Below are 134,022 nucleotides of genomic sequence, written 5' to 3'. Positions count from 1 at the left end.
CTAGTGAGGTGGAGGTGCGGGGAGTAGGGGCACACCTGCCCAGCTCACCGGAGGTCGGTGCCTGAACACCGTCACAGCTGGGGCAGGGGCTCCTGCACGCTGAGAAGGGCTCATGCCTAGGGACAGCCTGGCCCATGGATGGGTTCAGGCCTCAGGGAGGAAGGCTTACCCCTTTCAGCCTGGGGGACAAAGAAGCTCCAGGCTGACACCAGCCTGACGGCCACACTCCAGGAGAGCTACCCGAGGTGGTGACAGACCTTGTCTTTTGCAGAGTTATTCCCAAAACCTGTGTCTTCTGGCTAAGTGTTTCCTCGATCACAAGACGTTGTACTATGACACAGACCCTTTCCTCTTCTACGTCATGACAGAGTACGACTGCAAGGGCTTCCATATAGTGGGCTACTTCTCCAAGGTGAGCGCTCCTGCAGGCGGTCCCTCAGTCCCGCCCTGAGCTGGGTCCCTCCCCTCACGCTCACTCCGGCCTGGCTTTTCCAGGAAAAGGAGTCCACGGAAGACTACAACGTGGCCTGCATCCTGACCCTGCCCCCCTACCAGCGCCGGGGCTATGGCAAGCTGCTGATCGAGTTCAGTGAGTACTCACGCTGCTGGCCCGGGGTCGGGGCGGGAGCAGGCAGGCCCAGGCCCCGGGGCTGCACATACGGACACACGGGGCTGCCATGTTCCCAGCTCTGGCCTTTGCAGTCCAGTCACCGGGGAAACTGGCCAGAAATAAAGGTGGGCCCCTCCCAAGGTTCTCTCCGTTCTGGGGTGACTCCCCTGCTCGTCTGCACTAGGCTCTCAGTCCCTCATAGTTCCTTGGCCATGGTGCTGAGCACCACTCAGCCTGACTCATCAGCCCCTGCCCAGGGCCATGGGCAGAAGCTGAGTGAGCCACTCTTGCTCAGCTGTCTGGTCCTGTGCCGTTGTACACGTTGCTAGGCAAGGACCTGTGGCTCATTTCCCCACTTGTCACCTGAGCCTTGCGGACAGTGGATGTCACATCAACATGATTCACAGGGGATCTGGCCTCTGCCCCTTGTCACATGTGAACTCCACACTGGCCCCCAAGGTCCCCTTCACTGCCCAGCCTCCTCCCCTCATTCTGTTCACCTCACCGTTCACTGCACCCTTGGGATAACCAAGCTCTGACCTGGGAGATGAGGAGGGAGCCTTGGCTCCCTGATGAAGGCGTGGAGGCCTGACTTGATCACGGGTCACCTTGAGAAATTTTATTGGTAGAAAGATGCCAAGATTGCGTCATGTCTTCAGGAAGCCCTCTGCCTGGCAGGGCAGGAGGATGCTTAGGAAACTCAGCTTAAGCCTTGGAGCTCAGACCCAGTGGAGACGGGATGTGTGTGGGGCCACCAAGGAGACGTGCTCGTTGTGCCTGGCAGGAGCAGACAGGATACCAGAAGCACCAGTCCAGGCAGCTTCTGAGGGCGGGGGTGTTCACTGGGAGGGGCCAGGAGTCCCTGTCGCTAAGGAGGCAAGCATGGCCTCCAGCTGATCGGTCAGGACTCTGCACGCCGGCCCAGCAAAGCTCAGTGAGAACTCCAGTGTGCCCCTTCTCTCTTCCCTGCTTCCTGCCTCCAAAGCAGAGGCCTCTCTGTCCTCCCCACCAGGCTGTTAGGTGGAAGTCACAGGAGGCTGGGCAAGAGGGTCAGACTGGCTAATAAAGACGTATCAAGGGGAAAGCAGAAAGGCTACGCTCCAACACAAGGCTTGTGATGAGTGAGGGTGAAGGGCTTCTAGAAATAGTGGAGACATCTCAGGGCCCTGATGGGAAAAATGAAGACTCTGTCCAACAGATGTGAAACCACTCAGGGTTTTGCAGGGCCTGAGGGTCTCACCAGGAACTGCCTGCCAGTGCCCAGTGGTGACCCAGGTAGAGAAGGGCAGAGCAGTAGAATTGGGAGGGTGAGAGCCCTGGCAAAGGCAGTTACAGCTGAGGAATGGCCTCCTCTGACTGGGAAGTGCTTTGGCATCGCTCTGCTTACTTCCTCCCAGCCACCCAGCCTGGTCTTAGAGCCGCTGATTCTTCTCTGCTCACAGCTGGGGGACTGTTGTGACTGAGAATCTGAGCATCCTCAGGCCTGGACTAGAGGTGGGGCCTGGCCCACTCTTCTCCTCATATACCCAGACAGAGTCTGGTAGGACCGAGGAAAACTGGAGGCACTTTCATTCCATAAGCCATTCTCTGCACTTCCCTGTCCCACCTGTAAGCCCTTGCTGGCTCCTGGTGACTGTAGCTTCAGCGCACAGCTGAAGAGTAGGCGTGCTAGTCCTTTACGATGAAACTAAGGCACCGAACAGACAAGCTACATACCCCGACCACAGAACCACCACGTGGCAGGCCCGAGACAGGACCATGCAGTCTGCCCGGTAGCCTGCGTTCTTAAGACACTAGTGACATAATACTGTGATCGTTTATCCACTTCCTCCTGCTCCACTGCTTTAGGCTATGAACTCTCCAAAGTGGAAGGGAAAACGGGGACCCCTGAGAAGCCCCTCTCAGACCTTGGCCTCCTGTCCTACCGAAGCTACTGGTCCCAGACCATCCTGGAGATCTTGATGGGGCTGAAGTCAGAGAGCGGGGAGAGGCCACAGATCACCATCAAGTGAGCCTGGCCCTGCCTACCCGGGGGTGCATGGCATGACCTTCTGTTCTCGGGCTTTCTCACTCCTTGGGGCCTGGGGAAGAGATGGAGGCCCCTGGGGGATCTGATCTTTGCCCTCCCACAGTGAGATCAGTGAAATTACCAGCATCAAGAAGGAGGATGTCATATCCACTCTGCAATACCTCAACCTCATCAACTACTACAAGGTAGGGAGGCAGGCAGGGGGAGACAGGTGTGTGCAGGGATGCCGAGTGCAGGCCTGCGTGGGCTGACCTGCCTGGCCCCATCTCCTGTCCAGGGCCAGTATATCCTCACCCTGTCGGAAGACATCGTGGATGGGCACGAACGGGCTATGCTCAAACGGCTTCTTCGGATCGACTCCAAGTGTCTGCACTTCACTCCCAAGGACTGGAGCAAGAGGGGAAAGTGGTGACCGGACACTGCCCTGGGAATGCCGGCAAAGGCAGCAGAACTGAAGCTGGCAGCCATCCCGCCCCCAGCGGGGTCTCCAAGAGGCACACCAAGGGAGACAGGGCTGAGGACCACTCCAGAAGGAGAGGACGGGCCTGGTCAAGGCCGGCTGGTGCCCAGCACCAAGGCGAGCTCAGGGCTCACGGCAGCTCCACGGTCAAATGGCTGCAGGCCCAGGCCTGCTGTGAACCAGGGACCAGAGGGAGCCAGGCAGCTGTGTACAGTGAGATGGGGGTGGGGGTACCTTGCACAGAGGACTGGCGGCTGTACAAATTTCTTTTGTAAAGTAGGAGCTGAGGTGTGGTGGGAACTGGCTGCAAAATTCTGGCCTCTTCTGCCCCATTGCCCCCTGGCAATAAATTGTTTCTAGAGGTCAGAGCTACGGAAGGTTCTTGTGGGAGAAGGGGCAGTGTTGGCAGACTCACAGGTTCTGTGAAAAGCTCCTTTATTGGGTGAAGGACTCTGGCTTCACACTGAAGAGGTTTCCTGGGGTTTGGGGTTCGGTGGCTTTCAATGTCAAGCTCTGGTTCTCAGTCTTCGGGTACCTGTGCGTGAATCTGCAACAGGAATCACCTCTATTATTGGATTTCTGCAGTATAGTGACTTGGTGGCCCAGATATTCAGAATCATAGCCCTTCTAGAAGGCCAGAGAAGTGTGCTGAGGAAGCCATGCTGTCCCTACCCAGTCTAATCCTCCAGTCAGACTGGGTCTCCATCTGCCCCAAGGTTCGCCCCAGCCCCAAATTAACTCCGGCGGGGCGGGGCGGGGGCGGTGTTAGATAAAGCCTGGGAAGAAAGCCCATCCATCTACTCACCGCTGCAGCGAGGCTGGGCCAGCTTAGGGCCCCACGCAGTTTGGCATCCGGACCAGGGATAGATTCCAGGCCCCACACGGTGAAGCTGCTGAAACTGGCTGTGGCTCCCATAAAGCGGTCCTGGGGACGGGAAGGGGCCCCGGCTCAGCATCCGGGCTGCGGTTCCCACCCGCGCTCCCTTCCAACCCTATCCCCTAGTGCTCACGCAGTCCCGCTCCAGCGCCTCTGGAGGTTCCAGCAGTTCCTGCTCCTGTCGCTCGTGGTCATCCTGCTTCCCCATCAACACCTCTGCCTTCTCTTCTGTCACCACATATCCCACGAAGCCGGGCGGCACCACCACCTCCTCGCCACGTAGACTACGGCCCCGAAACGACGCTTCTAGTCCTGGAGGAGGCAGGCGCAGGGAGGGCCTTAGTGAGGGTCTGATCCAGGCCTAAGGGAGCAAGCCCGGCAGCGGGCCTCCCGCCGCCTCCGGTGGACCACGATCCCCAGGAGGCCTGGCGCCGTTCCTGGCGGAGGAGAGCGCGATGCCGGCGCGGGGGCTGCTGGGAGCCGTAGTCCGGCCGCGAGCGCTCACCGTCACGACCCATACGGATGGCTGGGGTGAAGAAGCGCCCCACCGGCGTGGGCCGGTTAACCGGGACCTCGCAGGGAAGAAGGTGCAGCGAGGCGGGGGCGGGATCGCGCAGCGTATCAGGGCGCAGGTGGACGCGGCGTTTGTCGATGGTTTCCTCGTAGCTATTCTCCATAGTCCGTCACGACTCTGCAGCTCGCAGGCTGAGGCCAAAGCTGGCGCGTAAAGCGCGCGGAGCCTGTCGGGGGCAGTCAGCGCAGAGCCTCGTGGGAAGCGTAGTTCTTCTCTGAGGCGTCTCTGTAATCCTGCCTCCCGGCGTTCCAGTCCCAGGGTTTTTTTTCCCTTGAATTCCCCGCCCCCGCCCCCGCCCGAAATACATTCTTACTGTTAAAAAACGATCTCTAAGAGTACACTTTTTACATTGATTAGTACAAAGTGTTGTGCTTTGTTTGTGGTGTGTGCAAAGAAGGGATATCAACCATTCTTCACCTGTGAAGATATTTTATCCGAGTTTGTCTTCCAAACCTGTATATTGGTCATTTTTATTACAGAGAAGAGTTTTATTTATTTATTTTTTAGTCACATATTCAATGTATCTGCCTTTTCTTTTCAGGCCTAGTTTTCACAGTACTCTTTCCTTGTTCATTTCTTAAAGTTAGTCGCACAGTCGTGTCCGACTCTTTGCGATACCAAGGACTGTGGCCCGCCAGGCTCCTCTGTCCATGAAATTCTCCAGGCAAGAGTACTGGAGTGGGTTGCCATTTCCTTCTCCAGGGGATCTTCCCACCCCAGGGATCTAACCCGGGTCTCCTGCATTGCAGGCAGATTCTTTACCAACTGAGCTACTAACTCTTCTCTAATGTTAATATGTCTGGATACCCAACTTAGATAGATTTTGACAAGTACTCTCATAAAACGAACTCATACAAAACTGGTAATTAAGATTGAAATTGCATTTAATTTATAGATTTGAGAAAGAGAAAAACATCCTTAGACTTCCAAGATCTGGCTTTGGTGGTCTGTTGAACAGGAACAATTTCATAGAATATCTGACGAGGTCACTCTGATGTGAGTGACGAAAACAAAAGCAAGATCATTCCGTACTCACCTGAACACTGACAAAAACACAAATATTGTCCAAAACACAAGTAATGAAAATTCTTCTATCTTGGATAATATAGTGACTGTTGCTACTTTACCAATTACAGAGTTAGCCTCCGTATAGATGTTTGTTAACATATCCCATTGTAGAAATACTCCCACTCTCTGAAGGCATCCAATCCAGAGAAAAGTCCCACTTCCTTAAACGCTCCCTCAAATTCCCTAAAACACAAGTCCAAATCCTAGAAATCCTTCCTGTTGTTTTTCAGTTGCTAAGTCGTGTCCCACTCTTTGCAACTGCATGGACTGCAGCATACCAGGCTTCCCTGTTCTTCAGTATCTCCTGGAGTTTGCTCAAACTCATGTCCCTTGAGTTGGTGATGCCATCCAACCATCTCATCCTCTGTCGCCCACTTCTCCTCCTGCCCTCAGTCTTTCCCAGCATCAGGGTCTTTTTCAATGAGTCAGCTCTTCGCATCAGGTGGCTAAAGTATTGGATCTCCATAGTGGCTATACTAGTTTGCATGCCCACCAACAGTGTAAGAGGGCTCCCTTTTCTCTGCACCCTCTCCAGCATTTATTGTTTGTAGATTTTTTGATAGCAGCCATTCTGACCGGAATGAGATGTTACCTCATTGTGGTTTTGATTTGCATTTCTCTGATTCTTACACATTAATTTTTTAAACATATATCTAGAATTTTAAAATTTTTCCTAATAGTTTTCTTTTCTTTCCTGGGTCTCCCAGAATCAATCATCTCACTTTCAAATAATGATCATGATCATTTTACTCCCTCATTACATCACATGTTTTCTTTTCTAGCACATCAACAGATATCTTTTCCTTTTTCCTGACATTTTCATGGGAATTTCACCAATACTCATGAAGTTGCTTTTCAACTTGTTTATATATATCTTGTTAAAGCTGTACTACTAAAGGTTTTTTTATCAATTTTTTTTTTATTGCAGTAGACTGGCTTTACAATGTTGAATTAGCTTTTGTTGTTGTTTCCATCACTAAGTCGTGTTTGACTCTTTTGTGACCCCATGGACTGTAGCCCGCCAGGCTCCTCTGTCCATGGAATTTCCCAGGCAAGAATACTGGGTTGCCATTTCCTTCTCCGTAAGGGTTTTTTTAATTTGGAAGTAGATGTTTGATTTATCTTTACATTTTTGGTTCTGTTAAGTTTCCCATAGTCTGGATTTTAGTGGTTGCTTTCTCATGTTATGTTTATCTGCCCTTATTTCCTATAAATTAGTAATTAGATCTAGAAGCTTCATCAGATTGGGGGGGCGGTGCTGAGGAAGACTGCTTCAAGGAAGGCAGTGTGCTTTTCCATCTGGAGGGACCTAATACCTCATGTTTCCCTTTTTCTGTGAAGTTAACAGCCCTGGACGATCATTGCCCAGCTGTTTCAATTCACTACGGTTGCAAAACTGGTATTCTAAGTTCACATCTCTTCTTCATTTACTTTATTTTGTTGTTCAGTGGCTAAGTTGTGTCCAACTCTTTGAGATTGCATGGACTGCAGCACACCAGGTTTCCCTCTCCTTAACGAACTCCCGGAGTTTGCCCAAACTCATCATCTCCATTGAGTCGGTGCTGCTGCCCAACCATCTCATCCTCCATCGCCCTCTTCTTCTTCTGCCCTCAATCTTTCTCAGCATCAGGGTCTTTTCCAGTGAGTCAGCTCTTCACATCAGGTGGCCAAAGAATTGGAGCTTCAGCATCAGTCCTTCCAATGAATATTCAGGGTTAATTTCCTTTAGGGTTGACTGGTTTGATCTCCTTGCTGTCCAAGGAATTCGCAAGAGTCTTCTCCAGCACCACAGTTTGAAAGCATCAATTCTTCGGCACTCAGCCTTCATTATGGTCCAACTATCACATCCATACATGACTACTGGAAAAACTATAGCTTTGACTATACAGACTTTTGTCAGCAAAGTGATGTCTCTGCTTTTTAATATGCTCTCTAGGTTGGTCATAGCTTTTCTTCCAAGGAACAAGTGTCATGGCTGCAGTCACTGTCTGCAGTGATTTTGGAGCCCAAGAAAATAAAATCTGTCACTGTTTTCACTTTTTCCCCATCTGTTTGCCATGAAGTGATGGGACGAGATGACATTTACTTCTGAAAGGAAAACTTCCCCATATCAACTATTTGGTTCCCCCTTGGTACAGTGAGTATAAGCAAGGCACAAGTATTGCTCGATACTTTCCTTCCATTTCTCAGTTTTTGAAATGACTTGTTTCCCTGGCATGCTTCCATGGTGACTTTTTTGTGTGTGAGTGAGTATTATTATTAAATAATGTATTTTTAGCATTTTGAATGCTTCAGTTACTTGTGTTTGTTATTCTCACTGATTCTGAAACTGTCCCACCTTTTTCTAGTGGGAACCACTTCAAGTGAGCTTCTGAGTCTTTTGATGTGACCCTAGTATTCTTGCCTGGAAAATTCCAGGCAAGACAAAGGAGTCTGGCAGGCTACAGTCCATTGGGTCGCAAAGAGTCAGACACTACTTAGCAACTAAGCAACAACACAAAGTAGGCTTTTATAGGTTTCCTTGTTTCACAGAACCACAAGATATTCTTGGGTTGTCTTGAAAATAGTTCCTGCTCCAGACTTGGACTCATCCAAGGATCCTTGGTTCCTTTTACTAAGAAGTGATATTTACTAATTCGGTTTGACACTAGATGTGCTCATGACTGCTGGATGTTTTCAGTGGACATTTCTAAATGTTTTCTGTGAAAATATGTATTTGTCTTTTTCAAAAAGAAAATACATCATGAGTTTATGCTATTATATCTAGGATTACAGGGTTTTGGGGGCTTCCCTGGTACCTCAGTGGTAAAGAATTTACCCGATAACGCAGGAGACACAGGTTTGATCTCTGATCTGGGAAGATCCCCTAGAGAAGAAAATGGCAACCCACTCCAGTATTCCTGCCTGGAAATCCCCATGGACAGAGGAGCCTGGTGGGCTGGAGTCTATGGGGTCACAAAGAATTGAACGCAACTTAGCGACTGAACAATAACAGAGGGTTTTTACTAACCTCATTGCTCTTACCTTGGTATCTTTTTCTCCCACATGAAACATCCCAGTTCTCTGCAGCCTTGTTCCACATTACATACACAATAGTCTCAATAAAATAGCAACACTACAACTAACAATGTGATTACCAGTTAAAAAATTCTTTTTGTAGTTCTTTTTGTCCTTAAGATATATTCCACTAGGATGTACAATCAGTTTACTGGTTTTAAGTTCTATGATTATGCTACCAGTTGGATAAAAAGTTAGGCTCATTTGTTTCATGACTTTTGACTTTTAGAGATAGATTTTAAAAGATTTAGTTTTACTTTGTTGATTATTTTCATTTCCAAAGTCAAACTACAAAGATATATTTAGAGAAACCTAGTGTCTATCCCTGGAGAAGGCAATGGCACCCCACTCCATTGTTCTTGCCTGGAGAATCCCGTGGACGGAGGAGCCTGGTGGGCTGCAGTCCATGGGGTCGCTAGGAGTCGGACACGACTGAGCGACTTCCCTTTCACTTTTCACTTTCATGCACTGGAGAAGGAAATGGCAACCCACTCCAGTGTTCTTGCCTGGAGAATCCCAGGGACAGGGGAGCCGGGTGGGCTGCCGTCTATGGGGTCGCACAGAGTCGGACACGACTGAAGCGACTTAGCAGCAGCAGCAGCAGTGTCTACCCCGTCCTCTCTAACCTGTTCTCTCCTGCCCTACGTAACTTTTTAAATATTTTACTTTACTTTTCTGTTGTTTACTCTTCTAAAGTATTAGCGTACACGTAAGTATACTGAATTCAATTTCCTAATACTTTGCGGAGGATTTTTGTACCTATGCCCGAGTGATATTGTTCTGTAATTTTCCTTTCTTGTGATGTCTTTATCCGGTTTTGGTATTAGGATAATGCTGGTCTCAGAGAATGAGTTAGGAAGTGTTGTTCCCTCTGCTTCTATTAATATTTTCTGAAAGAGATTGTAAAGAATTGCTATTGTTCTTTCTCAATTTTTTTTTCACAAGTAAAATTCACCAGGGAACTATCTCATCTGTTGCTTTCTTTTTTAGGAGGTTTTCACTATTTTTTGTTGTCTTTCAAGAGATTTTTTTCCCAACTTTACTGAGATATAATTGACATATAAAATTAGAAAATATTTGAAGTGTACATCATGATGAATTGATATATATGTACATTGTGAAAGGATTCCTCCCATCTAGTTTAACCCATCTCACATATTATAGTTTAATTATATATTAAGAACATAATATTAACTATTGTCATTATTAATTCACTTTCTCTAGAGATAGCTCTATGCAAATCTTTTATTTTCCCATGTGTAAGGGTTATTTTTTTTCCTTTGTGTAAATTTTGTTACTTTGTGTCACTTGAGGAATCAGTCTATTTCATGTAAGTTATCAGACTGTGAGCATACAATTGTTCATAATATTTATTATCCTTTTACTGTCCATGGGCTCAATAGTGGTGACCCCTCTTTTATTTCTGATATTAGTAATTTGTGTCTTCTCTCTTTTTTTCTTAGTTAGCCTGGCTAGAGGCTTATCAATTTTACTGATCTTTTCATAGAACCAGCTTTTGGTTTCATTGTTTTTCTCTGTTGAAATTCCATTGTGATTCAAGAGCAAATGTGTATTTTTTTAAATCTGTTAAGGTCTGTTTTATGGCCCAAATGTGGCCTGTCACAGTGGATGTTCCATGTGCCTTGATAACATGTATTCTGCCCTTGTTGGATACAATATTCTGTAATCTATAAGTGTTCTATCATCTATAGAAGCATTCTATAACTCAATCCAGTTGATTGATGGTGCTGCTCAGTTCAACTACATCCTTACTGATTTTCTGCCTGCTTGATCTGTCAAGTTACTGATTAAAGGATGTTAAAGTCTTCCTCAAACAGGGCATTTGTTTATTTCTCTTCACAGTTTAAAAATACTGTTGCATTGTTGTGCTGCTTTCCACATCAGTTTTTTTTTTTTATTCAATTTTAATTTAAAAAAAATTATACATGTGTTCCCCATCCTGAACCCTCCTCCCTCCTCCCTCCCCATACCATCCCTCTGGGTCGTCCCAGTGCACCAGCCCCAAGCATCCAGCATCGTGCATTGAACCTGGACTGGCATCTCGTTTCATACATGACATTTCACATGTTTCAATGCCATTCTCCCAAATCTTCCCACCCTCTCCCTCTCCCACAGAGTCCATAAGCCTGTTCTATGCATCAGTGTCTCTTTTGCTGTCTCTCCACATCAGTTTTTAAAAGTCTCAGTTCAGTTCAGTCGCTCAGTCGTGTCCGACTCTTTGCGACCCCATGAATTACAGCACACCAGGCCTCCCTGTCCGAAGTCTAATGCCCTTCTAATTCTTTTGCCTTTGTAAGTTATTCATTCTTTCTGCCTAGAGATCTTGGAAACTTAAAAAAAAAAAACTCTGAAATCTGTTTTGTGAGGATATATCTCAAAATTGATAGTTCAGTCAGTTCATTTCAGTCGCTCAGTCGTGTCTGACTCTTTGCGACCCCATGAATCGCAGCACGCCAGGCCTCCCTGTCCATCAACAACTCCTGGAGTTCACTCAGACTCACGTCCATCGAGTCAGTGATGCCATCCAGCCATCTCATCCTCTGTCGTCCCCTTCTCCTCCTGCCTCCAATCCCTCCCTGTATCATTAGTTCTTCTTTGCTTTCCTCCACTAGGGTGTTGTCATCTGCATATCTGAGGTTATTGATATTTCTCCCGGCAATCTTGATTCCAGCTTGTGCTTCTTCCAGCCCAGCGTTTCTCATGATGTACTCTGCATAAAAGTTAAATAAGCAGGGTGACAATATACAGCCTTGACGTACTCCTAAAGTTGGTCATTCTGGGTTAATTTCCCAAGGTTCCCAGTGGGCCCTTTGAATGTGCAGATTTTTTTTTTCTTGGAAAGTTTTCTTAGATTATAGTCTTAAATACCAGTTCTGGTTCCCCTGGTGGCTCAGACAGTAAAGAATCCGCCTGCAGTGCAGGAGACCCAGGTTTGATCCCTGAGTTGGGAAGATCCCTTGGAGAAGGGAATGGCAACCTATTCTAGTGCTCTTGCCTGGAGAAACCTAGAGACAGAGGGGCCTGGCAGGCTACAGTCCACAGGGTGGTAAAGAGTCGGACACAACTGAGCGACTACACTTTCTGGTTCATTGTTTAGTTTTTCTCCAGGGACTCCAATAATACAAATGTGTTTCCTTTTTGACTATCTTCTGTTTCCATTACTTCCTTCTGACCCCTTCTATGTATTTATCTCATTTTCATTCTCTTGTTTTTCTTTCTTCAATGCCGCTTATCATATTTTTATTTGAGTCTGTTCTCCAAGCATCTTATAATGTAATCTTTAGTTCTAGTTAATATTGTCTGTTTCTTCCATTTCTTTCCTGAGTTTGATCTCGGGTGGCCTCCACTTGCAGTGGCTTGAAGCAGGGTTTTAGTTCCCGGTCAGAGTTGAGGTCGGGCCATGTCAGCAAAAGCTGAACCCTAGCCACACAAGCAGTGGTCAATGACAAGGCCCTGGCCCTTTAGCTTTGCAGAAATGGATTCCCACAAAAACAGAAAGTAGTGAAACAAGTGAAGTGTTTTTTAGGAGGAAATGAGAGTGGTACGTGTGCATAGACACTCAGGTGGGCTCAGAAAGACAGTAGCACCTGATGGGAGTTTGAATCACTTTTATGGGGCATTTCTTCTGGGTTTCCTTTGATCTATCATTTCGATTTGTGTGGTTCTGAGTCTGTTTGTGGTATATCTCAGGATCCTCTCTTGTGTCCACTCACATCTCAGCCAAAGTGGATTCCAGTGGGTAGCCTGGAAGGTAGCCTTAGCATCACTCCCCTTTGGATCTCCAAGGAGCTTTCTAGTCAGGAAGGTCCTTTTGACTTCAAGAATGAGAAATATGGGATCTCTTTTCTATTTTATCTGGGCAGGGCCCATCCAGCCTCCTCTCTCAACTGTCCTATTGATCTTTTGGAGTTTCTGCCCACACGGAATGAACTCCACCTGCTTACCTCCTGCCTCCAGTTCAATCAACTCTCTCTCTTCATTTTGTCTTGGCTTTTTAAATTTCTTAGGTGGCTTTGCATGCCTTCAAATGCTTGTTTTAGTTCTGAGTGTTATATTACAGCTTTCTTTTGCTTCCTGGATATTTTTGTTCAGCAATGTGTGTGAGTTGGGCTTCATAGATATGTCACGAAATTCGTTTTCTCATATTTTGCAATAACTCTGTATGAACCTGTTAATCTTTTTCTTGTTCTGTCCTGTGGGGCTAGGTATTTTTTAAGAGCCCTAGTTTAGTGCGCCCTCTTCTGTCAACACTGAAAAGTCCAGACACTTCGAAGGATTTGTTTGTTTTGAGCAGGGGAGGAGCGTGGGTCCTCTGATCTTGTTCTTTTGTCTTGCGGAACTTGTGAAATTTCTCCATTTGTTTCCCCTTTTATACTCAAATGCCAAAGCATAATCCCTTCCCTTCCACCTCTTTGCTCCCAAGAATTGACGTGTTTCAAAGGTCGTGTTTCAAAAATCCTATAGACAACTTCCAGTCTCTTCCCTAGTCCAAGCTCTAACCTACTCCAGACACTCTTCAACATTGGCAGACTTGGCTTCTGTTTCCTGGAACTGAACACTTACTGGTTTGGCAATGGCTTGCCCAGATCACAAGTCAAGTTACTGCAGCAGCTCCAGCTTGGGACAGACCTCCTCCTGACCAGCTCTGCAACAGCCCCACTTGTCCTGAGCCCTTCTTTCCTTCCCTCACCCACCCCAAACAGGAGGGGAAGATTGGGTGCCCAAGAGGCAGGGGCCAAAGAGCCCCTTTTCCCAGAGCAGTAAGGCCCAAGCCTCTGGCCATTCTCCACCCAGCACTCACGACTGCTGCTCCTGCAGCCTCTGGGGAACATCCAGGGCAGGGAGGGGTGGGGACGCGGCCCTGTGGTAATGGAAACCTGCTCCACGATGACAAAACATGATTACCAACCAGCTGGGTGACTGTAGGAAAATCACTCAACCCCTCTGGCCTACAGATTTCCTCATCTGTGGGGCCCTGCTGAGCTGTTGCAAGGATGAAGTGAGGCAATGTGTGCAGAAAACAGCTTGGTGACTAGTAGCAGAGTTGGCCTCAATACATCTGAACTCTAAGTATCTTGCATGTTTGGAAAGAGGACTAGGGGAACTGTCTCCTTACCTGGCAAGATTCTTAGGTCCACAGAGTGGGCTTATCCCTGGGTCGGGAATTTCCGCTGCAGGAGGGCATGGCAACCCACTCCAGTATTCTTGCCTGGAGAATCCCATGGACTGAGGAGCCTGGAAGGCTGCAGTGAGGCAGTCATCCTAATTTCAGCCCAGATCATGGGAGGTCCGTTCCATCAGCCCCCAAACCTTACTACCAGATCCTTCCGAGTTGGCTCCAATCAACACAGCCTAGGAACCCCTTCCCTAGGGCAGGGAGCACCAGGCTGCTGCAGCTTCCTCTCACTGCTTCTCCCATTGGCCCACCATCCCAGCTAAACTAAGCTCGGGGTGTAGGGATCTTGCAAAGCTCTGGAGTTGAAAAGCACTGGCTCACAGGTCAGGTCCAAGCTCAGCTTCATTTCCATTCCTAAGTTGCTGGGTGGTTGGGGCAAGGATTTTCCCTCTCTGGGAAGCAAAGATGTGGCTTTTTTTTTCTTCCACCTCCTGGGCAGGGATTCTAGACAATGCTAGGCATATCTGGGCAGGAAGGAAGTTTGATGTCCTGCAGTCTGGGGGTTTCATAGCTTGGAAGCTCTCCTAGAGCCTCTGATCCCCATCCCAGATGCCTGCCCCGAGTCAGGTCCCAAAAGGAAACAAACCAGTCAGTGCTGTTAGCAAATGTAATTTTTTGTGTGTTTTAAAGAAAGGAGCCACAGTGCTGTGACTTGGTTCTCAGAAACCCTTCCTGGGCAAGAGCCTGCAAAGGGGGTTCCTGCACCCCCACCCCAGCCTGGCTCCGGGGCTCAGCCAGCCGCTGACAGCCCACGGAGGTAGTCCCCCGCCAGGGGCAGCACGGCCCAGTCGTCAGTCCGCAGGGCCACAGGCACTCCGTCCGCCTGGGCTGCCTCCAGCCGCAGCAGCAACCTCGAGTCCGGGGGCAGACGGATGGCTACAAGGTAGCTGACGGGGGGCTGGGCCACCACCACAAAGGGCTCCAGGTGGCGGGACACCAAGGCCTCCAGCCCCTCTGGCCCGAGAGGGCACCACAAGCGACTCTCGGTGCCCTTCGGTAGGCAGGAGTCCCAGAGCTCCTCAAAGAAGTCCAGCTGGGCCCCCTCGGGGGGCTGGGGGAAAGGCAGGAAGAGGTCAGCGAAGGCCACAAGCAGGGGTGGCAGGTGAGCATGGCAGGTGAGGCCACTGGGTGTGCTATACAGGGCACGCACAGCCAGTCTCGCAGGAGCCGGGCGTCGGGGCTGCAGAGGCAGGAGCAGAGGGCGGGTGGGGCGGCCGGGGCACAGGCAGGGCACGTGGACAGCTCCCAAGGGTGCGTAGAGCTGTCCTTCCACACGGAAGCGCAGCTCCAGAGAATACACTGGCTCCAGCACCTCCACCTGGAGCCGCAGCACCGGGACTGCGCCCTCGGCTCTGCGAGGACCCACACTTAGCCGAATCGGGGCCGGAGCCTCCTGCACCATCAGCGCTGCAGCAAAGCCCTGGTTCTCGGCCACCAGTGAGGAGGCCAGTGCGGGTGCAGCAAGGGAGGGGCCCAGGGCCACCCCCAGCTTGGGCCCTGCCAGGTGGGCCAGGAGGATGTAGTAGAGGCGCGCATGGTCCTGCCCATCAGGGTCTTCCAGTTGCCTGGCCAGCTCCTGCAGCAAATCCGCCAGGCCTCCCCCAACGCCTGCCCGCAGCAGGGCCCGGCAGACCCGCAGCAGGGCCTGCTGGAGGCCCCAGTCTGTGCAGTGGGCGGCTGCAGCCCGCAGAAAGCTGAGGGTGGCACTCTGGTCATCCCCGTCTGCCACGCTGGCCAGCATCTGCAGGTGCCAACGGAGGGCCTCCTCTCTGCCTGGCCTGGACGCCACCTCCTGCCGCAAGGCCACCCTCAAGGGTTCCTGCAGCTCAGGGCCCACGTGATCCAAGAGATCTACGAAATGGGGAGCCAGTGCAGGCCGGGCTCGGTACAACTGGGCCAGTCCCTGGGTCAAAGGTATCAGTACCACAGGTTGCCCAGCCAGGCAGTGAGCAACTAGGTATGAGGCCTGGAAGCAGAGAGTAGCCAAGGCCCGGGGGCCACCGTCCAGGGCCGCCCTCTGCCGCAGGCCAGCCAGGAGCTCCTCCAGATAGTGCCGGGGACTCCGATCCTGGCCCTTTCCCTCCTTTTCCTCGTCTTCCACACAGAGCAGACACAGCAGGTGCAGGCGGGCCAGGAGGGCCATCGGCTCATGCAGGAGGCTGGGCAGGAGGCCACGGCAGAGCTGGGACCCCAACAACAGTGGGGCGGCCTCCTCCCCTGTGGGTCCTAGCGGCCAGTTCTCAGGGAAGTTCAAGAGACAGTGCAGGTAGAAGAGATGGGTGGGCAGCGGCAGGGCCGGGTGCTGAGCAGCCAAGGTGAGCCGGCGAAGCAGCAAGGCCTCGTCCTGGGCTGTGAACAGGGCCTCGCCGAAGGCCGCCTTCAGAGCCAGCATGGCGTGCAGCAGTGTCAGCTGGGCTGTGCCCAGCAGCCGAACCAGCTGTGGCTTGAAGAGCACTGGTGGCTGTCCCCGAAGACCCCGCAGGGCCCAGCCCAGGAGCCACAGAAGCTGGGCCTGGGCCACAGGAGTGAGCAGGTAGGAGGCGTCCAGAAGCTGGGCCACAGTGGCCCGCAGCTCCCGGGCCTCCTCAGGACTGAGCTCCAGCGCCGCAAGGCCACACTCGTCCTCCTCAGCCGCCGGCCAACTGGGTGCCTGGGGCTGAAGGTGGACCTCACCCTCCTCAGCTAGCATCCAGTTCCAGGGGCCACCCTCCATGGAAGACTCCCCAGCCGTGAGTAGGCCCTGCAGGCCAGCCCCGGCCCTGGCTTGTATCACCAAGGCGTTTCGCAGAGCAAGTGCCAGCAGCAGGCTGAGGGGCTGGGCCGGGCCCTCGCGTCCCAGCAGGGCCCGCAGCAGCCCCAGGCAGCCCCCCAGCAGCCCGGGCCGGCAGCTCTCCAGTTCCCGCAGGCACTCCCACGCTGTGGCCTGAAGGGGGCGCTGTTCCGAGGCAGGGCAGAAGCTTCGCCCCAGATCGCGACCCGAGGCCAAGCCCAGTAGCAGGGGCAGGAGCCGACCGGAGGCTCCCGAGGCGGGGTTCAGCGCACCTCCTGCCGCCAAGGCTGTGGTGGCCGCCAGCAGCAGGGGCCGCCGCAGAGCTGAGGGCCGCGGGGGTAGGAGGACCAGAGTGTCCAACAGAGACGTGGCGGCTGCTTCGGCTGCAGGGGCGTCCGGCCACAGCTGGTCTGGGTACTCCAAGCTCAGAGCCAGCAGGGCAACCTGGAGATGGGGGAGGGCGTGGGGTGGGCATCACGAAGTTGAGGGTCAGGACACGGTGGGCTGGGATAAACACCTGGGACCAGGGCTCGGGCAGGGGGGCCTACCTTCATCGGCTCGCTCAGCTTCTCACTCCTCAAGTCGCTCAGCAGGTCACGACCCAGATCCTCACCCTCGGGACCTGCCATGAAGGCGGAAGGGCTAGCCCGGAAGGTGCCCAGGCGCTGGGCCCAGGTTTCCCGGCCGAGGGGCCCCATGGTCGGGCACACAGATCCCTGCAGAGAGAGGCGAGGGAGGAGGGTCAGACGTGCGGCCCAGGGCCGCGCAGGGGCCCCAGGGCCGCTAGAGGGCGCGCGAGCCGCTGCGCGGACCCCGAAGGGGCCGCCCTCAGACACCAGCGGGAACCCTGCACCCGGGTCCCGAGATGAAACCCAGAGGCTTCAGGGGTGACGCTGGGGCGGGCCGCCAGGGTCCCCGCGGGGTAAGAGCGCGGGGAGCAAGGGCGGGGGTGCCGGGCGGGCCGCTGGCGCGGGGTGCGTGCCGAGAGCTCATTAGGCCACCTGCCCGCAACCGGCACCGAAACCACAGCACCGCCCCGGCCCCCGGCGCCCGCGGTAACGGGCCAGCCCTCTCACCCTGCCTGACTCAGCTGACGCTGGCGCTAGGGCCGACCGGCTCCTTCCGGGCTGGCGGCACGGGGCGGGGCGCACGGCGCGTGGGCGGCCGAGACGGGGCGGGCCCCGCGCGGGGGCGGGGCCGTAACGGGGCCACCACCTCCCCCGCCCTCCCGGCCGGCAGGTGCCGACTCGCCGGTTTCGCTGGGGCTGAGTAACTGTCCCGCTCTGCGCAGGCCCCCCTTCCCCGAAACCGCCGCAGGCCCAGGCAGAGGCGGTGGAGTTGGGTGGGCCCGGGCTCCCGGTGCCCGGGTCCCCGTGGGCGCGCCGACTGCAGTCTCGGGGAGCTCAGGTGGCCAGCGGCCGGGGGCCCGCGCGCCTGCCGGGATGCCGAGAATGGCAACCCGCGCGCCCCGCGCCGGCGCCTGGGTGCAGCGCACCCTAGTCCAGCGCCCGCAGGCTCAGGGGGTGATGTGGATCATGAGTACTTGGGGCTCTCGGTGTGGCCGCTGGGGGGTGTGCGAGGTGCAGTCCCGGGCGGCCGCGGGCCTGGCGGAACCGGTCGGGCAGGCGCCGCAGGACTTGGCTTCGCTTCCCCGACGCCAGCCCCGGGCCCCCCACCCGCTCGGCTTGGGGGCGCGGAGCCGGCGCCGGAACGAGGCAGGCGGAAGCTGTTGACCTTTGCCGGAGGCCGTGCCGACGGTCGGCTAGGGTAAAGCTGGCGGGGCCAAGTCACCAGCTGCAATGAAGCAGGAAGACAACGGGATGCAGACGTGCGGACTGGCAAGGCCCGGCGGATCACGGGGCTCCTAGGACGCTTAGCACGGACCGGGAAACTGAGGCCTTACGCCGCAGATCTGGGGTCAAGCAGTGCCCGAGCCCAGTACCTTGACTTCCAGAGGGCTGGACCAGGGCTCTTTGGGGGCACTCAGGAGGCTGAGCCGGGGGCTCACCTAGCAGCCTCTCCTGGGTCCGGGGTCCAGGCTGCAGAGGCCCCACTGACCGCCGGTTTCCAGGGCACAGAACCGCAGGTGTCCAGACCCCACACCCACAGCCCACCGGTCTGAGAAACGCCCCAGGCTCTAATTAGCCTGCTTTGAAGATGAAACAGGCCTGAGCCCCCATTCTAGCTGCCCCCAACTGGTTTCTCTCCTTGCCCCAGGCTTGGCAGGCCCCTCCCTATTCCCATCCCGCTGCCCTCCAGAGGAGAGGTGGTAGGGAGTGGTGGGGTAGAGAGCTGGAGAAGAGGCTTTCTGGGTGCCCAGGGTGCCAGGCGGATCCACCCCAAAGGACAAGTTCAGCTGGAAAACCTAGTCCCAGCTCCTCTAGGCCCCGGCTCCACAGTTGACTCATAGGCGGCAGCCCCACACTACTTCCCTCTAGGTGCCTCAGTTTCCCCACCTATAAAATGGGAGTGATGACTCCTGCCTGGGAGGCTGCAGGGTGGGGCTGTCGGCTAATTAAGTCTAAGATGAAAGAGGCCGGGATGACAGCAGCCCTGGGAGGGAAGGCAGCTTGGGGGTAACAAGGAGCCAGTCTGGTTTCCCTGTCTGAGGCCCAGAGGGTGCTGATAACTGCACATGCCCAGCCCTCACCACTTACAGGGAGGGAAGAATGATTATTAAGCCCCTTTTTACAGTGGAGGAGCCAGGCTTCAAAGGGTCAGGAAATAGGATGCTGGCTCTGGCCCCCGCTCTGCCTGACAGCCACCAGTCTTTCAAAGCCTTGGCTCCTTGGGGCCCAGGGTCTGGAGGGAGGGAGCTCCTGGCGCTGTGCTTCTGGGTACTATGGTGGGAGCACCTGCATGGATTCACGGAGGTGGGGACCTGAGGATGGGGTCCATTCACAGAGAAGGAAAGGGAGGCCCAGCCGGGTGTAGTCACTTGCTCAAAGTCACAGAGCTCCTAAAAGGTGGCGTCCAGCCTTCAGGCAACAGCCCTGTGCTACCCCTGACTTGGCCTGCCACTCAGGGCGGCTACTCTCCGCCTTCACCTGCCTGCCCAGGTGTCTGCTCCCGTGGGAGGGGGCTGCTGGTACTGCCCCTGGCACAGGCCAGGCATTACACTGAGCTCAGTCCACCAGCACTGAATCTGCAGTCAGCAAGCCCACCCCTAAGAGTGACCTCCCAGCCCAGAGGCCCCGGGTGTGGGCTGCAGCAGGGAACTCCCCACTCCATCCCCCCACTCATTTCTTCTCTTTCTACTGTTTCCATCCTCCTCAGGGCAGCCCAGTTCTGGGGAGACATGAGACAGAAGGCTTAAAATAGGGAAAGTCCGTTTCCAGAGGGGTCCTGAGTCATGGTTTTCTCCTCTGTGAAATGGGAGATAACCCATCCTCACAGCCCTAGGACTAGCGATACCGAAGTGCTTTAAAAAGAGCACATCGGGGAGCTTCAAAAGGGAGGGGATATGTGTATACCTATGGCTGATTCAGGAGAGGGCAATGGCACCCCACTCCAGTACTCTTGCCTGGAGAATCTCATGGACGGAGGAGCTTGGTAGGCTGCAGTCCATGGGGTCGCTAAGAGTCGGACATGACTGAGCGACTTCACTTTCACTTTCATGCATTGGAGAAAGAAATGGCAACCTACTCCAGTGTTCTTGCCTGGAGAATCCCAGGGATGGGGAAGCCTGGTGGGCTGACGTCTATGGGGTCGCACAGAGTCGGACACGACTGAAGCGACTTAGCAGCAGCAGCATGGCTGATTCATGCTGAGGTTTGACAGAAAACAACAAAATTCTGTAAAGCAATTATCCTTCAGTTAAAAAATAAATAAAAACTTAAAAAACTATTTATGTAAAAAAAGAGCACATCAATTTGCAAATCCATAGAGAGCAGAGCCATGGGTACCAGGGGCTGGGGTGTGCAAGGAACGGACAGTGGCTGCTACCAGGTAGGGGGTTTCTTTAGGGGGTGATGAAAGTGTTTCTGAAGACAGTGGTGACGACTGCCCAGCTCTGTGCAGATACTAAAACCCACTGAACTGGGAATTCCCTGCTGGTCCAGTGGTAGGTCTCTGTGCTCTCACTGCTGAAGGTGCAGGTTTAATCCCTGCTGGGGGAACTAAGGTCCTACAAGCATGGCCAAAAACAAAACAAAACCCCACTCACTGACTTGTACACTTTGAAAGGGTGAATTTTATGGGTATGTGAACTATATCTAAATAAAGCTACTAAAAATGATGTTAAAAGAGGTCCCTCATGTACAGAACTTACACTGGGGGAGAATGGAACAGACAAGACAAATCAAAATTTCATGGAAAGAGATGCTACAAAAAAGAATAATAAAATAAGGTAATGGGACAGAAGTGACTGGTGGGACAAGGATTTAGCTGGGGCGCTCAGAGAGGCTTCTTAGAAGAGGGCATGTCTGGCTGAAACCTGAGTGAGCAGAGAGAGCCAGTCATCAAGTGGGGAAATGCCTTGGGGCAGAAGGAACAGCGGAGGAGAGGCCTGAGCTGGGAACCAGCTTTGGCCAGTTCAGTGGCCAGAGAGCCAACAGCGTGGCGGGCACACAAGAGGCCAGCGGGGCCAGAGCACGCTGGGCCCCAAGGACTCCATTCAGTTCCCAAGGATCGGAGTGGGAAACACGGAGAGTGAGGTGTGGGCAGATTCCACGTGCCCTGGAAACTGACAGGACAAAACTCAGCAAGCGATGGCAGCGTCGGTGCTGTACTTCATAGCTTGCCAGGGGCTTTGCAGCGTCCTCGGGGCTCCTGTCAAACAGGGCTGGAAAGGCCGCTATTTGAGCCAGGCAGAGGCCTCAGCGGCCTGAGCACCAGCAGTCTGCTTTAAGGCTGAGTCCATTCTCAAGAGCTGCTAGTCCCCCCGGCCAAAGCGAATCAGAAGCATCTCTTGACAGCAGGGTTGGAACTTGGAGCCCTCCATACAGATGTGGCTTAGCCCAAGTCCCTGGCTGGGGCAGCCCGACTCTAGGACCAGTGTTCTGCCTGTTTTCTCAGCACAGCTTCTGGAAGCTCTTCCATCTCCAGCCACCATGCCTCTAAGCCTAAACCCCACCCTCACCCCCTCCCAGTTCCTCCCAGAAGCCTTCTCTGAGAACAGGAAGGGGTTAAAACTTCTCCATCCGACTCCTGCCCTGGCTCTCCCCAGAGCTGCTCAGGATGGGAACCAAGCACTGAAGATGGGTGCCAGCCACCAGTCTTTGGGGAGCATGGTCCTTACTTGCCTGTTGGGGTTCTGTCTCCTCACACCCCTGTCCACTGTACCAAAGAGACAGGTCTGCTGAGGACACTTGGAATCAGCACTCGTGGCTCGTTTTGCAGCCAGCCCAGGCCACCATCCCCTCCTGCTTGGACCATGACAGTGGCTTCCTCGCTGATCTCCCCACTGCCACCCTCAGCTCCCCTCCCCTGTCGATGCACTCCCTTCTCCCCATCACAGACCCCAAGGCTGCCCATCGCCCTGAGCCTCACATGACATGGCAGACCTGCCTCTCCAAGCTCAGACCTTACACCCTCCCATCCTCTCACGATCCAGCCACCCTTCAGTTCATCACACACAGACACCTCCTGTTCTGGGGCCATTGAGCCATCTGATCCATCTACACTTCATGCTCTTCCCTGCTCTGCACAGCTGGCTCCTACCTCGCATTCAGATCTCAGTGCCCCTTGCCTGTCACCTGAAATCAGTCCTGAATATTCACTGGAAGGACTGATGCTGAAGCTGAAGCTCCAATACTTTGGCCATCTGATTCGAAGGACTGGAAAAGACCCTGATGCCAGGCAAGACTGAAGGCAGGAGAAGGGGTGACAGAGGATGAGATGGTTGGATGGCATCACCAACTCGATGGACATGAGTTTGAGCAAGCTCTGGGAATTGGTGATGGACAGGGAAGCCTAGTGTGTTGCAGTCCGTGGGGTTGCAAAGAGTCAGACACAACTGAGTGACTGAACTGAACTGCCTGTCACCATCCACCACTAACGGAATGTCCTGCACCACACTAATCGTTTCCATCTTTGTTTGCCTTGCATCACAGGATACCCAGTGCTAGCATATAGTAGGTGTTCAATGAACATTTGTTGACTGAATTAAGGAAGGAGAGAGTGATATTGAACCGGTGCTGTATGAACAGAGCAGAAGGCACTTGCCCTTACGGAGCTCACAGTTCGGTGTTTACCCAAGTTCACATATACTGCCTAGTTCTAGATGAACTAGAACCAGAGCCCATGAACCAGAAGCCACACACGGACAGCCCATAGGTCAAATCCGCCCCACAAATGTATTTTATTTGACTCATTTCTTTTTCTTTTTTTAAGCTGAAGTCAATGTTTAAAAACTGGTAGGTTTCAAGGAATTCTCTGGCGGTTCAGTGGTTGGGACTCCAAGCTTTTGGTGTTGAGGGCCTGGGTTCGATCCCTGATTGGGGAACCAAGATCCGCAAGCCACACAGTGAAGCCATAAGTAAATGATAAAAACTGGTAGATTTCACACACAAATTTCGATTTCCAGTTCCCAAATGGACGGAAGTGGCACCACTGGGTCTCTGTGCTTGAACAACATGCTTGCCACTGGCACTGTAGACAGTCACATTCTCCATGGCGCCCTCAGTTTCAGAGAGCTGCCTTTTGTCACTGAACTGACATTATAGTTTTCCTTATGATAATAATAATAATAAAAAAAGTCAGCTCTGCATTTATGCCTCTAGCAAAAGTTGGAACAGGAAAGGCTGTGTCACACGAGTCAAGAAACATAGGCTAGGGGCTTCCCTGGTGGTTCAGTGGTGAAGAATCTGCCTGCCAGTGGAACACTGATCCACGATCCAGGAAGATCCCATATGCCACGGAGCAACTAAGCCCGTGGGCCGCAACTATTGAGCCTGTGCTCTAGAGCCTGGGACCCGCAGCTACTAAGCCCACGTGCAGCAACTACTGAAGCCCGAGCACCTAGAGCCCGTGCTCCACAACAAGAAAAGCCACAACGAAAAGCCCGAGCAGCAACAAAGACCCAGCACTGCCAATAAATAAAGCATTTTTTTTTTAAAAAACAAACATACGCTATTCATCCATTCAATAAACATTCATTGACACCCACTATGTGCCAGGCACTGTTACAGATGCTGTAGATACAGCGTGGACAACACAGACAAATCTCTCTCCTTCGCGGGGCCTCATTCTATACACTGGGTACACTGGAGAACTTTCTTTCCACAAGTGAAGACATCTGAGTTCTTCCCCCATAAAAAGGACTGCCCGTGTCCAGCATTATCCATGAAGACTTCATCAGAGTTTCCACAAAGTCCCTACTGTGTCCCAGCTCCTGTCAAGGTCTGGTACAACCAGGGTGCTCAATAAACATTTATCGGATGTCTGAGAGTTCAGGGTAAGAGTTGACAAGGTAAGTGTGGGCTGTGGGAGGCAGAGTCTTGGGAAAGGAAGGGGAAGGGGGCGACCATTAATGCCCCTGCCAGATCTCACACCATCCTCAACACGGCCCCAGGACTTAGACAAGGGATTCTCAGGTCACAGACAATACAGGCTGGAAAGGAAAGCTCCTCCGCAGGCCAGATTCCCGGGTTCCAGGAAGATGTAGAGGAGGAGGCCCATCTGGCCCCTAAGTCCACCCTTTCCCCACCCACCCAGGGTGTGCGCCACAGAAGTTCTGTGGGGGGATGTTAAGGGCCTCTGGAACCTCCCTCTTAAAAAACTACCTTCTTTCACTACATGCCTGAAAGTCCACCATAGGCAGGCTGCTCCTTTTCTGACTCCTGACTTTTGAACTGTGTGAATTCATTTATCAGATTCATTTCCTCCTAATCTGTTTCAGCAAACATTTAATATGTGAGAAAGGTGTGTATTGTGTGGCCGGGACTCTGAAACATTATTTTACATGGCGGAAGCGAGGGGAGCTAAAAGAGGAAGGGGTCCCATCCCCTGCCCTTACTGGTCAGCTGGTAAGAGAAGCCCAGTGGCGCAAGCGTCACAGTTACTGTGCCTCACGGAGGCCACCAGGTGCTTCTGAGGAGGGCGGGGGGCTCCCTCCAGGAGGCTGGGCCTGGGGCCTGGGCAGGGCATGGTGAATGGTTGGAGTGAGGGTCCCAAGCTGAACCTGAGCCCTGGGTAGGACACAAGCTCTTTGCCTGCCGTGGCTGCAGCCAGGCGAAGGAAGCTGGTCCTCCACCATCCGCTCCCCTCCAGTCTTGCTGCACCCGAAATCGGGCCATCTGGGACACAGACGAGGGCTTTGGGGGTGGGGCGCGGGGTAAGCCCCAGTGGCTAAGGCGCTGGGGTCTTTCGGGAAGGCGGCGGACTCAGAGCGCTTTAAACGACCCTTCCTCCACGAAGCCTTCCACGCCTGCCCGGCGGAAAGGCGGGCTCTCGGCGGCCCCGGGCCCGGCGGATTCTCTCCGCTTTGTATTGCGGCCGGCGCGGCCTGGCCTGCGGGTCCACCCGCCTGCGCGTTCCTGCGGCCCCGCGTGCCATTCCGCACGGAGCCGGCGACCAGCCAACACCTCTGGGCTGAGCCACGAATTGCTCAGCCAGGCCTTTGAGACCCGGGGCCGCCTGGGCCCAGGCCCGGTTCAACAAGTGTGGGCCGGGCCGCCCAGTCTCGCCCGACGGCTTCGCGCCTCCCCAGGCGCCCGGGGCGCGCCGGGCCTCGTCTGGCGAGTTTCACTTCATCACCCGCGGAGCGTGCGAGCGCCGGATAACGTTGCCCCTTCCCCTTCCTCCCCTGCTCGTCGGCTCTCTCTCCGAAACTCCGGTTGGCGAACGCTAGCCCTCCCGCTGGGCGGCAACCGGGCCGGCCCGGCAGCCGGGTGCCCTGCTCCCGCCCCCGCCCGGCCACCCCGCCCAGGCCGCGAGGCCACCTCACCGGCAGCGGAATGGAAACCGGTTCGACAGGTAACAAATAGGTGGGTTGTCACCGTTATTTCCCAACGCATGCGCCGTCGCTCCCCGGGCCACTCCAAGCTAATTAGCTCCGATCACCCCCTCCCCGCCCCAGCCACCAACACACACCGCCGCGAGCCAATAAAGCGTGAACCCGTCCGGCCGGCTAGCACTTTAAGACTCCGCGAGCGGCCGCGAGGGACGCCAGTCGCGCCGGGAGACGCTTCCCCGCCGGCCGCTGCACCTGGCTGCAGGGGACCTCATTGGGACCGGAGGACGCAACAGCTCCGCCGAGCAGAAACGGGCGCGCGCCGTCCCGGGCACGGCCTCCTGGCGGAACGCGAGGCGCTTTGGTTACTTCTTCTCCGACCTACTCGCCTCCCCACCCCGGCCACCCCCCGCCCGCCTCCAGCCCGGCCTGGGAAAGGTGGGACGACTCCGGCTCTAGTTGCGGAAGCGGCCCGTGCCGCGCGAGGAGGGTTCGAAGATGCCCCGCGCGTTTCTGGTGAAGAAGCCGTGCGTCTCCACGTGCAAGAGGAACTGGAGCGAGCTCCCCGACGAGGAGCGCGGCGAAATCTACGTGCCAGGTGAGGCGCTCGGCCAGCGCGCCCCGAGTCCCGCGCCGCTGAGAGGACGCCGGGCCCCGTCGAGCGGGCGGCGTGCGGGGCGCCGTGGCGCAGAGCCCGGCGGCCGGCGCAGCAGCGGCGCCCGATTTAATGTTTAAGCGGCCGCGGCCCCGTTAGCCCGCGCGGGCGCGGCCGACCCCGGGCGCAGGGGGGAGGGGAGGGTAGGGCGGGCGGAAGGAGCGGCCATGTAGGGGCGGGGGTGGGCGCGGGGGGACAGCGGTTCCCAGGCTCCGGCGGGGGCGCACGGGCCCGCGTGGGGCCGCCCTCCCCTCCACCGGCCCGAGCCGCGGCGCAGGGGAGGCAACGGGGTGTGTCACCGCCCCGGCGACCCTCCACTCTCGCGTCGTAAATCCAGAAAGCCGGGGCTTTTATGAGGCGGGCGGAGGGCACTGGAGCGGTGTCACTTTGGGGGAGCCGGGAGCGAGCTGGAGTTTGGGCTGAGGTTTGTGCAAAATGGAAGAGAAGACCCAGAGCGTTAGGCCACCTTCATTGCTCTCTCCGTTTCCCCCACAACGCGGGTGGCCAGAAGGTCCCCGTGGGGGTCGGGCAGGCAGGGAGCCCCCAGCCGTGGGGAACGCCAGACGCGACCAGCCCTTAAGACAAAGGTGGGATCGTCTCTCACCTCGGTTAGAAACGCGCCTCCTTCAGGCTCGAAGAGGAGGACACCAGTGAGCTGAAGGGGGGTTTAAAGAACCCATCCCACAGCCAGGGACCAGCCTGGGGGAAGCTGGGGCAGCCAGTTTATTTTCGGAAGACGCCTTGACAGCGTCGGAGTCAACTTGGAATGAGTAACCCCAGTTGTTTCTTGCCCCGGCGGCATCTTCCTTGTTAGCCTTCTGTCCGCCCCACCCCCAACAGAATCTTTGGTCGGGAGCGAGCCGGTTTCCTTCGGAACTCCCCCTCCCCAGGCCTGGGGGGTGGGGCGAGGGATGCGCTGAACACTCTGCCCAGCGCCTCCAAGGGGGGAGAGGTTGTAATTAACCAACCGACTTTGACCCTTGATCTGCAGGCTCCCCGGCACCGCCCCAGGCCTTGTAGGCAAGTGGCGGAATGAGGGCGGTGAGGGGCCCTGTGAGGGCTCTTGCCTCAGTTTCTCTCCTGCATGCACTGTTGCACTCACTGTTGGAGACAGTGAGTGGAGCGGTGGCCTGACCGATATCAGGATCCTATGGCCTAGGGTGCTGGCAGGGTGTTTCACAGCTGAGCCTTGTCTCAAGCTCCTTGGCCCCTGTCTACAGCCTCCTTAAGACGAGGGAATGTTCCAAGCCCTGATGATCCCAGTGGGGAAACTGAGACATCAAGGGAAGTGAGCAGGCCCAGGATTCTCTGTGCGGTTTCTTGCTTCTCCAAGTTCCCCAGGGAGTTGATGCTGTTTCAGGTCCGGAAGGGGTGAGGGTGAGGGCCACGGGCCCCCTTCCTTGCTCCTGCTCCTCCCTCACCTGTGTTTGACTTGCTGCTTAGCTGCTCCTTGGGATCTGATAAACCGAACTTGGACTGTGTTAAAGGTGAGCGGAGCCTTGCTGGAGACTCAGTGTGCTGTTATTTTTAGTTTTATTTCACATCCCAATCAGTAACAGGTCATGTGTTGACTTTTACAAAGGACAAAGAAATTCCGCTTGTTCAAATCATTGGCCGCCTTGTGTCCTAGTGGTTTTCCCCACCGCAGTTCTGGCGGCTGTGGTGGGAGTGGCGGGGGGTGGGGGGGTACCTACACCCAGGGGCAGGCCCAGCAGGTGCGGAGGAGGGCATCTGGATGTGTGCCACCTGCTGCTGCTGTCCAGGTGAGGGGAGCTGCTCAGCCTGCAGGACCACCCTGGACGTAGGGTGGGGTCTGACCTGTAGATGCAGGTGAGAATTTGCCAGGCACAGTCCTGTGGGGTCAAGCAAAGAGCAGAAGTCAAAGAACTGACTTTTGTCCCTCAAAGCCATGTGGCCCACTAGCAAGTTTTCCCACAGTTTTTGGAAATGAGAAAGCGAATGTTCTCGGGCTACGCTCGGGCGCCTCAGATGGCTGGAGAGTGGGGAGTGTGTTTTGTGGTGGCCTGTCCCCTGACTGGGCCATTCCATCACCAGCGGACCGTGACCCCAGGAGCCGGCTGGGCACGTTTCCTTCACCCCACCCCACAGACTCAGCACGTTGTGACCAGCTAAGCATTGACCCCGTCCGGTCCCCCGGGAGAGGCACTGGGAGGGCAGGGGAATGAAGCGTTTGAGGTCTGACCTTCCCACCCCAGACCTCTGAGACCCTCAGAGCAGCAAAGAATGCCTGGAAAGAAGGGCTTTACTGACTGAAGGGTCTGGCCCCTGGCCTGGCAGGTCTGACTCCAGGGCCCCAGCCTCTTCTCTAAGGCACAGTTCTAGAGGTTTCCCACCCTCAGTCCCCTGGCGTCAATCTCCCCCGAAAGCTGAGGGAAAGGCCCACAGGTGGGCACAGGGGCTGGAAGGCTGTGGGGTGGGAGATGGTGCCACTCCTGCTGGGAGCATTGAAAGGGCTCATGGTTAAGAAGCCCCCTCTTTGGGCTCCCCTGGCCCCCATCTCCCTGGCATTTCTCCTGTTGTGTCAGTACTGACTGTGAGAGGGCTGCTGGTTTCTTGAGGATGAACTCAGGCACCTGTACCCAGGAGCTAAATTCCATCTCCTGGACCAAAGAGGAAGCTCCAGGAACAGACAGGAACGCGGATGAAGCGGGGGTCCTCCTGGCCCCTGCTGAGAGAAATAGGCAAAGGCTGGGAAGGTCCTGGAGGGGCAGACCGAGTCTGGAAGCTGAAGCACACGCGCCAGCCATGAGCGTCCCGGGGCCTCTCCCCTCTCCCTAGCTTGGGACACAGCGTCTGTGGGCCCTTCTGCCAGTTCCCCAGCACGTGCCCTCCCCAGGGAGGCAGCCAGGCTGAGGTGGGGGGGCCTGGAGGCCGTGCGGGTTGCTGGGCAGCTCTCTTTCCGGGCCAGCGGAGATAGGAAGGCTGAGAAAGTCAGCTTGGGGCCCCAGCGTACCCATGTGGGGGTGGGACGGAGTGGAGCTGGGGTGCGATTATGCCTCTGCTGGTAATTATTCTAATTCCTGGGAAGGGTTGGCAGTGAGGTCTCCGTGCAGCAAGGCTGGGAAGGTAGGCAGCCAGCCCACGGGTGGGAAGGGTGGGCTCGGTGGGCTTCCTGGCTGTCCCATGGGGTGCCGTCACCCAAGCTGCCCTTGCTCTTTGTCCCTCGCTTGGGTGACCTGAGGCAGAATCCTGCCAGACTGTTTGTCCCAGAAAGAGAGCAGGTGAGGACGAGTCCTCTGGGCACAGGGAGGACAGGAGCAGAGTGTGGCCATTGTTGACGTCAGGCTTCCTCTTTAACTCTGTTCACTCTCAGCCGGGGTTGCGTGGCCTCCCACAGGGGGCTCCCCGTGCTGCCCCGGGAGGGAAGGTGGGCAGCACGCAAATGCTGCCCAGTCCCGCGGTGTCTGCCCGGGAGTGAGGGCTGGGGTGCGCCGGGTGACCTGCACTGTGGACTCCGTATGAAAAACGGTTGGCGGAGGGGGAAGGTCCCGCCTGAGGGGAACACTTGGCGTTCACAGGATGGGAACCACGGGCTGAGAGACGGGCCCGTTGTGTTTGCAGGGCTGCCCACTTCGGGCACTTGGTTTCACTGGCTTCCTTTGAGGCCCTGCTAGCTGACCTGGGGGCGGGAGGAGATGGGTGCGGGAACCCTGCCCTTCCTGATGAGGGTGCAAGGCCGCCTGACAGCCAGGGCTGTGCTGACGCTTGGGGCTCGCTCTGCCCCGATTCAGGGCTGAGCTGAGCCCCGACCCGCTCCCAGGTCGGCGCAGCCCCAGCCTCTGGGAGGCGGAGGCTGGGTGTCCTCACACCTCCTTCAGCTGCTCTGCCCAGAGAGCCTGGCCCTGGCCTGAGGCCTTGGATGGGGAGGACCCAGCACCCTGTCTGGTATTTGGGCCAGGAGCTTGAGGGACTTGCTGAAGGCCGAGGAGCAGGGAGAAGGCCTTTTGGGGGGGTAGAGGGAGCTGCTCTGAACCCCTCATCCAGGTGGAGGCAAGCTGGGCAGACAGAAGGAAAGCCCTCAAACCCCTGAGGCTGCGGGGAGAGGGCCCAGCTGGCGCGGCCTGGCCACGCTCCTCAGCCGTGGGCGGGCGAAGAGTAGCCACAGCGGCCGCCACCTTGCCGGAAATGTCTAATTAGGGGACAGAGAGCAGCACCGGCAGGACCCAACCAGTTCTGCTTCCTGCGACTCGGTGACACCCAGCCAGAGGAGCGGCACGCGGGCGAGCACTCCCTGTGCGTGCGGCGGTGGCGGGGACACGCTCCTGGAGGTGGCAGGAAGACAGGTTTGGCGGGGCGGGTGGGAGGAGGTGAGCACCCCACCCTGATGGCCTCACCTGCCCCTGGCGCGGGGTAGAAGCAGCGTGGAAGCAGGCCAGGTGTCCCTGGCTCCCCAGCACTGTCATTTCGGGGGTTTCTGTGGAATGAGAGAGGCAGGCACTGGTCCCTCCCCAAACAGGCTGAGATCTCAGAACCCTGGCCTCGGACACCACCCCCCAACCCTGGTGGAGCAAGGGAGCCAAGAGTGACGACTCACTGGGGTGCAAGCCGGTTAAGCCTTGCCTGCTGTCACGCCTCCGTCTACTGCTCCGTGTGCAGGCGGTGTGGCCCAGCTCCAGTGCTGGGGAGCCTCGCTCATGCTACCCGATACTGAAAGATAGAGAGTAGAGGTTCCCATTTATCCCTACCTGGATTGAGAAATGGAAATTGTCATCCAGCTTTGAATTCCCAGGCAGGATCTCCAACAGCCGTGTAAGCTGGCATCAGCTGAAGCTGCCAGCTCTCAGACACGCCCGCCCTCAGCAGCCCCCGTCCCTGTGGGAAAACTGGAGGGACCCCCGAGAGCTCCGGCCTGACGTCCAGCCGCCCAGGGCTTGGAGAGAGGCCAGGCCAGGGCCAGGCGCTGGTGAATCAACTCCCAGAATGAGGTGGCTCATTAGAATCCCCGAACGGACAGACAGACGGCGCCAGTGCCAGCCGAACGGGTTTGGGTGTCGGGCAAGCACATTCTTCCCCCGTCAGACCTTTGTTGTGCTTTGAGGGGGCGAGAGCCGGGGCCTCTCCCGAAACTGGGGTGCCTCCACAGCTGCCTCTCTTCCATCAGTGTGTCCTCCGCCCCCTCGGGTCCCGGCCCTCCGCCTCCAGCCTCACCCGCTGCGTCCTGTCTTACCGGCCAGGGGGCAGCGGCGCAGGGGTCTGTTCATGGTTCTGAAACCCTAAGTCCACTTCCCGAGTCCCCTCCCGGAAGCCCACTCATCCTTTCCTCCCTGTGCCCCTCTTGAGTTTTCCTTCTGAGGCTTGGAGAATGTTCCTGGCTTAGCCTCTCTGGGGGAAAAACACTAAGTTGAAACATTAGATTGTTTGCCTTGGCTCTGGGGGGTGTGAGACTCGTCTCTTCTTTGTCACTCGGGAGACCTCCCCGCCTCTCTAGTTGGGACGGGGTCCAAGCCCCCGTGTGTGAGGTGTCTGCTCGCTGTCGCTGGTGTCACTACCCGGGGGGAGCCCAAGCCCTCTAGGCGCCACCGTGAACTGAGCTTGGAGCGGTGAGGAGCGGTCCCTGCTGCGGGGGAGGCTTGCGTCACAGGCAGGCAGGCTGCCCAGGAGACTGTTAGGCCACATCCACCTGTTGCTCCCTGACCTCCTCCCTGCTCTGCCCCACCCACCTGTCTGCCTGCCAGGCTCGGCCCACAGGAGTGGGGAGCCTGGAGCCCCAAACAGCCGCAGTGTCCGGGACAGACCGGCCTGAAGGAGGGAGGGGTTAGGACCACCCCGTTCCCCACAACCAGCGGCTGAATCTGCCTGGAGGAGAGTCCCTGAGTGGCCCTGACCACCAGGACCCTTCTGGGGCTGCGATGAGTCCCGGGACCCCGGGCTTCCCATGGTGCCCTTTGTCCCTGTGGGAGCGTGGATGAGGCCTGGAATCCAGGGGGACTGGCCCAGGTGGAGCCAGCAGACAACTCAGGAGGAATAATTGGTAGCGCAGGTTCGGTCCTCCCAGTTCCGCTAAGACACAAATTACTCAGCGGGCAGGCCTGTGGGCCGTGGCGCTTGGCTGGCGTCACCTGTAATTACCTTAATGGGGTGGGAGGGAGGTGCGGCGGGCAGTGGGCTGGGGGCAGCCCTGCTCTGCCACATGCCTGCGAGGGGCGGGACAGTGGCTCGCGGTTCCAGCCAGCTCACTGCCAGGGAGCCCTCCTGAAACCCCACAGAGTCCCCTTTTCTCTTCCAAGCCCTTCACCTGGCTGCTCTTCTTTTCACAGTCAGCCTGGGCTTCTGTCCGCCACAGCCCTACCAGGAACCAGAGCCATCGGTGGCCGAACCCCCTTCTTGCCCCCTGGCTTTGGACATGAGCCTTCGGAACTCCAGCTATAGCGTGACCCCCGGGCCCTGCGTGGTGGCCCAGCTGCCCTCCGAAGACATGAGCCGTCTGGCAGGCCCGCAGAGCAGAGACCACGGCTTTCTGCGCACCAAGATGAAGGTACTGACCCTCACAGTGTCCCTGAGGCCCAGCGCACGTGGGTCCACATGGGTCCCACCCACGAGATGTGGCCCAAATGAGATTAGGCAGACTGGCTTTGGATCTGGGTCCATATTTCTACAGATGTGAACCTCCCTGGGGCATAGACAGGGTGGGAAAGAAAAGTGAGTCTGAAGTGAGAATGCCATGCATTGGGGAGAAGCAGTAGGGTTCAAGAGATGTCCAGCCCTTTGGAGTCCTTTGTGGGGGTTGTTTAGTTTTGTTTCTGGCCTTGAGGGGAGGCCACCCTTACACAGAAGTCCTTGGAAGAGCGGGGAGGCGTGAGCCTGGCTCTGTGCTTTGGCCTGGCCTGCGTCTCCGCTGCCTCAAGAGTGAGGTCTAGGGTCTGCCCAGTGGTCAGCTGTCCCCCGAGGCGTGTGCCCAGCAGTCTCTGCCTCGCCCAAGTGTATGCTTCCGACCCAGGGCCTTGCATCTGGGGCGGGGCCTGGTGAGCCCCAGTTCAGCAGCCGAGGCAGGAAGAAGCACAGGGTGGCGGAAACGGCCCTGCTTTCCAGGAGCACGAGGCCTGCATTCCTGAAAGTGCTGGAACCTGGAAGCAGCTGCCAGTGGTGATCTAGTGGAAGGGCTCTCACGGAGCTTCCTGTGAGCCAAGAGACTGGAGAAAACTGGCAGGGAAAGGCTGCTCCTCCTCTCTCACCCGTGGAGGCCAGGTGTTGTAACCTGCCGGGCATCACCAGGAAATGCGCTGGGCGGCTGACAGGGGAGCTGACACGGCGCCCCGATCCCCAAGGGCCTCTCCTCCCAGCCCTTGAGCCCCAGCAGCTAGGGAGCACGTGGAGGGAAAGCAGAGGGCACGGGACCGTAGACGAGCCAGAGAAGTGAGTCCTGACCCCAAACAGCTTGCTCAGTGAGCAACACAGCCTTTACCCAGTGCCAAGAGCAGCGCAGGGCCAGGCGGTATGGGTGATGGGGGGGCCCCTCGGGCCCGGGGAGCTCAGGCGGCGTCGCCAGCGACGAGGCCACCACGAAGCACAAGCAGCCTCTGAGCGTTCAGAGCTAGGGCCTGGAGCCCACGTCTCCATTCCTGAACAGACCTGAGGTGTTGCACGGTTACCCTGAATATGAAAAACCTTTATAAAGAGAATCATCAGGGTGGCAAAGGGACTCAGACTAGACCATGTCAGGCTCAAGAAAGGCCGGGGCTGGGCTGGCCTGTGAGGCGAGGCAGCTCCGGGCCCCCAGTGGTGGCCTCAGCCTCGGAGGGCGGCGCGGAGACCACGACCGCGTGTGGAGCCTTCCCCGTCCTGAGGCGCAGACTGAGAACTGAGCAGCAGCTAGAGGACGCCCAGGCTCAGCGAAGCGGGGCTTTCTGCCAGGGAGAGTTGCCCTCTTTCTGTCGGGAGCTGGCCGGCTGTCTTTAGTGACGGCAAAGAAGGGCCTCGCAGAGGGACTCAGGAGCCCAACAGGAGGCTGACCGAGGACCCAAGGAGGCTTCCGGCCCCACCACCCCATCTCCGGGAGCCAGCGGCCCAGAGGTGTGGCCCCTGGGTGGGCAGCGCCCCTCCTCGGGGCTGGGGGCTGGCACAGTGCATCTTCCCCATCTGCCACCTGCAGCCCCAGCTCCTGGGTGTCTATCACACACACCGCCCTCGCCCACAGGTGACGCTGGGGGATGGTCCCAGTGGAGACCTCTTCACCTGCCACATCTGCCAGAAGGCCTTCACCTACCAGCGCATGCTGAACCGCCACATGAAGTGCCACAATGACGTCAAGAGGCACCTCTGCACCTACTGCGGGAAGGGCTTCAACGACACCTTCGACCTCAAGAGGCATGTGCGCACCCACACAGGTGAGAGGGCCCGCCCAGCGCGAGGCCCAGCAGCTGCGCGGCCATGGCGGGGGGCCGGGGCGTTCGGGGCGGACTTCCTCGTCCCCTCTGTCAGGCCGCTGGGACTCCTGTGCCCCAGAGCTGGGTCCCTGACGCCCGCGCTACCCTCCCCGCAGGCGTGCGGCCCTACAAGTGCAGCCTGTGTGACAAGGCCTTCACGCAGCGCTGCTCTCTGGAGTCCCACCTCAAGAAGATCCACGGTGTGCAGCAGAAGTACGCGTACAAGGAGCGGCGGGCCAAGCTGTACGTGTGCGAGGAGTGCGGCTGCACGTCCGAGAGCCAGGAGGGCCATGTCCTCCACCTCAAGGAGCACCATCCCGACAGCCCACTGCTGCGCAAGACCTCCAAGAAGGTAGCCGTGGCCCTGCAGAACACCGTCACCTCCCTGCTGCAGGGCGCCCACCACGTCTGAGCAGTGATGCCCCGAGAGGGTGGGGGCCGCCTCCTCGCTGCCCCGCCAGCCCGCCCTCTGCGGCTTCCTGCCGGAGCACCCGAGGACAGGCCTGGAGCTGGCCACGCGTGCTTGCTCAGGCTAGCGCTACTGACCTCTGTTTGTATTTGCACTGGTGTCTTTGAGCAGAGGCCACTCTGAGCCTGGGCAGATGTGTGGGGCAGGGCGAGGACAGGACTGCCTTCCCTGTGGAGCAGCTGAGTCCAGAGATAGGACTTCCTTCCCAGATGAGGTATGGGAAGGTGATTCTCTCATCCCTCGCCTCTGCAGCCCCGGGGCAGGGGCAGCTGGTTCCCCGTGGATGGCAGTCGGGTGCCCTGACAAAGGACACCCCGGTAAACGCCAGTGGTGGAGGAGCTGGCTTTGGCCCACTCGGCTGTGTTCCTCTTGCTCAGGGCTGCAGGGCTCTGCTCGTTGACAGGGAGATGCACGCGCGTGTGCACAGCCGTGGACGTGCGTACACAGGAGGCCTTGCCACGTATCACCTCATTTTTAAGAAATCAACTACTGGTGCCAAGGAGGTTTTATTTCTTTTTTAAAAAGATGACAAGTGTACAGATATTAATATATTTTTGGTGCCGATGGCGACTGCTTTTGAGAGAGGATGGAGCTGAATTTCTCCTCCCCGCGCGGTTGTGTTTATCCTGGACATTTCACACCTCCCCTGTGCCTCGGCTGTGGGGTGGCTGCCCTCCCCCACCCTCGTCTTTCCCCAGATATTTAATCGAAGACTTCCCTCCAGCCCTGGGGGAGGGTGCACTGCGCCCCGTTCTCTCCTCCTGAAGGGACAACCCATCACAGCTTCTGCTCTTCCCTCCTTATAATTCGGCCTTCCTACATCCTTTCAAGGCCAGCCTCCGGGTGACCGAGAGCCCTCTGGCCTCCTGGTGACAGACCATGGGTGGAACAACTCACCATTCCAGAGGCCGAGGGTTTGTCTGGCTGGGGTCGTGGGGCTAAGGCCAGTGGTGGGGTTGTGAGTCTGTGATGCGCCCAGGGGCCCACCGCTGGCAGTAACAGGAAGAGTGCAGGGCCAGGCTGCGAGGCCTGCCTTTTCCTGGCTGAGTCAAAACCCTAGGACAGGAGCAAAAAAATGGGACAGAGTAATAACCAAACACATCAGAAGCTTCTGGAGGGAGGACAGTATGAGATGGTTAACTGGTTATCTTTGTAGCCTTTTTGCTGTTTTTCTAACGGCAGGGTTGGCCCTTGAGCCCCTGAGGAGGGAGCCACCCCTGCATTAGAAGGACTCCATTAGAAGGACTCGGCCAGGCTCCCCTGGCTTTAGCCGGGTTTCCTACTAAGAACAGGAAAGGGCTGTGGGTCAAAAGGCAGAGACAGGCAGGGGCTGGAGCTAGTCTGCCAAAGAGTGAGAAGGCAAACTCGAAAGAGAACACAGAGCAGGTGGAGTCACCCTGCAAAGCCAAAGCCCAGGTGGCCCCAGTCTTGGCCTCTCCTGCAGCATCCACCCAGCCTGGGATGCGGGAGGGGGCCTTCTCTGACACAGCTCAGAATGTGTGTGGATGGTTTTGGAAGAGTCTTGCTTCGTTTTACTCTAGAGCCTGCAAGAGCTGCTGTATTCTGGAAGTTGTAATGTATAAAATAACTTTCTCTGGAAGTTCTGTCTTGTTTACATGTCTGGATCCCTGTGTTTGTTGCCTGGTCATTGTTCATCTCTGTGTTCCTTGCCTCTCCAAGGAAGTTGCAAAGCTCTGTGTTGTCTGTTTTATTTTATAACTTTCCCCTCAGCTAGCAAAATAAAAGAACTGTCATTTTCTGTGTTTCAGTGTTTTTGTTTTATAGGCCTTTTTTTTCCCCACCTACAGGGAAATTAATCAAAACAGTGGATACATTCTATTCAAAGTCTTAGCCTTTTACAGGTAGCAGTGGCCCTCAAGTCAAGACAAGAACCTGCTCAATTAAGTGGTCTGCCCATGGTCTAAGCAGTCAGTGCCTGCTGACCCGAGGGCCCCGTTCTGTTCTCTGTGGTGGCCACAGGGTCCAGTCTCTTCCCCATACCCTGCCAGGACCATAGGAGGAAGAACCGCATTCCCTAAATAGTAGGGCATGAAGTTCTTGTCAGTTCTGGGTCAGACACGTAGCTGTGGGGACGGTCACACCCACATAGCCTTTGTTCCAGGCCAGGCACATTGTGTATTAGCACCCTTGACCTCCCAGCCACACTCTGGGATGGGTGCACACTGCTGATGGGGAGGTTGGCAGATGGCATGGCAACTCAAAAGTAGAGGGAAACTTAAGAGATCACCCGGCCATGCCCATCACCTACCTAGGATCACTGCAGAGACCTGATCGCTCGGGGAACCCGGGTGCCTGAGTGCCTGTTCAGTGTTCTTCCATCACAGCCTCGCCAGGGATGGAGGAAGCGGCTGCCAGGCCTGGGCCCTTGGCGTACGTTCTGGGAGAAGGGTTGGTAGCCCTGGTGCAGTGAGGAAAAAGGAAACCATTGATCTGACCTCCACGGCTCTTCTGTGTGAAGGCAGAGGGTGGAAGGGCCCCTGGCCCTCCCTGTGTCTCTTTAAATAGCCAAGCACAGAGGATTTCTTTTTATCTCTGGGAGCCTCCCAATGTGAAAAGCAAACCAAATCCCATTTTTCTGTGTCCCAGGATGAGCAGAGCCCATTGTCGAAGCCCAGATGATTAACTGCTATGTAAACTTTAGCAGGAGCAAGGTTTCCTGGAAGCCAGGGATGGGGTGGGGGGAGGGCTCCCTCTGCGGCTCTGCTGTCTCCCCCTCCTCAGCAGGGCTCAGGGGTGGGACACCACCCAACAAGGTCAGGCCAGGCGGTCACATTTTGAGGGCCGGTAATGATCTCTGGCTTCTGCAGGATGGCTGCCGGATGTGAGCCTCCGTGGATGGGGAAAGAGGCCGCAGCCAGGCAGAGGGGAGAGATTAACGCAAGTCAATGTATAACGACGGCCAGACGACCAATGACCAATACTGCGGGACCCAAAAAGGAGGCTTTTGCGTTTGAAAGAGTAAAGATTTCTTGGAAGAGGTGGGGTTCAGCTGGGCCGGGAAAAATGGGAGGGTCTGAAGAGAACAAAAGAGGAGGGAAGGCGTTTCTGGGCAGGCGTGGGTAGGATCAGACCCAGAAGAGAGGAGGTGTGCGCCCTGCGCTGGGCGGAGGTCCTCACCGGTCCCATTGCCAGTCCCGACGCTGTCACTCATTCAGTCACACCATGGGTATTTTTTGAGCCCTGCCCAGGTGCCAATAAGAACTGGTAACAAAACAGGAGAGACAGAAGAGCTGGCTGGGACCTAGCAAGACGTCTGGTCTAAAGGAGGATGGAGGGAGAGTCCGATTTTTACAGCTAAAAGCAAAGCGACCAAGTGCAGGGCAGAGGGGACTTCACAACACCAGGAAGTGTGGCAAAGGTTTAGTCTGTATATTTGTATGCATTTTCTAATGTTTTTACAATGAACATGTATTATCTTTTATAATCAGGAAAAAATTAAGTTATAAAACAATTCGGGGCTTTTAGTCAACTTGAAGTTCAACACGTCACTGGGGATGGAGCTGCCCAAAGGAGTGCCAGTGTGACCCTGGAGTCAGTGGGGGCGGGGAAAGAGCAGAGAGAGGGCTTCCCTGGTGGCTCAGGTGGTAAAGGATCCGCCTGCAATGGGGGAAAACTGGGTTCAATCCCTGGGTTGGGAAGATCCCCTGGAGGAGGGCATGGCAACCCACTCCAGTATTCTTGCCTGGAGAACCCCCATGGACAGAGAAGCCTAGCGGGCTGCAGTCCATGGGGTCCTGGAGAGTCTGACACGATTGAGCGACTAAGCACATGGGACTTGAGGCCCAGCCCTGTCTCTGACTGCCTGTGGGGCCTTGGGCAAGTGACTGAACCCCTCAGTTTTTCATCTATAAAATGAGGCGGCTCCCCAAGTTGAAAGGTCCGTTCTGTCCTAACGACTTCATGTCTCGAGGCCCCCATCTCAATAAAACCCTTGAAGAAACTCACTGACAAACTGCGGTGGAGGAGGTGCAGAAGGCCGAGAAGGTTGTCCTGCAAGTGGGGGAGATCTACCACTCGGCTGCCGACTTGAAGCAGGGGGAAAGGCTCATTCCGGTGGATCCAACGGGCAGAACCTGGGCAGAGAGGTGAGCATCAGAGGGGCGCGGGCCCCCACTGCGAGGAGCCCTGGGGCAGCAGCTCAGGAGGGAGGCAACCCCAGAGAGGGTGCCTGGGATCTGCTGGCTGTGCCTGGGAAGCCATTTGTCAGGAATTTCTGCAGGGACTCAAGTTGGGGGGCTGAAGGCTAGACAGAATAATCTTCAAGACTTCCACCCATGGAATTCTAAGAGGTTGAGCAGTGGTCAGGACTTCCCCGGTGGCTCAGATGGTAAAGCGTCTGTCTATAATGCAGGAGACCTGGGTTTGATCCCTGGGTCGGGAAGATTCCCTGGAGAAGGAAATGGCAACCCACTCCAGTACTCTTGCCTAGAAAATCCCATGGACGGAGGAGCCAGGTGCAGGCTACTGCCCATGAGGTCGCAAAGAGTCGGACACGACTGAGCGACTTCACTTTCACTTTCATGACTTCCAAGCCCCAAAAATGCGAGTGAAGAGAATGGAATAGAAAAGGAAACCCTGGATGGGGAAGACCAGCTGGGAGCCTGGGCTTGGGTGGTTTTGCCAAGAGAAGGGCTCCCCTGGCTGGTTCTTGGGGCCACCCAGGAGGAGCCCACTCCCTCAGGCGGGGGCAGTCACCTGACCTAGGATGTCCCACCTTCTTCATGTCCGAGACCAGCCTGCCCTCTGTACTCCTCATCCCAGCCCGCTTCCCCAGTTCCTAGAGTCTGCTTTGAATTTTTTCTTTTTGACCGTGTTGCATGGCATGCAGGATCTTAGTTCCCTGACCCCCTGCACTGGGAGCATGGAGTGTTAACCACTGGACCGCCAGGGAAGTCCGCTGGAGTCTGTCTGATACTCCATCCGTCAACCCACCAGTCATCTCCCTCAGGGACGGCCCTCCTTGTCTGGCAGCCCCCTGCCCCCAGGCGGCTGGCTCGCTGACACGTTGGGGCTCAGGTCCCACGCCGGCACTGGAGGGGACGTGAGTCAGGTGTGAAGATTTTGGCCCTGGCCCAAGTGGGACATGGACAATGACGTCTTCCAGTTTCTATTTCCTGAAAACGTAAGAGCTGGGTATCAAGCGATCCGTGTCCTCTCTTCCCCACGTGTTCTCTGCACAGAAAATGAGGGAGACGACTTCTACCCCGTCAAGCTTTCATGGCAGGACACACATCAGGCATCTAGAAACACGCTCAGAGATGTGAAAGGCGGGGAGCCGGCTGCATGGTGCAACCTGCCGAACCCTCAAGCGGGAGCATGCAACTGTCCACAGAATTCTCTGGTGACTTAACCTTTGAGGGCGGATCGCCTGCACGCCCCCCCCGACTCCCACCTCCACACAGAGGAAGCCAGGGCAGGGCGGCCCAGGGCAGAGAACAAGTGAGTGAGCTCTGTGTCCAAGCTGCGGGTCTACGCTGCCCGTTGGTGGACAGACGGACCATGGCATTCAAGGTGGGAGACCAAACCGGGAGAGGCTCTGGGTGCTGAGAGATGCCGGTGTTGCTCACTGCTGAGCCTGGCACTCCTGGGGCCACGTCACCGGCCCTTTAATAGCAGCTAATCACCACTGGCGTTTATTGAGCTCCTACTACACACCGCGCTGCGCTTCCCCTCTGACATCATTGCTAACCACAACAACAACTCTGGGAGGTGGCTATTATTGTTCCTATTTTTAGACAAAGAAATGGAAGCTTGGGGAGATGAAATGCCTTGCTCAGGGTCACATGGGCTCCAGTCTGAGGCCTGACTCTCAGGCTGGGACTCCTGTCTCTCCAGCCCTTCACGATCAGGCGGTGGGAGAACCTTTCCTCTCCATGAGCACCTACTCTGTGCCGAGCCCTGTGCTGAGGCCCTGGGGGTGCAGGGGGATGCGGTCCCTGCACCCCGGGGTTCACCTTGCCCTGGGGGAGCCGCACTAGAGCATAAGAGCCAGGGAGCAGGAAGGGGTGACCCCATGTCAGCAGAGCTGGGGAAAGAGAAAGGTGGGAGAAACCCTGACACGAATGAGCCCCCACGACTGCCTGTCTGGTGATTTGTGCCCTAGCCCCAAGGTCTGGACTCTCCAGATGAGAAACAGCACCTTCGTGCTCAGTCACGTCTGACTCTCTGCAACCCCATGGACTGTAGCCTGCCAGGCTCTTCTGTCCATGGGGTTTTTTGGGCAAGAATACTGGAGCGGGTTGCCATTGGGAAAGTGATGCCTAGAAGCACTAACAGGAGGCCAAGTTCACAGTGGCTACCCTGCAGAGCCACCACTGTGCAGGCACCTGGCTGGAGCCTCCCAGACTCTCACTGATGGGTGTCACACTGTATTCCTATGCGTGAAATGCATGAAAATATAAGAAAAGAGGGTCCCAGAAACTCCTAAGCCCAAAGGTCCTCGGTGACAGAAAGGGGCCAAGGGTGTCGGGGTCTAGCTCCAGCCACAGCCATCTTCAGATATTCCAAACCCAGAGGAAGGACAGGCAGGGAGATGCTTGGGAACCAGGATGTTCCAAACCGGCAGGAACTCTGAAGGGAGCTCCAGCACCTGCCCCCACGCCTGCCCTGACCTTCTCCCTGCAGACCCAGATTACCAGGTAGTGATCTTGGCCTGTAAGAAACTCATCCTTTCCTCACCCCCTTGGCCTGTCCAGTCCAGCCCGCTCCTCCAGGCCTCCCCCAGGACTCCAGGCAACAGGCCCGGGCACCTCCCCCTCCCCACGCGCAGGTGAGTTGGTGAAGCTGGCCAGGAGAACTGGCAGGACTCCCGTCCCTTCTGCCAGAGGCAGAACCTGCAGCAGTAATCACAGGGCAAAGGAGCGGGCCAGCCAGAGACTCAGGAAGAGGAGGGCAGGCTGGCGGCCCCAGGCTGGCTCAGAAGCAAGAGGGGCCCTCGGAGAGTCAGGCTCTCTGTTCCTGCCCCGACAGACCCAATCAGTACAGCCTGCCCTGCCGGACCCTGATGCTAATACCCCGACATAGTCTTCTTCTCCACCATCCTCCAGGCTTCTGAGAAGTTCACGGCCGGGTTTTCTGATGGAACCTCTGAGGGGCCCACCATCACCCACAGGAAGCAGCCTGTGAAAGAGGAGGAGGTGGTGATGTCCTGGAAGTTGGGGGTGGAGGGACGGGGGCTTGGTGCCCAGGCAAAGAGGAATGGCCTTCCCTAAGGAGGCCAGGGTGCTTCTGGGGGTGGGCACTGGAGGTGGAGTCCTCTACAAAGTTTGGTCTGTTGCTGGGGAATTTGTTAAAGAGACAGCAGAGGAGAAAGAGCATCTATGGCCTGGTTGGGAGATGTGGGGGAAATCCATACATTCCCACACTCAAAATGGTGCATGAAGATGTGGTGTCGAGAGGATTTCCCTGGTGGTCCGATGGTTAAGACTCTGCCCTTCCACTGCAGGGGGTGCAGGTTCAAACCCCTGGTCAGGGAACTAAGATCCTGCAGGCACAGTGTGGCAAAAAAAAAAAAAAAAGAGAAAGGGGTTTCCCTGCTGCTACAGTGTATAAGAATCCACTTGCCAATGCCAATGCAGGGGACAGGTTCCCTCCCTGGCCCAGGAAGATTCCACAAACCACAAAGTAACTAGGCCCGTGCACCATAACTACGGAGCCCTCGTGCTACAAGTACTGAAGCCTGTGTGCTTAGAGCCTGTGCTCGGAAACAAGAGAAGCCACTGCAATGAGAAGCAACGCAGAGTAGCCCCTGCTGCTGCTGCTAAGTTGCTTCAGTCGTGTCCGACTCTGTGAGACCCCATCGACGGCAGCCCACCAGGCTCTCCTGTCCCTGGGATTCTCCAGGCAAGAACACCAGAGTGGGCTGCCATTTCCTTCTCCAATACATGAAATTGAAAAGTGAAAGTGAAGTTGCTCAGTCGTGTCTGACTCTTCGCGACCCCATGGACTGCAGCCCACCAGGCTCCTCCGTCCCTACTCACGGCAATTAGAGAGAGCCTGAGCAAAGCAACGAAGACCCAGCGCAGCCAAAGATAAATACATAATTTAAAAAAAAATAAAGAAGAAAAGAAAAAAGATGTGGTGTCAAAATGAGTTTCACAGATAAAATTTTAGCCCTAAAATAAAGAATCCATGCATATCAACAAGAAAAAGAAAATACAGACTACTGAAAACTGGGAAATAATACGCAGGAGCTGTTTATGAAAGAGCTTCAAGTGATAAAAATCATGTAAAAAATAAACTTCATTCATAATCAAGTAAAGAAAAATTAAAATTAAAATCAGATATAGAAGTCTATCATAAAACTGATTATTTCAATGAAAAAGCAGGAAAAATCCAAATGTTTACCCCTAGGTTACCATCAAAAATTATAACGAAATGTTGTGTATCCATTAAATACGATGTTATGAAAGAATTTACTAAAGGGAAAATGTTTACAATATATAAAGTTTAAAAATCAGTGTTACGGGTAGGTGCACCTTCCATTTTTGTAAACACAGATAGGCTGACGTACACATCAGCAAAGCTATGGAAGACCAGACACCGTGACCTTCACGACACTAAGTTATTCCTCAGGGGTGGGACTAGGATTTTTGTTTTCTTCCGATTGTCTGTCTATACTTGGTACTTTTCTACAATGATCCCATATCGCTTTTGTAATGAAAAGAAACCTTCTTGGTGACTCTGAAAGGGTCCTTGGCAGAGGAGATGTAAGAATTGTTGCTTTCTGTATACACTCATCCCCAAGAAGTGGACAGCTTCTCCCGCTTGGTCATCACAGAGCTGGGGTAGGGTGGGAATAGGGGGAGGAAGGCTGAGGCCCAAGGTCAGCTGGGGGTCAGGAAAGGGGTCCAGGAATCCCAACTCTGAAGCTGCTCTGAAGCCCCCAGGGGCCCACGACCTTGGATGGAAGGTACAGAGGATTTGGAGGTAAAGAACGTGAGTGGATCCCAGGTCCACCATTTGACACAAAGGAAGCCACTTTATCTTTCTGAAAATCAATGTCTAGAAAGTGCAAGTAACAGTAATGTAGGATATTGTTAAAGACCAAATAAGATGATTATTTTCTTTTCAAGGTACAAAGCCCCACTGGACTTCCTGGTGGTCCAGTGGTTAAGACTCTCCACTGTAGAGAGCGTGGATTGGATCCCTGGTTGGGGAACTAAGAACCCAACTGCCTTGCAATGAGCACCCCACCCCAACAAAAGCCCTAAACAAATGTTAGCTGTTGTAGTTATAACGTTCACCTCCGGTTGAGCCAGAGCAAGAAAGCTGGCCAGCTGCTGCCGTCAGGGCTGCGCTGGACATGCGGGAACTGAGGGGCAAGTGTCCCTATGTGGCTCAGGAGAACTCTTGGATTTCCCGGTCCGGTCATAGCACGTAAAAATAAAAATAAAATGAGCCTGAAGGAAAGTGTGCAGGCATTCACTGGCTACTCTTTGAGGAAAGAATTTGTAATAAGTGATAAGAACTCCCTGGTAGTCTGGTGCTGGTGGTGGAAAGGAGGAGATGGATGAAAATGCAAAAGATCTTTGGTCCCCTTCACCTAGAGTTGTTTACTGATGTTCGGGCAAAATGCTTGGGGGCTGAGGCGGGTGGACCAAGGATGCCACACTCGTCATCTAAGGAGACTGGGAGAGGCTGGGTGGCGGCTCCAGTTAGATGGGTCCCCACCCTGCATGAGATGGGGGAAGCCATGGCTTGTGGGTGGAGATGGCGGGCACGCCCGTGAATCACAAGCCCCTCTTGTTCAGAACCAGGGAGCTGGCTCCTACAACGCCTCACAGCTTTCATGCAGGGTGGCCTCAAACATCCCCAAAGAGCACCACTTTCTTCATCCCACCAGAAGAAGGGGATTTACTGCTGACAAGCTTTCTAATACTGACCATGTTTGGAGACTTAGTCTTGTTTTCAGTATTCATTTTTATTTATTTGGCTGTGGCGAGTCTTAGCTGCAGCGTGTGGAATCATAGTTCCCCGACCAGGGATCGAACCCAGGCCTCCTGCCTTGGGAGCGCAGAGTCTTAGCCATGGGACCACCAGGGAGGTCCCTGGAGACTCCTTCTTGACTGTGCCTCCCCAAGTCCTCCAAATGAGGTGCTTCATCTTCACGCTTCTTTCCTTGTTTTTCAGCTCCTATTAGGATGCCTTTCTTTCTGTTCACGCCCTTTTCTTCTTTGGGGCCATTTTGGTTGCTGCTCCTCTCCTCGATGCTCAGTACCCCCCCTTCTCCCCTTGTCCACCTCTCCTCGATGCTCAGTACCCCTCCTTCTCCCCTTGTCCACCTCTCCTCGATGCTCAGTACCCCCCCTTCTCCCCTTGTCCTCCTCTCCTCGATGCTCAGTACCCCTCCTTCTCCCCTTGTCCTCCTCTCCTCGATGCTCAGTACCCCCCCCCTCCCCTTGTCCACCTCTCCTCGATGCTCAGTACTCCCCCTTCTCCCCTTGTCCACCTCTCCTCGATGCTCAGTACCCCTCCTTCTCCCCTTGTCCACCTCTCCTCGATGCTCAGTACCCCCCTTCTCCCCTTGTCCACCTCTCCTCGATGCTCAGTACCCCCCTTCTCCCCTTGTCCACCTCTCCTCGATGCTCAGTACCCCCCCTTCTCCCCTTGTCCACCTCTCCTCGATGTTCAGTACCCCCCTTCTCCCCTTGTCCACCTCTCCTCGATGCTCAGTACCCCCCCTTCTCCCCTTGTCCACCTCTCCTCGATGCTCAGTACCCCCCCTTCTCCCCTTGTCCACCTCTCCTCGATGCTCAGTACCCCCCTTCTCCCCTTGTCCACCTCTCCTCGATGCTCAGTACCCCCCTTCTCCCCTTGTCCACCTCTCCTCGATGCTCAGTACCCCCCTTCTCCCCTTGTCCACCTCTCCTCGATGCTCAGTACCCCCTTCTCCCCTTGTCCACCTCTCTCTGGTTCTGGGTTCAGCCAGCACCTTCACCTGTGCTCTTCAGGTCACAGATCCTCGGAGTCACCCAATGCCTGAGCCACAGCACAGAGGACAACTGTGTGCTGAGGCTGTGCAGGCAGCCACTGGTCAGTGGGGGGTGGGTGCCCCTTCCCCGGGTCCACCAAGCCTGAGGGTTCATGCGCATTTCTCCTCGCCCCCTCACTAGTCCCTTCCTCAATTATCCAACAAGTCATTTCAAATCCTTCTCTGACTTTTTCTCATGATACTCTTGCCAGCCCTACTTCCTGGCCCCCAGGCCCCTCCCCGATCTGATCTGCGGGAGCCTTGATGTATCCAGGCTTTGCTGGTGCCGACATGCCTAGACTGAAAGCTCCGCTCGGCTGTGCGGTTTCGCCTGGTGAACAGTCACAGCCTCTTGCCTCCGAGGCGGAAGCAGCGGGGAGAGACCGGCGAGGACCGTCCTGCACTCCTGCTCAGCTCGGCGGCCTCCCTCCTGTTCTAGGCTCTTCTAGGCCTTTTGTTTGTCCCCGCTATCCAGCCAAGTGCCAGGACGGAGTTTCTCCTGGTCTCCTTCATTCCTGAGAACCTCACCCCACTGTGTTTTTTTCTAATCTGAATCTCATTTCGAAATCTCCTGCCCAAGGGGTTTCCCGACACCTCCCAGTTTTGAATCAACCCGCTGTTTAGCGCACACCCAGATCGAAAATAGAGATGTCAGGGGGGCCTGGATCTGACACTACACCCTGAAGACACTCCTGTGCCCATGACAGCTGTTGGACAGGTTGCACCTGGACAAACAAATCTATTCTCGCCTTATCTCCCATGAAAGAGGGAACCAAGTTGGCTCCAAGCTGCGAACAAGGCATGGCTAGAAGGCTGATGCCAACTCGGCCATATCCCTTCCCCAGGGGACACAGACGGGTGCTGTAACCAAGGGTCTGGCCTGCGTCTGGGCCATTCTCTCCAAGCAGCCCACGGAGCACTCTGCTCCGAAGTGTCCAGTCCCTCCCAGCTTAGCTCCCCTTCCCTGAGAGAAGGGGTGGATTTCTGGCCACAGAGATCCCGAGACAGGAGCAGCCGCAAGAACAAACACAGAGAAGTGGGTCAGTGTTTTGCACAAGTGAAAACGGGTTGTTCTCTGCATACAAAGGTGACCCACCAGCTGCCTGGTAACCTGAGCCCTGAGCACTCCCTGCCACCAGCAAAGTGGCTCAGCCTGTGGTCCCAGCCGTGGGCTGTGCTTATTCTCTAGAGGAAGGAGTTTGAGGTTAAAACGGCAACCTGGGTTTCCGTATCGTGTCCTCGCCAATTTTATCTTTAATAGTCAAAGCCCCAGTTGTGCTTCTAATTCCCAGAGAGCCAGTCCCTTTGTCCAAGTGAGCAGAGTGACATGCAGACATCCAGCCAGCCTCTGAGGCTCTCGTCACCCTCTGACTGAGGCTGATGGTGCCAACCGGAACTAAGCCTTTCTCTCTGCTCCTGTAACTCGAGGCAAGCAAGCGCTCTTGGCGCATGGTGTCAACCCTATGTCATCTTGGTTCAGTGCAAAGCCTTCAAGGACTGGTGGCAACGACCCTACAGAGGAGAGGACTCTCCTGCGCCTCCCCCTGCCTCATGCGCCAGGGTCGGAGCCCAGCTCTCCTGGAGGGAGGGTCCTGACAGAAGGATGTGCTCCAAGGCGAGGGGCTGGGAGCAAGGGCCCCATCTCCCTGAGCATGGCCTGGGTGGAACCTCGGCGATGGGAACTGTGGGTTGCGGACTTCACCAACATTTTCTTAAAACTCAGAACTGCTCAGCAGACAACCACACACATGCACACAAAAACACTTAAGTATTACTTGACATCAAAATGGCACATTTTGTTGGCAGAAACACAGGAGACATCCACTCATGACCGGCTCCCAGACTAGGGATTGAACCCTGGCTCAGGAGTGAAGGGCTTCCCTTGTGTGGCTCACCTGATAAAGAATCTGCCTGCAATGTGGGAGACCAGGGTTCAGTTCCTGGGTTGGGAAGATCCCCTGGAGAAGGGAAAGGCTACCCACTCCAGTATTCTGGCCTAGAGAATTCCATGGACCGTATAGGCCATGGGGTTGCAGAGAGTCCGACATGACTGAGCGACTTTCACTTCACTTCAGCAGTGAGAGCACTTATTTCTAACCACTTGGTGGGGATTCTTTGTCTGCCTCCTTTCTAAGGCATTGGCCCATCACAACTTTCTCAATCCCCAGGGCAGAAGTTAGCCATTTTTTTCTGCTAAGAACTCCTTTTGGCCACCCAGTGAATGTTCTAGTCCTTTCTAGTGAGTCTAATTAACTAACATAACGAAACCTCTCCTTCTGTGGCCCTCCAGCTCCACCATCTGCTCTGTCTCCCTTTCTTCAAACAACTGCCAGGTTCCTCTCAACAGGGTTTAATGAGCTCCCACTGGACTCTGGGCTCACTTCTACAAACCCCCCGACCCCCACTGTCGCCAGAAGATTCCTGTGTCCTTGGGGCTCTCCTGAGGCTCCCGAGGACAGCTCCTGAGGCTGTCCTGGGCTCAGTGGTTCCTCCTCTGGGGATGCGGATTGAATCCTCATAAGAAACCCAGCTCCTTAAATGACCCAATCAAAAAATGGGCCAAAGAACTAAACAGACATTTCTCCAAAGAAGACATAGAGATGGCTAACAAACACAAGAAAAGATGTTCAACATCACTCATTATCAGAGAAATGCAAATCAAAACCACAATGAGGTACCATCTCGTGCTGGTCAGAATGGCTGCTATCATAAAAGTCTACAAACAATAAATGCTGGAGAGGGTATGGAGATTAGGGAACCCTCTTACACTGTTGGTGGGAAGGCAAATTAGTACATCCACTGTGGAGAACAGTGTGGAGATTCCTTAAAAAACAGGAAATATAACTGCCATACGACACAGCAATCCCACTGCTGGGCATACACACCGAGGAAACCAGAATTGAAAGAGACACGTGTACCCCAATGTTCATCGAAGCGCTGTTTATAATAGCCAGGACATGGAAGCAACCTAGATGTCTATCAGCAGAAGAATGGATAAGAAAGCTGTGGTACATATACACAATGGAGTATTACTCAGCTATTAAAAAAGAACACATTTGAATCAGTTCTAATGAGGCGGATGAAACTGGAGCCTATTATACAGAGTGAAGTAAGCCAGAAAGAAAAAGACCAATACAGTATATTAACATATATATATAGAATTTAGGAAGATGGTAACAATGACCCTATATGTGAGACAGCAAAAGAGACATAGATATGAAGAACAGACTTTTGGACTCTGTGGGAGAAGGCGAGTATGGAATGATTTGAGAGGATAGCTTGAAACATGTATATTACCATATGTGAAACAGATAACCAGTCCAAGTTCGATGTATGAGACAGGGCCCTCAAAGCTGGTGCACTGGGACAACCCCCAGAAGGATGGGATGGGGGGGGAGGTGGGAGAGGGGTTCGGGACCAGGGCATGTACACCCGTGGCTGATTCATGTACACATGTACACCCGTGGCTGATTCATGTAAATGTATGGCAAAAAACCACCACAATATTGTAAAGTAATTAGCCTACAATCAAAATAAATAAATTAATTAAAAAAAAAAAAAGAAACCCAGCTCCTCATGACCCATGAGGGAAGGTAGTCTGGGAGAGGCCTGACAGTCACAGACTACAGATTTAGTGAAGACACGACCCAGGGGGAGCTGGCGTGGGGAGGGCTGCCTGCCCAGCACAGGTGCCCTGCAGTCGCCCTCCCGCCGTAGCAGGCCACACTGTCACCAGCCCGGGAGGGACAACAGCATCTTGCTTATGAGGCCTGCAGTTTACCTCAATGGTCCCTGGTCCCCGGCCCCTGGCTGCCTAACTGGCTGTGCTGAGCGAGAGCCCCCAGGAAGGAGGGGTGTCCCTGTGCCCTCCCGCCAGAACTCTGGCCTCTACACACAAGGGAGTGGGGCTCACTGGTTCCCGGCTGCCTCATCCTTAAAAACACCTTGTCAACCTGCATCGGAGGAAACAATCTTCTCATTCTGCCTCCGTTTCTGGAACACTGGTGGGAACTGTGCGGCCTGGCAAGTCACGCAGGGGTGGCAGAGGGCTCACCTGACGAGGAGTCAAATCACCACTTATCCCACTTCTGGGGCTGAATGTCAAGGCCAAGGTCAGGAAGGCGCAATGCTGACCCACCCCACAGTACCACCCGGGGCCGTGTCCAGAGCATCTGCTCCTTGCTCTCCCGGCCTAGCCTCGAGGCCACAGAAGGAAGCCTGGACTGTGGAGATTCGTGAACTGACCCAAGTGCAACAGCGAGTCAGGCTGTGCTTTTCCTGAAATACTTCTAACTAACTACTTTACGACAAGTGTCTCATCGATCTGGCCAACAACCAAGGAAAGAAAGAAAAAAAGGAAAGGGAAGAAGAAGCCTTCTCATTTTATTGAAACAAAAGTGAATGGGGGGACATCCCTGGTGATCCAGTAGCTAAGACTCCGTGCTTCCAAGGCAGGGGGCCCAGGTTCGATCCCTGGTCAGGGAACTAGATCCCAGTGCAGCCAAATAAATTTAAAAAAAATTTAAGTGAATGGGGAGGGGGAGCTTTGGGGTGAACCAGGAAGCCAACGAAAATGTGTAAACAAATTCAAAAATCCTGACCCTGGCCCCAGGGCCACAGCAAATCAGATAGTTGAGGGTGTGCATGTGTGTGTATGTGTCTGAGAGAGAGAGAGAGAAAGAGAAATGGAGAGAGGGAGGCACGGGTCCTCTACTCTGGTCTCTGACAGTTCAGACTGACCCCAAAAGATGGGCTGAATTTGACCCCTCTACGCTCCCACCCCCGCCTTCCCCAAACTTTGTAAATAATAGAGACGCTCACTAGAGTAATTAGAAGTAAAAAACTGTCAGCCAAGTGGTTTAAGAAGGTGTGGCTGGAAGCGTTCTGTGTGTTTTCTCTAAAGGAGGACTGTGTAGACAGTCAAACGTGCGAGTTTAATAAGCTTATAAACTTGGAGTGACTCCACATCTTACAGTGAGGTCTGGGGTTCAACTACGTCACCTGTGAAGTCAGAGGCGGCTGTGGGCTTCTCCTCCCTGAACGTGGCCTCCAAAGTCTGCGCCCAGGGATTCTGCCTCAGTCTATCTTTTTACCTGTGTAACTGACCCAAACAATTCAGCCCCTGGTGTTTTTGCAGAGGGAGGTAACAACTCCTGGTATTCAGAGATGTTTTTCTGATGTCCTATCTCTTTCCTCCCCTCCTTAGTCTGCCCTGAGCTACCTGAAATAGCTCAATCAGCGCTGATCTCCTTCAGGAACTTACATGCTTCCTAGGAGAGACGGGGACTTGTCCTGGATAACTCCGACAAATCCGCAAGGTGCTCAAGTTCCAGGCACTCTAATCTCAGTAATCACTGTTTACTATAGTGCTTTTCTGGCCTCTTCTACCTACGGTATTTCTAAACATTAATTTAATTGAACTTAAAAGATACTGTGCATAATGGGCCATAATTGGGTAAGCAGATCCTGTCAACGGTATCCTGCTGACGGGCACGTGTAGAGCAGGAAACCACACTGTCAGCAGGACTGTCCCACGCGTGACTCTGAGCCCCAAACAGCCACAGCCTTGGGGCTCCCCCTGAGGGAGGCACACTCGGGTAACGTCACTCATCTGGGGCCTCGCTGCCCCGCTGGATCTAAAGGTGCTCTCCCTTTCCAGGCAGTTTGTTCTGCGGAACTCACACTTGGGCTGCCCCTTCAATATTTCACTCTTTCTGGCACATGCCAGCCTGGACAAGAAGACAGAGCAAGTCTGTAGCTGAATACCTTGTCAGCTCTTTTTACAGAGCACTGCTAATATTCAGGGCGTACTGTCCCCATCATGGAACTATCTGTTAACAGATGGACAGACAGACTCCTAACCAGGGCCGCCACATATACTCTGACTTACGCCCTTGGTTCCACTCCTTTTGAAGATTATTTGGGTGGGGGCTTCCCTGGTGGCTCAGTGGTAAAGAATCCGCCTGCCAGTGCAGAGCAACTAAGCCCAGGCTCCCCAACTACTGAGCCGGTGTCTAGAGCCTGGGAGCCGCAACGACGGAGCCCACTGCAATGAGAAGCCCACGCACCCAAACAAAGAGTAGTCACTGCAACCAGAGAAAGCACATGCAGCAACAAAGACCCAGCACAGCCATGAATAAGTAAATGACAGGAGGAAATGATGTTTATTTTAAAAGATTATTTAGAGGGAATGCTTCACTGGCCGATAATGCAGATTTGTTCTCCTTATGCCCCCAAGCTGGACGCTGGGATGTGACCCAACAGCCTGAGCCTCCTCTTTGCATCGGTGTTTTTCAGATTCTGTCATTCTCGTGAGTTTTCCTTTGAGAATATAACTAAGACTGCACTTGCTTGGCAGTCCAGGGGTTAAGACTCTGCCTTCCAGTGCAGAGGGTGGGGTTTCAATCACTTGCCCAGAAACTAAGATCCCACATGCCGCAGGGTACAACCAGAAATTGTAAACAAACAAGTAAATAAAACTCGTTTTTAAAAAACGTAATTTGTAAAAAGAAGACGCATATAACGAAGACAAAAGAGGTGCCCCAATCCTGTGGATGCTGCATGAGTGAGTAAAAACTTTAAGATGAGGGAATTGAGGAGAAACCTCATAACATCCTAAGGACTCTTGGTGCAAAAGTTACCAAAGCCACTCTCTCACTCCCACAGCAGCTGGAGACACAGACCTGCCCTTCCCCAGGCCGACTGAGCTGGACTAGATAGGCATCAAAGAGCTGTGCTGCCTCCCTCCCAACTGAATCAGTGTCCAAGCCACTGCCTCCCTGGACTCTTCTGAAATATCACCAAGCAGAAGTCCTTTTGAGGGGTGATCACAACCTTCGGGAAGCCTGGCACCACCCAAGAGTGCTGCCCCAATCTCTCTGTCTTTGGCAGATTCACAGGAGGACTCAGGAAAGGGGGGTGTCCTGGAAGGTAGCAGCCCAGGTGCGAGTGAGGAACTGTGCCCGGGGGGCAAGGAGACGGGCTGAGAAAGAAGGCGCTTCCAGAGACGCTGCTGCACACACAGGTCTGAGCTGGAAGGCAGAACTAGAAACTGAATGATGAAATAGAAACACATTCTTAGTGGTGATCAAACTCCCAGATTAAACCCGCTTTATTTCTTTTTAAAAAAATACATCTCTGTAGCATCTGTTTGCCTCTGGGCATGTGAAACTTTTGCCTTCTCTCTTCCTGTTCAGTCCTCTTCCAGAGGCAAGAGGGGTGAGAAGCGTCACATTCTGATTTGGCACCAGATGGGGTCAGGAGCGGATGGATCGTTCTCCTTATAAATGCATCAAATCTGACCAATCAACACGTGGGTCTGACAATCACTAAGTGTTTTAAACAAGAACCCACAGCAGTGAGGAGCTCTAAAAGGCCACAGCCTCTGCTTTGAGGTGCTTCTGTGGGACTGATCATGCCAGCCTGGCTACACCTGGCTTTATGCACCTGCCCTGACTTCTGCACAGGTCAGGGTTTTCTAAATGGAGATCTCAGCCCTTCCTGACTCACTGGTAATCAGACCCTTTGTTTTCATTTAAGACGTCCTCCACTGGTAACAGCTTTGGATAGTTATCCTCTGGTTTTTCTATCCTCCCACCTACTTACATCCTCCAGAAGAGTCTCATATTTAAATAAGTCCAAGCATGAATCTCTGGTAAAGAGAAGACTATTCCTGTAAAAAAGGGTACGTCTTCCCGGGTTTGCGTGCCTCAGCTGGGACTGCTGACACAAATAATTCTTTTTTTCTAGAACTGATCTCCATTGTATCTTCCATTTTCTTTTCATCTTTGATTTTTTTTTAATCACCAAAGAAGAGGTTTGTTGCCTAAACTGAAAAAAAAAAACAGGTTGATAACCAATTTGTGTCTTGTTGAATCAAAAATTCTTTAAGGTCCTACAAATGCAGGTGATTATTACCAAAAGACTTGCATTACAAGGGAAGTGGAGGAATTCTGCAGGGAGCTTACGGCCTGGGTAAGGTCATTCCTGAGCAGGTAACAACTGTTTCACAGTGCTGCTCACAGGCCTCGCTGATGGCCACATTTTCAGAACTGAGAATTGGTGGCAGTCTGATGTGCCCAGCAAAAGGCCAGGGTCTTCTGCCTCAGAAACTGAGATTGTCCCAAAAGCTGATGCCATATGGCTTCCCCCAGCACAGCTCAAAGAAGCCTTTCTCTGCTGCACTCAGTAGGTGAACGCAGGGATCTCGCAGTCGTTTCACCCCTCAATTTCCTCCCACTGCCCGCTCTTTTTGGTAAACCAGAGTTTATCACGTTGAAGAAAGCAAAGGTTCAAACAATCCTCCAAACTGACCTATCCACAATTTTCATTTTTTCCCCCACCAAATCAGCCCCTTCCCCTTTAAAAAGAGAGAGGTCAGCAGAACATGAGCATAGCTCCGCCTACTGATGATTCCTGGCAGGACCTGTTACTGCTCTGTATAAGGCTGGCACTTTCCAGATTAAAAAGCAATTCTTCCAAAACCGCAGTCCAAAAGCTATTAGGACCCGGACTTTGGACAAATGCCATAGGTGACAGTCCCGGGCATCTTCCAGAGACAGGAGGAAAAAGACCCACTAGAAGAAATCTTCAATGATCGCATAGAAAAGCGAAGTAAAATGTTGGAACCTGTTCAGCCACCCTACTTCAGTTAGAAGGTAGTTTTTAAAAACATTAGGAAAGCGAAACTAGCTGTGGGTGGGGTAGAAATGTTGCCAGGTCATCCCGCCTAAAAAAAAAACCCCACGATTGTGCCTACATGACAGACGTGCAGCGGTGGCACCATGGTGGCACCGCTGTACCACGTGGCCACGGGGACCACGCTAGCATTTTCTGTGGCTCCTGCCCAGGGGGCTATTCCCCATGTTTTGGTGACCACTAGCTCATCACTTGAGGTGACTGGGTTACTGATTTGTTATTCCACAGCGTGATTAGGAAACAATCATCTAGGAAAACACAGATGCACACATCAGTGTGTAAGAGAAGGCCCGAGGGTGCGAGGGCTTGCTGGGTCAGGCGTCTTGGTGCGAGGGTGGGCGGGGAGGGAGCAGGAGGGCAGGACCCCAGGGAGGTACGGCCAGGAGACTCCGAGGCAAGCCCAGCAGCGCCTTCTCCTGGAAGTCTGGGAGCACGCCATCTGGGCCGGGTGGATACGGACCAACCCGGCGAGAGCGCGCAGGCCTTCTTCCAACCAGATGCACGACTGCCCTCTACTGGACACAATGCTTTTCAGCTTTGCCGGACAGCCGGCTAAAGGGAAACATTGGCTATACGGCCCGCCAGGTGGCTTTAGGCAGGACCTTTTAAGTTTCAGTTTCCACATCTATAAAATGGGAGTGGTCGGTAACAATATCTGGCCTTGCAAAGGGCTGTTATCAGGAGGAAATGAAGTACCACTGTGTTCTACCCCTGCCTGCCGTTCTGCTCTCTGCCCTGACAAGATCCAGGTCACTTTCCTGAGGTGATCTTTCTCTCCAGTGTCTTTGAACCAAGGGCACAATCATAAAAACCACTTAGTCATAGTATTCTAAGCTCTAGTAGCTAGTGGCACCTCACTTCTGGTAGCTTTAATAACTTCACAAATGCTTTAAGTGTAATTCTGGAAGCACTTTAAAAAAAAAGCATTTATCATGATTTAAATCAATTTTCTGATACTTTATGCTGCTCCTGCTGCTGCTAAGTCGCTTCAGTCGTGTCCGACTCTGTGCGACCCCATAGACGGCAGCCCACCAGGCTCCCCCATCCCTGGGATTCTCTTTATGGTTAGTGTCTAAATCCTCCACTGGATTATGAGTCCCCTAACTTCGGGGACCTGTGTGCCTTCCGTATCACCCGTACCTACCAGCACAACACATGTGTGATAAATATCTATTGAATAAACACATAGATGACTCATAAGAATTGGGGAAGGCCAGCCAGAAAGGGCACAGTCAGATATGGCGGAGCGGGGGTGGGGGGGGGGGCGGGAATCCTTTTTCAAGAGTGCTAACAGGGACTCCCCTGGTAGTTCAGTGGCTAAGACTTCATGCTCCCAACGCAGGGGACCTAGGCTTGAACCCTGGCTGGGGAACAATATCTCACATAGGACAGCTAAAGATCCTGCATGACACAGCTGAAAAAGAAAAGAAAAGGAAAAAAAAGATCCCACATGCAGCAACAAAAATTCAGGATCTCCCATGCCACAGCTAAGATCCAGCACAGTCAAATAAATTAATTACAAATTTAAAAAAAGAGAGGTGACAACCTAATATTAAAAATGAGAGACTTCCCAGCTGGTCCAGTGGCTAAAACTCTGCTCGCCCAACACAGCAGCCCCCGGTTCAATCCCTGGTCAGGGAACTAGATCCCACATGCTGCAACTGAAGATCCTGCATGCTGCAACGAAGACTCCTGTGCAGCCAAATAAATAATTTTTTTTTTTTTTAACAAATGAAAGGGCAGGGTGATGAAAAAATTTCAGAACTAAATAGAGGTAATGGTTGCACAATCACGTGAAGACACTAAATTTCACTGGATCATACATTTTAAAATGGTTAATTATACGTTATGTGGATTTCACCTCAATAATAAAAAAAAGAAAGGGCAGAATCGTAAATAATTATGATCCATGATGATTTAGACATTCTACAAATATTTGATGAAGTCAATATAAAGAGAATAACTTTGATACAGGGCTTGATGGTTTACATAAATGTCTCCGCGTAAATGATTCATCAGTGCCTCTCAACTGGCCCATGGACTTGCCCAGGAGGAAACCAAGGAGCCCGGATGTTCCCACAGTGACTTCCTATTCCTCAGACGAGCTAGGAGCGCTCACCACTGGGGGGCGCTGTCCCCTCGGCCTCCTACCTGAAAAGGACTTCCTCCAATCAGTCGCTTCTCTCTCACCCCTTTCTGGGCCTGACTTGGAGAGTCAACTCATCAGAAAGGCCTTCCCTAACGACTTTCTCTGAAAAACACAGTCCAGCCACTCCCCTCTGTCATTCTCTCTCTGCTACCCTTCTTGGTTTTTCTTCGAAATTCTTAGCTCATATTACATATGGACACAGGTTTTCTGTCTCCTTCCACAACAAGATAAGCAACAGAACAGGAATATTTGTCAGTTTTGTTTTCAGTTACAATCCTGACTTCTGGAATAGTGCCTGATAGGTGCTGAAGAAATACTTGTCAAAGAATGAAGAAGTAGTAGAATTTTACCAAGAACCTGTCTGGACCCTTGGGGGAGTTTAGGCTTCATAGGTGATACTACTGAAATGAAATTACAATGTGTGTGTGCTCAGTCGTGTCGGACTCTCTATGACCCCATGGACTGTAGCGTTCCAGGCTCCTCTGTGGGAATCTCCAGGCAAGAAAACTGGAGTGGGTTTCCATTTCCTTCTCCAGGGGATCTTCCTGACCCAGGAATTGAACCTGGGTCTCTTTCGTCTTCTGTGTTGACAGGTGGATTCTTTACCACTGAGCCAATTATAATGTGACTGAGATAAAGTGCCAGTTGTTTCAGCACTGTGATGAAATGCCCGTTGTTTGTGAATGAGTCGCTGTGTATTCCTCTTGTCCCCAAGGGCGCGGCACCTGTCTGTTGTGTCCCTGGCTCAGCATGGTGCCAACCACCTAATACGGGCATTTGTCTATACGATATCAACAAAACATGGTGGATTCCAGGTGATACTGCCAAGAATGGAAGAACTGACCACAACACACATCCAGGTCCCACCCTGGGCGTGCACACCGGGGTACCAGGGGTGGAGAATTTCTGAGGAAGAGAGGAAGGAGAATGTGCTGGGCAGGGGTCAGAGTCCAAGGAGCACCAGAGGGTGACCTTGAAAGCCTTAATTACTCAGCATAGAAATAGCTCCTGAGACCAAATTGATCTTCAGTGCAAACCTTGTAAGATTAATTTGGGCCCACTAGGGGGAAGATCCCAGGGCAGACCTCTTAAGAGTTGGGTCAGGGTGGTCTGACAACACGATAACCCTTGCAAGATGGACAATGAACCTCTGAGACCCAGTGGCCATCCCAGAGGAGTGCCCAGTGGCCTCTGAGAAATCCGTGTCCAGGAGCAGCAGCCGCCACCTTCCTCCAGTCCCTGAGTCAGGCAGGCAAGCGCGGGGGAAAACCCTCTGGGGTAGCATTCAGCACACAGATCAGGAGCCCAACTCCTAAAGCTCTGCTGTCTTCTCTCTTCCTTGCACCTGTTTGAACCTGTGTCTCAAGTGCAGTTTACAAACTGCAGACAATCTCACACAAACATAAAATCTATCATTTGTCCAGACTGGCGGCTGCCGTGGCCCTTGTTACATCTTAGATGGAACAAAATAGTTAACGTGGACAGATACCTGTTTGTCATCCTGTGCCTCACATTCTAACTAAATGGAACAGAAACATGTTTCAACCTTTAGTAAATTGCAAAAACCTTTAAAAAATGTTCTGAACTTGAATTTCTACAGAGAATTCCAAGCTATGTAAGCTATGACACACACACATGTATTTTCTCCAAAAACGTCCTTATAATATGTTCAAAGTTCACAGCTTAAAATTCCAGCAGGGACTTCCCTGGTGGTCCAGTGGTTAAGACTTAAGCAGTGGGTAATGGGTTCGATCCCTGATCGGGGAGCTGAGATCCCACATGCCTCACAGCCAAAAAACCAAAACATTAAATAGAAGCAATATTGTAACAAATTCAATAAAAACTTTGAAAATGGTCCACAGCAAAAAAAAAAAAAAAAAAAAACTTAAAAAAATTCAAGTAAATTAATCAATTACAAAACAAACACACAAAAAAATCACAACATGATTTGTATAATTCCCATTACTTTGGCCATTTTCCAAGGGGTGACTGACACTTCATTTTAGTGGGTGTTGCTTCGAGGAACTGGGACCATTGACCTTTGGCCTGTACGTAAACCTCCTCCTTGTGGGCGCTCAAGCATGGGTGGGTATTTAGTTTTTCTCAATTCCCACAGCACGAAAGAAAAAACAAACAAAGCAAAACACATTACTGTTTTTATCTTATATTCCCTAACATTCGAAAGAGTATTTGGCCATCAGTTGGAGGCCTGGGCTTGACATGAGATCAAATGAACAGGCACAGCCTGGTGTCAAACTGAACCAGCAAACTTGAGCATCTGCAAAGGGGGGCAGGGACCCAGGCAGGCTGGAGGGCTCTGGTCAGCAGCAGAGCGCCGGCCACAGCCAAAGGGAAGGCAGACAGGCAGCAAGAGTTGCTCTATGGGCCCGGGCGGCCAGAGCTTCTTACTTTTCAGGAAAAACCAGAAACCCAGGTTTTAATAGGAATTCTATTTTTAAACATTAGCAATTAGTTCTAAAAACTGCTTTCAGAATATTCTATGGGCCAAGCGACTGTCCTTGCAGTCCTGTGGTTAAGATCTTGCCTGTCAATGCAGGGGATGTGGGTTCGATCCCTGGTTAGGGAGCTCAGATCCCACATGTCACAAGGCCCCTCCCCCAAAAATCAAAACATAAAACTGAACCAGTATTGCCACAAATTCAACAGACTTTAAAACTAGTCACATAAAAAAAAACTTTTGAAAAGTTGTTTGGAAAAAAAATATTCTATGGGCCAAGCAGTACACATCTGTGGCCTAATATGGCCCTCGGGCAGCCTGGCTGTGAATCTGGGGAGCCTGAATCTGCCACTCATTAACCATGCCTGGTGGTTGCTTTCCTCCCTTCCCTTGGGTTCACATCCTTGGATTCAAAGTGATATACCTGCCTAGTCACTTTGACCACTCCAGGGCCCAACTTCCTCATCTATAAAACGCAGATAATAACATAACTCCTCTCATATGGCGATTATGGGAGAAAAGGAGATACTGCAGGCAAAGAATCTACCTGCAAAGTAGGCATTTGGTGAAAGACATCAGCGATGATTAGTTGTAAGCCTGGTGTCTCCCTCATCACCATCATTCATAATTAATCAGCAAATTCTGTCAAATAGGACCTATCCTTCTTGTTTTCATCCCCACTTTCTGTGCCTTAGTTTACATCTCGTCCTCTCACTCCTGAACTGTTCATTCCAGTGATCCAGTGAACGGACCTCCTGCACTACTGAGCAGGGGACTCTGTGCCAGGGACCCACGCAGTGTCCCGCTGTGACCCACTCCCATGCTGCTCCCAGCGGACTCAATCTCTCTGCTCAGCAAATGATGAAAAGCAAAGACATGCTGGAGTCTTTTTCCCTGTCACCTACAGAACAAAGGCCAGTTTCCTTATTCTTGCACGCAAGGCTCCCCCCAGCCCCAGCTCGCCTCCTCCCAGTCTCTGTAACCCTCTCTCTGTTCCAGCTACACCAAACTACTTTTTTCACCTTTTCCCAAGTGAGTCACGTGGTCTCTGGTCATCACACACTGGCAACACTATTCTTCCTGCTTAGAGTGTTTGTTCTCCTCTTCTCACCCAATGTCAACCCCTTCTCACCCCGCTAAGTACAGCCCCAAGTGGTCATCACCTTGAAGCCTTCTGGGATCACCTCTCTAACCAGCCAGCCTGCCTCCTCTGCATTCCCCACCAGACAGAGTACATAGGTCCCTTCAAGTCCTCTCTCAGTGTGTGGCAACTGGTTTACTGCGGCATCTCTCTCAGCATGAGATGGACAGGAAGCTGAGGGCAAGACCTGGTCCCTTATATTTCTTGCATTTCCAACTAGCACGTTGGTGAGTGTTCAGTGTTGGCCGAATGAACTAATGGGACCAAGAGGGCATTGAACAAAAGCCATACAATAATGCCACTTTTATACAACTTGTTAGAAACAGGGATCTTGGACTTCCCTGGTAGTCTGGTGGTTAAGACTCCAAGCTGCCACTACAGGGGGCGTGGGTTCAAACCCCTGTCAGGGAAGTTCCGACTGTTGCAATTTGTGGCCAAAAAGGAAAAGAAAAAAGACAGACAGAAACAGGGATCTTTGGGAAAATGCAAAGAAAGAATAATAAAAACATATAAAATCACCCAAGAGCCCACAATTCCCTGTAATGTGCACATTTTGGTTAAGTTTAGTAAAAAATATATATATTATATACAGTTCTAGCTACTCAGATGATTGAAAATATCTGCACTTACACAAGGTGATGTCACGGTGTCTTGATCTTCACTTTTTCTTTCTGTGGTCTCAGTGGAATGCATCTCATATTCCAGGAGAAAATGTAATTCAGCCAAAGAACAAGTTTGATGATTTAGTTCACAATTTGTATACTGCGAAGCGCAGTCTGAGAGGTTCACATAACAGTAGACTGTCCGTCTTGACCGGGTGCCGGTGCAGGCCTCTTAGGAGAGGGGCAACAGCTTCTCTACACTCAGGTATCACCAGAGGAGGCCCAGAGTGCTTGATCTTGGGGAGGCAGAGGTCTGAGAAAGAAAATAAACATCATTGTCTTTTGGCATTTATGTTCTTAAAAACTTGCCTCTGGGGGGGAAAAAAAAAACTTGCCTCTGAAGTGCTCATTCAACAAGCATTCACTGGGACTTCCCTGGTGGTCCAGTGGTTAAGATTCCATTCTTCCACTGCAGGGGGCACAGGTTCGATCCCTGGTCCAGGAACTAAGATCCCACATGCCACATGGCATGGCCAAAAAATAATAATAATTTTTTAAAAACAAGCATTCATTGAATGAATGGACAGGTGGCTCCACAACCTTGCTCCCTGACTCCCAGCCAAAATGGCAGACCATGCTGTGAAAGGCTAGGAGAACAGGTTGTCGGGCTCAGCTAGCAAGAGCAGAAGCAATTCAGCACAACAGTTTCCCACGAAGGTCTGGGTTCAGGCTGCCTTGACTCTGGGCCTGGCACAGGCAGTTTCTAGCTAAGTAGAGCTGAGAGATTGACAGTTCTTATCTCAAAGGGTTGTTGGAAAGATTAGATGACAGAGAATATGTTAAGTGCTCAGTACAGTACCTACGAGATTATTTTGATTATTATAAGAATTCAGGCAATGTTAGCTATCCTCATTTGCTAAGAAGATCCTACTAATAGGTTTGAGCCTTCTGTAGTATATCTCTACAGCTCTGTCCACACCCAATATCTCTATTTTATTGCCTTAACTATGAGATCAGAGTTCCTAGAGAATGCAAGAAACAGCAAGCTATAAACTTCCAACCAGGGACTTTCCGGGTGGTCCAGTGATTAAGACTCTGTGCTTCCACTGCAGGGGGCGAGGGCTTGATCCCTAAGCTAAGGGATCAGGGAACTAAGATCTCACATTTTGTGTGGTGTGGCCAAAAAAATAAACTTCTGACTGATAAATAAGCAGAAATAATGGATCCAAGGAGAAGAAAACAGGCCACATATACCACACACCTGGTTGGGTACAGCGACTCAAGCATAAAATAGATCTGGACCCTTGGTGGCCAGGGACGTATGAATAACAAAGAGGCATGCCTTCACATTACTAGGGGAAATTCCACACCTCTGCGAGCCTAGACAAGTGTGGAATGACATTTTCAGGAATTCAAGGCTTCAAAAAATCTGAGATATTCTAAGGAACAGCGTAAATTATTCCAGCAATTTCTCAATAGGTGTTAAATAGTATTGAGACAAGTCAAGTCAGTGAATGTGAAGGACTGATTCACACAGCACCTACATGCTGAGTACCTGTGATGCGCTGGTTAGAGAGTGGACTGGAACAGGTACCCAACAGACACACGTTGATACCCTCTGGAGCTTACATTCTAGTGGAGAGAGACAGTAAACAACCACAGAGGGGAAACTGATTCAGATGAATGCTCCAGAGAAAGATGGAGAAGGATATGGCAACCCACTCCAGTGTTCTCCAGTATGTCTGGAGAATTCCATGGATGGAGAGGCCTGGTGGGCTACAGTCCATGGGGGTTGCAAAGAGTCGGACACAACTGAGCGACTATCACTCATTCCAGAGAAAGAAATCAGGGCCGAAAGCCTCAGTTTGGAGCATACAAGAACTGTAGCTGATAGAGGATCCGGGTAAGTGACGCAATCAGATAAATCCAGAATGTTGGCCAACTATAAGAATATGGGCCAGAGACTTCCCTTGTGGTCCAGTGGCTAAGGGTCTGCACTCCCAGTGCAGGGGGCCTGGGTTCGACCCCTGGTGGGGGAACTAGATCACACATGCCACAATTCAAACCCGGCACAGCCAAATAAATGATCTGAAAAAAAAAAGTTAAAAAAAAGAATAGCCTTGCAATGCAAGGCATGCGGGTTCCATCCCTGGTCAGGGAACTAAGATCCCACACGCTGCAGAGCGACTAAGCCCAGCGCACTGAACCTGCGGAGCCTGTGCGTGCTGGAGCTCAGGCACCACAACTGGAGAGTCAGTGTGTCACGAGGAGGGATCCTGCACGACCCAACAAAGACCCGACGCAGCCAAACAAATAAATACATGTTAAAGAAAAAAAAGAATATAGGCCAAATTAGTTAAAAAGTTATCAGAGTTGTTAAAAAACAAAAGAAGTGGGAGATTAATGTAAATTTAAAAGAGTTAACAATCACATTCAACATATAAACCTTGCTTGGATCCTAGGCCAAGGGAAAAAAATTATAAAGTATATTTTGGGAACAAGGAAGGACTTTGGAATACAGGCTGAATGTTAGATGATATTAGGGAATTATTCTTAATTTTTAATTTATTAAATTAAAAAATTTTAATTTACTTAGGTATTATGAATATGTAGGATAATGTTTCTATTCTTAGTAGATACATACTGAAATACATAGTGTGCTGTGTGCGCGCAGTCGCTCAGTCATGTTCAACTCTGTGACCTCATGGACTGTAGCCTGCCAGGCCCCCTGTCCATGGAATTCTCCAGTCAAGAATCCCGGAGTAGGTTGCTATTTCCTATTCCAGGGGATCTTCCTGAACCACGCATCGATCCTTGCATCTCCTTCACTGGTAGGTGAATTCTTTACCACTGCACCATCTGGGAAGCCCCAAAATATATATAGAAAAGGCAAATAGGGCAACCAGTACCTTCTGAATCTAGAAATGTTCTATTGCCTATTGCTCTAATCATTAACTTTTCTGTATATATTAAAATGTCCAATATAGAAAAACTGGATAAAAAGGAATGGAGAAGGACTCAGTCATGTCTGACTCTTTGTGACCCCGTGGACCATACAGTCCATGGAATTCTCCAGGTCAGAATACTGGAGTGGGTAAACTTATCCCTTCTCCCGGGGATCTTCCCAACCCAGGGATCAAACCCAGGTCTCCAGCAATGCAGGATTCTTTACCAGCTGAGCCACAAGGGAAGCCTGAGAACACTGGAGAGGACAGACTATCTTTTCTCCAGGAGATCTTCCTGACCCAGGAATTGAACTGGGGTCTCCTGCATTGCAGGCGGATTCTTTACCAACCGAGCTATCAGGGAAGCCCAATCATTAACTTTTCTGTATATATTAAAATGTTCAGTGTAGACAAACATGATAAAAAGAAGTGGAGAAGGACTTCCCTGGTAGTCCAGTGGTGAAGAATCCACTTGCCAGTGCAGGGGATTTGGGTTAAATCCCTGTTTCGGGATGATTCCATGGGCTGAGGGGCAACTAAGCCTGTGTACCACAACTACTGAGCCTGTACACCTGGAGCCTGTGCTCTGCAACAAGGGAAGTCGCTGCAACGAGAAGCCTGTGCACCACAGCTAGAGTGGCCCATGCTTGGCGCAACTAGAGAAAGACTGCGTGCAGCAGCGAAGACTCAGCACACGCACACAAAACAAAACAAAACAAAAACTAAAAAAAAAAAAAAAAATATATATATATATATAAGGAATGGAGGAGAAGTAACATAGATAACTTTTTGGAGGAGTTTAGCTGTGAAGGGAGTGTATTAGTTTTCTAGAGCTTGCTGTAAGAGATTACGATAAACTGAGTGGCTTAAAAGGACAGAAACATACTCTCTCACAGTTCTAGGGGCCAGAAGTCCAAAATTAAGGAATTGGCAGAGGCCACCTCCCTGCAGAGGTTGTAGCAAAGAACCCGGGCTGTGCCCCCCACCTCTGGGGCTTAGCCCCGCCTCACTCCAGCCTCTGCCTCTGGAGTCACATTGCCTCCTCCACTTCTGCCTGTGTTTGATCTCTTTATGTCTCTCTCTTATAAGGACACTTGTGCTGGCCTATCAGGCTCACCCAGATTATCCAGAATAAGTTCCCCCTCTCAAGATCTTTAACTTAATCACATCTTTCACCATATAAAGTAACGTACGTTCTTCTGCCACATGGGCGATAATCACAGGTTCCTGGGATTAGGAAAGGAATGTATCTTTGGAGGGCCACTTTTGTGCCTAGCATAGGAAGAAAGAAAATGCAACAGTATCTAGAGAGGAATGTGGGGCCATGAAAGGTTTTGTTTTTAAGATGAGAGAAAAGATCGCACGTTTACAATAACTGGTTTGAGACATTTTGCTGTACGCGGCAGTAACACTACAACAGTTCAGTTGATTTGTTCATTGTGTTAGTCACTCACACACAGGAGAATTCATAGAGAAAACAGCAAGGCCATCATCTAAAAGTCTACAAATAATAAATGCTCGAGAGGGAACTCCCCTATGGTGCTGGTGGGAGTATAAATTGGTACAGCCACTATAGAGGTTGCTCAGAAAACTAAAAATAGAGTTACCATAGGATTCTGTAATTCCATTCCTGGGCATCTATCTGGAGAAAACTATAATTCAAAAAGATACCTACAGAAGGTCACTACATAATGGTCAAAGGATCAATCCAAGAAGAAGATATAACAATTATAAATATATATGCACCCAACACGGGAGCACCACAGTACGTAAGACAAATGCTAACAAGTATGAAAGGAGAAATTAACAATAACACAATAATAGTGGGAGACTTTAATACCCCACTCACACCTATGGATAGATCAACTAAACAGAAAATTAACAAGGAAACACAAACTTTAAACGATACAATAGACCAGTTAGACCTAATTGATATCTATAGGTCATTTCATCCCAAAACAATGAATTTCACCTTTTTCTCAAGCGCACATGGAACCTTCTCCAGGATAGATCACATCCTGGGCCATAAAGCTAGCCTTGGTAAATTCAAAAAACTAGAAATCATTCCAAGCATTTTTTCTGACCACAATGCAGTAAGATTAGATCTCAATTACAGGAGAAAAACTATTAAAAATTCCAACATATGGAGGCTGAACAACACGCTGCTGAATAACCAACAAATCACAGAAGAAATCAAAAAAGAAATCAAAATTTGCATAGAAACAAATGAAAATGAAAACACAACAACCCAAAACCTGTGGGACACTTTAAAAGCAGTCCTAAGGGGAAAGTTCATAGCAATACAGGCACACCTCAAGAAACAAGAAAAAAGTCAAATAAATAACCTAACTCTACACCTAAAGCAACTAGAAAAGGAAGAAATGAAGAACCCCAGGGTTAGTAGAAGGAAAGAAATCTTAAAAATTAGAGCAGAAATAAATGCAAAAGAAACAAAAGAGACCATAGCAAAAATCAACAAAACCAAAAGCTGGTTCTTTGAAAGGATAAATAAAATTGACAAACCATTAGCCAGACTCATCAAGAAACAAAGGGAGAAAAATCAAATCAACAAAATTAGAAACGAAAATGGAGAGATCACAACAGACAACACAGAAATACAAAGGATCATAAGAGACTACTATCAACAATTATATGCCAATAAAATGGACAACGTGGAAGAAATGGACAAATTCTTAGAAAAGTACAACTTTCCAAAACTGGACCAGGAAGAAATAGAAAATCTTAACAGACCCATCACAAGCATGGAAATTGAAACTGTAATCAAAAATCTTCCAGCAAACAAAAGCCCCGGTCCAGACGGCTTCACAGCTGAATTCTACCAAAAATTTAGAGAAGAGCTAACACCTATCCTGCTCAAACTCTTCCAGAAAATTGCAGAGGAAGGTAAACTTCCAAACTCATTCTATGAGGCCACCATCACCCTAATACCAAAACCTGACGAAGATCCCACAAAAAAAGAAAACTACAGGCCAATATCACTGATGAACTTAGATGCAAAAATCCTTAACAAAATTCTAGCCATCAGAATCCAACAACACATTAAAAAGATCATACACCATGATCAAGTGGGCTTTATCCCAGGGATGCAAGGATTCTTCAATATCCGAAAATCAATGTAATACACCACATTAACAAATTGAAAAATAAAAACCATATGATTATCTCAATAGATGCAGAGAAAGCCTTTGACAAAATTCAACATCCATTTATGATAAAAACTCTCCAGAAAGCAGGAATAGAAGGAACATACCTCAACATAATAAAAGCTATATATGACAAACCCACAGCAAACATTATCCTCAATGGTGAAAAATTGAAAGCATTTCCTCTAAAGTCAGGAACAAGACAAGGGTGCCCACTTTCACCTTTACTATTCAACATAGTTTTGGAAGTTTTGGCCACAGCAATCAGAGCAGAAAAAGAAATAAAAGGAATCCAAATTGGAAAAGAAGAAGTAAAACTCTCACTATTTGCAGATGACATGATCCTCTACATAGAAAACCCTAAAGAGTCCACCAGAAAATTACTAGAAATAATCAATGACTACAGTAAAGTTGCAGGATATAAAATCAACACACAGAAATCCCTTGCATTCCTATACACTAATAATGAGAAAACAGAAAGAGAAATTAAGGAAACAATTCCATTCACCATTGCAATGGAAAGAATAAAATACTTAGGAATATATCTACCTAAAGAAACTAAAGACCTATATATAGAAAACTATAAAACACTGGTGAAAGAAATCAAAGAGGACACTAATAGATGGAGAAATATACCATGTTCATGGATTGGAAGAATCAATATAGTGAAAATGAGTATACTACCCAAAGCAATTTATAGATTCAACACAATCCCTATCAAGCTACCAACAGTATTCTTCACAGAGCTAGAACAAATAATTTCACAATTTGTATGGAAATACAAAAAACCTCGAATAGCCAAAGCGATCATGAGAAAGAAGAATGGAACTGGAGGAATCAACCTACCTGACTTCAGGCTCTACTACAAAGCCACAGTTATCAAGACAGTATGGTACTGGCACAAAGACAGAAATATTGATCAATGGAATAAAATAGAAAGCCCAGAGATAAATCCACGTACATATGGACACCTTATCTTCGACAAAGGAGGCAAGAATATACAATGGATTAAAGACAATCTCTTTAACAAGTGGTGCTGGGAAATCTGGTCAACCACTTGTAAAAGAATGAAACTGGACCACTTTCTAACACCATACACAAAAATAAACTCAAAATGGATTAAAGATCTAAACGTAAGACCAGAAACTATAAAACTCCTAGAGGAGAACATAGGCAAAACACTCTCCGACATACATCACAGCAGGATCCTCTATGACCCACCTCCCAGAATATTGGAAATAAAAACAAAAATAAACAAATGGGACCTAATTAACCTTAAAAGCTTCTGCACATCAAAGGAAACTATTAGCAAGGTGAAAAGACAGCCTTCAGAATGGGAGAAAATAATAGCAAATGAAGCAACCGACAAACAACTAATCTCAAAAATATACAAGCAACTCCTACAGCTCAACTCCAGAAAAATAAACGACCCAATCAAAAAATGGGCCAAAGAACTAAATAGACATTTCTCCAAAAAAGACATACAGATGGCTAACAAACACATGAAAAGATGCTCAACATCACTCATTATCAGAGAAATGCAAATCAAAACCACTATGAGGTACCATTTCACACCAGTCAGAATGGCTGCGATCCAAAAGTCTACAAATAATAAATGCTGGAGAGGGTGTGGAGAAAAGGGAACCCTCTTACACTGTTGGTGGGAATGCAAACTAGTACAGCCGCTATGGAGAACAGTGTGGAGATTCCTTAAAAAACTGGAAATAGAACTGCCTTATGATCCAGCAACCCCACTGCTGGGCATACACACTGAGGAAACCAGAAGGGAAAGAGACACGTGTACCCCAATGTTCATCGCAGCACTGTTTATAATAGCCAAGACATGGAAGCAACCTAGATGTCCATCAGCAGATGAATGGATAAGAAAGCTGTGGTACATATACACAATGGAGTATTACTCAGCCATTAAAGAGAATACATTTGAATCAGTTCTAATGAGGTGGATGAAACTGGAGCCTATTATACAGAGTGAAGTAAGCCAGAAAGAAAAACATAAATACAGTATACTAACGCATATATATGGAATTTAGAAAGATGGTAACAATAACCTGGTGTACGAGACAGCAAAAGAGACACTGATGTATAGAACAGTCTTATGGACTCTGTGGGAGAGGGAGAGGGTGGGAAGATTTGGGAGAATGGCAATGAAACATGTAAAATATCATGTAGGGAATGAGTTGCCAGTCCAGGTTCGATGCATGATGCTGGATGCTTGGGGCTGGTGCACTGGGACGGCCCAGAGGGATGGTATGGGGAGGGAGGAGGGAGGAGGGTTCGGGATGGGGAACACATGTATACCTGTGGCGGATTCATTTTGATATTTGGCAAAACTAATACAATTATGTAAAGTTTAAAAATAAAATTAGAGGAAAAAAAAAAAAGATACCTACAGGACTTCTCTGGTGGTCCACTGACTAAGACTCCATGGTCCCAATGCAGGGGGCCAGGGTTTGATCCCTGGCCAGGGAACTAGATCTGGCATGCTGTAATAAAGATGGAAGATCCCACATGACTCAGTTAAGACCTGGTGCAGCCAAGTAAATAAATAAATAATTTTAAAAATGTGGCATAGAGTTTACAGACCTTTTGGAGACTGGGGAAAATTATAAAGGGATGTGTATAAAACTTTTTTTTTAAGGTTTACCAACATGTTTCGTATATAATTTTATTTATTTATTTATGGCGGTGCTGGGTCTTCGTTGCTGCATGGGCTTTTCTCTAATTGTGGTGTGCAGGCTTCTCATTGTGATGGCTTCTCTTGTTGCAGAACACAGGCTCTAGGGCGTGCAGGCTTTAGTAGATGGGGCGTGTGGGCTCAGTAATTGAGGTTCCCGAGCTCCAGAGCTCAGGCTCAACAGTCGTAACACATGGGCTTAGTTGCTCAGAGGCATATGGGATCTTCCCAGACCAGGAACTGAACCCATGTCTCCTGAATTGGCAGGTGAATTTTTAACCAGTGAGCCATCAGGGAAGCCCAGAAAACTTAACAGTTAAAAAAAAATAGGACTATTATTAATATAAACTTGTTATGAGACTTACTTATGATATGATGAAGTTTCTACCCCTTAGAAATTGTATGGATTTTTAAAAGTATGTAGAGGAGAAAGGGTGAAGTGTTCCTTTCATGCTAACTATCCATGACTGCTTTTCACCCCCTCTTAGGTCCCTACTGGAGACACCAAGTCTTGATACTGAGGCTTTGACACTAGGTACTTAGGGAGTCTCCTCTCTTCCCCGGGGTGACGGTGGATGCTGGATGACAAGTGGAAGACACAGAAGAAAGCCCCAAAGGAGACAGGCACAGGGGGAAACTCCATCTGATTAGATGAATAATTAAAAGTCAAAACGGAAACAATACAAAATAATTGAGGCAATTTCAAATCAAGTATGAGCAATTCAAATTTGATGCGGAGGTAAGGGGAACTTGTGGAAATAGTGATCACAGTGAAGTGATTAAAATGGTGGAATCCACTGTATCATGATTGGTCAACAGGAAAATAATAGAATTCTATATCACCAAAACTACCATTTAATAGAAAAACCTGTAATCACTTTTTAAAATCCAGATGCATATCAGAATTATATTGGAATTTTTTGAAAAATACAAATGCTACTTTTTTTTTCTTTGCTACAACTCCAGATATGTTTCTAATGAGCAGCCATGTTTACAAAGAACTGGTCTATATGAGGATCTTTTATCTAGCTTGTTTCACTTCTACTTCATACTCACTGCTCCCATTTCATTTAGTTTATGCTTTCCAATTTCTCCATCTCTTTTTTTTTGGATGAACTTTCTCAAGCCTTTATCAAGCATAGTAGAAAAGCTCTTGTATACATATATATAAATAATGTGTACAATATATATATTAGAAAACTTATGAATTTTTGCCTAAAAAATTTATGACACTTTGATTCCACTTGTTTGACTTAGCATAAATAGAAAGCTAGATTTCTAATTTAAAGAAATACATATGTAAGAAAGCAACAAAGGTTTGCTGTATAGCACAGGGAACTATAGTCAATATCTTGTCATAACCTATAATGGAAAATAATTTCAAAAATAATATATGCGTATGTATATAACAAATCACAAAAATAATTCTATATTTTGAAATTTAGTAATGTTTATCTTTTTGCCAGTTTTTCGAAAAGTTCTATGGACATCTAATAACATAGAAGATACAAAATTTTAAATTTATTTGTATAGGATATAAGATTAATATGAATAGAAATCTATTATATTAAAATTATTAACGACATTATTCAAGATGCTCCTTATTTTTTCTGAACTTCATATTGTCAGAGAAATGTTAATATATCTTACTATGATTATATTTTTTTTCTTTTCCCTTATATTTCTTCTGATTTTTGCTTTATGTATCTTTGTTTGTTGTTAGTGGCTAATGGTTTATGATGTCTATCTTCTCTGTGAATTGTACCTTTTATGATTAAAAATATTTTGTTTCATTTAAAAATAAGTAACTAAATTTAAAATAGGGGAACCCATGGGACTTCCCTGGTGGCCCAGTAGTTAAGAATCTGCCTTCCAGTGCAGGGGTCGGGTGTTAAGTCCATGGTCAGGGAACTAAGATCCCACATGCAGGGGGCAACTAAGCCCAGTGCACCACAACGAAGGGCCCATGTGTTGCAATAAAGACCCAGCACAGCCAAGAAATAAAATAAAACAGGGTAACCCAGAAGTTATTCTGGATACAATTTGCAGGCTAGAGGGAAGATCAGGGAGGCTGGGCTCGGTCCAGATACACAGGGCTCAGTGAGAGGCCTGTCTCACTGTATTGTAAAATTAGCTACATGGGAGAGGAGAGGAGAGAAATAGGGAAGAAAATAACTTTAAAATCCAACAAACATAATTACTATTATGGGATGTGGCTTCTTACTTTTTTCCGTCACTTCTTTCTCATCTCTGCTCTCGCCTTTGTCACGCTCCTCATGCTTTAGGATCCTCTATCAGACACTGACCACTCCAGCCCACATCTCCTTCCACCACCTTGATGATCTATCCACATCCTGCTGCCACTGTCCATTTTTCTCACTATGCATTCTCCTACATCTCATAAACTCAATCATCTGTTAAACTAAATCTTTCTAGCCCATCCTCAATCCATTTCTCAAGCACCTCTCTACAAACTCCTTAGTCACAGCTCTTTTCCAAGAAACCACCATCCACTTTTCCTCTAGCTATCGACACGTTAACAAATCTTCTCTTTCTTTCCAAAATGTTCCACTTCCCTCTTTATCAGACTTCTCTACTTCCTTTGGTCCTGGTGTTCACCTTCATTCCCAGTAGCTCTTCAATCCCACTCTTTCTTCTCTTGGCTCAGATGCTCTTTCTCTCTCATATTTACCCCTTTAGGGTCAATAACATTCTGCTTCACTCTAATTTCTCCTCTTTGACTTGCAAAACTTCCCCTATTTGCTTCTCTTTCCTTCTTACATTCTCCATCTCCTCACTCACTTCATCTTCCTCCTCTATAATTGGTTTCTCTTCCATAGAAACAGATTCATCACTATTATCATTCTCTTCTTCCAAGATATCCTCCTCCTCCCCTACTCCTTTCTCATTCTCTTCATCATTCGCCTCTACACTTTCAAAAGGAATTTCCATCTCAGCATTGGTAATTTCTATCAATTTTTCATCCCCAATCACTTCCACCACTTTCTCAATTTGTTCTTCATTTATGCTGCCCATTCTTGAACGCGCCAACTTTTCTCCACTAGTCCCCAGCTTCTCCCTACTGGATCGCTGCTTCTCTGTACTTGACCGCTGTTTATCTCCAGTGGATCTTAACTCCTCTCCACTTGTCCCCAGATTCTCTACCCTGGATCCCCGCCTCTCTCCCCTGGATCCCCGCCTCTCTGCCCTGGACCCCCGCCTCTCTCTCCTGGGTACTAGCTTCTCTCCACTTGTCCCCAGATTCTCTACCCTGGATCCCCGCCTCTCTCCTCTGGATCCTCGTCTCTCTCCCCTGGATCCCTGCCTCTCTTCCCTGGATCCCCGCCTCTCTCCCCTGGATCCTCGCCTCTCTCCCCTGGATCCCCGCCTCTCTTCCCTGGACTCCAGCTTCTCTCCACTCGAATTCAGCTTCTCTCCACTCGAATTCAGCTTCTCTCCACTCGATTTCAGCTTCTCTCCACTCGATCTCAGCTTCTCTCCACTCGATCTCAGCTTCTCTCCATTCGATCTCAGCTCCTCTCCACTCGATCTCAGCTCCTCTCCACTCGATCTCAGCTCCTCTCTACTCGATCTCAGCTTCTCTCCACTCGATCTCAGCTTCTCTCCACTCGATCTCAGCTTCTCTCCACTCGATCTCAGCTCCTCTCTACTCGATCTCAGCTTCTCTCCACTGGGACTCAGTTTCTCTCCACTTGACCTCAGTTTCTCTCCACTTGACCTCAGCTCCTCCTCATTCTGCTTTACTTCGTATCCTCTGGATCTCAAGTCCTCTCCACTGGTTTCCACGTCAGTAAACTTCAACTTCTCTTTAAACTCAGGCCCCTTCCGAGATCCCGCTGCAGTCCCTGCACTCTCAGATTCAGCCTCTACTCTGTGTCTGAATTCTTGCTTTCCCCACACCTCTTTTGAGCTGTCTTTCCGCAAACCGGCCGAAACCTGTAGTGCACTTGATACACTGCGCACTCGTTTCACATCCATTCTTTCTGGACTCCGGCCTGACTTTCCTCTTAAGACTGGCTTTTCCACATCTTCCAGTCTCCAGTTCTCAGACTCAAGCTTCAGGTCCCACGTTTTAGGTTTTTGCGTCTTTCTACCCAGGAGCTCCATTTTCCTCCCAATGACGATGAGCCCATTCCAGGGCATCCATAACTTTTCTCGCATCGTCTGCGCCCCTCTGCTTCCCGGTTCCAGCTGCGACCGCCCGAAGCTCCCGGCCTGGCCTCGGGCGCCCTGGCAGCGGTCCTTGTCGCGCCCCCTTGCCGCCCTTTGTGGCTTACCCCGCCACTCCCTCCTGTCCCAGAGCGGATATCCAAACGGAGCCCCTTTCTCCAAAGACATTACGCCTCTCCCCGACCCCTAGTCCGCCCACCCCACCCCAGCTCCCCATTCCCCCGACCCTCCCCACCCTCCCACCCAGCCCACTGGCTCGCCGCCCCGCCCACCGCCTAGAGGGCTCGAGAGGGGACTAGTGCGCACGCGCAGACCTCGCGAGACCGTTGGAAGGCGCGGCCCAGAGCTCCAGCGAGCGGGAGTCAACCAGCCCGGAGGCGGGGGCTGACCGGACTCGAGACCTCTGCGATCGTAGGGCACCCCTCCTCCCCATCCCCTCGCCTCCCGCCTCCACGCAATGGCCTGTTCCCGGCCCTCTCAGTTCCGCACGGCCCCTTCGAGGTGGGGCCTGGGCACAGGAACGACAGGCGTTGCAGCCAATGGCGTCCCGCACGGTAAACCTGCTACCCAATCACAAGGCGCGGCTGCGAGGGAACGGAGTGGGAACCACGCCCGGCTCCAGGTGACTCCTTGGCAGGGAGGGAAGGGCGCCTCGGTTAGTGGATAGGATCCCCACTGGGTCCGTTCCTCGGGGCGAGGTCTCGCGGACCAAGCTGCCGAAGCGTGCGGCCAGTGACCTGCTGTGGAATCCTTTAGTGCTGTAGTCGAGGAGAGTGATGGAGGAGCGTCTAGAAGCTGGGAAGGACAGCAAGGTAGAGAAAAGATGCAAACCCCCTGCCATTCCTACAGCTCCCTCCATAATACCCGCTGATGCCCAATCAGGGAGGGAGGGAGTGAGAGAGAGAGAGAGAGAGAGAGTGAGAGAGAGTGTCTGTCTGTCTGTCTGTCTACGCTCACGCATGAGTTAGAAAAGAGATCTGAGCAAGGGACTGGTGAGGAGGCAGGGTTTACCTTTACCCCGACAGATGGAAACGGACCCGTCTCTCTTACTCCTCCCTCCCCTCCCCAGGGCCGACTCATGCAGTTTTCATGGAAGGATGTTATGGATTGAGAAGGGGCTGGAATACTGCTTTCCAAGGTGGGGGGAATACAGTTCACCACTAATGGTTCACATGTGTATCTGTGTTATATAATCAGAAGACCATTCAGTCTTCATTCCTTCTTCTTGACTTCATTTGACAGTTTCTGAGCATCCTTGTGCTAAGGATGGTTGGGGGTGGGCATACAGAGATGCACACTTTTAAGGGTAGGAGATACGTGCAGAGTGGGCTGTGACTAAAAGGCCACTTATCCTATAAGGATGGAGCAGCCGTGGTCCATTTTTGAAGCCCCATCTGTCTCAAGCAGTTACCAAGGAAGGAGGCAGGAGACTTGGGGGCCTGTTGCACCAATGAACCAGACTGTCAGGGGCGGGGTAGGGATGGGGGTGGGCGGTGCAGGCATATGGACAGAGGAAGAGCTTGCCCTGGGGGTGTTGGAGAAGCCAACAAGTGAGGAGCGGGGTTCAAGTGAAATTTGATGAAGTGAGGGACTGACAGGCCAAAGTATGGAACAGAAGGCATTGTTTCAGTGTTTATCTATGTTCATATTCATGGTTAAATTAGTGTGTGTGTATATAATGTTTAGAGCAATGCCTGGCATATAGGAAGGGCAAATCTAAGTGTTAGCTATTGTATTACTATTATTGAATAGTGAATGCTACGTGTTGGGAGGATGTCCTGGGCTGTCAAACTGATGGGTTTGTGGTCACAGCCCACTGGCACCTAACCTTTGTAGGTGCCAGACTCTCTGATAATCTACTATTAGATCTTGTCCTTTAGATAAGCATGACCTTCTTCAAAATTCTCCTATAAATATAGAAAGATGAAAAGAATAATAAATGAGTAGGTAAGTAAAAATACAATAGAGAAAAATGAAATAATATAAAATACTTGATTAACAGAATTCAAGAAAGAATAAAAGAGCAAAAAACAGGACACAGACAGCAAGATGGCAGGCTTGTAGCCTACTGTATCAGTAATTACAGTAATAGTGAAGTGGAAGAAGCACTACAATTAAAAATAAAACATTTTCACATTGGATTTTTAAAAAACAATTTAATTCTGTTAAAAGAGACTTATTTTGGGACTTCCCTGGTGGTCCAGTGGTTAAGAATCCATCTGCCAGTGCAGAGGACATGGGTTTGATCCTGGTCTGGGAAGATCCTACATGTTGAGGAGCAGCTGAGCTCGAGTACTGCAACCACTCGAGTACTGCAACCACTCGAGTACTGCAGTTACTCGAGTACTGCAACCACTGAAGCTTGCTCATCTAGAGTCTGTGCTCAGCAACTGGAGAAGCCACAGCAATGAAAAGCCCGTGCACTGCAATGAAGAGTTGCCCCTGCTTGCCACACTAGAGAAAACTCACACATAGCAACAAAGACCCAGGACAGCTGTAAATAATTTTATTTTGAAAAAGACATACTTTTAAGAACACAGAAATATTGAGAAACTAATGGAATATGTACACTATGAGCACACTAACCAAAAGGAAGCTGGTGTGGCTTTGTTAATTTCAAACAAAGTAGACTGGAAGAGAAAGTATTCTAGAAAAAAAGGAGGGATATTTTATAAATATTAAAGAGTCAATTCAACAGGAAGATAAAACACTCCTCAATTTTATGTACTTCATAACATAATTTCAAAATATTCAAAATAAAAAATTACAGAATTGAAGAAATCAACCCATGATTACAATTAGAGTTTTAGCACAACTGATAGCATATTAAAAAGCAGAGACATTACTTTGCCGACAAAGGTCCATCAGTCAAAGCTATGGTTTTTCCAGTAGTCATGTGTGGATGTGAGAGTTGGACCATAAAGAAAGCTGAGCACGGAAGAATTGATGCTTTTGAACTCTGGTGCTGGACAAGACTCTTGAGAATCCCTTGGACTGCAAGGAGATCAAACCAGTCAATCCTAAAGGAAATCAGTCCTGAATATTCACTGGAAGGACTGATGCTGAACCTGAAACGCCAATACTTTAGCCACCTAATGCAAAGAGCCAACTCACTGGAAAAGACCCCAGTGCTGGGAGAGACTGAAGGCAGGAGAAGGGGACAACAGAGGATGAGATAGTTGGATGGCATTACCCACTCAATGGACATGAGTTTGAGCAAGCTCTGGGAGATAGTGAAGGACAGGGAAACCTGGTGTGCTGCAGTCTGTGGGGTCGCAAAGAGCTGGACACGACTGAGCAACTGAACAGCAATAAGTGTCAGCAGACCAAAAAACCCCAGCATTTAGATTTAAATAGTGTGATTAATCAGCTGACCTATGTAGCACTCTATAACCTACAACTGCAGAAAACACATTTTATTCAAGTGTACATGAAGCATTTACCAAAATCCATTATGTGTTTACCCAGAAAACAAGTATCAACAAACTTTAAAAGCCTGAAATAATATAGACTGTGATCTCTGATCTAGGAGACTCATCAAGGAATCAAAACAAAAAGATAACTACATTCCAAAATATTTGGAAATTAAACAACATACTTCTAAATAATAAGTCAAAGAAGAAATTATAATGGAAATTAGAAAAATTTTTAAGAAATTATTTTGAAAATATGACATATCAAAACGTATAAGATTGGAGAAGGAAATGGCAACCCACTCCAGTATTCTTGCCTGGGAAATCCCATGGACAGAGGAGCCTGGTGGGCTACAGTCTGTGGGGTTGCAAAAGAGTTAGACACGACTTAGCGTCTAAATAACAGATGGAGTCTTATGATGACTTGTGGCAGAACGATTGTCCCTAATACATCTGTTTATGAATAATTATGGTGAAAATGATAAGAAAAAGGAAGAAAATGTGACAGAATTCTTAACATAGATGCTTTTTAATATCCAAAGTTAAAAAAGATTTCTTTTCATACAGACTTCCTGAAAATGTGATTGTGGCTCAGCTGGTAAAGAATCCACCTGCAATGTGGGAGACCTGGGTTCGATCCCTGGGTTGGGAAGATCCCCTGGAGAAGGGAAAGGCTACCCACTCCAGTATTCTCTGGCCTGGAGAATTCCATGGACTGTATAGTCCACGGGGTCGCAAAGAGTCGAACACGACAGAGTGACTTTCACATCAAGTGTGAGTACAGTTTGACAAAGAAATGAAAGTATGAGCAGATTAAAAAAAAAAAAGCTGACTTATAAGATGTAGTTAAAGCAGCATCCAGAGAGCAATTTATACCTCCAAATGTATATTTTAGAAAAAAAGAAAGGTTGAAAAGTCCGTGATCTAATTTCAACATCAAGAAGCTAGAGAGGACATATCTAGTGGTCTAGTGGTTAAGAATCTGCCTGCCAGTGCAGAGGACACCAGTTCGATCACTGGCATGGGAAAATCCAACATGTCACAGGGCTATTAAGCCCTTGTGCCACAGTGTGCAAAACCTCTATGGAAAAACTATAAACATTACTGAGAAAAATTAAAGAAGACCTGAATCATTGGAAAGATAGCCATGTTCATGGATTAGAAGATTCAGTATTGTAAAAATGCCTATCCTTCCAAAATTGACCTATAGATTCAATGTAATCTCAATCAAATCTCAGAAGGTTTTTTGGGGTAGAAATTAACAAGCTGATTCTAAAATTTATGTGGAAATGCAAAGGACCTAGCCAAAATGATTTTGAAAAAGAACAAAGTTAATTCTACATCATTTCCATATTGCCTATCAATTATACTAATCAAGAGAGTATGATATCAAAAATATAGATGTATATCAGTGCAACAGAATAGGGAATACAGAACTGGTCACTTTTGAAGTCAGTTGATTTTCTGCCAGAGTGTACACCAAAACAAATCATAGTGCAAATCAGTTCAGTTCAGTTGCTCAGTCGTGTCGGACTCTTGGCGACCCCATGGACTGCAGCACACCAGGCTTCCCTGTCCATCACCAACTCCCAGAGCCTACTCAAACTCATGTCCATTGAGTTGGTGATGCCATCCAACCATCTCATCCTCTGTCATCACCTTCTCCTCCTGCCTTCAATCTTTCCCAGCATCAGGGTCTTTTCAAATGAGTCAGCTCTTTGCATCAGGTGGCCAAAGTATTGGAGTTTCAGCTTCAGCATCAGTCCTTCCAATGAACATTCAGGACTCATTTCCTTTAGGATGGACTGGTTGGATCTCCTTGCAGTCCAAGGGACTCTCAAGAGTCTTCTCCAACACCACAGTTCAAAAGCATCAATTCTTCAGCGCTTATCTTTCTTTATAGTCCAACTCTCACATCCATACATGACTCCTGGAAAAACCATAGCTTTGTCTAGATGGACATTTGTTGGCAAAGTAATATCTCTGCTTTTTAATATGCTGTCTAGGTTGGTCATAACTTTTCTTCCAAGGACCAAGCGTCTTTTAATTTCATGGCTGAAGTCACCATCTTCAGTGATTTTGGAGCCCCCCCAAAATAAAGTCTGTCACTGCTTCCATTGTTTCCCCATCTATTTGTCATGAAATGATGGGACAAGATACCATGATCTTAGTTTTCTGAATGTTGAGTTTTAAGCCAACTTTTTCACTCTCCTCTTTCACTTTCATCAAGAGGCTCTTTAGTTCTTCTTCACTTTCTACCATAAGTGTGGTGTCATCTGCATATCTGAGGTTATTGATATTTCTCCAGGCAGTCTTGGTTTCAGCTTGTGTTTCTTCCAGTCTAGCATTTCTCATGATGTACTCTGCATATAAGTTAAATAAGCAGGGTGACAATATACAGCCTTGACATACTCCTTTCCTGATTTGGAACCAGTCTGTTGTTCCATGTCCAGTTCTAACTGTTGCTTCTTGACCTGCATACAGATTTCTCAGGAGGCAGGTCAGGTGGTCTGGTATTCCCATCTCTTTGAGAATTTTCCACAGTTTGTTTTGATCCACACAAAGACTTTGGCAGTCAATAAAGCAGAAATAGATGTTTTTCTGGAACTCTCTTGCTTTTTTGATGATCCAACAGATGTTGGCAATTTGATCTCTGGTTCCTCTGGCTTTTCTAAATCCAGCTTGAACATCTGGAAGTTCTTGGTTCATGTACTGTTGAAGCCTTGCTTGGAGAATTTTGAATATTACTTTGCTAGCATGTGAGATGAGTGCAATTGTGTGGTAGTTTGAGCATTCTTTGGCATTTCCTTTCTTAGGGATTGGAATGAAAACTGACCTTTTCCAGTCCTGTGGCTACTGCTGAGTTTTCCAAATTTGCTGGCATATTGAGTGCAGCACTTCATAGCATCATCTTTTAGAATTTGAAGTAGCTCAACTGGAATTCCATCACCTCCACTAGCTTTGTTCATAGTAATGCTTCCTATGGCCCACTTGACTTCACATTCCAGGATGTCTGGCTCTAGGTGGGTGATCACACCATCATGGTAATCTGGGTCGTGAAGATCTTTTTTGTACAGTTCTTCTGTGTATTCTTGCCACCTCTTCTTAATATCTTCTGCTTCTGTTAGGTGCATATTGTTTCTGTCCTTTATTGTGCCCATGTTTGCATGAAATGTTCCCTTGGTATCTCTAATTTTCTTGAAGAGATCTCTAGTCTTTCCCATTCTATTGGTTTCCTCTATTTCTTTGCATTGATCACTGAGGAAGGCTTTCTTATATCTCCTATTCTTTAGAACTCTGCCTCAAATGGGTATATCTTTCCTTTTCTCCTTTGCCTTTAGCGTCTCTTCTTTTCACAGCTATTTGTAAGGCCTCCTCAGACAACCATTTTGCCTTTTTGCATTTCTTTTTCTTGGAGATGGTCTTGATCACTGCCTCCTGTACAATGTCACGAACCTCCGTTCATAGTTCATCAGGCACTCTGTCTATCAGTTCTAATCCCTTGACTCTATTTCTCACTTCCACTGTATAGTTGTAAGGGATTTGATTTAGGTCTTACCTGAATGGTCTAGTGGTTTTCCCTACTTTCTTCAATTTAAGTCTGAATTTGGCAATAAGGAGTTCATGATCTGAGCCACAGTCAGCTCCTTGTCTTGTTTTTGATGACTGTATAGAGCTTCTCCATCTTTGGCTGCAAAAAATAAAATCAATCTGATTTCGCTGTTGACCATCTGGTGATGTCCATGTGTGGAGTCTTCTCTTGTGTTGTTGGAAGAGGGTGTTTGCTATGACCATTGCGTTCTCTTGGCACAACTCTATTAGCCTTTGCCCTGCTTCATTCTGTACTCTAAGGCCAAATTTGCCTGTTACTACAGGTATTTCTTGACTTCCTACTTTTGCATTCCAGTCCCCTATAATGAAAAGGACATCTTTTTTGGGTGTTAGTTCTAGAAGGTCTTGTAGGTCTTCATAAAACCATTCAACTTCAGCCTCTTCAGCATTACTGGTCGGGGCATAGTCTTGGATTACTGTGATATTGAATGGTGTGCCTTGGAAATGAACAGAGATCATTCTGTCGTTTTTGAGATTGTATCCAAGTACTGCATTTTGAACTCTTTTGTTGACTATGATGGCTATTCCATTTCTTCTAAGGGATTCTTGCCCCACAATAGTAGATAATGGTCATCGGAGTTAAATTCACCCATTCCAGTCCATTTTAGTCCGCTGATTCCTAGAATGTCTATGTTCACTCTTGCCATCTCCTGTTTGACCACTTCCAATTTGCCTTGATTCATGGACCTAACATTCCAGGTTCCTATGCAATGTTGCTCTTTACAGCTTCAGACCTTGCTTCTATCACCAGTCACACCCACAACTGGGTGTTGTTTTTGCTTTGGCTCCATCCCTTCATTCTTTCTGGAGGTATTTCTCCACTAATCTCCAGTAGCATATTGGGCACCTACTGACCTGGGGAGTTCATCATTCAGTGCCTATCTTTTTGCCTTTTCATACTGTTCATGGGGTTCTCAAGGCAAGAATACTGAAGTGGTTTGCCATTGCCTTCTCCAGCGGACCACATTTTGTCAGAACTCTCCACCATGATCCGTCCGTCTTGGGTGGCCCCACACGGCATGGCTCATAGTTTCATTGAGTTAGACAAGGCTGTGGTCCATGTGATCAGATTGGTTAGTTTTCTGTGATTGTGATTTTCATTCTGTCTTCCCTCTGATGGAGAAGTGCAAATACAATGTTTTTAAACAAATAGTGCTAAAACCACTAGCTATTGTATGGCAGAAATGAATCACAACCCACACTTTACGCTATATACAAAATGAATTAAATGGATCATAGACCTACATATACATGTATGAAAATGGATCATAGACCTAAAACTGTTTCTGGAAGAAAAAAAATAGAATATCTTCATGACTTCGGGGTGGGAGTGTTTCTTCAAGAGTACAAAAACATCCTTAACCACAAAAGAAAAGATTGGTGTGTTGAGCTTATAGAATTATAAGCCATTAAGAGAGTGAAAAGACATCCCACAGAGCTGTGGATATTGACAACACATATAACTGACAAAGGCACCTGGAACTTCCGTACAGTGCTGGGGGGAGTGTAAATTAGAACAGTCAGCTTGGGAAAGTGTTTGGCAGTATCTGTGAAAGCGTTTTCAGCACATGCCTACCCTCTGACCAAGCAGTTCTCATACCCAACGGAAATGAGTACTTAGGTCCCTCAAAAGATATATGCAAGAATGTTCATGGTAGCTTTATTTATAATAACCCCAAACTGGAAATAATCCAAATGAGCACCAACAGTAGTAGACTAGATAAACTGTGATGTGGTCATACAGTGGGACACCACACAGCAATGAAAAAGAACCACCATGCTCAGCGACAAAGGTGGGTGTCGTTAAAGAACATGGTCACAAAAGAGTGTGTACCGTGTAACTACATTGATATATGAGGCTCAGGGCCAGATAAAATTAATCTATGAGTGGCCCCTTGGTGTCCTAAACATATGCCAAAGCCCGTGAGAGGAGACAGGGAGGCCTCTGAGGGTGAGAAGTGAGCTGTGCTTGGAGCGGGAGTGACTTCTGACCTTCTCCCTAGTACCTCCTGGCCCAGTGGTGTGGACAGAGCAGGTGCGCAGTAAACGCTTACTGAGATAGCTCAGTGCAAGAATGAACTAGCAGCTTGGTGCCTCAGGGATCTTTTCACTTGGAGAGATACAAGTGCTTGACCTATGAGTCTGTGCCTCTTGACACTGAACGTAGCGAGTGGAATGGTCTCGGGACCCCCTCAGAAAGGGGTGGGACCGTCTTTACACCTGGTGAGAGGTGCCTGAGGTAACCAGCTGGGACGGGGTGGGCAGGCAGCTGAGGAAGCACATGGGATGTGGAATTGAAAAACTGTTCCAATCTGGCCCTGCCGTGTGGCAGCTGTTTGGTTCAGGCCACGTTATTTTAGCTCTCTGGGGGTCGCAGCCCCTGGGCCTATAAAATGGGGCAAATTCACCCTACTTCAGAGGATGGCCCCGTGGGAAAGTATCATTGTGAAGCCCTGAGCAGTGACTTACCAGGATCTTTGGTGTGTGTGTCTGGGTGCAGCCAGTGGCCCCAGGGCATGGTGGAAATAATACTTTGAGGTGGCTCTGCAGGAGGCCTGGAAGCCTGGGGCCAGGATGGGGGTGGCGGTGCTCAGTCAAGTCAGGGCCCTCCCCTCCCCCACAGGCCTCCTCCATGTCAGTGGGCCTGCAGGGAGACAGCTCCTTGCAGGTGGAGATCTCAGATGCCATCAGCAAGTGGAGCGGGACAAGGTGAAGTTCACTGTTCAGACCAAGGTGACGTTGCACCGGGAGCAGGGGTGTGGTTCTGGTGGCTGCCAAAGGAGGCTTCAGGAGCCCGAGCAGCCTGGCTCACCTGGTGGGCAGATGCCAACAGAGCCTTAGGGCCCGGCTCCTCAACCTGGCTTTCGCCTCCCTGGCCCTCTGAGAAAGAGAGCATCTCATCTAGTCTCTGCCTGCCTTTTCCTAAGGCCCCAAGTGCTACCATCCCATGTCCACCCTCCTGAGGGTGAACAGGAACACGAGAGCCCCGACTTGGGCCTCACTTGGCATGTGGGACGGGGGTGGCCCAAAAGTGGGCATGCAGGAAGCTTGGTGGGTGTCAGGCTTGTGGGGGGCAGGGAAGGAGAGACCCCTCAGACAGGCTTCTCAGCTTTCAGAGCTGCCTGCCTCACTTCTCCCAGACCGAGTTCTCCGTCATGCAACAGCGTGAGGAGTTCATCTGGCTGCACAATGCCTACAAAGGAGGGGTATGCCAGTCTTCCTGTGAGGGGGAGCCGGCCTGGGAGAACAGGGGGTACGCCGGTCTCACTGTGAGGGGGAGCCGGCCTGGGCCCTCGGGGGAGGCAGGGCCAGGCTTCGGGGTGCGGGTGATGGCCATCTTGATAACGAGAGGTCTCCCAGCTCTGTCCTCCTTTCAGCAGATCCCCTCAGCCCCTCCACGGCCAGACTCTGAGGCTGCATGCGGATTGAGGCTCTGGGTGGCCGTGGGAGGGAAGCCACTGGAGGTTCTGGCCTAGGGGGAGATCGTGCCACCCTTGGGAGCCCTTAGCTGCTCTGCTTCTGGTGGCTCAGTAAGTGGGTCCTGTCTGGCTCCTATAGGAGGTAGATGACTTCTTTGAGCATAAGAGGACCTTCTTGCTGGAATACCATGCCTGCATCTGGGACACCTATCTGTGGGTAGACCAAGTCATGCACTCATGAGTGTACGCAGAACTCCAGGAGCCCTGGATCCCCTACCTGCTCTCCCCAGTGGCATACTCCCCAGGGGAGAGGAAATTTCCTGTGTCTGCCTGTGGCCACAGACACCAGGATGGGGCTTGACAGGTGGACCAAGGGGCTCTGATGGAGGGCTCTATCCCAGCAAGCCTGGCAGATGATTACATGCCTATCTCAGCTGCACTGAGCAGTCTGGGATCTCAGGAAGTCAACCAGCTAAAGAGTGAGGATTTCCTCTGGCCCTTCTCCCCTCTAAGCCTGTAATACTGTGTCTGTCCATGAGGGGTCACTGTGTGGAAGTCTACTATCAGCTTTAGGGGGAGGTGCTTCTGTTTGGTTTTGGTAGAGAAAGAGCCGATTTCCCCAAGGGGGACCTAAGGGCAGGAAGACTTTAAGCACCTGCTAAGACCCCTGCCCTAACTCCTCCCCACTGCCTCCTAGGAGCTTCTTCAAATTGGCAGAGCTCTTTGAACAGTTAAAGGTTAGTACTGCCTTCTGTGTTGAAAGGTGATCATGATCCTTTCCAGGGAAGAGAATGTCCTGGGAGGGGTAAAGCTCCAGGATCGTTTTGGAATCTTTCAGTGATAACTTGGGCCCGATGAAGCCCTGGGCTCATTCTCCACACTAGTTTAGAAGAGTGGAGTGAAGTCAGGGATCCAGCCTCAAGTGTGACTGCGTGTGGTGATGGAGGAGGAGGTGGGAAGTGGGTTTGGCAAGGCCCTTACCAGGATGTGCCACGTGCCTTTGGCACTGTGCTGTGCTGCCAACATTCTGCCCCAGACACACTTCCTGAACTCTTCGCCAAGAAAGTCACTGGAGTGTGCCAATATTTCTAAAATGTCTGTTGCTCTTCATCTCTTCCCTGCTCAGGGCCCGTCAGTGACCCTGTCGCTTCCAGGAACTGCCTAAGACACAAAGCCCAGAGTTCTAGCTTGCATTTTAAGCCTGGTATGCTCTGGCCACTGCCACCCAACTGCCCTACTGAACTTAAAGTTCCCGAAAATCATACCTGGCTTGCACACCTGCAAAGCCTTTGCCTGTTGTCTAACCCCTACTCAACCCCCAAGATGCAGATCCGAGGCCACCTGCTTTGTGAAGCCTTCAATGGCCTGCTCCCCTGAATGTGAGTACTTGACATAGAGTGGTTATCAGGTGACTCTGTTGGGTATTTAGAGGGACAGCAGCACCCCTTTCCTTAGCAGCCCCTCTGCCAGCTCTGTCCCCAGCTCCACCTTCTTGCTTCAGGAGCTGGAGGGCCAAGTGGCCTCTAACGAGGACCTGAAGCTGTCAGACATGCTGAGATACTACATGCGAGATTCCCAGGCAGCCAAGGTGAGAGTGGCCCCAGAGCAAACCTCAGGGCTGGAGGCCAGGAGGCTGAGCCACCAGGGAGAGCAGGCAGGCGAGGGCCGTGGGCCAGGGATTCTGTGCCCTTGCTGGCCCCAGGACTACTGTCCTGGCAGCTGCTGGCACTGGCAGACTACAAGAATGCCAACAAGGTGCTGGACAACGCCCGCGTGAACACCAACAAGGCGCTGGACGAGGCCCGCACCAGCAGCACACCAGGAGGTGTGGGCTACAGAGAGCCACCGACAGCTGTGCTGCTAGTGCTTCGAATGCCTCTCTGACTCAGCCAGGCAGAGGAAGCCCCGTGGCCCACAAGCCCCTGCCTCTGCACTGGCCACCCTGCCCGAGTCCCCATTCCTCTCTTCTCCAGAGCTCATGGACTTCAGATCCCATGTATCTTCCTTCCGCGAGAACCTCACTGAGCTGGCCGAGCTGGAGCTCAAACATGCCAAAGGTGAGCCATCCAGCCTCACCGAGCCCTCTTGCTGCCTTCCTGGTCTCCTACCCGGGCCTCTAGTTTCTCGGCGCTTGGGAGCAGGGGTGGACGTGGTGGGGTGGAGGGAGGTGGCTGGCATGAACACCCCAGCTATGCAGGGCCAGGGCTCCCCATTTGGACCAGCACCCTTCCCTTCTCATTGGTATCAAGGCCTCAGTGAACGGTAGGACAGGGCTGGGGACAGAGGAGTCATTCAAGGTGGGGGAACAGCAGGGAGGAGACATCAAGACCCTTTCCTCCACAGGCCAGCACCCTGCTTCTCCAGAGCACCCCAGTTATCCTCAAGGGGGAGCCTTAGAGCTTCCAAAAGCCCCCAGATCTCCTACTCCAGACAGGCGCCTTCCAGCCCTAGGAGCCACTTGCCATGCCCCTTCTCAGGGCAACCCCCACCCCTGCCCCAAGGTGCCAGGCCCTGCCAGAGGGAGAGCGAGCAGCATGGACACCACTCTTGGCCAGAGGTAAGCAGAGCCCCAACCTGGGGAAGCCCAGGGAACATGACCTCCCCTCCGCAGAGGCAGAGGACAGCCTCCACCCATGCTGGTCCGAGTTCGTTTGTCTCCAGCCTGTTCACAAATAAAAATCCTGGTTTTACAAGGAGGCTTGCTTGTCCTGATATTCCAGTTGCAGGGCCCACCAGGTACATCCTCTACCAGGGGGACCATGGTAGAGGCCAGGTCCTGGGGGACACCCCTGCAATGTGTTCAGTCGCTCTGCAGAGTGCCAGGAGGTACCCTGTATAAAGGGACAAGATCCAGAACTTGGAACCCAGGAGCAGTCAAGATGTGCCACCACCCCCTTATAAACCCTGGCATAGACCACACATAAAACTAATTATAAATCCTCTGCACCCATTTCCCAATTAGAGAATGAAATACGCCTTCCTGCCTCCCTCTCAGAAATACTGGCAAGTTCCAAAGAACAATCTTTAATTCCAGGCAGCTTTTTAGCTGATGGGGAAGTTGGGTGGGGGGAGAAGTATAAATCCTGCATTACCACCACCCCTAGGACAAGACTTCCACCTTTACCTGTGGGGCAGGTGAAAACCCAAAGTACAGTCTGGAAAGAGCCCACAGCAAAGTTGGCAAGAGGCTTGAGGCTCCAGCCAACACCCTCCTGGTTAAACACCAGGAAGGTGGTACCCAAGACACCTGGGTCTGAAGTCCTGGGCTCCACCTGGCCGGCCCCACCCTAGACCCCAGACACAGCTGCTTAAGGCCAAAGGCTCAACCTGGCTTCTGACTCACAGCAGCCAGCAGACCCAGCCCTCATAAATGAGTCAGCCACCCAGGGGAGAAGCAGAGCAAAGACCAACTCCTGAAGGTGGAGAACAAGCTCGAGGCAGCCAGTGACTTGCAGCCTCACGGCCCACATCTGGGAAGGCTGCATGGGGAATAAGAGGACGGGCCTCACCGTCCTGTTGCCCACCTGGATCAAGGCAACAGAAGCAGCCAGTTCAGGCATGAAGCCCCTCTGTTCAAGGGACCCCTGCAGGCAGTAGCAGACACACCCTGGCTGAGCTACCTCCTAGCCAGCCAGCCTGGTGCCAGCTATAAAGTGAAGAATGGAAACTGTCAGAAAAGGAGGCTCAGCCAGGCACAGGGGTCAAATGAAGGTGTGTGGGGGCTGGAGAGGTGGGTACAGAGGAGATGCTCGTTCTCCCACCCTGCCTCCTGCACAAGGTCCCCAAGGGCCCCAACCTTGAAACAAACATCCCATTAGTGAGCCTTTTTATTGGTTTTTGTTTTTTTTTAAATTGAAGGTCCCTTACTGGTCCTGCTTCCATGAGTGGCTGTGACCAGAGCAAAGGGGGGAGGGGAGGCAGGCGGCGCAGGGAGGGTCCTCTCAACAGCATTCCATTTATACACAGAACTAAACAGACAAGCACAAAGTCACTACTGCAGTTAGAAGTTGGCAGCATGGGAAAGGGGAGGAACAGGCGGGGAACTGGGGTGTCGTTAAAAAAAATACAGGCCCCCCCCAAACAGGGGTTCCTGGGGGGGGGAACTTGGTCTGTTTCAACCCAAGAGGAATCAAGATCAAAAGCGGTTTGGGAAGGCCAGAACCGTCAGGGGTGGAGGGAGGAGGAAGGTCCAGGGGGTCGGGGGGGCTGTTTGGCAACTGGGGTGAAGGGACTGCCCTCCCCCTGCTGGGATTCCCCCCAGCCCCTCCGGTCTGGCAGGAAGGGGGCAGCCTGCAACCCCCGTGGGCAGGTCTGGGGCTGCCAGATGCTCCAGGCAGGGGGCTGGAGGGGGCTCACAAAGGCTTGCCCTCCAGGGAGATGACAGCGCTGCCCCCCAGCTTCTCTGCAAGGGTGCAGCGGTCCTTGACCTCCTCGTAGCAGTTTGCTTGTAATTCATGCTTGATCCCTGTAGGGAAGAAGAGGGAGCATCTGTGAGCAGGAAGGGTGGGGGTGGGGGGTGCTGCAGCTGGGAAGGAGCCAGTCTGAACAGATGGAGGGGACCAGGCTGCCTTCCAGCGGGCAGGGATCTCCTGGGCCATGCCATTCACCCCACCCAGCAGCCAAGGCCCAAGCACAAGGGCATATGGCGCCACCAATGCTGGCCCTTACCCGTCAGCTTCTTCTTGATGGCGTCCTTGGAGCTGGCATAGATCATTTTGCTCTTAAGGGGTGCACACTCAGGGGCCCTGGAAGAGAAAAGAATCAAGAGAACTTGCCTCCAAATCCAGCAAGTGCCCTCAAGCGATAAATAACTTCCAGAAACCCCTGAGCTAGGCCCCAGCATTCACGCTTTCATCAAGTTCCTCATTGACAAGTGTTTTATTACAACACCCTCCTCTGACACGCAGGCGTCTGGATTAAGCCGGAGCCACAGACCTTCCTGTCCTGGGAAAGGGGGGTGGGGCAGAGCTAGAGCAGGTCAAAGGGGAAAGTGCCTGCAGGAGGAGCTCACCAGAAGATGAACACCAGGTCCTCCTTCTTGCTCTCCTTGGTCTCGTAGGTTGCATCATAGAGGGCGTAGCGGCAGTCCTTGTCTGGCAGCATCTTGACAAAGGTGGCATAGGGGTCGTCTACCGTCTGGCCCACGTCACCCACCAGGATCTCCTTGCCCTCCTCCAGGATGATATTCTTCTTGTCCTCACTCAGGCAGAAGAGCACCGCCTTCTTGCGCTTCTTCACTTCCTCTGGTGTCGACGACTTACGCACTTTCATGTCGTTGAACACTTTGATGACCCCATCAGAGACAGCCACACCGGAGGCCTAGAGGATGAGCCACACGCACCTCATGAGGAGACAGTTTCTGGGACATGCCCTGAAGTCCCTCTTTTGCTTTGTTAGGAGATCTGTCTAGAGGCCAACAAAGTACAGTCCTCAGCCCCAAGAGGTCACTACTCATCCCCTTCCTAGGACTAGTGACACTATTTTCCCACCCAGGTCACCGTCAAAGGATCAGATGTGACACAATCCCAGAATAGCAGCCAAAGAAAAAGAGACCTTTGATCGCATAATTCAACAGCATTCCTCCCCACCCCGACATCCTGCAGGCTAGAGATCCAAGACCTGTGAGAAGCAGAGCCTCGGCCAAGATGTGAGTCCAAATTAAAAGAACCGACAGACTACTGACCCCGTTTTCTACGCAGTCTCAGCTTTTGCATAAAGTGCTGACTCAGAACTTCACGTAGAGCAGAAAGGGATCCAGATCCTAGTCATCTCCATAGAACCAGGACCCACCAAAGGTACTCAACAGTTCCAGAAAGCCCATCAGCACGGTTCAAAGCAGTTATTACACATTTCCTTCTCTGCCGGGGTCTCCCCAAACCAAAGCAACAACAAACCCCTAATTAAGGCCTCACAAGGGAAAAATGCAGGCCCCCAAGTCGCTGACAGGAGTCAGCGGTCCAAAGTCAAGTGCCCACAGTCTCTGAGAGCTCTTTAAACTTGTAGGTCGTGTTGGGGGACACCCTAGCCAGGGAGGGAGTGACGGTCCACGGTGAAATCTGCCCCCGCTCCCGGAACTGCAGAGGAAGCCGGCCACGTGATTGAGCCGCTTCCGGAGTAGGCGGTGAAAGCAGATCGGCTAGAATCAGCCCCCTCCCCGAAAAAAAAAAACACCTCATACCCAGCGGCAGCTGCATCTCGGAAGGCCTCAACCCAATGGAATCGCCTGCGCCGACGAGCTTATCGGCCCCCTGCGCTGCAGGCCTGGGCAAGTTACACAACCTTCGGCTCTCGCAGCCCTCGGGCCGAACACAGGGGACGGGGTGGTTTCCGGGCGGTGCCCGCCTGGGTCACTTCCCTAAACGAGACTCCACCCTCAGGCCCCATCCGGGAGAGCCGAAGGCCCCGTTAGTCCACGGCTTCTGGCCCAGCGGCCAGGCCTGACCGTGTGCGCACGCGCCGGCCGGGAGCGCCGTCCCAGTCTCCGCCGGGTGTACTCCGCGAACCCGGCTCGCCTTCAGGGGCTCGCCAGCCTGGGAGGACAGCCGAGGACTCCTTCGCGGTCCGCTCTGTGACGCGCGGTGCAAGCCCCTAATCGATGGCGCCTGCGCCAGGACACCCCCGCATCCCCCGCCAGCCGCACCGCCCCCGCCCCTCGCGGGCATCCCTGCCACCTGCTCTCGAGACGGACCCCGCTCGAGAGGGAGGGTGACGCGGAGACAGGAACAGCCCTTGGGTGGGGCGCGCGCGCGAAGACCGCTCGCGCGCTTTTCCTCCGTCGCCCCCGGGCCGGGTTTGGATGCCGCGTGTTCCAGTAGAGACGCGCGTCCCCGAGAAGCGACTCTCGGCGGCCCCGCGAGGGGACGGGGGCGCGCGCGCCCTGGACCCCTCCCCCACGGCCCTGGGCCGCGCGGGCGCAGCAGCCGGGTGGGGGAGGGGAAGGGAGCCCAGGGGGCGCGCGAGCGACGTCCAAGCCAACCCTCCCCGGCGCCCGCGGGCGCGCACGCGCGTCCTGGCGCCGCCCGCCCCTCAGCACGAGACCCTCGTCCAGACCCAGGAGCTGGGGAAGAGGGTGCCGACGTTGCGCCCCCTTTCCCTCTCGCGCGCCCAGATGATCGACTCGCGGCCACCTCCCCCGCGGCGCCGTAGCCTGCAGCTCACCATGTTTCCGGAAGCGAAAAGGCGATAGCTAGGAGAGCCTACAAGACGAGAGGCGCTGCAGCTGCTGCCGGGATCCGACTGAACGCGGCCTCTCCCGGCCCCTTCCGTTTAGTACGAGCCGCACAATGAGGGGCGGGGCGGGCTTCCGGGGCTCCCCCTGCGGGCCGACGGGAAATGAAGTCCGAGGGCCCTGCGCGGTCTTCGGGCTCGCTGGGTAACAGAGTCTTCTTCGTCTGACAGCCTCCGAGCGCCACGTTGCATCCTGGGAAAAGTAGTCCGAAACAGGAGAGAGAGGCGGGGCTGTGGCGGACAGAGCGCAGCCGTTGGTCGAGTTTCCCAGGAAATACTCCTAGCTCAGTGAAGGCCTCAGCGTTTGGTAATAAGACCTGAGAATAAACCCTGGCTTCGAGGCTCTGCCTGTGTCTTCCTGCAATGAGGGTAGACCTGGGTTCGATTCCTGGGTCGGGAAGATCCCCTGGAGAAGGAAATGGCAACCCACTCCAGTATTCTTGCCTGGGGAATCCCATGGACAGAGGAGCCTGGTGGGCTGCAGTCCACGGGGTCGGACACGACTGAGCGACTTCACTTTCACTTTCTTTCGCGGCTCTTTACCCAGTAGCGAAACGATTTTCCTAAGCTTCATCTTGGCACTTTCTGGATACCTTGGTATGAAACTTTTCAGCGAGTTAGTATTTAACTTTTCTGAATTGAAGCACCTATAATAAATAGGTGCTTTTTCCTGGGATCCAGTCTTAGAACAAGGAGAATTGCAAGTATAAGGCCCCTCCAATACAATAAGTATTCATGAAGTCTACTTCATGTTGTCTGCTGAGAAAAGGTATATGCAACGTCAATAAAATGAGGAAAAAAACACAAAGGAAAGGCTACAAGGAAATGTTTGGAAATAAGAGATTTGTACCAAAAGGTGTTTGGCAAATTAATAAGGCAATAAAGGGAGAAGGGGTTTTGTGTATTCGATTCAAAGAGTATGTGCTTTTCTACTAGATAGTGAAAAGAGAAAATAGATATTAAACCAGACTTGAATCTCACTCTTGAGTTTGTAACCAGGCATATGGTTAATTAATACCCTTAGACATTGAGGCAGAAGTTCTGTGAGAGCATAATCTTAAAAAAAAACCAAACTGGGGTGGGGGACTCCGGGAACATTTCGTCGGTCTCGAAGACCACTTAGTCTGCAAGAAGAGAAGACAAAGTCCCAAACAAGAGGCCCGGGGCATTGATCCTACACACAAAATAAAGGGTGGAACAATAAACAGCTGGAAGCCTGGTCTTCAGGACCCGGCTAGCGACACCCGAGTGGGGTACGTCGCAGAGCATGCTGGGGATTGTAGTCGGGGACATCCCGTAGCATCGCCCACCAACCGAACTCCCAAGGAGCCTCAATGGGGGGCTGCAGCTCAACCGCCGCCTCCCGCTAGAGACCCGGCCGGAGATAAGGCTGGGTCCACCGTTTCGGAGTTTCCTAGAGCAATGAGGAGGGGGAGGGAGACTTCGCAGTTACCGTGGAGACGCGCTCCAGCCCGCCCCTAGCAGCGGGATGCCCTAGATGTCCTTATTAGGACAAGAGACTAAAGAGGGCGGGGCCAATCTGAAGGCCGGCGGCAGGCTCCTTATAAGGCAGCGTCGGGCGGGAGGCGGGAGTGTGGAGCGTGATAGCGGGTGAGAGATCGGAGCTGGGCGGGGCTTGAAAGGGCGGACCTGGAGCCCAGGCGCTCGCCTCTCCGCTCCGGTTCGGCCCCCGATCTGCATCTCTCCACTTCCGGAATAATCCCTGACGGCTGCTCTAACTCACTGAGTAGACTCGGGCTCAACTGGACCCCTGTGGATGGTTTCCATGTTAACCTCCCTGAGGGTCCCCCACCTCCAACGAGTCACAAAAGCGATGAAGTGTTTTCCTTTGTCCGAGCTTCTTACTCCCAGGCTGCCACCCCGAATCCAACAACATGCACATTTCAGCCCCTCTCACATCCCCCGATGGCTGGTGGTGATTTAGTCGCTCAGTCGTGTCCCGACTCTTGAGACGGGGTCCTCTGTCCATAGTATTCTCCAGGCAAGAATACTGGAGTGGATTGCCATTTCCTTCTCCAGGGGATCTTCCTGACTCCAGGGATCGAACCCAGGTCTCCGGCACTGCAAGCCGATTCTTTACCGACTGAGCCCCCGATATCTAGCACCTCCTATTTGTTCCCTTTCTACTTGTTCTCTGTCCCCTATTCCCTGTCCTCCAAGCTTTGAAGGCCTTCCCTGCGTGTCCCCGGCTTCACAGCCCTCCCCCATAGCCCAGGGTGGAGGAGCCTAAACTCAAGATATAGATAACCTTTTCCTCGAAGGGTTCTTCAGCTCCTCTTGAGTTACCTTTGTGTCCTCATTCCCTGTACCCATTCTTAAAGTTCCTCCTACAAAACTACCTGCACGCATTTTTTCCCCAACCTATAAAGCGAGTGCGGAGAAAAAACGAGCCAAGTTGTCTATACGGTCCTCCGCAGTAGCGAGACTGAAATCACCTCGGTACGCGCCGCCCCAGCCAGACCTCCCAGCAACAGGGGGCGCTGTCCACATTGCCCCCCTCCTTCCCTGCACAAAGAGGACAACCCCTCGCTCTGAAATCTGTGGTGAGAGGAAGAGGCGGGTCAAGGCCTGGTAAAGGAGGAGGGGCGCGTCCAAAAGGCTGGTCCTGTCCGGGAACGGCAGGAGGGCGAAAGGTGGTAGTACAGCGATCGGTACCAACCGTTTAAGAGTAGCATAGGGGCGGGGAGGGCGGCAGAAGGCTGTCCTCTGGTTAATGCCCCGCGTGGGACCACGTGATTAGAGCGGTCCTGCCCTCCTCCGCCGGAACCAGGTGTTTGAATCCCGTCTCCAGAACTAGCAGCATCTCAGTCCTACCGGCGTGAGGCGCCAGAGGACCCGCCCTGCGGCTCATGGCAGCGCCCGTCCGGCTGGGCCGGAAACGCCCGCTGCCAGTTTGCCCCAACCCTCTCTTCGTACGCTGGCTAACCGAGTGGCGGGACGAGGCAGCCAGCAGAGGGCGCCGCACGCAATTTGTGTTTCAGAAGGTGGGTTCTGGCCGGGCCGGATGGGGAACAGGTGCAGGCCGGGACGAAGAGCCAGGCCCATCCTGACCCAATCCTGTACCCCCTACCCCCGCCAGGCGCTGCGCTCCCTCCGGCGGTATCCACTGCCCCTGCGCAGCGGCAAGGAAGCTAAGATCCTCCAGCACTTCGGAGACGGGCTTTGCCGTATGCTGGACCAGCGATTGCAGCAGCACAAAGCATCAGTAGGTGAGCCCTGGGAGGATTCGGTAATCCCCTGAGCCTCCCCCAGGTGCAGCTACTGTACCCACCCAGGATACCTTGGCTTCATCTGTCTACTCCAGTTCAAGTTGCTCTTTGACCTGGGGCTAGTGGCTCTTTCAGAGCCCGACCGCTCTCACCAACCACTTGAGCTGGCAGCATCCTGCCTGCTGGATTTCAGGGTCCGGGGTTGACGCTCTTTTCCTCCCACAGGTGACCATGCCCCGTGTTCACCATCCGGAACCAAGAGCCCAGCCCGGGAAAGGCCACCTGCTGAAGTCCAGGACCCTTCCATGCCAGTGAGGAAGGAGCAGGGGGAGTAGAGGGGAAAGCAGGAACAGCAGGAGTAAGATTTTTCTGGCTTGGGGGACTTAGCTGTGCTGGGTCCTAATCCCACCTCTCTCTGGGCAACTTAGTTTTCTCATCTGTAGGTGTGGATAGTGACTTATAATACAGTCAGTTGAGACAGTTCCATGATCAAGCCATTCAGGGGGCTAAGCCCAGTAAGTTGTAGAATTTGCTATTGAGTCTTCTTGCCTTACCTTCTCTGTCCTATGCTAGAACTGAGGCTGGGCCAGGTAGATTACACCCCCACCCCCACCCCATCCCTTGAGACTGTCCACCGTCTCATCGCAAGTTTTCAGGAGATCATCCTGTTACGTGGCCTGTGTGACAAAGTAGACAGTTATAAACTAGTTGCAAAAACTAGAGGACAGCTGAGTGACTTGTGTTGTGCTTAGTCTTTCGGTTATGTCCGACTCTTTGTGACCCTGTGGACTGCAGCCTGCCAGGCTTCTCTGTCCATGGGGATTCTCCGGGCAAGAATACTGGAGTGGGTTGCTGTGCCCTCCTCCAGGGGATCTTCCCAACCCAGGGATCGGAGCCAGGTCTCCCAGATTTCGGGCGGATTCTTTACCATCTGGGCCGCCAGGGAAGCCCCGCTGAGTGACTTGCCCAGGGTTATTTAACCTGCTGAGATAGGACCTGAACCTCGGCTCTGCCAGTGAATCTGTCTACAACAGCTAGTTGGTTTTGGGTTCAACCCCCACCCTGTACCTTTCAGGTCCCAACCCAGCTCAAAGCAGGAGGCCCTGGCAGCTACTGGCCAGCCCGGCACTCGGGAGCACGTGCAGTCCTGCTGCAGCTGTACAGGGAGCACCTGGTGAGTGCCTGCCAAGTTGGGAGTGGGGGACTGAGGCGGTGGGCCTGCTGCTCGGGCACTATGTTGGTTATGTTTCTGTCTTGGTTACAGAATCCTAGCGGCCAGGGCTTCCTCACCAAGGAGGAGCTGTTGCAGAGGTGTGCCCCAAAGGTTCCCAGGGTAAGCACAGCAGGGAGAAGGGAGCCAAGTGGCTCTGGATCTGACCTTGAGCACTCCAGAGGCTGCCCTTGGGAGAAAGCAGCGGCATAGGGCACGGGGAGTGGGCACATGGTAGACCTGGGAGCTCTCTAAGGGTCTCCTCCCCTATGAACAGGTGGCCCCTGGAAGTGCTCGCCCCTGGCCAGCCCTCCGTTCCCTCCTCCACAGGAACCTGGTCCTCAGGACACACCAGCCAGCTAGGTGGGGCGAACTCCCCGGGTGCGGGAGGCAGGGCGGGGGAGCAGGCATGCCGTGCTGAGGGTGGCTGTGCAGTCAGAGATGTGCTTGTTGTCAACTTGAGGAACGGCCCTGGGCAGGTCCAGGGGAAGCTGATCTGGGGGGTGAGAACTCCGCCAGAAGGAGGGAGGTTGGGGAGCCCCAGGGCTTGTTTATAAAAGGTCGCCAAGGCGGGTGAGGCCAATGTAGCTGGGGGGCCAGCAGGAGAGCCTGCCAGGCATGAGTGAAGAAGGGAGATCTGTGTTCTTCTCCACCCGCCAGGTACTCACTGACCCCGCAGGGTCTGGAGCTGGCCCAGAAGCTGGCTGACTCAGAGGGCCTGGGCTTGCTGAATGTGGGCAGCGGGCCGGAGGAGCCCCGTGGGGAGGAGCCTGAAGTGCCAGAAGTGGCTTCCGCTGAGCTGTGAGGAGGAGGGAATGAGGGGGAGGAGAGGGGAGCAGGAGGGGTCCCTGAAATGAGGCTGAGACCCCACCCTCCCTCCAGCAGCTCCATCTGAGCTGTGGTTGCCCCACCTTCCATGGGTTAGGGGAACAGCAGCCCTGGCCTGGCTCAGGCCAATGCCCACCTCTTCTCCCTGGTAGTGGTACCAGCGAAGGGAGCGTCCAACAGTCCCCGCTGGAGCTGGGGCCTGGAGAGTACAGGGTGTTGTTGTGTGTGGACGTCGGCGAGACCAAGGGGTGAGCGAGGTAGGCCTGGTGAGGGAGAGGGTCAGGGATGATGGCCGACGCCAACTTGGGCCTCCCGCATGCAACTCCAGGGCGGGCCACAGGCCAGAGCTGCTCCGAGAGCTGCGGCGGCTGCACGTGGCACACACGGTGCGCAAGCTGCACGTCGGGGACTTCGTGTGGGTGGCCCAAGAGACGAGTCCCAGAGACCCAGGTAAGGGGTGTGGACAGGCAGGCAGAGGCCAGAGGCAGGGCGTGGTGGGTGATGGGCTGAGCTAACGGGACCCTTCTTGGCCTCTGGGCAGCACGACCTGCAGAGCTAGTCCTGGACCACATCGTGGAGCGAAAGCGGCTGGACGACCTGTGCAGCAGCATCATCGACGGCCGCTTCCGGGAGCAGAAGGTCCGTCAGGGGCTCACTGTCCCCGCCCGCTCGGGGGCACTTCCGGGTGGTCTCCAGGCAGAGCTCCTGCAACTCCAGCCACATCCCCTCTCGAGCTGGTCCAGGGTGGCCTGAACTCAAACCCCCTTGGGCCCCTCTGGGCACACAGTAGGTGTGCAGGGTCCCTGGGTGGAGCTGAGGAGCACGTTAAGAACCCCAGGGGGTCCAGCTCCTGCAGTCCAGAGTTGACGAGGCTCTCCTCTCCAGGATGGGGCTGCAGGGGCTGTGTCTCCGTGCTGGCTGCTGGGCTGACCCCACAGTGAGGCCACACGTAGGCCAAGGGAGGCTTGAGGGGGATGGGCATCACTCAGATGGGGGTGGGGCTTTCCACAGGAGAGCAGCAGCGTGAGGCAGGGTGTGGAGGCCCCCGTGAGGCAGGTAGAGAAGCTTGGGAGGATGAGGTGGTGGGTGAAATGGTGGGACCAGGGTCTCGTGATGCTTTTGAGGGTGACGTGATGGACACCTAGCGTATGAGCATCCAGGCCTGACCTGCCCGACCCCTGTCTGCCTGCCCAGTTCCGGCTGAAGCGTTGTGGCCTGGGCCGCCGAGTGTACCTGGTGGAGGAGCACGGTTCGGCGCGCAGCCTCAGCCTCCCCGAGAGCACACTGCTGCAGGCTGTCACCAACACCCAGGTGAGCCGGGAGGGCAGGCTGGGCCAGCAGGGGGCCTGCGGTCCGTGGCTCCGCTCAGGAGCTGCCTCCTCCCTTGGCTCCCCTTCCCCAGGTCATCGACGGCTTCTTTGTGAAGCGCACAGCGGACATTAAGGAGTCAGCTGCCTACCTGGCCCTGCTAACACGGGGCCTGCAGAGGCTCTACCAGGTGAGCAGACTCCACTGGGTGCCGTCTGTTCACCACCGGCCCCTCACCTGGGTGCTGTGCTCCCGAGAGGAAGGCGAGCAGACTGAGCTCCCTGGTCTCAGGCTGGCCCCCTGAGGCCTGGGGTGGGGCAAGGCCTGGCTGCTGGTGTCCCCTAGAGCTCTGGCATGGCCTCAGTCCCCTCTTCCCTCAGGGCCACACCCTCCGAAGCCGCCCCTGGGGCACCTCTGGGGACCCTGAATCAAAGGCCAGGCCCTCCCCAAACCCTCTCTGCTCACTCCTCACCTTCAGCGACTTCAACGCGGGAGCCATGAAGAACAAGGTACCGCCTCTGCCCAGCCCCTCCTCCTCCCAGGCTCCGGCCCTCTGCCACTCCTGATGCAGCACTGCCCCCACTGCAGGCCCAGTGTGTGCGGGACGTGTTTGCCAGGCAGCTCATGCAGGTGCGCGGGGTGAGCGGGGAGAAGGCGGCAGCCCTGGTGGCTCGGTACAGTAGCCCTGCCAGGTAGGTGCTCACAGAACCCCTGTCCTCTGCTGTCCCCCGCATCCCCCCTCTCAGCATGGGCATCAGCTCAGCCGGTGCCTTGTGGTGGTCGGGTGCTATGAGGGCTGGACTGACCCGCTGACACCTGAAGAGTTCACGGAGGTCAGGTGGTGAGGGAGACAGAGCCACTCAAGACCAGACAGGATCTCGGGCACTGGGCTGGGGGGCAGACCTGGCATGTAGCAGAGAAGGCTTCCTGGAGGAGTGGGTGGACCATGAAGACTGGGCCAATAACAGCCGTTCTGGGGAAACATTCGCAGGAGCATGAAAGGAGGGTGAGCAAGATGGAGCAGGGCCTTGAATGCCGGGTTCAGAAGGGCGGCGGTGGTCCTGACCCCTCCCACCCAGGCTGACCCCTTCTAGCCTGTCTCCTGTGATTCTGGCCTGAGCCACTCAGGGTGGGCCAGCAGTCAGCCGTTGTCAAGACTTAGAAAATCAAACTCCCCATCCCGCCCTCAGCTTACTGGCTGCCTATGATGCCTGTGCCACCCCGAAGGAACAGGAAATGCTGCTGAGCACCATCAAGTGTGGGCCGCTGCAGAGGTGAGGGCAGGAGGCAGAGCCTGCAGGGGGTAGGTGGGCTGCGGGCACCCTCGCCCAGGGCCTGACTCTTACCTGCCTCTCTCTTTGCACAGGAATCTGGGGCCCGTTCTGAGCAGGACCTTGTCACAGCTCTACTGCAGCTGTGGCCCCCTGACCTGAGCTATGTATGCCACAAGACAGACCCCCATCTTCCCAGACTACCCGGTCTTTTAACCAGAATCTTTGGGCTACAGTAAAAATCTTAAGTGTTTGAATTTTTACATGTTAGAAGGAGATACCAGGCCCCAGGGGTCTTGAAAGATATCCAGGAACTGGGGAGACTGTCATGTCCAGTTTTTAAAACTGAGCTCCTTGGGACCCTTGGGGTTCCCTTTCAGAGCACGGCTAGGGAGATGGAGTCAGTGAGGTGTTGCAATGTTGAATCTAGTTCATGTCATCAGAGTTCTCTGATCAAATAAAATTTCCTTTGATGAGAAGTTCTGTAGCTTGGAAAAGAAAAGTTTATAAAGCGCTAACAATCCAGTGGCCTCATTTTATGGATTGGAACACTGAGACTCAGAGAGCTGCTAGGATTTCTCCAAACTGATAGTTTGAGGCCAAGCTGGGATTGAAACCCAGGGCCTCCTGGCACTGTCTAGAGCAGGATTCTTCAGGCCCGCTGCAGACCAGCCAAGTCCAAGTTTCTGGGCTGGGGCCTGGAGTCTGCAACCTCGTTACCTCCTCGCTTCTTGGGTGATTCTGGTGCCCATGGTATGTAGGCCAGTCCCAGCCTTGGGGTTGCAGCTCCCAGCTCCTGTCAATGGGGCCCTTCAGCCTGGGCAGAAACACGCCCCGCCTTTAGGTGGACGTGGCCCGCCTCCCATGAGTCTGGCCTTTCCCCACTCTGGGGTTCACTGCAGCGTGCCCCCCCCCCCACCTCAGCCACCAGAACTCCTTCTTTCTCCCTTTATTGCCTTTCTCTCTCTACTACCCTTCACAAGAGCATCTTCCCTTTTAGCAGAACACAGTTATCCCTGAGCCCCAGGCTCCTCATCTACAGAGAACCTCCCATTCCCTGAGGGCCCCCCACCCACCCCTCAGAAGGTGTAGGCCCCCACGAAGACGGTGAGTCTCAGTACAGAGCTGGCCCGGTAGCTCATGAGGGAGTTCATGGTGACCATCTCCAGGTCCAGCACGTACTCCCGGGGGCCCGTCACAGGCCGCGCGAGGACCAGCATGGCGCTGACATTGTTGATTTGCTGCAGGGTACAGTGGGTGGGGGGGACACGTGGATTGCATCAACGTATGCACCAGAATCCTACCCCCGCATCACCTCGCTGCCCCACTTCTGGCACCCACAACCAGTTGGCTGCACAGTGCCCCGGCTGCCTGCAGCCCCAGGCCCTCATCCAGCTCTCTGACCCCCTTGACATCTGCACCCTGCCCCCAAGAAATACCCTCCTGGTGCTCTGCCCGCCCTTTGCAGCTAGTTGTTCTTTTGTCAACCACGGTCAGCTGATGATTCAAAGCCCGGGATGAGATTCTTGGGAACAGTGGGGTCTTTGGTGATCTGGGGCAGGTAGACTCACCTTCAGAGTACTCAATTCCAGAACTTGAAAGCCAGCACTGGTACCAGACAAAGCCTTATGGCCCTCACTGTGAGTCACATCTGAACCTCTCCCTCCTCAGCTCCACCAGCCCAGAGCTGGAGTCTTAGGCCCCAGGCCTTGTACTAGCCCCTGCTGCCTCTCTCCCTCCGAGACCCAGCTGCACTTGCCTGCCTTCCCACACTCTGCTGCATCTGTTACCTCCAGCCTCTCAAGCCAGTCCCTTATCCTAAGGGTGAAGCAATCCAAGCCGGATACGCAGACCAGTGCAGGGACTCAAACCCCAGCGTCTGAGTGCCTTGCTAGGGTTGCATTTAACTATCTGTAGTTTGTATTAATTTATAACACTCCTACCTTTCTACAGAAACTGACCCCTGGGGTTAGGGGGGACTTTCAGAGGAGAGGCAGGGTATGGTGGCATAGTTGAATCTTCCATTTAAAGTTTCCTGGAACTCAAGTTGGAGATTATACAAGTCCCACCCCACTTGAGGGGTGGGGTTAGCGAGAGCCTTACCCTAATGTAGAAGTCTCCCTGCGAGTTTCCAGCACGGATCTGAAAGGCATTGTAGGCACCAGGGTAGACGGAGGTTGCTTGGATTTGGAACACGTCCGCTGGTACGCTCCGCTCCGAGGTGATGCTCATATAGCGGTGCACGATGGATGAGGGCTGCTCCCGGCACAGGGGGTTGGAGGCCGGACAGAGACAGCGACTGGAGACCCCAAGATGGGGACACGAATGAGGTTCTAGCCCATGCCCCAAATTTGGCCCACCCCCCAAAATCAAGGATCTTCCCACTCCTGCTAGAACAGCATGTGTGGTTTAGTCACGAAGGACTACAACTCCCATCAGCTTTCAGGACTTGCCAGTCCAAATAGGTGCCAGGCAGCCGCAGAGCTCTCTGGGAGTTGTAGTTTCTCCTGTGGCCTGGCGTGGCATTGACTCACTTGTCGGACACCTGGACGTAAGGCTCCACACAGCGGTTGGTGTCCACACAGCGGTAGCCCCCGTGGAAGTTGACACAAGTCTGGGCCTCAGAGCACTGGTGCGCACCCGACTCACACTCGTCAATGTCTGTGCCGGGGGACAGGGGCTGGAACCCAGATACCAGGCCACCAGCTCCTCACAACCCCCTGCCCACTCTACCCGGGCAACCTGTACCTTGGCACAGGCGCGTGGCCAGCAGCTGATAGCCCTGTGGACAGTGGCAGGAGAAGCGGCCCGGCTCGTTGACACAGCGGTACTGGCAGAGGTAACTGGAGTAGCTGCACTCATCGATATCTGAGGGAGGGTGGGGCTGAGGACAGGGCCGGGGTGGCCTCCTAGCTCCGCCCCACACGGGCTCACCCAGAGAGCCTGGCCCCACATTAGGCTCAGTACAAGAAGAGGCAGAAGAGATCAACTCTGCAGCTCAGCAGGGGACAGAGGGTTCAAGAAAGGAGTGCCCAGGGGACTTCCCTGGTGGTCTGGTCGTTAAGAATCAGCCTGCCAATGCAGGGGACACAAGTTCGATCCCTGGTCCAGGAACTAAGACCCCACATGCCCTGGGGCAACTGAGCCCATGTGCCACACGTGTGCCCTTGCGCCCTGGAACCTGTGCTCTGCAACAAGAGAAGCCATCACAACAAGAAGCCCATGCACCAGAACTGGAGAAAGCCCTGGCACAGCAACGAAGACCCAGCGCAACCAAAATAAATCAATTTTAATTTATTTTTAAAAATGCGTTTTTCAGTGCAGGGGACGTGGGTTCGATTCCTGATCAGGGAACTAAGAACCACAGAGCAAGTAAGCCAACGGGGCTCAACTACTGAGCCCATGCACCACAGACCCAGTGCTGCCAAAAGTAAAAAAAAAAAGACTGCCCCACTCACAGACCTGTCTCTGCGCTAAGACTAAGATGATACTAAATGAGAGGACTGGGAATCTAGAGGTTTGGCTTTAAATCCTACTGATTGAGGAACCTCGGTTTCCTTTCAGTAAGTAAGTGGATTAGGCTGGATGAGCCCTTGACGCACCCCAGACTGCTTTGGGTTTCAACACTTTGCCCGATTCCTGCAAACCTACGATCCACCCAAGCACAGTCACCTCCTGCCAACTGTGAGCAGCGCAAGCAGGAGCCAGGTTTTCTCCTCTGTGCCCTTTATGCTTCCCGGCACTGAGCCAGGCACCAGTGGGGCTTTAACTTGGCAGCAAAGCACAAAGCTTAACAAACGGGGTACATGGCTAGTTGACCGAGAGAGAGCCCTGGCCGCACCTCAGCCCAGCTACGTGACCCTGGGCAAGTCACTTAACCTCTCTTCGTTGAAATATTTTATCTTATTCTTTGTAACTATCCCCCCCCAAAAATTTGGGGGAAGTATTAATGTCAATTTGCAGAGAAGGAAAAACTCATATTTATTTCATAGGATGTGAGATAAATACTTTGGCCACCTGATGTGAAGAACCGACTCATTGGAAAAGACCCTGATGCTGGGAAAGATTGAAGGCAGGAGAGAAGGGGGTGACAGAGGATGAGATGGTTGGATGGCATCACCGGCTCAATGGACATGAGTTTGAGCAAGCTCCAGGAGACAGTGAAGGGTAGGGAAGCCTGGCATGGGATTGCAAAAAGTCAGACACAACTTAATGACTGAACAAGAAGAAGAACAATCTCACAGGATTGTTGGCAGACTGCACAGGGCAGGTTCTCAATAAATGCTAATTCACTTTGTAAAACTTTGTTGCTGCTTAGGACAGTATAAGGTCTTGACTGTTGTCATTTTCTCATTTAATTCTCAAGACAACCCATTCTACAGAAGAAGAAATGGACTCAGAAGAGTGACTTGCCCTGGTCCAGGATTTGCACACATATCAGCCTGACTCCCAGGGAGGGGGTGCATGTCCATCTTTGCTCAGTCTCTCTACTGAGCTTCAGTGGGGACCTAACTGCTCCCCTCCTTGACTTCCCCAGCAGGCTGCAAGTTCTGGTGGGCAGCTCTGCAGCTGCCTTGCCACCTGCTGGGGTAGAGTACCCAGGAGGCACAGGGGTGCTGGGTGGATGGGACATTAGAGGCATGAAATGGAGGGCTGTGTGGCAAGAGGCTGGCATGACACAGGGCCTGGGGAACCAGCAGAGACCAGTGGAGACCAGTGGGGAACAAGTGTCGGGGGTGGAGTGCTCACCACTGCAGGAGAAGCCATCCCGGTGCAGCTCATAGCCCTGGTGGCAGCGACATAGGAAGGTCCCATAGGAGTTGAAGCAGCGCTGCTCACAGGGAGCCCCCATGTCACATTCGTTCACATCTGGGGGTGCCAGGAAAATAGGGGAGAGGTGAAAACCAAGGAGCAGCCCAGAGCCCCCACTGCACCTGGGCTGATCAGGAAGGGAGTTCCCCCACCTCACACCCCTCTGCCCAGGACCCCGAGCCTGGCCCAGCTCAGCCTCACCCACACAGGAGCGGTTGTTGGGCCCCAGCTGGAAGCCCGGCTCACACTGGCAGCGAAAGGAGCCAGGCAGGTTCACGCAGCGGTGTTGGCAATAGCGGTACCGACACTCGTCTATATCTGGGATGCAGGCAGGGGAAGGACAGTGGAGGGCAGAAGTCAGGTGCCACCCAAGCCAGCTGGGACCCTGCCTCATCACCCACCGTCTTGCCTGAGTCTGGGGGGCTGGGCCGGGCCAGATCAGGCAGGACTCACACACTGCACGCATACTGCTCTGTGTCTGGTGGCTCAGGCAGAGGAGGCAGGGGGCGGGGGGGAAACCTGGGGGTGGGTTGGAATGGGGGTCAGGTGCTGGGGTGAGAGCCAGGCCACAGGCCCAGACTCACCCACACACTCGGGCCCAATCTTGCGATAGCCGTCAGGACAGGTACACTGGTAGGAGCCAGGCAGGTTATGGCACTCCTGGCTGGGGCGGCAGTCGTGCAGGGCCTGGGCACACTCGTCCACATCTGCAAGACACACCGCTCAGCCCCCTCCTGGGAGCCCATGCACCACCCAACATGACAAGACTCCTCCACGTGGGAGGGCACAGGTCGGGTACCACTCACATGAGTGTGTGGGTGACTGACACCCCCAAAACAGGAACATGTGGGCCCACCGCCCAATGGCACAAATAAGAGTTTACTAGCCTGGAGCTAAAGAGAAAGGCACCCCTAAGCTGGGAGACCCCAAGTCAGGGATACATAGGACAAAGCCCTGCCCATACTCCCAGGGGCACTGATTCCAGGGCCTTTCTCCAAGGTCCGTGCCTCCCAGGGGTGGGGTCCAGACCCAGAAGGGCCAGAGCAGAGGCCGAGGGGCAGAGCTCTCGCACGGCACCTGCAGCAGTCGAGGTGGGGGTCCCACAGGAGGGGCTGGGAAGGACAGGCACAGGAACTGGGACCACCTGTGGCAGGTAAGGACCTGGGCAAGGGTCTGGATGTTATCCCAGTGCCCTGAGGAGGCTTTTGAGCAAGGGAGGAACATGAGGTATGCGTTTTTAAAAGGCAATTCTAGACACCTGTTAGAAAGATTGGCGGCCTACTCACCCACGCAGCGCTCTTGCTCATCGGGCTCATAGCCCGGGAGGCAGGGGTGGGGGTGTTCAGCAGGGGGCACAGGCGGTGGGGGTCCCTCTCCATGCAGGTCATTGATGACAGCAGCCGAGCGGGGCAGGCACAGGTAGCCCCCATAATGGTTGATACATTTCATTTCCCCCTTGCAGGCCTCAGGAATGGTCAGGCACTCATTTACATCTGCAGAGAGGGGCCTGCTGGGCACAGCCAGTCTCCAAGGGTGGACCGTGTAGGGCAGGGGAGGCAGGAGCCCAGCTCAGCCTGCTCTAAGCTGTGTGATCCGGCAGGGCCTTCCCTTTCTACTTACAAGCTAAGGCTGCCTGCCCCGGACCCCTTGTTGGGGCCTGCCAGGGCTGATGGTGGGGCAGCTGTTCCCCCGGTCACCCCCATTCTCTTGCCCACAAGAGGGTCTCTATCCCTCCCCGAAGCCTCGGCCCCGACTCAGCCTAAGAGTAATGTGCAGGCCTCCTGACGGCACCCCCGCCCCGCACTGCTCGCCCAGGGCCGTGATGGTGCAGAGCGAGATAGCAGAGTGATCAGATGAGGTGTCCAGGAACCAGTCCTGTAGTCAGCGCCCTGTTGGTGTCTGGACTCTAGAGGGTGGGTGGGGGGGAGGGTGCTCCGGGTTTCTCTGAGGGGGAGGGGCCTGGATGGCTTCTCCACCCCGAGCCAAGTTGGCCCATTGAGAACCAGAGCAGGTGACATTCGGCCAGGCAGAGCAGGGCAGGGGACAGCCACAGGGCTCCTGCAGCCGCTCTAGGAGCTGGGCTTTGTGATCCCCTTTCCGGTTCTCCGGGGCAGGTCGGCCCCCAAGCATACTCACCCCTGCAGTGCTGGCTGTCAGGGTCCCACTCATAGCCATCTGTGCATTCCTACAAGGTGAACCAGAGGTGGCCAGTGGTCACCCCTGGTCCCCTCTAACTGACCAGGCCGAGACCAAGGCCCAAGCCGGGCCACCCTCCCGGCCTGCTCCAGACAATGGCCCCAGCTGCTCCACCAACCAAGGGAGGGCACAATCTTCCCCAGCAGCAGCCACCCCAGGATCCTGGCCTCGGTGTCCCTGCCCAGCCCAGCCCAGGCCAGCGGCCCCACTGTCCCCACCGTGTAGCTGTCGGGCTCCTCGGAATCCTGGGGAGACGCTGCCCCCAAGACCAACAGCAGCAGCGCCCAGAGCAGTAGAGACCCGGGGAGGCAGGAGGCGAAGGGGAGCATCCTGGGGCTGGGAGGTGGTGGGCAGGGGTCAGGGAGCCTCTGCCACAGCAACTCCCGAACCCTGTGCCCCTGCCGCCTCCCGCCCGGGACCGCGCTTAGGGCCCCGGAGCCTCCCTGGGCCGAGGACCCACTCCTCGCGCGGGCCGGGGTTCAGGGCCCACTCGCCTGGGGCCGCCCCGCCCCCGCCCGGTCCCCCTGTAGCTCCAGCCGGGGAGCGCGGGCCTCTCGGCTCCTTGCTGACGCCGACTCGGCCTAGACTTCTGGCTCGCGCCCTCCCCCCATGGACGGCCACTCACTTGGGCCCGCGACGGCCCCGCGGCCCGCGGCTCCGGCGGCTCGGCTGGCTTCGGCAGTGCCTGCGGCAGACGGACAGGCGGACGGCGCAGCTCCCTGGACGCGCGGCCCCAGGAAGCGCCCCCCGCCCGCCCGCCCGCCGCGGCGCGGCCCACCCCGGCGCCTCCGCCCGCCCCTGAGCGGATTCCTGAGCCCGCGCCAGGGGGAGGGACCCCGACCCCCCGCTTCTCCGCCCCCGGCCGGCCGCAGGCCCCCACCCGGTCCCCCGCGGCGCCGCCCGGAGCCTCCTCCCGGCGCCTGGCCAGGGTCCCCCAGCGCTCGATCCTGGGGGCATTGGTCCTGATGCCAGGGCCCCGGCTCACTTAGGAGTCTGCAGGCTTTCACTGTGCGCACCCCCAAAATGTCATCCTGCGCACCTAGACCCTACCTAATCTGTGCCCCAGGAATTCTTGGGGACCCACACCTCAGTGCCGGGGGCCCCAGACTCTGCTCCTCCCAGAATGTCACCCTGGCCACCTGGACCCCACCAAATAATCCTGGGACTTCCGGATTCTCACTCTGCACCCTCCGGAATGTGATTCTGGACACCTGGACAGTCAATCTGGAAATACCAAAACTTCGTCCAGGGTTCCCAGACCCTCGCCCTAAGAACAGATGCTCCCGGGTCCAGAACTGTCCATCTCGGTCCCTTCTCCCCTCCATCCCCAGGGCTGTCGTCAGCCAGGCGGTCCCTTCACTCCAGAACGGCCTCCTCCGAGTCCTCAGTCCGCGAGACTACATCAGTTTGGGGCGGGGGCGGCAGTTCACATTTGGCCCAGAATGAATGGAAGCCCCTAAGAAGGCGGGCAGGGCTGAACTTGGGCGTGCTGGACGCCAGGGTCCGGGTCCGGTGCCCTCGCCTTCCTGGCCATCCTCCCGCCAGCGTCCCCCCTACCCACACATCCCGCCCCCAGTCCCCGGGTTTCTGCCTACTCCCGAAGCAGCGGGAGAGCCCTAAGGGGCGGGGTTTGGGCGGAGCTGGCTCCCAGGAAGGGGCGGGGTCTTGCCCTGCCCACGTCTCAGGGCGGGGCCAGACGGGAAAGGGCTGCGTGTCCAGGGATTTCCCTCCTGGAGGCAGGCGGCGTGCGGGAAACGCCGAGTCCTCGGTTACCTTTCCCACCCGTTTATCCTCACAGTCACCCCCATTAGCAGCCCTGTCCGTTAAGTAGGAGAGGACGTGCCGATGGGTCCTAGGATGAGCCTTCAGGATTCGGTGTTGAACTGCAGAGCACCCTCCCACCTCCAAATTCTTCCCAGCCACCACCACCCGCCAGGGGTGGGGGAGAGGAGGCTAAAAATAATAAGTCTTTAAAACCCAAAAGACAGTAACAAGTGCTGGAGAGGGTATGGAGAAATTGGAACCCTCACACTATGAGTGGGAATGTAAGATGGGGCGGCTGCTGTGGAAAACAGTCTGGCAGGTCCTCAAAAATATTAGTACATGACCCAGCAATTTCACTCCTAGGTGTATATACACGGGGGGATTGAAAACATATGTCCACACACACACACAAATCTGTACACAGTGTTCATAGTAACACTATTCGTAATTGTTGAAAATATAGAGCCAAAGGAATGTTCATCTATTGATGAAAGGAGAAACAAAAAATGACGATAGAACATTATTCTGCCATAAAAAGGAATGAAGTACTGATATGTGCTACAACATGGATGAATCTTGAACATGACACCAGTTGAAAGAAGCCAGACACAAAAGGCCACATATTCCATTTTTATGACACAACCAGAATAGGCAAATCTGAAGAACAAACTAGTGATTGCCAGGGAAGAGGAGAATGTGAGAACGACTTCTGATGGGTATGGGATTTCTTTTGGGATGATGAGAATGCTCTGAAATTAGACAGTGGTGATGGTTGCACAGTTACGCAAATACATGAAAAATCACTGAATTATCTAAACACTTTAAAATGGTAAATTGTATGGTATGTGAATTATACCTCCATAAAACTATTTTGTTTATTTATTTAGACTGTGCTGGGTCTTCACTGCTGCCGGAGGGCTTTCTCTAGTTGCAGTGAATGGGCTTCCCGCTGCAGTGGCTTCTCCTGTTGCAGAGCACAAGCTCTGTACACAGGCTTCAGTAGTTACAACTCCCGGGCTCTACAGCATAGGCTATTCAATAGCTGTGGCTGACGGGCTCAGTTGCCCTGCAGCTTGTGGGATCTTCCTAGACCAGGAATTGAACCTGCATCTCCTGCATTGGCAGGCAGATTCTCAACCGCTGGGCAAGCAGGAACCTAAAGCTGTTATTTTAAACCTCCAGCTCTGGGGTTAAAACCAGCGTGGGACACATGACTGGGAACTAGAATCATGGAGCCAGGTACCCTCCTGCAGATAATCTGCCTACCGCATTTTTTCAATTTATTTATTTACTTATGGCTGTGCTGGGTCTTTGGTGCTGCGTGCAGGCTTTCTCTAGTTGCAGTGAGCTGGGCTTCTCTTCTTTGTGGTGTACGGGCTTTTCATTGAAGTGGCTTCTCTTCTTGCAAAGCACAGGATTCACATGCACAGGCTTCAGTAGTCGCAGTACATGGGCTCAGTAGTTTTGGCTCCCAGGCTCTAGAGCACAGGCTCAGTAGAAGAGGTTCACAGAGTTAGTTGTTCCTCTGCATGTGGCATCTTCCTGGATTCCAGGGATTGAACCCATGTTCCCTGCATGGGCAGGCAGATTCTTATCCACTGAACCACCAGGGAAGTCAAGTCCTCTACTGCATTTTAATAAAGTCAGCATCATTCTCTTTTTTTCCCCCAGGGGAGACCCTTGGCTTACTACATGGTATGCGTGTGTTGGGGATCAAAAAAGGGATCACAAAAGGGTCCCTTTTGTGCAGTAAAAAGGGACCTCAGGACTTTGGGAAGATTCCCAATGAACGAAGAAATGAGCTAATCAGCACATGAATGAATGGATCCCTTCCCCTGGCTCCCATCCCCATGGAAACCCCAGAAAACCAGTTCCTTTTCTCGCCTGTCTCTGGTCTTGGATGCTGGTTCTCAGACTGAAGGTCCATGTGAGAGCCCCCGAACCTAAGGACCCACTTCAAGGCACAAGTGACAGGTGTTAACACCTCTGCCCAGGCCTCAGCCTCTGGCCTGGCTCTGTCTGAGTTGCCAATCCTGCTATCTTCCTGCTCCCTGAAGCCCATTCACATACCTCTTCCTCTCCCCAGACTGTGACAAGAATGAAGAACAGAGGAGGTCATAGCTGCCACTTGCTGTCTCCTGGACCCTGAACTTTTCTCGTTAAAAAAAAATGACTAATCACTAAGCCAGCAAATCCCCCCTGAGCCAGCTCTGCATGCGGCCCCTTCCTGGGTGCTGAGGATGCAAGCAAGGCAGACACATGCGGTGTGCGCACAGCAGGGGCTCAAGGGGCTGCAGGTCATACCACAGGCTAGGCGAGCTTCTTGGAGGGGACACCTGAGCTGACTGAGCTTTGTAGTACGATGAGCAAGAATGCTTCCTGGGGGGTACTGACCACCGTTCACACCCCCCATCATTAGGGCCTGTGGCTCCCATAGCCCTATTTCCCCCTCCAGGCACCAATGGCCCTATATTGTCACTGCCCACTTAGCATCTGTCTCCTCCTGTCCCCTTAAGGCCAGATCCATCTCCACATCCTTAGGACTGCCCAGGACAGGGTTGGCAGAGAGGCTCTGCTGAATACAACAGGTAGAGTGGGGTACTGGCAGGCAGGGGCCGTGCTGAGACAGAAGCCTGAAGCCCTCTTGTGTATGTGTGTGTGTGTGGGGTCCTCCTCCCCTTCCTGACCTGGTTTCCCTTTTGTGGTTTCTCCAGCTCCACCCTCTAAGCCCCTCTACCGTGGTCTGCAGTTTCCTGCCCCAGACACTCTAGTCTGCCGCATCATGGCACCAACTGTCCATCTCTCCTGCCTCCTGGCCCTGCTGGTGGCAGGCCTGGCTCAAGGCATCAAGGACTCCCTCAGGGGCCAGGTAAGTGTCCCCAACTTTCTCCCCATGTCTGGGGCTCACCCCGGCAGAAACAGGGGTTTGTTCCTATTTCTCAGAGGGAGTAACTGAGACTGAAGGGATGATCCATGTGCTCAGGCCCACACAGGGAGAAAGGCGGGTGAACCGGTTGCTCCCCTAGTCCAGTCCCAGCTCGGGTGGGAGCTGAGGTGTGGTCCCCGCCATGACTCCTCACCTCACCCCCTCCCCACTGCTCTTTTTACACCCCCCGCCCCCCACCCTGCACCGCCACCCAGGACCCAGGTCCCCAGCCACTGGAGCTGAAAGAGGTCTTCAGATTGTTTCAGATGCAGTACAACCGGAGTTATCCAAATCCAGCAGGTATGCCAGGGCACGTGCGTCCCCAGTCCAAACCCCTGCTCTCATCTAACAGACAAGGAAATTCAGGCTCAGGGTGGGGAATGCATTTGGCCAAAGCCACTCAGGAGGACAGTGACGTGGGGCTGAGAGTGTACTCCCTGGTTTCCCAAACAAGCAGGGACGGGATCCTCCTTGGCTATGAACCTGGAGGGAGGTGGTAGCTGTTGGGGGTTTGACTGGTCCGAGAGGATCGTCACGTCCAGAGCCACTTTCCTGTGACTGCAGCAGCAGGAGACTGCTAGTCATCCAGGAGGCACCCAGGGTTACCCATTTTGTGGATTCCCTCTCCCATGCGTTGCCAGCCCTGTTCCTGCCCTCTGGATCTCATCTCCCATGGGGGAGGTCCGTGGGCACCTTTCAGCCTGACTTCCTGTGCCAGGGACTTGTACCCCAACCCTCCCCTGCCATGTTCCAGCCACAGACTTGCGGCCAGAGGTGTGAAGTAGAGACAGAGATGACCTGGCAGGAAGTCGGTTTCTGACCACCCACCTTTCCCTTGTCACTAGCTTTCCGACTTTTCACTTGGCTTCTTCAGGTGGGCAGATACTCTCTACCTGCCTTCAACGAAACTCCAACCGTAGGGGCCCTGGGGAGCCACTTCCTTGGTCCAGGTGTCTGTAGCGGGGTCTGCAAAGACCATAGGAAAGGAGCCAGTGCTTACCTGGGAGAGTTTGGGTGGAAAGCCAAACTGGTGGCCGCTTCCTGTCTCTGAGGGCTTGCGAGCCAGCCTAGGACAACCTCCTTTTGGTTTAGAGTACGCCCGCCGCCTGGACATCTTTGCCCAAAACCTGGCCAAGGCTCAGCGGCTGCAGGAGGAGGACCTGGGCACAGCCGAGTTTGGGGTGACTCAATTCAGTGACCTCACAGGTACTGGACTCCTGGCAATGGGTGGTAGGCGGGGAAGCAGGATCTTCCCCAGCAGATACCAGGCTGACTTGGCTTCTGTTCCCCAGAGGGACTCTCGAGCTGGGGGTTTGCCCTGAATCCGAGATCAGGGCAGGAACTCTGTGGAGGCCTGGGCGGTAGCCCAGCTCACAGAGACACCGGGTGCAGGGCTGTGCGCCCCAGCAAGGAACCTGGCCTCCCTCTAGGCCTCAGGGTCCTCATCTTTCTGCCTCCAGGGGCATTACAGGGACTCAAATGGCTCAGGATGTGGATGGCTGGGGTGGGAAGCAGGATGTGGGGGGAGGGGTCAAAACACTGAACTTCATGGCCCCATGTGTCCCCAGAGGAGGAGTTTGTCCAGCTTTATGGAAGCCAGGTGGCTGGAGAGGCCCTCGGTGTGAGTAGAAAAGTGGGGTCTGAAGAGTGGGGGGAATCAGAGCCCCAGACCTGTGACTGGCGGAAAGTTGGCACCATCTCACCCGTCAGGGACCAGGTATCTGCCTCCACCCCAAGCCCAGCAGCCTGGCCAGTCCAGCCCCGGGGCGGGGGCGGAGGGGGGGGTGCGTGGGGGGTGTGGGGAGGCGGGGAGGAGAGGGCCTGCAGTCTTTACCCGCCCCCACCACCGCCATCCTTTCCCCACTAGCGAAACTGCAACTGCTGCTGGGCCATGGCGGCAGCGGGCAACATCGAGGCCCTATGGGCCATCAAGTTCAGAGACTTCGTGGAGGTCTCCGTGCAGCGTATGGCTGGGGGCAGGGGCTGGGGTGAGGACCAAAGGAGGTGGGGGTGCCTGAGGCCTGGGCACACACATTGTCCCTTCTGGCACCAGAGCTGCTTGACTGTGACCGCTGTGGGAACGGCTGCAGGGGTGGCTTCGTCTGGGATGCGTTCCTCACTGTCCTCAACAACAGTGAGTGCCTGGCTGCTCCAGGCAGTCGTGGTGGGGGAAGGATGGGGCGGGTACTGTTCCTGAGCTGAACTGAGCCTCCTCCTGGGCCTTGCTTATCTCCAGGCGGCCTGGCCAGTGAGAAGGACTATCCATTCGATGGGAGTGGCAAAACCCACAGGTGCCTGGCTAAGAAGTACAAGAAGGTGGTCTGGATCCAGGATTTCATAATACTGCAGGCCTGCGAGCAGAGTGCGGGCACAATGGGGACACGGGTGGGCACAGGGGGGAGACGGACAGGGACAGACGGACCAGGACAGACGGGGCTATAGACAGAGACGGAGGCCATCTCTGGGGGCGGGGGCTAGAGGGTGGAAAAGAGGAAGAGATAGATAGAGATGCCCATGAGCCGAGAGCAGGGGATGAAGGAGTGGCAGGGCTAGATGGCACCTTCCACCCCCAGGCATGGCCAGGCACTTGGCCACCGAGGGCCCCATCACCGTGACCATCAATATGAAGCTACTGCAGGTGAGATAAGGTAGGGAATGGGGCGGGGGGGGGTGGCGGGTGCATATAGGGGAGGTGGCCCGACTCGGCCTCTCTGCCCCTGCAGCAATACCAGAAGGGTGTGATCAAGGCCACACCTACCACCTGTGACCCCACACTAGTGGATCATTCTGTCCTGCTGGTGGGTTTTGGTAAAACCAAGTCGGTGGAGGGGAGGCAGGGGAAGGCGGCCTCGTTCGGATCCTACGCGCGCCCTCGCCGCTCCATGGCATACTGGACCCTGAAGAACTCCTGGGGGCCTCAGTGGGGTGAGGAGGTGAGTGTGATCTACGGGGGCGGACAGGGCAGGACAGACCTCTCCCCGCTGTCTGGCGCTGATGGGCCCTCACTTCTTAGGGCTATTTCCGGCTGCATCGAGGGAGTAACACCTGCGGCATCACCAAGTTCCCGGTCACCGCCAGAGTGGACAAGCCTAAGAAGCAGCACCAAGTCTCTTGCCCTCCCTGAGGCTGCCTGGCTGCCCTTTGGCTCTCTCCTGCTGTGCCCGTTACCTTCCCCTGCCACCCGCCCCAAGGCTTTTGCCTAGTTCCCCAGTATTCTCGCTGGGGATTGAATAAAGCAAGACAAGACCCGTCTTTGGAGTGGTCACGGCTGGGGTGGGGAAACGGATGGGGAGCGAGTAGATACCGTTCTCCGACATGTCCCTGTCCCTGTGCGGTCAACGGACACATACATTCTCATACACCATGACACTCAAAGAGATGTACGTGTACAACGGGCACACACTTCCACGCGCGGACCCATGTGAGTACCCACTCACAGCCTCCTCCAAAGTCATGGCAACTTTATTGTCAGTGTGGCCAGGGCAGGGCAGGGGCCTCAGTCATGATAGAGGCGCAGGAGGCAGCCACGGAGGGTGCCCATGTAGCGGTCCCAGAGCGCCTGGTGCCTGCAATGGTAACAGTAATGGTGTTGGCTGATGTTGACTGGATCCCCATGACCCTGCTCCACGAGCTCTCAACACCTTCACTCGTTTAATCCTCACGGGATTCCTATAAGCCTTAATGCTGTCACCCCCAGCTTATGTCTGAAGGAACGGAGGCACACAGAGAGAAAGGAACTTGTCAAGATCAGGTCAATTTCTCAGTGATGGAGCTGAGACTCTGGTCAACAGAGTGACTTCCAACCCCAGGGCCAAAGCACAGGGAACTCAGAGTCTGCAGGAGAGCTGGGCCCCAGCAGGGAGCCAGCAGGATAAGGAAGCCTGAGATCTCTCACCGGAAGCCATCCAGGGAGTGGACCGAAGCGGAATACTGATTCAGGAAGAGCCGCACGTCATTCAATGGCCAGTGGTCGGAGCGGCAGGGTTCCACGAACTGTGGGTCCAAGGTAACATCCAGCACTGGTATAGCCCAGGGACAGGCCAGGATGGGGTCAGAGGGCAGCCGACAGAACAACTCACCTTCTCCACGAGGTCTACAAACAGGTCTCTGACATCCTTATTGTGGGTCAGCTTGGCGGCCACGTTCACCAGCCCCCGGGACAGGTTCTGTCGGGGAGGGAGCCTGGGAGTTCGGCCTTCTGTCCGAGAGAGGCTGGGGGCTGAAACCACATCTATCCACCTCCCTCAATCAAGTAATTCCCCAGCGTTTAAGAGCTGGCTCCCCCAGGGGCAGGCAGAGGGAACAGCAGCACTGCCTGAAGCCAACAGCAGGGCTGCTGGGGTGGGGACAGGGCTCTGGAGGCTGAAGATGCCCCAAGGATAGAGGCTGGACTGGGCCACAGACCTTGAAGTTGGCTTCCATCTCCGAAAAGACACCAAGCTTCCCCCGGAGGGCCGTGCACACCAAGCTGAAGGAAGACAGGGTCAAGGCCCGCACTGCCTGGGCGCCCACTTCAGGCCCCGCCCCACAGACCCCAGGGTCACCTCTTGTGCAGGTCTAGAAGGTCCTTGTCAGCCACAAGCACCTTGAGCTCCTTCAAGTCCTGGAGAAACTCCTTGTCCAAGTCCATGTCCATGTCATCCACCTGGGAGTCTAAGTGAGGCCCACGAAGGGAATTGAGGTGGGAGATTCAAAAATGCCTCCTGTGATAACCTGAGCCCCCCTCCCATTTCATGGCACCCCACAAGACAAAAGAGCACGCTGGGTGTGACAGAGCTGGAGGGACTGGCCCCAAGCCAGAGAGACGCTGTGGGTCCCTTGTCTGCAGACAAGCTGTGTGTGGGGGCGCTGGGCCGTGAGCAGAAGCGGCTGGGCAGGGGCCCTGAAGAAGAAGGGCTGCTGGGAACGGGGGCCTGCACCTGGATCAGTGGGGGCCTCACCGACGGCTCCGAGGGTCCAGTTTTGGATCATGAGCTCAGCACAGAAGGCAAAGTCCCCAAAGCTCAGATACTGCAGTTTTTTCTTCCCTGTCTCAAAGCGATTGTTGGCAAAGAAGACGATGGCTGCATAGTCCCTGCGGGGTAGGGAGAGGAGGGGGTCCATCAGGGCTTGAAATTCCTTCTTAGCAAGCAGTTCCCAGCTACAACATCGGCAGGACCTCCGTGTTCTGGCCTCTCTCTACCCTAACTCACTGTGTGATGGGTTTCAAGTCACGTCTCTCTGGGCCTCCTCCTCTGGGCAAAGAGAAGGTTTCAGCCCGGCTCTCCTAAGGGACACGGTGGGAGACCACAGGGTAACAGCGACCACTTACTGAGTACTTACTAAGCCCCAGGGGCTGTGCCATCATGGGCTTTACCCATGGCACCTCACAACAGTCCAGCTGGTGAATGGCCAGGCTGGGATTCCAACCCAGGCCAGTCTGAACCAAAGTACAACCCAAGAGAGGGATAACCACTGCCCCCCTACAGCATGGAGGTCATGCAGGTTGGGGCAGAAAACAAGGGTCAGCTTCAGGGCATAAGGAAGGAGTGTGCAGGAGGGGGAGGCAGTTGGCTCCTCACCTGGCCCCTCTCCTGGCCCCTCACCTGGCCAGCCGGTCGGACAGGAGGAAGTGCTGCTGGATGTTATCCACCAGGGAGCCCCGCATTTCCTCCACCACCTTGAAGACGCGCTTAAAGTTGTCGAACTGCAGGGCAGTTAGAGGAGAAGGACAGGTCAGGTTGCTCACTCAATAAACTGTTGGGTGAGCATCCCTCTGTCACTGACCCACCTATCCAATCACCAGACACGGATGGAGTATTTGCTATTCCTTCAACAAACTATTATCCCCTGCATTGGCAGGTGGATTCTTTACCAATGTGCCACCTGGAAAGCCCCATTAATTATTAATACCTCTTATCAATTCCCCAAATGTTCACCAGCTTCTGCCATCTTGCCTTGGATAAATGTTTACTCACTCTTATCAACAAATTCACCCCTATTTTAGCATCATGCTCTCTAGCTCTTCACCAGTTTGTGCTGAAACTGACCTTCCTGGCTAAGCCCCAGGAACTCAAAAAAGAGCAAATACTAAGCCATCTTGGGGAGCTCACAGGAATCACAGAGGAAAATGCTAAAGGCCCAGTTAGAAGGGTTACTTCTTCCTGGCACCACTGGCAAGGCTTTTGGAGAAGGTGGTATATGACCACCCACCTCAACCCCTGACCCTGCCTTAGATTTCAAGGGGTAGATATGTCCTAAAATAATACCCTGTAAAAATAATACAGGCAGGGGCAGATGAGCAAAAGGAAGCCAGGGGCTGGGGAGTCTAGAGAGGGGGGCAGGGACAGGATGATAGGAGAGTCTGAAGGTCAAGGCCAAGGAATGTGGCTGCTATAGGAAAGAATGGGAGCCATTCAAAGTTCGTGAGCAGAAGAAAGCTAAGGTCTGAGAAGTCACTCTGGCTCAAGAGTAGGGGACGGCTTGGAAGGGGCAAAAGGAGGAGAGTGGAAACGAAGGCACTGCCACAGAGGTGTTGGAGTGGGCTGGAGGCGAGGCAGGAACCAAAGGGATGGCGCAAAGGGGCGGGCTGCAGACAGCTGCAGTGCCCACCTGTCTCCGGCAGCTCTTGAGGGTGATGCCTGTTTTGGTGCTGATATCATCCAGGTCTTTCTTGGTGCCCTTAGACAGCTTTTTGCCCAGCACCTCCCGCACGAAGGCCTCGTCAAAGGCATAATACCTGTGGGGAGTTGGGGACGACACTACTGACTTTCCATAAGAAGAGGGGAGAGGAGAGCTGGCAGGACCTGGGTTTGGCCCCTTCTGCTCTCAACTTTCTCCCGGCTTGGGTAAGTCCCGACCGTCCCCGGGCCTCATCGTCAGCCTGCAAAATGGGTACATGGCCAGACTGATTGGCGTCCCCACCACCCGCCAGGTGAGCACCTCTCGATGAGCAGCGCCTGTCGAGAGGGCGGGATCTGGAAAATAAGCTGGTGAAGCAGCTTGGGAGGCGCGTGGAGCAGGCGCTCGAGCATGTGGAAAGTCCGGTAGTGGTCCATGGTGTCGCTCTGCAGCACCGCTGCTGTGGCGCCGGTCTGCTCCAGAATTCCCGAGCGCACCCTCAGGGCCACCGCGTCGCTCACTGGGAAGCGAGGGCTGGCATCAGGCCCCGCCCCGCCGACCCTAGAGGTTCTTCAGGGATTTCAGCCCCGAGCCCCAGGCATTTCATACTCCCAGGCCTCTGCCCACTGCCCTATAGGATGCCTAGTCCTGGCTTGGCCCCCTCTCCCATCCAAAACAACCGCTCCGCCAGACCGGCTCCCCCAGTCGGCCCCCCACAGACCCGAATAACCGTCCAGCCAAAGGCGATACACGTCCTCGTCGATGAGGGTCGTGTTCCCCACGAAGATGTCCAGTTCGCTGGTCATGGCGACGCCCGGACCCGGGCGCTACCGCAGCGCCCCAGCAGGAGCGAGCACTGCCCGGGCCCGGCACGCCGCCGCCGGGCCACTTCCGGGAGCACTGACATTCGTCTCCCGGCACCCGGAGCCAGAGAAGGACCACTTCCGGGACAGAGCTAGTCTGGGCAGGAGCCGCGAGGGAAGAAGCTGAGGCGGAGGCGGTTGGGTAGCCCCTCCTCCCAGCGGGAGGGGGAATCTCGGGTTCCCGGGTTCCCAGCCCAGCCCACCCCACCCTCACGCCGGCCGGGTTTGCAGGAGGGCATCCAGAGCCAAGGCCTCTGGCTAGTTGCCCCTGTCCCAGCAACCTTCACCCTCATATCCTCCTGGTTGTTCTGTGCCCTTTTGCGGGGAGCCCCACTACTTTGACCTGTATCCTGAATGTAGTAGCTCCACAGGGCTCTATGGGGTTCCCTGGTGGCTCAGCGGTAAAGAATCCACCCGCCAACACAGGAGATGCGAGTTCCACCCCTGGATCGGGAAGATCCCCTGGAGAAGGAAATAGCTACCCACTCCAGTATTCTTGCCTGGGCAGTCCCTGGGGTTGTGAAAGAGTAGGACACGACTGAGCGACTAAACAACAGGGCTCTGTCCTGAATCTTTTTTATGCAAAAAAAGTTGTCTGGCTCGTCTTCAAGGGCCCTTGCTGAGGGCCCCTCAGTCCATCCTGCAGATGAACCCCTCTCCTGAATATGGGGTACCTATTCCCATGGTTTTAAGCCAATCGGCCCGCCTCCACCCCTCCAACTAATGACCTCCCTGTTACAGCTTAGAGCTCTGTCTGGAAGTCCACATCCAGTCGGCCACCAACCTGTAACTCTTTCCACTCGGTTCCCCACAGCCAGACCTGTTGGTTTCCTGATCTGTTCCCACCCACACCCCACACACACACACCCCCACACACACCCCCACACCCCCATCCCCGTGTTCCTATTTCAGGAACAGCCCCTACATCCACCCTGTTCTCATACCAGAAACCTGGGCTTCTCCCAGACTCTTCTCTCTCCACATTCAAGTCTGCTGATTTGCCTCCTGAATATTTCTAGTATCTGTTTTGTCCTCTCCACCCCCACTGCACTGTCCAAGCCTAGTCCTTCTGCATAGCTCTCTTTGCCCACTGACACATTGTTCTCAGTAATCTTTCTGCCTACATCCCCTCCCTGTGGTCCATCCCACACAGAGCAGCCCAATCAACCTTTTTAAAAAATGTATTTTCAAAAATATTACTCCCCTGCTGAAATCCTTACTCCATCTAAATGCTCCATCTTAATATTTAAAGCCCTTAAGAATTTAGCTCTACATTTGTTGCCTGCCTTTCTCTCTTACCACTTTCTCTAAGAACTGCCTTTCCAAAACAGACACGAAAAACCAGTTTACTCTCGCTGTTCCTAAAGCATGGAGTCTCTTTCAGTCCCCAGACTTTCATCGTGCTATTCTCTCTTCCTCAAATAGCCCTCTCATGACTCGCCAAAGTCCTATACATCTTTCAGGGTCCCTCTGGTAGCACCTCTTTGGGGAAAGCTTCCCAGGTGGCCATAGAACCCGCCTGCCAATGCAGGAGACATGAGATGTGGGTTCCATCCCTAGGTTGGGAGGCTCCCCTGAAGGAGGGCATGGCAACCCACTCCAGTATTCTTGCCTCGAGAATCCCCATGAACAGAAGAGCCTGCCAGGCTACAGTCCATAGAGTCGCAAAGAATGGGACACGTTTGAGGCGACTTAGTGGGTGGGGTCAGTCCCTCAAAATGTGGTCTTCCTCCATTTGCGTCTTCATCGCAGCTTGTCGCCTCTTCCAGATCAAGACCTCTTTAAGGACAGTATAAGGATATGACTCAAGTTTATTTCTGCGTAGCCCTTACACACAATAAAAGTTTACTGAACAAACAAATCCGTTGTATGCCCCTCCCACCGGACAGGAAACGGTCTGTGAGAGGGAGAGTAGGCTGATGATGTGAGCCAGGACGTTTGGACTTTAATTTCCAAGGACTGAAAGCGATGCTCAGTGAGTCGAGACTCTACAGTTAGAGCAAAGCTAGGAAGGATGGAAAGGCGATCCGTCTGGATTTTGTCAGAGGGTGGGCGGAAGAGTTGAGGGTCGACACTGGAATCTTGGTTCTCAGAGGGAGCCGAGAGGCCTGGGCTCGAGCTTGAGGCAGTTTGGAATTGGAAGGTACGAAGCACGTAGTTTGGGGCTGACTGGCACCGAGGTCGGGGACGCGGATACTCAGAGTCAGCGAGCATCAGGGACACCACGGTCCGAAGTGGGCGGGGAAGGGCTTCATTCTGGGAGCCTGGACCCCGCCCTCTTCTGAGGGCGCTAGCCCGGATTGGCTCTTCGTCCTTGATGTCATGGGGCCCCGCCCCGGCGCGCGCCCCGCCGCGTGCCCACCCCCGCGCGGCTGCTGCATCCTACGCTAGCTCCACCACAGCTTGTCCACTGAGCGGTTGCCTGAGCCCCAGCGGCGAGGAGCTCGTCGTGGGGCTCCTGGGCCGCGGCGGCGGGCAGGCGATGCTCCAGAGGCTTAGGCAGCCATGGAGGCCGAGACGGGCGGCCTGGAGGAGCTGACGGATGAAGAGATGGCGGCTCTGGGCAAGGAGGAGCTGGTGCGGCGCCTGCGGCGGGAGGAGGCGGCACGCCTGGCGGCTCTGGTGCAGCGCGGCCGCCTCATGCAGGAGGTGAATCGGCAGCTACAGGGTCACCTGGGCGAGATCCGCGAGCTCAAGCAGCTCAACCGGCGCCTACAGGCCGAGAACCGCGAGCTGCGCGACCTCTGCTGCTTCCTGGACTCGGAGCGCCAGCGCGGGCGGCGCGCCGCGCGCCAGTGGCAGCTCTTCGGGACCCAAGCATCCCGAGCCGTGCGCGAGGATCTAGGCGGTTGTTGGCAGAAGCTGGCTGAGCTGGAAGGCCGCCAGGAGGAGCTGCTGCGGGAGAACCTGGCGCTCAAGGAGCTCTGTCTGGCGCTGGGCGAAGAGTGGGGTCCCCGAGGCGGCTCCGGCGGCTCGGGGGGCTCTGGCGCTGGGCCGACACCCGAGCTGGCCTTGCCCCCCTGCGGTCCTCGTGACCTGGGCGATGGAAGCTCCAGTACCGGCAGCGTGGGCAGCCCCGATCAGTTGCCCCTGGCCTGCTCCCCAGATGACTGAGGGCACAGCTTCCCGCCGACGCCCACCCGGATTGCTCCTCAAGCGGCGAGACTGCGGTGGACCTGTGGACCCGACGCCGCCCCGGCTGCGCACGAAGGGCCGATGGAATGGACTTAGAAACCCTAACACTGAGGAAGGCCCCTGACTCTCGCTGGCGGGGCAGTAGGGGGACTGGAGGCTGGAGTGGAGGGACTTACTGGGGGCTGGGTGGAGGCTAATAAACTGAGGCGGAAGCAGAGCCCATGGCCCGGGCGCGTCTGTTTGGAACTCGCCGGCGTTGGGACGAGGGCGGGGACCATTGGGGGGTACCATTCCCATCTGGAGGGACTGTAGAACTAAGGTGGCTGACTCCCCCATTACCTCAGTCCTGGGGCGGGGTGTGGGACAGTGGTGAGCCATCGGCTCCCCCCATCAGGCCCCAGGACAGGCCGTGATCCGGCCCCAGAAGTGGCTCCAGCTCCCTTCCCGGCTCCTTCCTGTCCAAGACAATGGGGCAGGAAGCAGGTGCGGGGGGCCTAAAACCCACTCAGCCGCCTCCCGAGAGGCTGGAAGGGGCCTAACAGCGCCCTCCGGTGGCACACGCCGGAGCACTGTGGGTCCCCCACCGGGAGGAGGATAATCCTCTTGGCTTGGCACCTCACAGCACTTCTCTTCCTCTTCTCAGTCCTGGAGATGAGGCAGAACAGATGTAGCCTCATTTGTCAGATAAGAAAATCGAGGTCCAGAAATATCAGTTTGTCCAAGGTCAGGTAGTGAGTTGGTGGAGCTGAAATGGGAGCCTGAGGCTTCTGGTTCCAAATGGTCTCCCTTTAGCCTCTGGGTCCAATGAGAGCAGGCTAGAGCTTCAAGCCTTTTATTCCATTTTGGCAGGTTTGTATAAAAATACTCTCTTTAGGAAAATAAATAGCAGCTGCCCACGCTGTGGAGGCTTGTAGCTAAAGTCTTCTCAGAGCTGGGGGCTGCAGGTCAGCTCTGGCACTCTCCTGAGCCGTTCCTTTTAGGAGGCACTGGCAGAGTGTCCTGGTTCAATAACCTGGTGCTGCTGGCAGTGGGGCTGGGTGAGTTAGTGTTCTAGGCTGGTAGAGTATCATCTTCTGTCAGGGGTAGGGTTGGGTGGATCACAGGAAGAGGTGATGAAGACCATAGGGGTGATCTGCAGGGGATTAGGGCTCCAGAGGACCTCTGAGAATCTACAAAGTCCCTTGGGAGCTGCCTGGAATTTTCTCCAACAAATGGGAACTATTTTGTCTCTGATTTAGTGCAAATTGTGCTAGAGAGGCCAGCTCTGGAGAACCAATGGGCAGCTTTGGCTCTACTAGGAAGCAAAATATGCTCAGTCTTGTCTGGAGGGATGGAGAAGAATCTGCTGGGGTTGGACATGGGATATGATCCAGGCCAGCTGGATCAAATGAGCAGGGAAATACTGGTTAGGGTGGCACCCACAGGGAGCAGGAGCCGGAGTGCCTCATAAGGCCAGGAGGGTTGGGGAGCCCAGGGGATCAGAAGAGGGGTCCCCACTGCTGCTGCTACTCTTGCGATGGGCTGAGGCACAGGGCTCTGGCGTACTGGGGTAGGTGAAGACCAGACTGGGGGTGAAAGGAGTCAGGGAGGGTGTGGTCATGAGCGTGGGAGTGTGCAATGCTTCGGGTTCAAGTACAGGCCCTGGGGAAAGGGAGATACATGGCACAGGGCGGGAGGGGCCTGGCGGGCTGCTGGTGCCGCTGGCACCACCTGTGCCGCTGGTTTCGCTCTCCTTGGCCCCTTCTGGGATTTTGCAGATGGGGCGGTGGGCTTCGAGCACCAGCTCCAGGCGCTCCTTCTGTTTCTGCAGCTCCTCAATCTCTCGCTGCAGTCCAGATTTCTCATCCTCCAGTTTGTCGGTCTCCTGTGGACGATAAGGAAAGGAGTAAAGAAGAAGAGGGCTGAATGTCGCAGAGCCTCCCGCAGTGGTAGTGATTGGCAGGTTGGGGCGTGGGGGAGGGGAGGTTGGGGGGAGTAGAGAGTCTCCATCAAGTCTGGACTACAACTCCCATGAGCCCAGGGGAGAAAATAGGCACGATTCCCATCAGGCTAGGGGGCACCTTCGAAGGATATTGTCCGGCCTGCTTCAGCTCTGCTGTGTTCAGAGCGAGACAAGCTGCAACTAATTTTTAACCACTTTTTCCTCGTCTCAGTGCCGCTCCAAAAGGGAGCTGGGGGGAGGGGATGTATCTAATGGCGCCTCTTGCGGCCCTTGGGAACTGGGGACCCTCTGAGGTTGGGTGGGCCTGGACCAGGGTACCCTCTGCACTCGCTGGTGCTCACCGCCTGCAGGAAGTCGGTCAATTCTTTCCTCCGGTTCCTGCACTTGGCCGCGGCTAGCTTGTTCCTCTCCCGCCTCACTCGACGGCGTTCCTCCTCCTCGGGGCTGATCTGGGGGAAGGAGGGTTACAGAGCAGTGAGGTGGACTCTGTGCTGCCGGCCCAGTGGTAGAACCCTGGCGGAGGGCATGGCAGCGCAGGGACGCCCTCAGATTGCTCTTTGGGGACCTCCCCAACCTGACCGGTTCCGTATTTAGTAAGCTTGGATTAGTCAAATTTCCTCCTCGCTCCCAGCTTTTGCTTCCTATGATTCCTCTGGGAATGTCCTCCCTGTCCCACTATAAATCCTAAGCCTCCTCTCCCAGGACTCAACTGAGATCCCTCAGGCCACCACGACCCTTCCTGGAAGTCTTCTTTCATTCCACAGCTATAAGTGGCCGTTGCAGCCACTCTTTTTCAAAGGAACCTCATTCTTTTCAGTCACTTGATAACCAAACCTCCTCTTCCCCAGAGGCTGTAAGCACTAAGAGGGGGTAATGAGAGCGTCTATGTAGTTGTTTATTGGGAACCTACTGTGTGCCAGCTAAGTGCTTTACATGGATCCTTAACCCAGCTTCTCTTGTAAGGAGCCAAAGGCCAGGGAAGATGAATAACTTGTTTGTGGTCCAGAGCAGAAATTAAAATCCATGCACTCCGGGGCTTCCCTGGTGGTCCAGTGGTTAAGAATCTGCTTTGCAATGCCAGGGACACTGGTTTGATCCCTGGTCCAGGAAGATCCCACATGCTGGAGAGCAACTAAGCCTGTGTACCACAACTACTGAGCCAGCGCTCTAGAGCCCGTGCTTTGCAACAAGAGAAGCCAACACAGTGAGAAACCTGTACACCACAAGGAAGAGTGGCCCCTGCTTGCTGCAGCTAGAGAAAGCTTGGCAGCAACGAAGACCCACCAAAGCCAAAAAATAAATAAAGCTTTTAAAGAATCGATGCACTCTATTTAACACTGAGAAAAGGGCCAGCTGATGGACACCACCTCTTGCGAAAAGGAGCCCATTCATAGCCCATCTAGGAGTACTCAGGATCAAAGAGACATGGCTGAAGGAAGTCCAGGAGCTTGCCTCTGGGGCTTACACCATGGTCTCCTTCCATCTGGTCACAAAAGCCAGCCACTCTTTTTCTGCAAAAGCCAGCCCTGACTAATCGCACATCTTTCTCAGGATTCTAACTGTCCTTTCCATCCTCTACCTTGCTGTCAGAGCAAACTCATTAAGGGGCAGCCCTCACCCACTACAGTCTCAGATACGGAAATGCCCCAGGGAGAGGAAAGAGGAACCAGTCCCTTAAAGACCCTCTTAATCATTTATTTGGGCAAGGACTTTATTACTAGCAGTGAGCAGCCAAAAACCCTGGTTTGGAAGGCAAGTGTTCCCAGCTCTTTCAACGTCAAGCCTTCTCTTACCTCCTGGTGAGACACTGTGGCTTGGTGGGTACGATCTGACTTTAGAATTGGACAGTCCTGTCTCATTACTCACTCCTTGTGTGACCTTGGGCAAGTGACTATCTCTCTGTGCCTTCATCTCCTTAGCTGTAAAATGGGGGAAACCCAGAGTTCATTCCCAAGAGGGTTTTTGTGAGGATTAAATGAGTTAGAGAAATTGAGACTCAGAGTAGCTGAAGGAAACCCTTTCTATTCTCTTCTCAGCAATACAGACAGCATAAGCCCACCCTCTCCGTACCTGTCATCAGGTGGAGCCCCTCTACTGCCCACACAGCTTTCCACATATACACCTTACATGTTCTCACCTCTACCTCCATTCCTGCTCCTGCCATCCCCTCTACCTGGAATGTATTTTCCATCATCTTTCTCCCTATGCAAATCCAACCCATCCTTCTAGGCTAATATGCCTCCACCTCCAAGAAGCCTTCCCTGATCCAGAAGTGACAGCACTGCCCTCTGGGCCTCCCCAGGGGCTCTCATCACTTTCTGTCTTGGCCAATAGTAACCAGTGGACCTACTCTCCCCACGCCCCTTCTCAGCCTGTGTTCTGCTTCTGGACAAGAGTTTATTTTCTGCGCCTCAGCACCCCTGTGGACTCAAGAACCTTCATGAGCTCCTCTGCTTCTTACCTGTTCACAGGGCCGGCGACGCACCCCTGGAGTTGGGCCCAGGGCCCGTATGACTCCTGGCCGGGGCTGCGGGGGACTGTACGGGGGATAGGCCAGAGGCCTGGGGTAGCTGCTGGGTCCCAGGAAGTGAGGTTGAACCATCCACTGAAGCTCCTGGTTGCCACTCACAGTGTTGATGCTTGGCACGAGGTGGAACTTCTGAGGGATAAGACATGGAGGGCCAGGGGTAAGGTCTGTGAGGACTGAGGGGCTTCCAATAATAAAGTGTGAATTCCAAGTGCTATCCCAGCCACTTTAAAAATACTGATTCCTTATAATTTGCACAACAGTATCTTCATTTTAAAGGCTTCCCCGGTGGCTCAGAGATAAAGAATCTGCCTGCATTTCTGATGCCAATGCAGGAGATGCAGGTTTGATCCCTGGGTCAGGAAGATATCACTTGGTGGAGAAAAAGGCAACCCACTCCAGTATTCTTGCCTGGAGAATCCCATGGACAGGGGAGCCTGGTGGGCTGCAGTCCATGGGGTTGCAAAGAGTTGGACACGACTTAGTGACTAAACAACAACAAATCTTCATTTTCAGACAGGAAAACAGTTGTCCTTAGACAGACAGTCAATAAGTGGGAAGTGAGGTTTGGGTACAGGTCATCAGGGTCTTACCAACTCCTGCACCCTGTCTGAGTCCCATCTGCACAAAGAAGATAATGACAGCCCTAGGAAGATTCCCTGGGGAAGGAAATGGCAACCTGCTCCAGCATTCTTGCCTGGGAAATCCCATGAACAGAGCAGCCTGGCGGGCTACAGTCCATGGGGTTGCAAAAAGTCAGACACAACTGAGCGACTAAGCACAACTTCAAGGGTGACTAGGAGAATCAGGTAAGAGAGTGTATGTGCGACAGAGCCTGGCAAGTGGCAGGTACCCAACATACAGGGGCCATGGTAGACAAGAGCCATTGCTCTGGGTTCAAGCTAGCCCAGTTCTGATCTTAGCTCAGCCATTTACTGGCTGTCAGGGTAAATTATTTATCCTCAATATGCCTCAATTTCCTTGTTTTTAATATTGTCATAGGTGAGGATCATTTCCCTGATGCCAAGAAGTACCCTTCAGTAGCTCTGAGGTCACAGTTTAATTGACAAACTAAAAAATTTTTTTTAAAAATAGTGGCACAAAATAACAGGTTTTAAAATCCATGGGGTCTTAGATTCTGTGAGACAAGGTAAAAAATGAGGTGGAAAGTGCCCAGCACAATGCAAGACTGCACAATATGCGCTGCCTCGATTCTTTCAGCCAGAAATGTGAGGAATGGGTTGAGATAGGGACTCAGTGTTCCGGAGGAGAAGTGAGTTCAAGCCCTGGGGCTGGGCCCTGGGTGTGGGCCCCCAGCCGTCCGGGAAAGCTCCCTCAAGCCCAGGCAAGTCTAGACAGCAGTGTCCCCGGCTCAGCGCTGCGGGCGCAGTGGCCCAATGACCCTAGTTCCCAGCCTACGTACCGCCGGCGGCATCTCCCGCTCCCGACGTTGTCAGGGCCCGGGCCGCTCCGGGCCAGGAAGGGAGGGGCGCCCGGGGTGAGTCACCCACCGTGACTCGGCCGCCGTGACTCGGCGGAACGGACGCCGCTCCTTCCCTCCCCTAGAGACACGTGCTCATCGCCCCTCGACAGGAAATGGGCACCTGCAGCCTCCCAGGTCCCCCCAACCGGCAGCGGGCGCCGTTCAGTGTCGAGAGTCAGGGGAGCGGGAGTTGCCGGTTGCAAGACCCCGTGCACGTCCTGGCATCTCGCGGTCTCCACGCGCCCCAACCCGTAAAGGGGTCAAGAGCCAGTCTCCTGGATCCCACCAGGTCCACTGCGGCTGGACGGGGATGAGGACTTGGCGATGGGGTGGAGAGGGACAAACAGGCAGGCACACGGATGACCACAGACTGCCCAAGATTCCCAGTCTGTCCGGGCAAGCCGGCTTGGGGAGCCAGTGCGTGGGGACCTCTCGGCCGCGGCTTAGACTCCGGACCTCGGAAATGTCGTCCGAGATAGATCGGGACCCTCTCTGATCCGGTCGGGGCTGGGACTAATCCCGGACCAAGGAATTAACGGTGAACAGGAGGAAGGAGAGGAGGTAACAGAGACGGAGGGACAGAGAGACAACGGACAGAGGGGAAGGGGGACGCGCGCTTGGGCCGATGCTCGCAGAGATGTGTTCCTCCCGCCGCGCGTGCTCTGCTGGGCTGTGGGGCAGAAAGTGCCTTTGGACAGCGGAGAGTGGGCAGGATCCGCTGCCACCGCTCCGATACCTGGTCCCTCCCCCAGTTCCCGGTCCCAGTCCCCGAGTGTGCCGGAGCGGCCCGCGCTCTCCTCGGCGCTGTCCACCTGTGGACTCCAGGTGTCGGGTTCCTCTCACCTGCTGGCCTGTGGCCGGGGGCTGAGTCGGGCCGCCGTACGCACCGCCGGCGCCGGAGCTCGGTCCCGGTTCCCCGTAGTCTCGGAACATGCCCTGGGTTGGCGGCTCTGTGGGGTCCGCGTCGGCGGCTTCGGTTCTGACTCACTCGCTCCTCGCGGAGTCTTTTCTTTTTATGAATGAAAAGTCCTCGGGCTGAACCACTTCTACTCGGGGGGGTGGGCGGGGGAGGGCGGGCATTTCGCCTCGGCTCTGGTCACCTCCAGGCTCCACCTCTCCAGACGCGCCGCCTTTTATCAATCCGCCCTGAACTTTTCTGTCGCCTCCCACAGTCCAGTAGCCGACTGACTCTCGGTGGGGAAAAGGGGCGGATCTGGCGGCTCCTAGGGACAGCCGCGGGCCCGCCCCCTCTGACGTAGCTGCCCAAACATGGTGCGATTTCCTCGCCGCGCCCAGGTGGAGCTAAGGATTCCCCCGCGGTCCTACGCACCTGCGAGCTGCCGGGCTCCCCGCCCCGCCCCGCCCCGCCCCGTCCGCCTAGCCCGGCCCAGCCCCCAAGAGCCGACTTAGCCTTCGCCACCCTCGCCACCGCGGTCCCCCCGCAGCCCACTGTTTGGTCTAGCCTAGTGTTTGCATGCGTAAAATGGGACAAAATATTCACAGAGCGACCTTGCCACGCGTGGGAAGTTGGAATGAAGAATATGAAAGAAGTCTGGAAACTGTACGTCGGATTATAAACGTGATTGATGTTACTAGTATTACCATCATCTGGCTGCTTATTCATGCCCCGAACCATGCTACTGCCATCCAAGTCGTGACATGAGTCCCCTTCACTGGCGCTGTTTTAAGGTTCAGGTATACGAAAAAGTGAACAAATGACAAACCAGAGTTACAAAAATGGTGTGTATTTTAAATAATTACAAGGATATATTAATAGTTTGAACTACCCACAAATACAATGCAATACAATTGCCTTACTCGCAGGATAATTTCAGGAGCTGTAGCAAGTTTTAATTCAGAGCCCCTACCAGTAGTGAGAGCCTGTCAGCTGAGCCTATTGGACACAGTTCTGTGTTCTGATAAACCCCATCTTCCTTAAATACTGTAACTGCTCTCCCAGGACTGTGTTGTCATCAGCCTTGTTTGGAGATTATGTCAAAGGTCTGTGTGAATGTGAGGCCAGGACCAAGCGTCAACAACCGAAAACCAACAACTCTGGGAGGCAGATGCCTTTATCAGCCTCATTTTGCAGATGGGGAAACTGAGGCCTGAACAGAGTAAGGAGCTGCCGGAGTCACACAACTACAGACAGAGAGAGAGCTGGGCAGTCCTGCTTTCCACTGGTACCTCCTTTTGATTGGCTCCAATTTTGTCCTCACATAAGGGAGATTTCAGGAAGATGGGGTCCTGGACTGCCTTCCTCAGGGACAGAGGCCGCGGTTGGTGGATGTATTCAGGACTTAGAACCAAGAGGCCAGCTTGGCCCTGGGCTTCCAGTCCCAGAGCTACCATTTTCTGTCTCTGTTACCCTGGGCAAGTCACCTTCCTTCTGAGTCCCGCTCCCAGTGGGAATAATTGAGCCTCCTGCTGACCTCATGGGGCGGCTGTGGGATTAAATGAGATCACAAATGTGAAAGTGCTTTGTAAGCTATAAAGTGAGGCGCACTCAGAAGGTGGTTACCAGTCTGCTGCCTCTCCCTTTTCCTTATTCTACTCAGTGCTTCTCATTGTCTAAAAAGAAAAGAAACCACCAGCAGTTTACCAGAATGAGAAATACATGGGTATGTATGTGTATGTGTGTGAGTGTGCATGCACGCGTATGTGCACACATGTGTACGTAAGAAGGAGAGGCAGTATGACTCATGGAAAAGAACATACGTGCTGGAATCATACGCCTGGGTTCTGAGTTCAAATTCTGCTTAGGCTGCTCGCCAGCTGTATGACCTTGGTGAGGCACACAATCTCTCAGAGCCTCATCTATGAACTGAGGACATCTGATAACTACAAAATGATAAACATCTCAGGGTTGTTGGAGAATAGATATCAAATCATGTCCCATGCTGAGTACAGCATATAGTAAGAATTTGACAAATAGCAACAAAAAATGCATGTTAAGAAAAAGCCCCATGGGTGGACGCTTTGGGGGTTCTGATCACATGCTAACGTACTTGTGCGCACACACACACACTGATATCTGAAATCTTTGGCTGAGCCCGAGCAGGACAGGTCAGAGTGACAGAAGCAGACAGGTGGTGGCACAGGTCAGCCTTGACTGCATTTGTCTGCCGGCTCCAGAAACACAGCCTGGGGCCGTGACTGAGCAGGAGCTCAGGCTCAAGTGTGTGTGTGTGTGTGTGTGTGTATGATTACATGGCTCTGAAAGTCCCTTCCTGCTCTAACCGTCGGTGGAGCCACAAGGAGCTCTTTTCAGAGGCTGCACATTCCAAGCTTCTCAGTCACTAACTCCTGCCTCGTGGCTGCAGTAACGTTCCTGGCCCTTGACCTCACTAGCTCCCACCCAGTGAGGCCTGATGAGAATCCCAGGGGGCCACAGCGGTTTCAGGAGTCTGGGGGCTGGGAGGTCTGAGAGGCTGGAGCCTTGTCCTTTGGCAGCTGTGTGAGCCTGGCTCGATCAATGTCCCTCTCTGGGCTCCAGACAGTCCCCACCTCCTGGGGCTGCAGTGAGGCAAAAGGAGGTAGTGGATGAGGCTGTTCCGCACCCAGTAGGTTCTGTCAGTGTCCCCAGGGCACTGAGGTGATGTTTATGTTTTCCAGTTTCCATTCACTTCTTACATTGAAGTTTACTTTTTTAAATTGAGGTGAAATTCACATAACATACAATTATCCATTTTAAAGCATACACTTGAGTGGGATTTTGTGCCTGCACAAGATTGTGTAACCACCACTTCAATTTAGTTTCAAAACTTTTTAAATCGTTCCAGATTTAAAACACTCCACGTCCATTAAGTGCTAGTGCTCAGTCGTGTCTGACTCTTTGCGACCCCATGAACTGTAGTCCATCAGCCTCCTCTGTCCATGGGATTTCCCAGGCAAGAATATTGGAGTGGGTTGCCACTTCCTCCTCCAGGGGATCTTCCTGACCCAGGGATCAAGCCCACATCTCCTGCGTCTACCTGCATGTCTACCTGTGTTGGGAGGTGGATTCTTCCCTGCTAAACCACCTAGGAAGCTCATTGAGTAATGGCTCCCAGTTCCCTGGTAACCATGCTCTCATCCCCTGGTAACCACTAATCTGCTGTCTATCGCTACAGATTTGCCTGATCTGGACACTTCATATAAATGAAATTATACAGTTTGTGACCTTTTGTGTCTGGTTTCTTTTACTTAGCATAATGTTTTCCAGGCTTGTCAATATTATAGGCTATATCAGCACTCCATTCCTTTTTATGGCTGAGTAATAGTCTATTGCATGGCTATACCACCATTTATTTATTCATCAGTTGGTGGAATTGGGTTGTTTCTACTTTCTGGTTATTATGAATAATGCTTCTATGGACATTTGTGCACAAACTTTCGTGTGGACATATATTTCCATTTATCTCAGGAATATACCTAACAGTGGAATTTCTGGGTCACATGGTAACTGTATGGATCACAACAAACTGTGGAAAATTCTTAAAGGGATGGAAATACCAGACCACCTTACTTGTCTCCTGAGAAACCTGTATGTGGGTCAAGAAGCTACAGTTAGAAACTTACATGGAACAACTGACTGGTTCAAAATTGGGAAAGGAGTATGACCAGGCTGCATATTGTCACCCTTTTATTTAACTTACATGCAGAGTACATCATGGAAAATGCCGGACCGGATAAAGCACAGGCTGGAATCTAGATTGCCAGGAGAAATATCAATAAACTCAGATATGCAGATGATACCACTCTAACGGCAGAAAGTGAAGAGGAGTTGAAGAGCCTCTTGATGAGGGTGAAAGAGGAGAGTGAAAAAGCTGACTTAAAACTCAACATTCAAAAAGTAAGACCATGGCATCCGGGTCCATTACTTCCTGGTGAATAGAAGGGGAAAAAGTAGAAGCTTGACAGATTTTATTTTCTTGGGCTCCAAAATCGCTGCAGATGGTGACTGTAGCCATGAAATTAAAAGATATTTGCTCCTTGGAAGGAAAGCTATGACAAACCTAGACAACGTATTAAAAAGCAGACATCGCTTTGCCGAAAAGGTGCATATGGTCAAAGCTATGGTTTTTCCAGTAGTCATTATGGATATGAGAGTTGGACATAAAGAAGTCCGAGCACTGAAGAACTGGTGCTTTCTAATTGTGGTGTTGGAGAAGACTCTTGAGAGTCCCTTGGGAAGCAAGGGGATCAAACCTGTCAATCCTAAAAGAAATCAACCCTGAATATTCATTGGAAGGACTGATGCTGAAGATGAAGCTCCAGTACTTTGGCCACCTGATGCGAAGAGCTGACTCATTGGAAAAGACCCTGATGCTGGGAAAGATTGAAGGCAGGAGGAGAAGGGGACGACAGAGGATGAGATGGTTAGATAGCATCACCAACTCAATGGATATGAATTTGAGCAAACTCCAGGAGATAGTGAAGGACAGGGAAACCTGGCATGCTGCAGTCCATGGGCTTTCAAAGAGTCAGACACAATTTAGCAGCTAAACGACAATGATGGTAATTTTCTGGGTAATCTTGTGAGGAACTGTCTCACTGTTTGACAAAGTGCTCGTACTGTTTTACATTCTTACCAGCAGTGCCTGAGGGTTCTAATTTTTCTACATTCTTGCCAATATATTATTTTCTGTATGTAAAATACATCCTAGAGGGTGTGAAGTGGTGGTATCTCATCGTGTCTTGATTTTCATTTCCTTAATAGCCACTCGTGTTCCTTAATGACCAGTGAACATCTTTTCATATGCTTCTTGGCCATTTGTATATATTTTTTGGACAAATGTCTACTTAGATCTTTTGCTATTTTTAATTTCCTTTTTTCTTTTTGTTGTTGAATTATATGAGTCCTATGTTTATTCTGGCTACCAGACACTTATCAGATACATGATTTGCAAATATTTTCACCCATTCTGTAGGTTGTCTTTTCATATTTCTCATGATGTACTTTGATGCAGAAAAGGTTTTATAATTGTTTTGAAGTCCAATTTATCTGTTTTTCTTTTCATTGCTCATGCTTCCAGTGTCTAATCTATGAATCTGAGGGATTCATTTACATTGTTGGGTCAAGCAGTAGCTTGGTCTTTTCCATCACTGTGTAGTATTCTATTGCATAACTATCCCATAATCCTTCTCTCCATTCTCCTTCTGCTGATATTGAGGGCTTTCTGAGTTTGGGCTCTTA

The 134,022-nt window shown here is 53.0% G+C and overlaps 12 protein-coding genes and 1 long non-coding RNA gene across 28 annotated transcripts in view; 6 read left to right on the top strand and 7 right to left on the bottom strand.

Moving 5' to 3' along the window:
* The window catches only part of KAT5 (lysine acetyltransferase 5), a 7,611-nt gene extending 4,144 nt beyond the window's left edge, over positions 1-3,467 (top strand). For all 4 annotated transcript variants that reach the window (XM_027531588.1, XM_027531586.1, XM_027531585.1 and 1 more), the window contains 5 exons: positions 272-412; positions 496-589; positions 2,459-2,618; positions 2,743-2,824; positions 2,917-3,467. In XM_027531588.1, coding sequence (XP_027387389.1) covers positions 272-412; positions 496-589; positions 2,459-2,618; positions 2,743-2,824; positions 2,917-3,051 — 612 coding nt within the window. In that variant the 3' untranslated portion in view covers positions 3,052-3,467. The remainder of the gene's footprint in view (positions 1-271; positions 413-495; positions 590-2,458; positions 2,619-2,742; positions 2,825-2,916) is intronic.
* Positions 3,468-3,517: 50 nt separating this feature from the next.
* On the bottom strand, positions 3,518-4,728 carry RNASEH2C (ribonuclease H2 subunit C). Its single transcript, XM_027531589.1, has 4 exons — positions 4,482-4,728; positions 4,110-4,288; positions 3,905-4,024; positions 3,518-3,646 (listed from the first exon to the last, which is right to left on the bottom strand). The coding sequence occupies exons 1-4, from the start codon at positions 4,651-4,653 to the stop codon at positions 3,620-3,622; spliced, it is 498 nt and encodes a 165-aa protein (XP_027387390.1). The 5' UTR covers positions 4,654-4,728; the 3' UTR covers positions 3,518-3,619.
* Positions 4,729-14,465: 9,737 nt separating this feature from the next.
* On the bottom strand, positions 14,466-27,025 carry AP5B1 (adaptor related protein complex 5 subunit beta 1). Of its 2 annotated transcripts, none has more exons than XM_027531731.1 (3): positions 26,795-27,025; positions 17,191-17,358; positions 14,466-17,086 (listed from the first exon to the last, which is right to left on the bottom strand). In XM_027531731.1, exons 2-3 carry the CDS (start codon positions 17,338-17,340, stop codon positions 14,603-14,605), a joined length of 2,634 nt encoding a protein of 877 aa, XP_027387532.1. In that variant the 5' UTR covers positions 17,341-17,358; positions 26,795-27,025; the 3' UTR covers positions 14,466-14,602. The 2 variants fall into 2 exon arrangements, with proteins under 2 accessions (XP_027387532.1, XP_027387531.1); XM_027531730.1 differs by lacking the exon at positions 26,795-27,025 and adding an exon at positions 17,719-17,808.
* Positions 25,665-36,811, top strand: OVOL1 (ovo like transcriptional repressor 1). Its single transcript, XM_027531735.1, has 4 exons — positions 25,665-26,133; positions 32,469-32,686; positions 34,346-34,535; positions 34,691-36,811. Exons 1-4 carry the CDS (start codon positions 26,034-26,036, stop codon positions 34,984-34,986), a joined length of 804 nt encoding a protein of 267 aa, XP_027387536.1. The 5' UTR covers positions 25,665-26,033; the 3' UTR covers positions 34,987-36,811.
* LOC113885918 (trichohyalin-like) lies at positions 36,017-74,243 on the bottom strand. Of its 4 annotated transcripts, none has more exons than XR_003509345.1 (5): positions 69,604-69,640; positions 61,112-61,396; positions 39,010-39,137; positions 37,313-37,462; positions 36,017-36,099 (listed from the first exon to the last, which is right to left on the bottom strand). XR_003509345.1 is itself a non-coding variant. In XM_027531732.1 (5 exons), exon 1 carries the CDS (start codon positions 74,067-74,069, stop codon positions 72,606-72,608), a length of 1,464 nt encoding a protein of 487 aa, XP_027387533.1. In that variant the 5' UTR covers positions 74,070-74,243; the 3' UTR covers positions 36,017-36,099; positions 37,313-37,462; positions 39,010-39,137; positions 61,112-61,396; positions 72,112-72,605. The 4 variants fall into 4 exon arrangements, 3 of the variants coding, with proteins under 3 accessions (XP_027387533.1, XP_027387534.1, XP_027387535.1); XM_027531732.1 differs by lacking the exon at positions 69,604-69,640 and adding an exon at positions 72,112-74,243; XM_027531733.1 differs by lacking the exons at positions 39,010-39,137; positions 69,604-69,640 and adding an exon at positions 72,112-74,243.
* Positions 74,244-74,398: 155 nt separating this feature from the next.
* LOC113885825 lies at positions 74,399-88,481 on the top strand. Its single transcript, XR_003509332.1, has 3 exons — positions 74,399-74,890; positions 86,496-86,579; positions 86,866-88,481. It is a non-coding gene; the product is annotated as an uncharacterized LOC113885825 (long non-coding RNA).
* On the bottom strand, positions 88,332-91,826 carry CFL1 (cofilin 1). Of its 2 annotated transcripts, none has more exons than XM_027531510.1 (4): positions 91,681-91,826; positions 89,534-89,841; positions 89,191-89,267; positions 88,332-88,987 (listed from the first exon to the last, which is right to left on the bottom strand). In XM_027531510.1, the coding sequence occupies exons 1-4, from the start codon at positions 91,681-91,683 to the stop codon at positions 88,875-88,877; spliced, it is 501 nt and encodes a 166-aa protein (XP_027387311.1). In that variant the 5' UTR covers positions 91,684-91,826; the 3' UTR covers positions 88,332-88,874. The 2 variants fall into 2 exon arrangements, with proteins under 2 accessions (XP_027387311.1, XP_027387313.1); XM_027531512.1 differs by lacking the exon at positions 91,681-91,826 and adding an exon at positions 90,701-91,128.
* A 2,494-nt stretch (positions 91,827-94,320) lies between these two features.
* On the top strand, positions 94,321-100,075 carry MUS81 (MUS81 structure-specific endonuclease subunit). Of its 4 annotated transcripts, none has more exons than XR_003509325.1 (16): positions 94,321-94,754; positions 94,850-94,979; positions 95,205-95,290; positions 96,055-96,153; positions 96,244-96,312; positions 96,467-96,552; positions 96,850-96,990; positions 97,170-97,265; positions 97,346-97,467; positions 97,559-97,656; positions 98,212-98,328; positions 98,420-98,515; positions 98,804-98,834; positions 98,914-99,017; positions 99,516-99,599; positions 99,692-100,075. XR_003509325.1 is itself a non-coding variant. In XM_027531401.1 (16 exons), exons 1-16 carry the CDS (start codon positions 94,620-94,622, stop codon positions 99,756-99,758), a joined length of 1,659 nt encoding a protein of 552 aa, XP_027387202.1. In that variant the 5' UTR covers positions 94,321-94,619; the 3' UTR covers positions 99,759-100,075. The 4 variants fall into 4 exon arrangements, 3 of the variants coding, with proteins under 3 accessions (XP_027387202.1, XP_027387203.1, XP_027387204.1); XM_027531401.1 differs by having other exon boundaries at positions 98,706-98,834; XM_027531402.1 differs by lacking the exon at positions 97,170-97,265 and having other exon boundaries at positions 98,706-98,834.
* Positions 100,076-100,079: 4 nt separating this feature from the next.
* On the bottom strand, positions 100,080-107,379 carry EFEMP2 (EGF containing fibulin extracellular matrix protein 2). Of its 3 annotated transcripts, none has more exons than XM_027531405.1 (12): positions 107,230-107,379; positions 106,823-106,940; positions 106,545-106,593; positions 105,695-105,901; positions 104,993-105,115; positions 104,610-104,726; positions 104,346-104,465; positions 102,345-102,464; positions 102,131-102,257; positions 101,700-101,895; positions 100,673-100,837; positions 100,080-100,413 (listed from the first exon to the last, which is right to left on the bottom strand). In XM_027531405.1, exons 2-11 carry the CDS (start codon positions 106,931-106,933, stop codon positions 100,676-100,678), a joined length of 1,332 nt encoding a protein of 443 aa, XP_027387206.1. In that variant the 5' UTR covers positions 106,934-106,940; positions 107,230-107,379; the 3' UTR covers positions 100,080-100,413; positions 100,673-100,675. The 3 variants fall into 3 exon arrangements, with proteins under 3 accessions (XP_027387206.1, XP_027387207.1, XP_027387205.1); XM_027531406.1 differs by having other exon boundaries at positions 100,080-100,392; XM_027531404.1 differs by having other exon boundaries at positions 100,082-100,837.
* A 3,737-nt stretch (positions 107,380-111,116) lies between these two features.
* CTSW (cathepsin W) lies at positions 111,117-114,546 on the top strand. Its single transcript, XM_027531407.1, has 10 exons — positions 111,117-111,237; positions 111,510-111,594; positions 112,387-112,500; positions 112,863-113,011; positions 113,162-113,258; positions 113,348-113,428; positions 113,531-113,656; positions 113,868-113,932; positions 114,018-114,227; positions 114,308-114,546. The coding sequence occupies exons 1-10, from the start codon at positions 111,151-111,153 to the stop codon at positions 114,416-114,418; spliced, it is 1,125 nt and encodes a 374-aa protein (XP_027387208.1). The 5' UTR covers positions 111,117-111,150; the 3' UTR covers positions 114,419-114,546.
* A 192-nt stretch (positions 114,547-114,738) lies between these two features.
* Positions 114,739-118,846, bottom strand: FIBP (FGF1 intracellular binding protein). Of its 3 annotated transcripts, none has more exons than XM_027531408.1 (10): positions 118,616-118,846; positions 118,216-118,414; positions 117,886-118,012; positions 116,880-116,980; positions 116,214-116,368; positions 115,839-115,947; positions 115,699-115,762; positions 115,374-115,460; positions 115,190-115,287; positions 114,739-114,860 (listed from the first exon to the last, which is right to left on the bottom strand). In XM_027531408.1, exons 1-10 carry the CDS (start codon positions 118,698-118,700, stop codon positions 114,791-114,793), a joined length of 1,095 nt encoding a protein of 364 aa, XP_027387209.1. In that variant the 5' UTR covers positions 118,701-118,846; the 3' UTR covers positions 114,739-114,790. The 3 variants fall into 3 exon arrangements, 2 of the variants coding, with proteins under 2 accessions (XP_027387209.1, XP_027387212.1); XM_027531411.1 differs by having other exon boundaries at positions 116,235-116,368; XR_003509326.1 differs by lacking the exon at positions 115,374-115,460 and having other exon boundaries at positions 114,741-114,860; positions 115,190-115,313.
* Positions 118,847-120,831: 1,985 nt separating this feature from the next.
* On the top strand, positions 120,832-122,110 carry CCDC85B (coiled-coil domain containing 85B). Its single transcript, XM_027532243.1, has one exon. It carries the CDS (start codon positions 121,263-121,265, stop codon positions 121,869-121,871), a length of 609 nt encoding a protein of 202 aa, XP_027388044.1. The 5' UTR covers positions 120,832-121,262; the 3' UTR covers positions 121,872-122,110.
* A 598-nt stretch (positions 122,111-122,708) lies between these two features.
* Positions 122,709-129,105, bottom strand: FOSL1 (FOS like 1, AP-1 transcription factor subunit). Its single transcript, XM_027532242.1, has 4 exons — positions 128,688-129,105; positions 126,296-126,493; positions 124,176-124,283; positions 122,709-123,756 (listed from the first exon to the last, which is right to left on the bottom strand). Exons 1-4 carry the CDS (start codon positions 128,775-128,777, stop codon positions 123,337-123,339), a joined length of 816 nt encoding a protein of 271 aa, XP_027388043.1. The 5' UTR covers positions 128,778-129,105; the 3' UTR covers positions 122,709-123,336.
* Between the last annotated feature and the right edge of the window lie 4,917 nt (positions 129,106-134,022).

Source organism: Bos indicus x Bos taurus, chromosome 29 (genome assembly GCF_003369695.1).
Source record: "Bos indicus x Bos taurus breed Angus x Brahman F1 hybrid chromosome 29, Bos_hybrid_MaternalHap_v2.0, whole genome shotgun sequence".
NCBI lineage: Eukaryota > Metazoa > Chordata > Mammalia > Artiodactyla > Bovidae > Bos > Bos indicus x Bos taurus.
This window is presented reverse-complemented; position numbering and strand designations above follow the sequence as displayed.

Bases quoted from the DNA above. Each gene is read 5' to 3' on its own strand.
- FIBP (XM_027531408.1), bottom strand. From the start codon at position 118,700: ATGACCAGCGAACTGGACATCTTCGTGGGGAACACGACCCTCATCGAC. The intron at 118,415-118,615 runs GTCTGTGGGGGG...CTCGCTTCCCAG, and splicing joins TTGGCTGGACGGTTATTCGG to TGAGCGACGCGGTGGCCCTG. The intron at 115,288-115,373 runs GTGAGTTGTTCT...TTGGACCCACAG, and splicing joins TTGTAGACCTCGTGGAGAAG to TTCGTGGAACCCTGCCGCTC.
- MUS81 (XM_027531401.1), top strand. From the start codon at position 94,620: ATGGCAGCGCCCGTCCGGCTGGGCCGGAAACGCCCGCTGCCAGTTTGC. The intron at 97,657-98,211 runs GTCCGTCAGGGG...CTGCCTGCCCAG, and splicing joins GCCGCTTCCGGGAGCAGAAG to TTCCGGCTGAAGCGTTGTGG. The intron at 99,600-99,691 runs GTGAGGGCAGGA...CTCTTTGCACAG, and splicing joins AAGTGTGGGCCGCTGCAGAG to GAATCTGGGGCCCGTTCTGA.
- FOSL1 (XM_027532242.1), bottom strand. From the start codon at position 128,777: ATGTTCCGAGACTACGGGGAACCGGGACCGAGCTCCGGCGCCGGCGGT. The intron at 124,284-126,295 runs GTAAGAAGCAGA...TCCTTCCCCCAG, and splicing joins GTCGCCGGCCCTGTGAACAG to ATCAGCCCCGAGGAGGAGGA. The intron at 123,757-124,175 runs GTGAGCACCAGC...TATCGTCCACAG, and splicing joins TGACCGACTTCCTGCAGGCG to GAGACCGACAAACTGGAGGA.
- LOC113885918 (XM_027531732.1), bottom strand. From the start codon at position 74,069: ATGCGAGAAAAGTTATGGATGCCCTGGAATGGGCTCATCGTCATTGGG.
- OVOL1 (XM_027531735.1), top strand. From the start codon at position 26,034: ATGCCCCGCGCGTTTCTGGTGAAGAAGCCGTGCGTCTCCACGTGCAAG. The intron at 26,134-32,468 runs GTGAGGCGCTCG...TTCTTTTCACAG, and splicing joins CGGCGAAATCTACGTGCCAG to TCAGCCTGGGCTTCTGTCCG. The intron at 32,687-34,345 runs GTACTGACCCTC...CCTCGCCCACAG, and splicing joins TTCTGCGCACCAAGATGAAG to GTGACGCTGGGGGATGGTCC.
- EFEMP2 (XM_027531405.1), bottom strand. From the start codon at position 106,933: ATGCTCCCCTTCGCCTCCTGCCTCCCCGGGTCTCTACTGCTCTGGGCG. The intron at 105,116-105,694 runs GTGAGTAGGCCG...TGTGTCTTGCAG, and splicing joins TGAGCAAGAGCGCTGCGTGG to ATGTGGACGAGTGTGCCCAG. The intron at 100,838-101,699 runs GTAAGGCTCTCG...TGTACCCTGCAG, and splicing joins AGGGAGACTTCTACATTAGG to CAAATCAACAATGTCAGCGC.
- RNASEH2C (XM_027531589.1), bottom strand. From the start codon at position 4,653: ATGGAGAATAGCTACGAGGAAACCATCGACAAACGCCGCGTCCACCTG. The intron at 4,289-4,481 runs GTGAGCGCTCGC...TGCCTCCTCCAG, and splicing joins CATCCGTATGGGTCGTGACG to GACTAGAAGCGTCGTTTCGG. The intron at 4,025-4,109 runs GTGAGCACTAGG...TCCCGTCCCCAG, and splicing joins AGGCGCTGGAGCGGGACTGC to GACCGCTTTATGGGAGCCAC.
- CCDC85B (XM_027532243.1), top strand. From the start codon at position 121,263: ATGGAGGCCGAGACGGGCGGCCTGGAGGAGCTGACGGATGAAGAGATG.
- CTSW (XM_027531407.1), top strand. From the start codon at position 111,151: ATGGCACCAACTGTCCATCTCTCCTGCCTCCTGGCCCTGCTGGTGGCA. The intron at 113,429-113,530 runs GTGAGTGCCTGG...GCTTATCTCCAG, and splicing joins CCTCACTGTCCTCAACAACA to GCGGCCTGGCCAGTGAGAAG. The intron at 114,228-114,307 runs GTGAGTGTGATC...CTCACTTCTTAG, and splicing joins GGCCTCAGTGGGGTGAGGAG to GGCTATTTCCGGCTGCATCG.
- CFL1 (XM_027531510.1), bottom strand. The intron at 89,268-89,533 runs GTGAGCTCCTCC...TTTCTCTTCCAG, and splicing joins GACCTGGTGTTCATCTTCTG to GGCCCCTGAGTGTGCACCCC. The intron at 88,988-89,190 runs GTAAGGGCCAGC...TCTTCCCTACAG, and splicing joins CATCAAGAAGAAGCTGACGG to GGATCAAGCATGAATTACAA.
- AP5B1 (XM_027531731.1), bottom strand. From the start codon at position 17,340: ATGGGGCCCCTCGGCCGGGAAACCTGGGCCCAGCGCCTGGGCACCTTC. The intron at 17,087-17,190 runs GTAGGCCCCCCT...CCCCATCTCCAG, and splicing joins AGCTGAGCGAGCCGATGAAG to GTTGCCCTGCTGGCTCTGAG.